Genomic DNA, 144,179 nt, shown 5'->3' on the forward strand with positions numbered 1-144,179 from the left:
TGAGGATGCACGCCGGGAGGAGGAAAAAGAAGCCAGAAGTGTGAGTTCGAGAGAGAGAAACAGACACATGCGTCCTCTGGCAGACACAGAATTAACTAATAATGTACTAGCATCTACTGGATACTGCTTCCTGTTCAACATTCCTTTTTTCTGTCTTTCTTCATGAGGATGCCTTTTGATCTGTCCCCAACCATATGTTTACGTCTTCTCCTTTGGTATCGACAAACATGCACACTTTGTTGAAAAAACTAAAAAAGTTAGTATTTAGTACTTATTCTCTCTCTATGTATTTGTTTGTTTTAGTATAATATAGTTTCTTTTAAAGTCTTAAAGTTGTGTCCCTATGTGTCAACCATGTTACCATTATAAGTCCCCCTCCTTAAAATAATGTATACAATTCCATATTAAAAGTTCTGTCATACTGACATCATCCTCTCAGGATATAAACTTTACAAGTATGTGCCTCTCTCTAATTTCACTTTATCTTATATTTTGTTAGCTCTGACAGAAGGGGACGAGCTTCAATTGCCATCCCTGTTATGATTTTGTCAACAACTGATGATTAAAAAGTGGATATATGTAGGAATATCAGAATTAAATTAATTTTCCAATAAAAACCTTGTAGTGTCATTACCTTGAGCATGGTTAAATTAACTAAATGAAACTCAAAAACAGTATGAACTGTTTTGATGGTTGTAGAGCATTTAGTTTGAGACTAATGGATAAAACTTTCTCAAATGAGTAAAACCGCATTTGATAAAAAACTTTGCTTATTGTTTGAGAGGTTTCAAAGCATGTTTTGCATTTACAGAATAAATCGTTTTTTGTGTCGGAGTACCATGTTATTGAAGGCATATGTTGCATATGTGTTAGCACATAATCAGGTTGAATTTCATTGCTTAAGTCTGGTTAAATGGTGGGGAAGTGGAATTTTAATTTGTACTGAAGGCGTGTTGACATCGGTTGTAAGGTCTGGCACATCATTTTACAGTTTGGGAGAAAATATCTCACATGAGGATATGGGTAGTTGACAAATAACATGGACATGACATTTTTTAGATAAAATGTACATAAATGCATAAGGGAAAGTATGTTTTACACTAATGTGGAAAAAGGTGATGTTATAACTGATCACCATTTAAGTTTTTCACAAATACATATCATGAGTAGTGAATGAAAGCATAGACATTTGGTGTTTATATTAGGATCATTTTCATTGACCACACCACCTTTTCTGCTCTCCTCACATGCCAGAGTGAACACCATCAGCCCTCTTGAATTTGTCCATTTAGAGAAAATAGACTAAACTTAACTTGCAAGCAAAAACCCGGACAGCAGTCTGTAAAACAGTTAAAGGATGGGCAAGGAGGCGGCGAGAACCGGCTTGTCAACATAAATAATAATTTAGTAAGAAACTTAAAACACAACATAAACAAACACACATGCGGACATGCCCGTAATGCTCTCTCTCTCGAACAATCGTCACCGGCCGCCTTTATCCCTCGCGCGCCTCATCAGGCCGATTGGGGACCGGGCGTGCGATATTCCGACCCGGCCCCGCCCCCCTCCGCTCCACACAGTCTTTTAGTATTAAAGCTTTATACACTTTAAATTGTTAATCTGTTTGTCCTTTAGGACAGTATAATAGCAGAAGGAGAGAAAAGAGAGAGAGAGAGAGAGAGACAGAGAGAGGAATGAGAGAATGGGAAACATAATATAGATTGTTAGATTAATTTAACTTATCAGGAAATTGCTTAATGGCTGACAGCTAATTTCACAAACTTCTTTACCAATTCAAAGTTACAGTGATGGGAAACAATTCTGTTCCTGTTCTAGACACTTCTAACCCTATCAGACTGAATCATGTGAATTTAGAACTGTTAGAAGAAAATTAAGGGGTGTGACATACTGTACATGGTTCCTGTTGTGAACGGTAAACATATGTGTGTGCATTGCTTTCAGTTGTTCATTAGAAAAAGCAGCTGAAGTCATTGTCCCCGATGACTTATATATTTTTCACTTCTTTAACAACTTCTCTAAAGAACACCCTACCCAGGCTTGATAACACCTGTGAGAAGAATTCAGGATTGAGTGAAACAGCATTGCATGCTGAATTTGGCTCATTAAATGGAGTTTAGTGTATGCCAGCATTTACTCTTTTAGATCTTCTTAATGCTTGTACAGGCTTTTCGTCTCTGCTGTGTCATTGCTTGACTCAAATATCTCTGGTACCAAACCTTGCTGTTTAAATTCCCCTGAAATCAATACAGGTTCACCTATAAGGGCTTCAGTGGCTGACAGAGGGTTTTCAGGGTTCACATTCTCTGTCTCTTGCAGACTGGTATATGTGACCTCTTCTAACACACAACATCAGGTTTAGAATGCACAATCTTAACTTGCTCAGAAATAGATTCTGTTAAATGCTCACACTGAGTGTTGCCCTGAGGCTGATACGGTGTGGTGTGGTGTGGGTTTTCTTAACACCATACATTTTACACAGCTCAGCAATCACGTGGCTTTCAAAATGTCATCCCTGATCAGAATGCAATTGTTCAGGCACACCATATTTCACGAACCACTCTTTCAGAAGGATCTTGGCAGTGGAATCAGCCCTCTGATCCTTAAAGTCCCTGTAAAGTCAAAATTAAGTATGTGTTCTGAGTTTGTCATATCACAGAAAAATGTGTTATTAGCCACCCAGCCAAATTTGAATGATAAAAAAAGTCGGCAAGTACATAAAATAAGCTATCAAAATCTTGAAAAAATGAGCAATGGTCTCTGCTCTCAAACGCTGGGGGCGTGTCCGCTGGCTGCGCTGAAACCACGCCCACTCGCGGGAAAGCTGCCGTCGCCACACACACTCAACTGTCACCGCTACAGCCGGAATGGATGCTCCTAGCAGTTTATTATGTTTTACCAAGCCATATATGTTTGAGCCTCCAGAGCCTGAATCTGATTCAGAGGACATTGACCAAGAAAGTCAACATCATCCCCTCGTTCTGCAACAGAATGGTAAGATTTTGCTCTCCCTTGTATGTGATCGCTTTTAGGAAATTTAAATAAGGACACCGATCTGTTTCAGTACATGATCGCATCCAGGTAGTACGCATTTCTGTGCCGAAGGCATAGCTAACTAGCAAACTGTAGGCTGTAGTAACTAATAATAGTACTGACAGTAACTCGCGATTGAGCCCAAACTGATGCTGAATGTGCTCTATTTATATTGTTAGGGAGCGGCCAGCCTCAGGGGCTCCAGTGCGTCATCAAGTAGGGGCGTGTCCAGGAGCTCAGGGGCTCCAGTGCGTCATCGAGCCCCGTTTTAGCCCCGCCCAAAAATCCGGAAAATAGCAATGGTGAAAAACTGTTTAACGGTCTAACTCCACAATTCAGTCCTTCACAGTTCACAGTCTTTGTAATATGTTTTAGCAATACATTTCTAACATTTATAATGTGTTTAGAATTTTTTTTTAGAATTGCCTTTACAGGGACTTTAATTGAAAATGCCTGTGTGAAAACATCAGTCAGAATTAACACATTCTCACGAACATTAATTGCAGGTTCAAGCACAATCTACTTCCACTACTTCAAGAGGCCTTGAATCCAGAAATGTCTTCATAGAAGGATGTATCCTTGGATGCCGAATCTTGGTTAAGATGCACATATGACACTTTTTGATCCACTACTACAAATCATTATACATGCCAACCCAGAAGCTTCGTTGCCTCAACAGGATTAGCGTTCGCTCAATGCCCATATTGTCATGAACACTTTCAAGGATCTGTTCTTTTAGACATGAGGGTAAGAACAGCTATTGGCATTCACCATGATGTTGGTCATTGACAATGTGATAAAGCAAGCTGTAGCGACTGGGGGAATCAATGAAGGAATCATTAACTCGGCAGGTTCCGAACAAACAAGAACTTACTGTTGAAACTCCCCTAATTACTGAAATAGCGCCAACTAGTCTCCACAAGCACAATAAATGTATTGACAAAGAGACAATGAACTATTGACAGAGAACCGCATGTGACATCCGCATGCTCACCACGTGCTTATCGTGTGGACAGGAAGGGGGAAACTTTGAACGTAAAAATGTGTGTGTGTGTGTTTTTCAGTTAAACACAGAACTGCATATTGCTAATGAAATACGTGTAATCCCTGTATGTTGTGTATTTCTGAGGTATATCAAACTCGTTAGAACTGTTTCGTTGTGTGTTTTAAACTCTGAGGCCTCATATTTAATAGCCTCAGTGTATATTCCCTTTTAAGTGTACTAAACACACGTTTCTTGGTATCAAATTAAACCTTACGATTTGTCCGAGCTGAATTCGAATATAAGATCTCTGTAGAATGATATTACGCGATGTATTACCATCTTTTGAGTTATTCAAACCAAAGCCAGACCGGTCATAAGAAACATGCAAATGAGCCGTGACAGAACAAAGGAATCATTCTCCTGCCCAAAGAAAGGGGACTTTTACGACCCCCCCAAAGGAATGCTCAGACTGCTGAAGCTCACTGCTTTCTTACTGAGAAGGAGAAATGACACCTTTTAATCCTATATATGCTATATACATATAATCCATGTGATAAATATTGACATGTATCTAATGTGCCATCTCTTGTAAACTAATTTTCGTTTTCTTGCAAACTAATGGGTTAATGTTTCAGACTTTGCATACTATGGTTAACCGAAATCATATGTGTGGCATATTTGGTCTCTATAACTTGGTATTTTGAAGATCGAAATGACTGTGTACATGATATGTCGATAACAACAACATATTAGTATTACAAGTATATTTCCTAGTTTTCTTTCTTGCACATGCAATGAGAAATGTGAGAACAAAGAGCAATAAACCAAATTCCCGCCTGGAACCCAAACCCTTCTCATTGGTCGAGCCAATGAGAGGTGGGACATGTTTTCTAAGGGTATAAAACTACTGCGCCCACTTCCTTCTCTCTCTTATCTCTTAGCTCTCTCTTAGCCTCTCTTGCTTCCTGCCTCTCTTGTTTTCTGGTCCTCTGAGCCTTGTGCTCTCTCACTCTCTCGCTGAATGATGCCAAACTAGAAGGCCCCAAGGACTCCCAAGCGTGCGCCAGGCTACGGCCTTGTCTCTGACTCCCACTGGTTCTCTCTCTCATCAAGACAACATCATCAAAGATCAACTCAAGCCATCAACAAATTGCATCAGGACAGTTTAATTCAAATGGGACATGCAAGTATCAAACTTAGTCTCATTATTTGATACAATAAGTATCCTTACCCCTTTCTAAAAAGGGCGTGTCAGAACTAATATGATGGTTTGCTCAGGCTGTTGATCTGCTGAACTTCAAACAATGCTATAACTTCTTGCCTTCCTGTATTCTGCTTCAGCCCTCTTTCCCTTGGTAAACTGTATGCATGTATGTATATGTATGTTAGAGTAGTTTAAATGTTTAGTCTAGTTAATAAAGTCTTGTTCATGTCACACGTAAAGTTGTCTGTGTCTCAAGCTCATATCTAAAGTCACTAATCATAGATTTTGACTACTTGCTCTTAATACTTAGTAAGAAAGACATTTCCCATGCCCCTGAAATGTACATTTCTATTAATTAATTAATAACCAATATTGAGTGTTCACGGGATGAACCGAGTATTTGGTTGTAATGTTAATGTAGCTACATCAAGTTAACCCGATTAACTGATCCAAGTATTCATAATCGATTATAACAAGTTATGATTGATTATTAATATTTCATAGAGCTGATTCGCTACAAAGCCATCCAGCTATCCCACATTCACTGCTTTATCACAGTACAGCCTCTTATAGACCAGATCTCTCACAAGTGGTGGGCTTTTGTTTACGTTCCCAAAGGGTTCTGAAAGAACTGAGAGTGGGATCTTTCAATTGAATATCCTTCAGTTCAGCTGTTGTATAACTTGGTAGAGTAGGCGTACTTCCTTGAGGGTTACTGCTGTCCTCTACCCCACACTCTAAAGCACAAATCTGTCTACAGCACTTTTCACCAGCAATCACTAAGTCAAGCTCTTTTGTTTATTATATTGCAGATGGCAATACAGTCATCTTATTCTGCATACTCAGGAATGGCAGGCTCTCCTGCTGATGGCTGCCTAGAGAGGGCATCAGCAGCTGCATCATGCCATCCTGGGATGCGTTTCCTGAACAAAAACGTGACTCATTGCTTAAACACTATAGTACAATGCATCATTGGAGAAATTAACAAGCTATTCATGACTGTTTCCCAAAATCATAGTAACTATGTCGCACATCCATCGTTCGAACCACATTGGTTAAACAACATAGTGCTGTCGTTAATTATCTAATGGAGGGGGTGGAGTAATAACTTCTGTGAATATTACATTATAAAAGCTCATTTACACATACACCAAAAAAGGGTTTAATGTGAAAAATTAGCTGAAGACACGAAATCAGCGTGGACTGCGTAATGCGATAGATGCATTGCACTGCAATACATGTGTTTCACTGTACATTAGACTTCGGAGTTCCTCTGATGCCCATGAGCACAAATGCACATGTGCACTCTTAAATGGGTGCATACTTTTCTGAAAAGATCATCCCTATGCACTATTCCCTTCAAAGTCCTTACCATGCAGTGTAGGAGTAAAAGATGTGGGGCCCCATAATAAGTCATTTGGAATTCACATTTTAATCTATTTGATTGAAAATTCAGTTTGAAGTTAGCTATTATGATTGTTCTCCCTTTTTGAAGTGCCCTTTGGAAGCTGATTTGACCTATTTGGGACACAGCCAAAAACATCACTTGTGCAATGGACACAGAATCCATGTCCTCAAACAGAAACTGCTTGTGGTTAAAACACATTCTCTTAACAGCCTTTAAGTGCTTAAATGGCTGCATTCTCATTTTTCATGACATTTCAGAACAAGCTTTCTGCAAAACACTGAATAAGGATTTTTATTTTTTTTAAATGCATGTAAACATGATTAAAGTCTTAACAGAATTGAATACATGTATGAATAAAAGGTATAGAACCCTCAGATAGGTGAAATGATGTCTACACAGCAAACTAACAAGGAACTATGCTTCTAACCACTGGTAAAGAGCTGTAGTTCCAACTTTGTGATGCTGTTTGCAAATGCCGGTTGGAACTATGGTTTTGGGAAACACCAAAACGTTGAACTATGTTGGTAACGATGGAACTTACGACTATAGTTGGCCTATGGTGCCTTTGGGAAATGCACGGGCGATATTTCACCACAAAATCAAAGATGATTGTGATGATGGGGCATGGTCGAGTGACGTTTGCAGAGAGCGAGGCCATAAGAGACAGAACAGTAAGGATATACACCTTTGGGAAATCCCCTCTATCAGATGTTTTGTGTTTGCACTGAGAGTGGAGAGGGATAAAAGGGAAACCCAGAACACCAGAGGGGTGAGAGAGAGATGCACTCAGCAGTGTGGATGTTTGTGTTGTGTTATGCTGAAAAACAAAGCTTTATGTTAACACTGAAAAGTGTGAGAATAATAAACTCATGTTCAATTAGTGATTTATCACAACAACTATTTGAGCGATCCATCTTTGCTCAATTGCAGATAGCTTGGCCATTTTTAGATGGCACAGAGGGTTGTTATCTGTTATAACCACAAACGTGGACCCAGCAGATAACCACAGAATTTTTCAGAGATAGCCCACTTGAGGGTCAGTAACTTAAGCGTCACGATACTGTAATTTCTGTAATTCCTTTCTGCTTTATGAAGTCTTCTGGCAAATGCTATGTCTCTTATACACTCACCCTGCTGCTAGTATAAGACAGCACACAGGCCTTCACTGATTGCATCAGTCTCCAATGTGAAAGGTAGATTGAAATCTGCAAACCATAATACAGAAGCAGAAGTAAGCTTTTCCTTCAGCAGTTCAAATGCTGATTGGCACTCTGATGACCACAAAGCACTAAACTCTCATGTCAAACTGCTTGATACACAGGTTCAATAAATCATGGAGGGGGCCGGCAATTCTAGAAAACCCCTCAATGAACTTTCCATAGTAACTACAGAACCCTAAGGATGAGCTTAATTCTTTGACTGTACTGGGAATTTTCCATTGTTTGATCGCTTCAACTTTACCTGGCTTAGTACCAACACCTCAAGCTGAGATCTGATGACAAGTTACTTCTTGCTGCAAGAAATTACACTTTTCAGGCTTAATTTTGAAACCTGTTTTTTTAGTCTGTTAAAGACTACTTGCAGTCTCTGCAAGTGCTCAGGGAAAGTGGGTGAGAAAACTTATGTCATCTAGGTACACTAGCATCATGTGAAAAATTTGATCACCCATGGAAGCCTGCATAAGACGTTGAAACGTTGAAGGTCCATTGCAAACTCTAAAGGGCATAAAAGAATACTCATATATTCTAAATTGAGTTGTATATGGACAGCAACCATATGATATCCACTAGCTAAATTAATGGCAGAAAATAAAATTTCTACTTGTAGTGCTTTCATCTATCCTAGGCAAAGGAAACGCATCTCACTTGGTCTTTGAGTTCAGCTGCCTTTAATCGACACAAATCCTGAAACTGCCATCAGTTTTACTTATTGGCATGCTTGGTGAAGCATAAGCACTAGTGCTGCCTTGGATCAATCCTTTCTTAAGGAGCTTGGTGATATGTTCTCTGACTTCCCTATTCTGAGTGGGTGGTATACGCCTACATGGCTGGGTCAATGGTACATAATCCACCACGTAAATCTCATGTTGCAATTTGTCTGTAAAACCGAGGTCTTCATCCTCGAGAGCAAAAACATCAAATTTCTTCATCAACAAGCACTCCGCTCTGCCTAATTTTCAGGAGTACCACCAATGTGTAGCTTGTTGAGAAACTCTTTGAAGCTGTAATCCAATAACTGACTGTCTTTTTTGTTTAAACACTTCTCTTCAATATCAGCATAAATTCACTGAAATCTCACCTCACACATCTCATTGGACTTCACACTCTCGACACGAGACAGAGTACCAAGTCTGGTTCTGGCCTGTTACCAGATATCTTCTGGGGAGAGGTTCACAACCTGCACAGGAAACAACAGTTTCTCTGAAGATACAAGTGATGGAACAACAATCAATTCGCCAGGTAAGGGTGTGTTCACTGGTGTTCTCTGGAGAAACTCTCAGAAATAGTATTAAGTAAACAAGAGGCCATTACTCCACTGATCTTTAGATTAGTGACAGAACATTTTCCCACAGTATGCTGGAGTAGTCAGTCACGACAAGTATCGATATTAGCTGAGCCTATGGACTGCTCTTGCACTGCTCATTCTGGTTTTGTGATAAGGAGCCGATAGAGAAGGTCCCAGCCATTTCAGCGGGTAGTCCAGCATGGTGGCAGGAGGGGCACAGGGTCTGTGCAAGTAGGCTCACTGGAGGAAATTCATATTTGTGCAGTGCAGTGGCCAGCTGTGTGCCAGCGCATCTATTCCGAGGGGTGCCTCAGTCAGGGCGTGCCAAAACGGACAGTGGGAGGATTCTGGTTAAGTGAAAAGGTCTACCTGCACCCTTCCCAAATCGACTCCAAATCAGTTGGACCACCTGAGGGTTGAGTCTCCACTCTCCCCTCTGTGTAACCTATAGTGGCAGCGTGTCCGCTGCAGTGTTGAGGTCACCCGGGTTGTGAGTGGCTCACAGCAACTTGAGGTACTGCTAACTCCAGAGGAGGAGACAGTGGGCGATTTGTGACATACAACGGGAGCATTAGCCATCTCGATGGTCGATTGATGTCACCGTTGCCATGTTGTCTGTCCGATCAACACGTGCTTGCCCTGGATCAACGCCGGATCCTCCGCAGCCCGAGCAGTATTTTTAACAACCCTAGGCAGTTGATGTGCCAACGTGGCAGTGGACCCTTCCAGGAGCCGGTGTCTGTGTGCCCATTGCAGACAGCGCCCCAGACCGTTTTGGAGGCATCCGTCATAACCAAGATGCACCTGGAGACCTAATCTGGGGGAACACCTGCCAGTAGAAATGTGAGGTCGGTCCAAGGGCTAAAGAGGCACACGATGGATCCCGAAGCCCCATGCCCATCTCGGGACTCGAGTCTGGAGCCAGTGCTGAAGCAGCCTCATGCATCAACATGGTGTAGCCCCAGGAGCATCTGGTACCGCTGTATTCTGTCTGAATGCCTTCAAACAGGTCAGCACTGACTGTGCACGCCCGTTTGTGAGGTGCGACACCATCGAGACTGAGTCCAACTCCAAGCTGAGAAAAGAGATGCTCTGAACCGGGAGGAGCTTGCCCTTTTCCTCTCTGACCCGAAGCTCTAGCCGGCTGAGGTACGTTAGCACCAGGTCCCTGTACACACTCAACACATCCTGAGAGTGAGCTAGGATTAGCCAGTCGTTGAGATAGTTGAGGATGTCAATGCCCACTTCCCTTAAAGGGGCAAGAGCTACCTCTCCGGACTTCATGAAGACGCGAGGGAACAGTGACAGGCCGAATGGGAGGACCTTGTACTGTTACGCTCAACACTTGAGTGCAAACGTCAGGAAGAGTCTGCGTCGAGGTGGAATCGAGACGCAGAAGTAAGCTTCCTTCAGGTCTACAGCCGCAAACCAATCTTGATGTCAGATGCTTGCTAGAGTGCGTTTTTGTGTCATCTTGAACAGGAGTCTGAATAGAGACTGGTTCAGTATTCACAGGTTCAAGATTGGCTGCAACCCACTGCCTTTCTTCAGTACAATGAAGTAGGGGCTGTAAAACCCTTTCTTCATCTCGGCCAGAGGGGCAGGCTCTATCGCACCCTTCCGTGGTAAAGTAGCAATTTCTGCGCGCAAGGTATAGGCATTCTCGGCCTTCATCAAGGTGAAATGGACGCTGCTGACCTGGGTGGATGCCTGGTGAACTGAATCGCGAAGTTCAGTCGGATGGTCTGGGTCCACCATCGCGACAGGTTGGAGAGCACAAGCCACGTGTCCAAGCTCCGGGCGAGGGGGACCAAGGGGACAATCTCGTCAGACGTACTGGCGGGTGGGGCCTCGCGGCGGGTGGATCCTGAGGCACTACATTGAATGTGTTTGAGCCATGTGGCCGTGCTGAGACAAGGGACATCGAAGCACTTACCTGGCTCCTGATGCCCACCAAAGCATCGGTCAGGGAGGGGGGAGGAGATATATCATCCCCACAGTCCATTGAAACCGTCCGGGTGTGGGCATGATTGTGCCACATCTGGGCGCACAGGGGCAGGGGGGGGCACAGCTGGAGCGCTGGACCTGCCAAAAAAGAATGGTGGACGGTGGTCATAGTGACGGCAGTGCACACCGGATATGTGACCCAGGGAATAAGGAAACTGCTCTTTTGTTAAACCTACCGCAGAAATTAAGTGAAACTGGAACAAAAGATTCTCCTACCAGCCCTCCACCGGGAGATGGAGTATTCTGTTCACCAGCTCCGGAGCAGCGGGTCTCCTGGTCCCTGGGTCGCCCATCTCAGGGGCGCTTCGAAGCCTATTTCTTTGTGGCTGTCCACGAGACGGGTGGCATCTGCTTCCTGCAGGGGCTTGACATGGGGGCGGGTCGAAGTGTAGCCTGTGCAGCCCCTGCAGGAGGACGCACTTGGCGACAAGCAAAAGGGCAGCGGGATCTTGAGCCGTGCCGGAGCAGGATGTATTGGATGGTCTCCATCTGCTGCTTTACTGCTGGGTAAAGTCCTTGATGGTGTCGCCAAACAGACCAGCCTGGGAAATGGGGATGTCAAGGAACTGTGCTTTGTCGGCCTCATCTCTACCAGGTTGAGCCACAGGTGGCGCTCCTCGACCAACAAGGTGGACATTGCCTGCCCGAGAGACTGCGGCATTACGAGTTCGTTCACCGAGCACAGTTCCTGCATCAATCCTGGTTCTTTTAGCACCTTGCCTTGAATTTGCAGTAGAGCCATGGTGTGCAGGGTGGAGGTGGCTTGTCAAGCGGCACCGTAGGCTTTGGCCATCAGGGATGACATAAACCTACCTGCGCTATACGTGAGATTCGGGCAATCGCGCCAGGTGGTGGCGCTCTGCAGATATTGGTGCACCACGAGCACCTTATCCACTAGGGGCATCACCGAGTTACCCTTGGCCTCCCCATCATCGAGGGTAGTGAGGGCGGGGGAGCTGAAAGATCGGGACCGGGCAATAAAAGGTGCCATCCACGATCTTGTCAGCTCCTCATGCACTTCTGGGAAGAAAGGAACTGGGGCGGGGTGTCAGCCTGTGACTGGTCGACCGCACCCGAAGGGGGAAGCCCAGCCGAGGTTTCCATGTCTGACTGGATGAGCCCACTCTCCGATGCTGCGCTCGAGAGCTCATCACCTTCACAGGCCCCGAGCAAGAGGTCGAACTTGCACTGAGAACGGCCAGCACACTCCGGATTACAATTACTATTAATGAAGCATAAATGTAAAGTTTGTACATTTAGTTTAATATTATGCAATTCAGTTTGATGGAATTCATACAATTGAATGTGTATATCTTGTACAGTATATACTGTTTATATATGGTAGCTGAAGTCCATTCCACAGAGGACAGGTAAATACAAATTCCACAATCCGGAAGCCTGATCGGGGCAAACAAGCATGCTGGGGAATGGAAGGTCCATGGGAATTTACCTGGCGGAGGTGGTCCCATTGAGGTCTCCAAATCGTCCCCAGTTCTAGCCGCGCTGGCCTCAAACCCATAGGTAGAAGGACTGAGGCGCGGAGCCACTGGGGTGGCTTTCTTTCTTACGAAGGCAAGCTGCAATCACAATGCTGCCATGGTCATGTTCTTGTAGTGAAAACATGACGCATCCACGAACGATGTCTCCGCATGGGCAGTGCCCAGGCACAAAAGGCGAGATATAACAACCGCAACCAGGAATAACACACAGACGGAAAGGCATCATTAATATAACGCATGTTTAAAAAACATTTCTGTGTGTGCCGCTCTTTTAGAATATACTCTTTTAGGATTTATACTCTTTTAGAATATACTCTTAGTTTGTTCTGCCGAAGTGCCCAGGGACCAGTGCAGAGGGGGGGAGAAGGTGCTGTAATGTGCTGTCAGAATCTAGCAGAGGTGAATGGAAGCCGTGGGAATTCAGCTCAATGAAAAAGAACCGCTCTGTTCTGAAGAGAAAATCTGAATGAGTGGTTTGCACGCCAGCTCCTTTATACCCGTATGTTCGGGGGAGTGGCATGCAAATACAACTCGCCAATTCCCATTGGCCTTTTATCAAAGATCAGATGTGTCTCGGGCTCCCAAGAGTGACTCCTAGTGTCAGTTCATCTGTGAGTGACAGATAGGGAACAGTCAGATACCCCACTGCTGGCACCAAAAATGTAGCCGATGATTGTAAAGAAACAACACAGGATGAAAAAATATATTTTGGGGGTTTTATTCTGATGGCTGTTTAAATAAAAATAAAAAAGCTGTCAATGGGGCTGTTATATATGTAAAAATACAAAATAAAATGAAATGTGGTTCAATGAAATACAGTACAGGCCAATGTCAAAAGAAAATACAACAGGGCATTAGCTTACCTATATGCTTCAGCCTACGTACATCACCTTAATACAGTACATGTCAAATCAAATCAAATCAAATCACTTTATTGTCACACTACCATGTACACAAGTGCAACAGTAGGTGAAATTCGTGTGTGCAGTTCCGAGCAACATAGCAGTCATGACAGTGACGAGATATATACCAATTACAATAAACAACATACTTACACAAAACAATTTACAAATCAAATGTACACATACTTACACAACACAATAATTATATACAATGTACAGTAAACAATACACACAATATACAATACACAATATACAATACAATAAGTAGGAGTATATGAAATATATATATATATATATATATATATATATATATATATATATATATATATATATGAAGTAGTATATTGAGGAGAATATGTTGACAGTCCAGTGTGAAATTATAGATGAATAAAGTGCAGTGCTAATTATTGATCGTGATAGATCAAGTGTTCAACAGTCTGACTGCTTGGGGAAAGAAGCTGTCATGTAGACGGCTGGTGCGGGTACTGATGCTGCGATACCGCCTGCCTGATGGTAGCAGTTAGAACAGCCCATGACTCAGGTGGCTGGAGTCTCTGATGATCCTCCGAGCTTTTTTCACACACCGCCTAGTGTATATGTCCTGGAGGGAGGGAAGCTCACCTCCGATGATGTTTCTGGCAGTTCGCACCACCCTTTGCAGGGCTTTGCCGTTGTGGGCGGGGCTATTGCCGTACCAGGCAGTGATGCAGCCAGTCAGGATGCTCTCTACAGTGCTGGTGTAGAACCGTGTGAGGATGTGTTGGTTCATTCCAAACTTCCTCAGCCATCTCAGGAAGAAGAGGCGCTGGTGAGCCTTCTTCACATCGGCCTCAGTGTGGACGGACCATGTGAGTTCCTCAGTAATGTGGACACCGAGGAACTTGAAGCTGCTGACTCTCTCTACCGGTGCTCCATTAATGGTAATGGGGCTGTGTTCTCTGTCTTTCTTCCTGAAGTCCACTACAAGCTCCTTGGTTTTACTGACGTTGAGGGAGAGGTTGTGCTCCTGACACCAGCGTGTCAGAGTGTGCACCTCCTCTCTGTAGGCTCTTTCATCATTGTCAGTGATCAGACCTACCACCGTCGTATCGTCAGCAAACTTAATGATGGCATTGGAGCTATGTGTTGCCACACAGTCATGTGTGTACAGTGAATACAGGAGTGGGCTGAGAACACAGCCCTGTGGGGCTCCAGTGTTGAGGGTCAGTGATGAGGAGGTGTTGCTGCCCATTCTAACCACCTGACGTCTGCCTGACAGGAAATCCAGGATCCAGCTGCACAGCGAGCTGTTTAAGGCCAGAGCCCGGAGTTTCTCATCAAGCTTGGAGGGCACTATGGTGTTGAATGCTGAGCTGTAATCTACAAACAGCATTCTCACATATGTGTTCCTTTTTTCCAGATGGGAGAGAGCAGTGTGTAGTGTAGATACAATGGCATAATCAGTGGAGCGGTTGTTGCGGTAGGCAAACTGCAATGGGTCCAAAGAGGGGGGCAGAACAGAGCAGATATAATCTCTGATTAACCTCTCAAAGCATTTGCTGATGATGGGGGTCAGAGCAACAGGACGCCAGTCATTTAAGCAAGTGATTGTGGCTTGCTTCGGTACAGGCACAATGGTTGATGTTTTGAAGCATGTGGGGACTACAGACAGGGAGAGGGACAGATTGAAAATGATCCTACACACCCGGTCCTGTATAAGGCTAATCAAGCCTCCGTGAGGGATAAAGGTCGACTGCAGAGGATCGTGCGGGAGAGAGAGATCGTTTACGGACATGTCCGTCATGTGTGTGTTTGTCTTCTGTTTTAGTTTGAAATTAAACTATTATTTATATTGAAAAGCCGGTTCTCGCCTCCTCCTTTCCATTGATCGCTTTACAACATGCTTATATCATTCACAGCATTTTATACATTTAACACATGCTTAAATCACACAAAGCATTCTATGCATTTCCAACCACACTTTAAGGACATGTACAACAGTTTAAAATGATAAAATTCGTATTACATGTTCTCATTACACGTTTTCACATATAACACGTATTACGTACCACTTTTATTTATTTTTTTGTTAACACGTACCAACAAAAATAAGATATTAGATACTGTTTAGTGGAGAGATTGAGTGAGGCACTGCTGTTAGTACCTGAATAAAAGAGGCCTAAGACACCCCGCACTCTGTACCGAGAGTGGGCGCGAGTGGTTCTGACAAACCACGCTTATGTTATGTAGTGGTATCTTGATTAGAATGTGAGAATGTCCTTGTGACATCAGAGACATCCACAGAAGAATGGCACAAATAATAGTCTGCAGACTTTGAATGGGAAAACCTTGTCTCTCTTGGTATCTTCACTCAGACAAGTGCAAAGTGTTTGTTATTTACCCAAATAATTCTCAACAGATTAACAAAACCAGGACCTCTCTTGCACAACGCATGCTCTCACATCTCAAACACCAGAGAGTGCTGAAAGGCAGGTGTCGCAAAACTCCGGTTTTTAAAGGGGCCACATCCATTTTATGACCAGAGTTAAATTGCATAAAATGTCTCCACTTGGCTGAAGTCTTTAACAAAATGCAACAACAAAAAAAATAAATTAATAAAATAAATAAATAAATAAAAGACACCACTATTGAAAAAGTTAAAAAGTTGGTCATTTTCTTTTCACTTATATTTAGGTGCAATGTACAGTATTAGATCTTGTGATATGTATGCTATATGTACAGCACATGTTTGTCACATTTGCTTGATCTGATCTGAGATGTACCTGCTGCAGTCCCACCTGCTGCTCGCAGCAGGATTGCAGAGAAACACATGTGTCCTAGGACAGCAACCAGAAAACTGTCTGTATTTGGAAAGACCAGTAAAGATGAGGTAAACAGAAAGAAAAACAGAGTGGGGTGAAAAGAATGCAGAAAGAGTAGGAGAAATGGAAGAACGTTCAAGTGAGTTTGTAGTAGGACATTCTCTCTTGTGCCAGCAGACAGAGGCACCCAGCCATAAGAGGAGGAGGGGAGACAGAGATGATGGAATGCTGTGTGCAATGAGGAAGGGGCTCCCGCACTGCAAAAAATTATTTTCTAGACAAGTATTTTTGTCTTGTTTTCCTGTCAAATTATCTAAACTTTCTTAAAACATGATTTATTTACTTGTCAAGCAAAATGGGATAAGATATTAAGTCTTGTTTTAAGATAAATCTGACTAAATTTAGTGAACTTTAGACTCAAAACAAGAAAAAAAACCTGCCAATGGGGTAAGCAAAATAAAATTGTTTTCTCTTTAAATTAAGTTTATTTTGCTTACCCCATTGGCAGATTTTTTTTAAGGATCTGTCACGGCCCTGTAATTTTGTCAGGTTGAGTTTTTGTCTGAAGGCACTGCGACATCATCAGCGCACTGGTCCGGGTATGAATTACGGCCGGGTTGGTCTTGTTCGTGTCCGGAGCATGGTGTCTGGATCCTAACTTCCTGTTTGGTTCGGTTTCGGTCTGTGTCAGGATCCTCACTCATGCACCATGTTCTGTTTTTTTTGTTCCAAGTGTGTTGTTGTTTTCTCAGTCATGTGTTTCAGATTCTGCTGGCATGCGGAATCAGCATGTCCATGGGAATGCTGATCATGCCAACTTTCAGCTGGCAAGCGGCACCTGTCTCTTGTTTGTTCCTGCCTATATTAATCCCCTTGTGTGTCATGTTATTTGCTGGATTGTTGAATGTTGTTTACTGTTGTTTAGTGTGTGATATCATTATAGAAAGCTGTTTGGTGTGAAGTAACTTAACTCACTCTCTCTGCCTAGTTGGTGCTGTCTCGTGCATCTGTTTGGTTGCCTGTCTCTGCCCGCATGTCAAATGCTGTGCACTTGTTCCCTGCACCCCACTATGCTTCAATGGGGGATTCCTCACAAATCTGCTCCTGACCACCACGCCGCACACACTCGCCTATGAAAACACTATTCACGGATTTGCCCATTGCCCGGCCATGGCGCGCATGCATCCACAAACATCTCCTCCGCTACTGCAGCCGGTGCCAAGACCTTCATTCTTCGCCAGCACAGTTGAAGTAGATACATTCAGGTCCATAAATATTGGGACATCGACACAATTCTAATCTTTTTGGCTCTATAAACCACCACAATGGATTTGAAATGAAACGAACAACATACTGCAGACTTTCAGCTTTAATTTGAGGGTATTTACATCCAAATCAGGTGAACGGTGTAGGAATTACAACAGTTTGTATATGTGCCTCCCACTTTTTAAGGGACCAAAAGTAATGGGACAGATTAACAATCTGTAACACAGTTAAAGGATGGGCAAGGAGGAGGCGAGAACCGGCTTGTCAACATAAATGATATTTAATGAGAACTTAAACCAAAAGCATACACAAACACACACATGACGGACATGCCCGTAATTCTCTCTCTCTCGAACCATCGTCACCGGCCGCCTTTATCCCTCGCGCGCCTCATCAGGCCGATTGGGGACCGGGCGCGCAATATTCCGACCGGCCCCGCCCCCCTCCGCTCCACACAATCATAAATCAAACTTTCACTTTTTAATACTTGGTTGCAAATCCTTTGCAGTCAATTACAGCCTGAAGTCTGGAACGCATAGACATCACCAGACGCTGGGTTTCATCCCTGGTGATGCTCTGCCAGGCCTCTACTGCAACTGTCTTCAGTTCCTGCTTGTTCTTGGGGCATTTTCCCTTCAGTTTTGTCTTCAGCAAGTGAAATGCATGCTCAATCGGATTCAGGTCAGGTGATTGATCAAGGTGATGTTAACTTGTATAAGAGATCATTGCATAACATTCCACTTCTTTCCCTTAAAAAACTCTTTGGTTGCTTTCGCAGTATGCTTCGGGTCATTGTCCATCTGTACTGTGAAGCGCCGTCCAATGAGTTCTGAAGCATTTGGCTGAATATGAGCATATAATATTGCCCGAAACACTTCAGAATGCATCCTGCTGCTTTTGTCAGCAGTCACATCATCAATAAATACAAGAGAACCAGTTCCATTGGCAGCCATACATGCCCACACCATGACACTACCACCACCATGCTTCACTGATGAGGTGGTATGCTTTGGATCATGAGCAGTTCCTTTCCTTCTCCATACTCTTCTCTTCCCATCACTCTGGTACAAGTTGATATTTGTCTCATCTGTCCATAGGATGTTGTCCAGAACTGTTGTTTGGCAAACTCTAATCTGGCCTTCCTGTTTTTGAGGCTCACCAATGGTTTACATCTTGTGCTGAACCCTCTGTATTCACTCTGGTGAAGTCTTCTCTTGATTGTTGACTTTGACACACATACACCTACCTCCTGGATAGTGATCTTGATCTGGCCAACTGTTGTGAAGGGTGTTTTCTTCACCAGGGAAAGAATTCTTCGGTCATCCACCACAGTTGTTTTCCATGGTCTTCCGGGTCTTTTGGTGTTGCTGAGCTCACCGGTTCGTTCTTTCTTTTTAAGAATGTTCCAAACAGTTGATTTGGCCACACCTAATGTTTTTGCTATCTCTCTGATGGGTTTGTTTTGATTTTTCAGCCTAATGATGGCTTGCTTCACTGATAGTGACAGCTCTTTGGATCTCATATTGAGAGTTGACAGCAACAGATTCCAAATGCAAATAGCACACTTGAAATGAACTCTGGACCTTTTATCTGCTCCTTGTAAATGGGATAATGAGGGAATAACACACACCAGGCCATGTAACAGCTGAGCAGCTAATTGTCCCATTACTTTTGGTCCCTTAAAATGTGGGAGGCACATATACAAACTGTTGTAATTCCTACACCGTTCACCTGATTTGGATGTAAATACCCTCAAATTAAAGCTGAAAGTCTGCAGTTAAAGCACATCTTGTTCGTTTCATTTCAAATCCATTGTGGTGGTGTATAGAGCCAAAACGATTAGAATTGTGTTATTGTATTGTTAATATATCCTTTGAACTATTGCTCTGTTCTTGGGTCTCTTTGTTTCACTCTCACTGTCCTGACAGGATCAGTCAGACTGTAGTTTATGGCATGAGGCATAACTCATCCTGCACGCAGACTCCTGACACCACTGCCTGCAAGTCATTCTGGACCTTCTCGATGAAACCACTTAAGTTTGTTTGTGTGTTTGGCTATGTTCAGATTGGAATAGTAGCTTACGACTTACTGAATACTGCTAGGTATGCATATACGGTCTACTAATTTTTTATTTTTAAAGTATGATGGAAACAGTGATATGGAAATATTATGAATTACACTGTGCTCTGATGTGTACCGCACCGCACATTTAGGCAATTGCTGTAGTAGGTAATCTAAATTTTCCAGGCATACATAAAATTATGCCTGGACTATATTCTGCATTTGCACTGTATAAATACTTCAGAAATAGTGAGAGTTGTAGGGTAGTATCCTGTTCTGAACCTACCCCTGGCTTTGTGTGATGGTCTATTGAGGTCAGCTCTCAGAGACTGACAAGAATAACTGTTCTGTACCTGAATGACTACTAGAAGGCATCTTTTTAATAATTTAATTAAGGATTAATTACATGCACATAAAGTATTACATTTAAGAATGTGTTGTCCAAGTTGTCCAATAACATTTTTTATTAGTATGTAACTGACCCACTTATTATCCAGAATCCATATCTGGAAAGTCATATGCAATCCAAAGATTACAAATGTATACTAAACTGCACAACACATTAAATAAAGGCCTTAAAAACTGATTTAGTCAATCTGTTCTTCTACATGTACATATGTTAACATCCCGAGGACAATAGTTTATCCAGCTGTCTATCTTTACTGAGTATTTGTGTTTTTAGATGGAGCTGGTAGAGCAGTGCTGCCAAGGAGATGTTCTGATTGACATGTGTGGAAACTTGGGGTTTCTCAGTATGAAAGAAAGGGTTTGGGATGGATCTGGACCAGTCTGGGTTGTGTAAACCCCACTGCATTTCAGTGACAAAAGTGTATTCACATTTCAGTGTTCAGGCTTGTATTTACCTGTCCTCTGTGGAATGGACTTCAGCTACCTTATATAAACAGTATATACTGTACAAGATATACACATTCAATTGTATGAATTCCATCAAACTGAATTGCATAATATTAAACTAAATGTACAAACTTTACATTTATGCTTCATTAATAGTAATGTCGATTTTCCACTTAGATTAGATTCAAGTAGATTACCACATTTCAATTGATGGAAATTTATCATAAAACTGAAATGCATAAATCTTGGAAATTAAGAAATTTTTTATTCTTCTTTTTTTAGAGAGAGATTTGCAATTGCCAGCATCTAGCCACAATACTCATACTTTTGTGTATGTATGGTTATTTGGTTGCCGGATTAGGCTAAGTGATAATGGCACAAATGAATGCCTAAACTGGATGTTTGTCAGGGTGTCTGTGTGTGAGAGCAGTGTAAGTTGTCTTCCAGCTCATGCCCTGGTAGGATCAAGATGGCCCACTCTGTGAGCGAAAGAGCTGCATTACATCACAATAACAGTCAGTGCAGGCGTTGCAGCAGGGACTTTGTGTCCTCATTCACAGAACAACTGCATGTCCTTCCTCTCTGTATTTCTTTATGTCCTTCATCCACTGTGTCTCTCTTCCCTAGAAGGATGTGATTGCAGTCGAAGGGGAGAGTTAGAGAACTAATGATGTTTTATGGTGTCTAATTCCTACTCTGGTGAGTTCCTATTTACACCATCACAGCTGGACAATGTCCAGGCTGTGTGTGCGTGTGTGCGTGTTTGTCGTGTGTATTTATCACTTTGTGGGGACCAAATGTCCCCATAAGAATTGAAAACCCAAATGTTTGACGTTGTGGGGAAAATCTGTTCGTCCCCATGAGGAAAACAGCTTATAAATCATACTAAATTATGTGTTTTGAAAATGTAAAAATGCAGAACGTTTTCTGTGAGGGTTATGTTTAGGGTTAGGGGATAGAGTATAGAGTTTGTACAGTATAAAAACCATTATGTCTATGGAAAATTCCCATAAAACTTGGAAACCCAATGTGTGTGTGTGTGTGTGTGTGTGTGTGTGTGCTTACGTGTGGAGGACAAAGTATGAGCACATTTGTTGTTCTCTCAAGGCCAATTTTCAAGGCAGATAATGTAACCCGGATAAACTCTATTCCTCTGAGAAGGTGAGGTGAAGAGACTAGTACAAAACTCATTATACTGTCAGACACTGGCATCTAGCCACATTTTAACACCATGCTTACACATACATAAACAACAGGTTCCGGTTTACAATCACGCAGTAATACACTATGGAATCTGCCTTTCAATGGTTTAATGATCTCTTATACAAGTTAACATCACCTTGATCATATATGTCATGCTCAGCTTTATGTTTCACAGAACTACTGCAGTAAAATTGCTGTTTACATAACGGTACATTATGAGCTGGAATTACAAATATATTATCCTAGTAAATTATTGCAATCATTTAGGCTAGTTAGTGTAAAGAAATGCCACGTCCGGTCTTTACTAGTAAAATCTGTATCTGTATCGGTGTTAACTGTAACTGTTAACTGTATCAGTGTTAACTGATACATAATGTATGCGTTTAATAATGTATGATTATAAAATTGAGGTTAGATGTTTAACATTAGAACATGTATTTGTTGTGATTTGTCAGCCCTTTTCTGCATCACGCTGACTCGAGCTGATTTTATTAACTGCAGCGACCTCTAGTGGTAATTATAGCAATATATATATATATAAATATAAATATAATATATATATATATATATATATATATATATATATATATATATATATATATATATATATATATATATATACAGTAGTTTGTAGATGCTGACACTTTTATCCAAAGTAACTTACATTACATGAACTATTTTATTTATGGTTTATTTGACATTTTATCAGTATGCATCAAATATATGGCCTTGGCATTGCTAGTTCTATGATCTACCAGCTTGAGCTACAGGAACCATTCCTGCACATGTATGATGACAGTCAGTTGGAGGGCAATGACTCCCCTTTTTTGTGCTTTTGACAATGCAACAGCTTTTCAGTTAAAGAAGTGTGTGTCTGAGTGTGTGTTCCCAATGCCAAAGTCTACATTTCTGTCATTTGCTGCATGCTCCCAGAAGATAAGTACAGGCACATTTGCAGCTTGTACAGGATGTTGCTTGGCTGGATAGTACCATTTATGATGCCAGAGAAGGGGAGGCGAGTATTCGCTGAAATATAACATTCAAGAATCTATGTCTGTTTCAGACATTTCCAATAAGCTGTCTGAATCATGTCAAGAAATGCCACACCAACACCAATGTTTTGATCTTTGTAATCTACTTCTTGGGAAGGTTATCAGAAAACACAGGATCGATTTTCATATTTATGATGATGATGATGATGATGATGATGATGATGATGATGTTGCACAGACCTTGCTGTGGAATTGGATCCAGCTTGAAATTTTAGGCCCATATTTAACTTGATCAGACCGAAAGATTGGCATTAGCTTTCATTCTCTTCTTTGCAATCAGATTGCAAATGTAATGCTCCCCTGTCTGATCTTCTAAAGAAACCCACAGACAGAATTCAGATCATTCAAAATGCTGCAGCATAATCTCTGATGCCCCTTCTTAAAATGGCTCCTCTACCTTCCCTAATTAGAATTATTTTCAAAATCTTTTACTGATTATGCAATTGACTTCATACTGTATATTTGTGGTCTTTTGACTTTTTCATCTTCTGGAAAAAGAAGGCTTTATCCTGGATAGACATGCATTTATTTTTGTTTCCATCCATCTGAAATTGTAGCGTTAAAGCAGTAAATACAGTTTAAAAACTGATTAAAAGTTAAAAATACAATAAATGCTTGTGTATTATATGCATGATGTCATCACCAGTGTTAGTCTAGACTACGGATGCACTCTTTGGTGTTTTCATCTAACAAAGCCTGCCAAAGGCTATTATTACTGTTTAAGTGACTGTGTTAAGTATGTGTTGAAGTAAATGGGTAAGTTAATGCACTGTTTTTCCTTTAATTTGGCCTTCAGTACGATTCATGCCATTATGAAAAAACGGTTTCATAATTAATAAGACGTTGTATGCCCATCATACACAGTATGGCAGTAAACTTGGAATACCAACTGACATTTAAAAAAAAGTCCATGCATGAAAGCCAGAACCAAGGAGGTCTAATATAAAGAAAAAGCTCTCTAATAATATTTTTGATTTACATTTTTCTTGCAATACATTTTGTTTCGTCAGGGTACACATTTACTTTTCAAAACTTGATCTGACACTGAATGCTCAATGCAGCCTAATATACACTTAGAAAGCTCCTGATGTTGCTATAACAATACAAAAAGCACTTACTTGAAGTGCTTCACTCAGACACACACTTGCTTGAAGTGAAAATCAGTCCTCCTTTCCTGTTTAATTAATCAATCGCACGATCATGCAGAACATCTCGTGTTTGTAAATCCATAAAGATCTCTTTCTCAACGGCAATAACAGCAGTGCTGACAACTGTCTCTTCAGCAAGATCTCACGCTCTTTGCTTTCAAGAGCGTGAGATCTTACCAAGAACAAATAAATCAATGTGATTGGCTGATGAATATGACAATCTGACTTAAGATGCCTTATCACTGCACTGTTGAGGGATTCTGTGGAAATTCTGAAGGCCTGATGGGGTGGAGCTCAGACTCACGCACTGCTTCGGCATGGCTTCAGACATGCAATTTGTGAAACAGTTATATGAAACAGAATAAATTCTGATTGGATAAACTTTTTGTTTTTTTCCATTCGTTTGTAGATGAATTAGGAGTGGAAAATTATTGGAATACACAGGCAAAAATGTCAACGAGAATTAAAGGATGAAAAAATATTTATTTACTAAGCATATTACACCAGCAGAGAAGGTCTTGCTCGCCACTGATGCTTAAACATGCTTAAACACTGCAGTATTTCACTTTTTTTTTAAACAGGCTTTAAGGATATGTATAAAAGTTTAAATTAAAAGAATTCTCATTACGCACCTTCACTTAATTGGAAAACACTCTGGGCTATAAATCATTAAACAAGATATGATTCATTCTAAATTTACATACCCAAAGTCATTGTCTCCTATGACTTTCACTTATTTAACAGCTTCTCTGAAGAACACACTACCCAGGGTTAGAAATAGTACTGACTTGGTGTTACGATCCCTGGTTGTCTGCCCCGTGTTTCTCGTGTCGCCGTCACAGACTCCTATTACCTATTACTCCTATTACCTACTATCCTGATTCCCGGCCCTCATCACTGTGTTATTGTGCTCACCTGATTGTCGTTTTGTCATCATCATGTCTGTGTATTTAAACCCTGCTGTTCCTCTATTCCTTGGTCGATCGTTGTTTAATGTTTTGCCGATGTTTGGATGTAGATGTCTTGCCTTGTTCACCCAGTTCGTGTACCCCCGATGTTTTCATGTTTTTGTTTCAGTTTTCCCATCGTGGATTTTTCCTTTGTTCCTGGCTGTCTTGTTTTCACCTTTGATTAATAAAACCTGCGTTTAGATCCTCACTCCTCGTCTGCCTCCTCCTGCTAAACGTTACACTTCTATCAAGTAAACAACACACCATTACTCAATTAATCTTTAGATTAGTGACAGGACATTTTCCCACAGTACACTGGAGAAGTCGTTCACGACAAGTATCGATAATGGGAGTCTATTGACTGCCCTCGCACTGCCTGGCTCATAGTAAGCGAGGGTGCAAGTTTCCCTGCTGCATTGATGATTTAGCATTCTCTGTGACAGTCTGTTTTTTTTTTTTTACACACCTCTTAGCTTTGTGTCCTACACCATTACACCAGAAACACATTGCCTGACCATCATCTGTAAACCTTGGCTGCATCTTGGGTTACAGTGAGCCACAGGTTCTGACTTAGTATACTGCTAAGTGAGTTTCTCGATGGCTTTTCCTTGTTCTGCTACAAACATTTTAAACACCTTCACAGGATAAAGAACTATTTTTTGGGGTGTTAATCTGATATCTTAAATATCTATCTATCTATCTATCTATCTATCTATCTATCTATCTATCTATCTATCAAAATAATAAAGAAATTAAAATACAAAAATGAAATAGGGTAATGAAATACGGTATAATGAAATGTCGAACAATGAAATAAAATTAAAAAAAAGTCATATAAAAATGAAATACGGTGCTATGAAATACAGTAAATGCTAATACCCAAATAAAAGGCAAAACAGGGCATTAGCTTACACATATATTTCAACACATAATTAATACATGCTTAAACATCCTTAAACACTCACAGTATTTTACATATTTTTAAATAGGCTTTAAGGATATGTATAGCAATCGAATACTAAACTTTGTAGACAAACATTGAGGTTGGCTTGAAAAAGCCTGATCTGAAGTTTAAAAGTCCAGATCTAATAAACTCTAGTAAATTATAAAGTTTTAATTTCCAGATGCTGATAACATGTAGCTAGGCATTGCTAGCATGTTTTAGCAATTAGCTAGTTGTTGCTAGCATGTTTTAGCTTGATGTTAACATGTTGCTGTCATATTTCAATGCTTAGCTAAGCATTGCCAGTATCTTTTAACACTTAGCTAGGTATTGCTAGCATGATGCTAGCATGTTGCTATCATGGTTTTGCGCTTAGCTAGGCATTGCTAGCATATTTTAGCACTTATCTAGGCATTGCTAGCATGTGTTAGTATGATGCTAGGTGTATATGATATCCACATTGCACTCATTGCTGACATATTAAATATGTTGCTAGCATTTTTTAGCACTTAGCTAAGCATTGCTTGCATATAGCTAGGTGTTGCTAGTATGCCTATCAAGGAAAATCAAGCTTTAGCAGTCAGAAGTATAGTCAGAAATATTTGAATGGGTGTCAATGGTAAATCCAGCCTGTTCGGATATCTGCTACAGGAAAAACGTAATTCCCATCAGTTCTAAAAGATAGAGCAACTGGAGTCAGACCAGTCTGAAGGTATGTTCTGAGTTTGGTGGCACAAGTTCAAAACCTTTAGTAGGAGGAACGTTAAAAATGTGCTTTTGTAGTAGGTATAGTCACTTATATATACGCTCACCTAAAGGATTATTAGGAACACCTGTTCAATTTCTCATTAATGCAATTATCTAATCAACCAATCACATGGCAGTTGCTTCAATGCATTTAGGGATGTGGTCCTGGTCAAGACAATCTCCTGAACTCCAAACTGAATGTCAGAATGGGAAAGAAAAGTGATTTAAGCAATTTTGAGCGTGGTATGGTTGTTGGTGCCAGACAGGCCGGTCTGAGTATTTCACAATCTGCTCAGTTACTGGGATTTTCACGCACAACCAATTCTAGGGTTTACAAAGAATGGTGTGAAAAGGGAAAAACATCCAGTATGCTGCAGTCCTGTGGGTGAAAATGCCTCGTTGATGCTAGAGGTCAGAGGAGAATGGGCCGACTGATTCAAGCTGATAGAAGAGCAACTTTGCCTGAAATAACCACTCGTTACAACCGAGGTATGCAGCAAAGCATTTGTGAAGCCACAACACGCACAATCTTGAGGCGGATGGGCTACAACAGCAGAAGACCCCACCGGGTACCACTCATCTCCACTACAAATAGGAAAAAGAGGCTACAATTTGCAAGAGCTCACCAAAATTAGACAGTTGAACACTGAAAAAATGTTGCCTGGTCTGATGAGTCTCGATTTCTGTTGAGACATTCAGATGGTAGAGTCAGAATTTGGCGTAAACAGAATGAGAACATGGATCCATCATGCCTTGTTACCACTGTGCAGGCTGGTGGTGGTGTAATGGTGTGGGGGATGTTTTCTTGGCACACTTTAGGCCCCTTAGTGCCAATTGGGCATCGTTTAAATGCCACGGCCTACCTGAGCATTGTTTCTGACCATGTCCATCCCTTTATGGCCACCATGTACCCATCCTCTGATGGCTACTTCCAGCAGGATAATGCACCATGTCACAAAGCTCGAATCATTTCAAATTGGTTTCTTGAACATGACAATGAGTTCACTGAACTAAAATGGCCCCCTCAGTCACCAGATCTCAACCCAATAGAGCATCTTTGGGATGTGGTGGAATGGGAGCTTCATGCCCTGGATGTGCATCCCACAAATCTCCATCAACTGCAAGATGCTATCCTATCAATATGGGCCAACATTTCTAAAGAATGCTTTCAGCACCTTGTTGAATCAATGCCACGTAGAATTAAGGCAGTTCTGAAGGCGAAAGGGGGTCAAACACAGTATTAGTATTAGAACTAAGAATAATAATAAGGTTAAATAGTATAACAGTAGGTCGGCTTTTTCAAGCCAACCTAACAATAGAATTCTCATTACACATATTCACTTATTTGGAAAACTTATTTTGGGCATTAAACAAGATATGATTAATTCTAAATTTACATACCCAGTCCTTGCATGCATGCAAAATGTGGTCAAACACACGTGCAATCCATTTTCATACTTCAAAAATTATCCATTACAAACACTCATACAACTCTTCTGAACACATATTTAATGCAATGTATGAGCATTTTGTGTAAAACTTGATTTAACCCAATAATTCTCAACCGATGAACAAAACTGGGAGCTCTCTTGCGTAATACATCTTCTCATGTCTCTACCCAGCACACATGCACCACACAAGAGAGTGCCAGAAAGCAGGCATCGCCAAAACTCAAAGTAGTCAAATGTCATGAAATGTCTCCACTTAGCTACATAATTATTATTTACTTCTAATTTATGTATCACTATCCTTGTACTGATCTTCAAATTACATTTTTATTTGTATTATTCTGCAAGAAAGGTACTATTTAAATAATATTTGGATTCAATTATTTTTCATTTGCAAATTACAGGGATCAAAAGGATAGGATGAAAAAAATTATGTAGCTATTGCATTTCTCCTAATTTGGCTTTTCTTTTATTTTGGAACAGCATGTATATGGTATGAAGAAAGAGGAATTACAAAGAATGGTAAAACATAAACCAGATGGGGTGAAAAAAAGACCATCTCAGACATCATTATAGATTCCTAAGGCAGTGTTGATTTAACTCTGATTCCCCTGTGTAGCTATCCAAATATCAGAGCAAATAACACACATCTGCACAGACATACAGTATTATATAGACACTTGCTTTAATTATGTTTCTATTTGAAAACAACAACAACAAAAAACAGAGTCTGTGTTTTTTTCTCAACAATGCTGCCTCTAATTGTCAAAGAGTGGAGATGAACAGACAGTGCAGATCTCCAGTCTAACAGCATAAAACAAAGCCATATACCAAATGGCTCAATTCCCCTCAATTATTTCGACAGCACTCCTGTAGCCTTGGCTCAAACCCACCACAATCTTTTATTATTCTGTAATATTACATTAAGTGGAAAACAGCAGTGGGTCATTGACAGTTCTCAGTTTAGAATTATGTGTGGAGGCGCAATACAGCTTATTTTAATAATGAGCAAGAACAATGGACATACCAAAAAAATCACAAGATTTTCTGGTCTTTTGAAGAGAAAAAGGATGATATGTAAAGCTTTTCCCTTTTTCTTCATCCTCATATTTTCAGAAGAATAAAAAAAATATTACAGAAACATCCATCGCTGCCGATTTCTCAATTGTGCAAAGCTAATCAGTCTTTGGTTCTTGCCCAAGGTCTATCCAATTCTGATGAATATTGTTCAGCACCCCAAACAAAGGCAACATCAAAGTCGTAGCCCTGCACTCAAAAACAGCTTTGGCTTTGTAAACTATTTCAATCCAGCATTCTTAAAACTTTGTGGCAGGGTGGAGGTTGGGGCCGGGTCGTGATTCCACACACCCGGCCCCTAATCAGGCTAATCAAGCCTCAGAGAGGGATAAAGGCCGACTGAAAGCTGCAGTGCGAGAGAGAGAGAGAGAGAGAGAGAGAGAGAGATTTCTGAACAGCTGTTCGATACCTGTGCATGTGTTTGTCTTTTGGTTCAGTTCTTCATTAAAATATTATTGATATTGTTAAGCCAGTTCTCGCCTCCTCCTTTCCTTTAACCCCTTTACGCTGGTGCCAAAATCGGGAAGGAGTAGGGATGCGCTGTAGTAGAGTCCTCGCCACTACCATCCACCCCAATGGAGCAGCCGCGGCCATTTGTCGGGGAACGGAGGAGCCCTGCCTCCTGAAAGCGTAGGTATGACCACCAACCGCGAAGGGAGAAGGGGCTCCTAACCGACCGCCAGGAGTGGGCAGGGCCACTGCCAGGGGCAGAGGAGACCCCTACCAGCCGCTGAAACATGGCGGGGTCTGAGACCGCCAACTGTGAGCGGGTAGGGGCTCCTGGCCGTCCGCCTGGAGTGGGAGAACCATTGCCAGGGGCGGGGGAGACCCCTTCTGTTTCCCGAGAACGTGACGGGTCGTTCCGTCCACCAGGGGCCAGAAGACTGCCTCCGATCTGCCCAGGGAGGCGTGGCTGTCGTCCGTTAGAGGGTGGAGGAGTGGCCGAGGACCAAGCTGCGGCGTATCGGAGAAGTGTTTTTATTTTTCTCTCTCACTCCTCTCTCTTTTCCACTGCCACTCCGTGTTGGCCTTTCCCTCTCTTTTTAAAACGTTTTGTTAATTTGGCACGATCGCTATTATGGCGTGTAGGTGGCAAATTTTTATTTATTTTTTAATTATAGACAGGTAGACAGGGATGACCTGCCGGCAGACGGTGCGGAAGGCAAACTCCTCCTCAGGGAATGGGGGGGGGGGCAACTGGAAGGCCCGACAGGAAGCTGCAGTGCGAGAGATTTACGGACAGCTGTCCGACACCTGCATGTGTTTGTCTTTTGTTTCAGTTCTTCATTAAAATATTATTTATATTGTCAAGCTGGTTCTCGCCTCCTCCTTTCCTTTAACCCCTTTACAAACTTGTTTACAAAAACACAACTCTAAAACTCCATGGGAAGACATTACTACCTCTCTGCAAAGAATAATTTAACTGGTGTGATAACCTTAAACTCTCTGTTTTGCCATAATTGCTCTGCTAATAGCATTCACAAAGAGCAGCACAAAGAATATAAACTGCAGTGCTGAGTTTACATGCAACACTCAGTTTAAAGAGCTAGCCAAAGCATCTGGTAGAGAAAGTTTGCAGTTTTAAAACTTCCAATTAAAAATTCTGTCAACACTATAACAACAAACTCCAGGAATTTGAGTGGAGTTAAAGTTTTCTACACTGTAATTTAATACAATAACATTGTAACAATCAAAACATTTCACAGACTGACTAAAGTAGTTGTCTTCAAAGGTATGTCATGCAACAAAAAAAATAATTACTGGACAGAAATTAATCTTTGACACTGGTATCAAGACATAAAACATAAATGATTGAGCACTCGTACATGAATAAAACACACACCTATTGTACCCGCCTCAATTGAGAATTTGATTTAAAACAGTCACCGCCAATGGAACAAATGATCTTTTGTAAATATTCCTTTTGGCAAACGGTTTACGTAGCCTCTTTTTGTGGTAGATAATGTTTGCATTCTCATAAAGTGAAACAGTTATAAATAATGTATACTGCTTTTTAAATGATACCATTTCACACATGTGCCATGCAAGACAAGAATAGTGGCCTGTGCTTCTTTAGTAGTAGTCAAACTTGAAAGATCTTGAAAAATGTTACGGCTACTAAATCATTGCATAATCACATAAGAAAGAATAATGCCCCATTAGGCTTTATATGTATAATTTATTAGAATTATATTGAAGAATTTCAACTCATGTTGTCCAAAAGCTTGCATGTCCACACACTGAGACATACTGCCACCTTGTGGCTTTGTCATATTCTGCAAAGGGGAGCCTTTATCCTAGATCCTATGGAAGCCCAGGAGTGCAGATTAAAAACGAATGAAGAAATAAATGATCAATCTATTAATTTTAAATAAAATCATGGATAAATAAACCAATTTATAAATGGACAAATAGACACATTTACTGTAAATGTGTTTATTTAATTCATGTTTAAAATGCACTTAAATATAACATTAAAATAGCACATTAATAAGTCATTTTTAAATGCACTTTTTAAAATGTTTTTTTTAATTGTGTTTTAAGGCAATTGCTATTCTTCATTCAGTCTCCAGTTGCTTTTCTTCATCCATTTGTCTATGGCGTGTGTCTTAAAAATGAGTCGAAAATTCATTGGTTGCTCCCACGAGCCAATTGTTCAATGGCGTTTTTAAACTCGATTGTCAAATGGAGAAAGGAAAGCAATGGTCAAATGTAAAAAGAAAAGCCAAGGTAAAACAAAAAAGAGAAGAGGATGAAGAAACGCAACTAGCAAATGAATGAAAAAAGCAATTGCCAAATGCTTTTTTTAAATGCAATTTAAAAGGTGCATTTAAAAATAACTTTGTGTAAAATGTGTTATTTTATTGTAACATTTAATTACATTTTTATCATGAATTAAACCAACACATTTAATTGTCTATTTAATTGTCCATTTATAAATTGGTTTATTTATTCATGTTTTTATTTTCAAATTAATAGATTGATAATTTATTTCTTCCTTCTTTTTAATTGGCACTCCATGACTTCCATGGGAATGGGGTCCACATTCAATTACATTTGTTTTTTCATGTGTTATAGTTAATGATGTTTAAAAAGCCAATAGTTTGTAATACAAAAAAACAAAACATTTATTTTGTGTTTAAAAGTACATATTATATATGCATATAACAGTATATACATATCTGCATCCATTCATTACAGATTATATATTTTCAAAGCTTCTAAATTCAGCTCTTTACAGTCACAAGACATTATTAAACAATATGCCCCTACAAAGCAATATTTAAAATCCAAGAGATATTCTGTTTTAGAACTGCAGATACACAAGATCTCTTGTTTGGCAGATTTTGTAAACAAGGATGAGTCAAAATCCGAGTTGAATGGTAATAATTAGTGCCCATACATTGAAATTCACTACAATACCCCTTATGGTCAGGTGTTTGAGACAGAAGAGTTACCATAAATTGATGGGCAAAGCGAGTTTAGGTATGAGTGTCTCAGAGCTGTCTGTGAAACAGGACAGATGAAACGTGGTGTGCTGTCTGCGCTGCCCTTCTTAAAAGAAAAACCACTTCTGGTGAAAAGATAAACTCCCTAATCCTTTGTATTCATTCTCCTGCCCCCAGATTTAAACGTGTGCACTGTCTATTTTTTTGCCTGTTAACAGGCAGCCGTATAGTAATGTAGTTTCCTGTGATGTTCTGACACCATTGCTCCAGGCTCAAGGTTAGTCGGCAGTGTGCATGATCAAGAAAAAAGTGAGCCAGTAAAAATTGATAAAAATGGCCCATTGTACCCCAAGGTAGGGAATGATATCTACTAATGTGAGGCACAAACAGCATAATAAATGATTAGAAATTCTTTGCTCTTGTTCCAGAAAACCAAAATCAAACTTTTAAGCGTATGTTTGGCAGGCCATTAAAAGAATTGCCTCATGCTCTGAAAACAGATGTTTATAATGTTAATTTAGATATTGTATCACAGTACATTCATCAGATTGATTCATTTTCTATGTTCTCAGCAAGAAAATAAGGTGCATTCAGCACTGACCCCATTTGTTTTTAAAGTAAAATTTCACCCAAATGAAAATGCTTTTTTTTACAGTGACCCTGTTACAGGGTCCTAATTGGGCATCCATGCACAACTCACCACGCGGCCCACGGAGAGCGAGAATCACATTATAGTGACCATGAGGAAATTAACCCAATGTGACTCTACCCACCCTAGCAACCGGGCCAATTGGTTGCTTAGAAAGCCTGACTGGAGTCACTCAGCACATCCTGGACTTGAACTTGTGGCTCCAGGTGTGGTAGTTCGTGTCTTTGCTTGCTGAGCTACCCAGGCCCCCTGAAAAAACATGTTCTTAATATGTAATCAAGTTATGAAACAGCATGAACTTAAACACTGTATTTATGTATGTGTAATAGACAAGTATTAGTACATATGTGTAGCAGGCCAGTTTTGTTACATGTAAATGTACATGTATAACAGGAAGATCAGTGTTGTCAATAACTTAAGCACAGCTTGTTAAGGTATGCAGTAACACATGAAGTACACTTACGTTTAGTCTAGATACACTTTATTTTACAGTGATTAATACTATGTTATATTGTGTAATTAGAATTAAATATAAAGACATTACATGTATTCAGCTAGAGAGATAATTTAAACTTAAGCACAGCTTGTTAAAGCACATGAAGTACACTGGCAATCTTGATTGCATAACTTGTTTACTGTGTTTTTATATATATATATCTATAAGGGATGCACCGGAATTTCGGTCACCGAACATTTTCGGCCGAAAATGAAATTATAATTTTTTTGGCCAAAAGAGAAAAAAGGCCGTAAATATGAGCCAAAAATATATGCCTCCCCACCCCTCATTGCTCAGATTTCACTCTCGATCGATCTAGCCATTATCTCGGCGCTACCAAGCAAAGGCCGATGTAAGCGGTGTGGAAATACTAAACGCAGTGTAGGGCACCAATGCACCAACTCAACTGGGGGGGGGGCACCAGAAAATCCACCGGCTGCCCTTACTCGCATGTTATATGTTATCCAAGGGCCCGAAAGCAGTTGCAGAACACAGACGATAGCTTCACGCTCATATCACCTGACAATCCTCTTGACTACTGGTACATGAACAAAGATCGCGGACTGCACGCAGGTATTTAGTCAAGTCAAGTCAACTGGTTTTTATTGTCGTTTCAACCATAAACAGTTAGTACAGTACACAGCAAAACGAGACAACGTTCCTCCAGGACCATGGTGCTACATAAAACAACATAGGATAAACCCGGAACCACATGAGACTACACAGACTAAATAACATACCTATATAAAGTGCATGTGCAAACGTGAGCAAAAAGTATGGGACGGTACCATAAATTACTAACAATGAACAGGACAATAGACACAGTAAGAGACAGTGCAGCGCCGACCAGTACACAGTAGTGCAAAAAGATGACAGTTTCTAAAATTGCCAAATGTAAACATAAAATGCTATGAGATAGTGTTCTATGCACATAGCAGTTATTGAGGTAGCAGCCAGTTAAAAAGTGACAAAATTAAAGTGCAACTCAGGACATGTGTGTATGTGTGTGTGTGTGTGTGTGTGTGTGTGTGTGTGTGTGTGTGTGTGTGTGTGTGTGTGTGTCAAACCAGTCTCTGAGTATTGAGGAGTCTGATGGCTTGGGGGAAGAAGCTGTTACACAGTCTGGCCGTGAGGGCCCGAATGCAGGCCCGATGGCAGGAGAGTGAAGAGATTGTGTGAGGGGTGTGTGGGGGTCGTCCACAATGCTGGTTGCTTTGTGGATGCAGTGTTTTTTGTAAATATCTTTGATGGAGGGAAGAGAGACCCTGATGATCTTCTCAGCTGTCCTCACTATCCTCTGCAGGGCTTTGCGGTCCGAAACGGTGCAAGTCCCAAACCAGGCAGTGATGCAGCTGCTCAGGATGCTCTCAATGGTCCCTCAATACAATGTAGTGAGGATGGGGGGTGGAAGATGTGCTTTCCTCAGACTTCGAAGAAAGTAGAGATGCTGCTGGGCTTTCTTGGTAATAGGGCTGGTGTTGAGGGACCAGGTGAGGTTCTTCTTCAGGTGAACACCAAGGAATTTGATGATCTCCACAGATGAGCCGTCGATGTTCAACGGAGAGTGGTCACTCTGTGCTCTCCTAAAGTCAACAACCATCTCTTTTGTTTTGTCCACATTCAGAGACAGGTTGTTGGCTCTACACCAGTCCGTTAGCCGCTGCACCGCCTCTCTGTATGCTGACTCGTCGTTCTTGCTGATGAGACCCACCACGGCCGTGTCATCGGCGAACTTGATGATTGCATTGCTGTACAGTCGTGAGTCAGCAGAGTGAACAGCAGTGGACTGAGCACACAGCCCTGGGGGGCCCCAGTGCTCAGTGTGGTGGTGGAGATGCTGTTCCCGATCCGGACTGACTGAGGTCTCCCAGTCAGGAAGTCCAGGATCCAGTTGCAGAGGGAGGTGTCCAGGTCCAGCAGGTTCAGCTTTCCAATCAGCTGCTGGGGAATGATTGTGTTGAATGCTGAGCTGAAGTCTATGAACAGCATTCGAACGTATGAGTCCTTTTTATCTAGGTGGATAAGGGCCAGATGGAGGGTGGTGGCGATGGCATCGTCTGTTGAACGGTTTGGACGATACGCAAACTGCAGTTGGTATAGTGAGAGGGGCAGCTGGGTCTTAATGTGCCTCATGACAAGCCTCTCGAAGCACTTCATGATGATGGGTGTGAGTGCGACGGGATGGTAGTCGTTGAGGCAGGACACTGAAGACTTTTTTGGCATGGGGACGATGGTGGTGGCCATGAAGCACGTTGGAATGACGGCGCTGCTCAGAGAGATGTTGAAGATGTCGGTAAGAACATCTGCCAGCTGGTCTGCACATCCTCTGAGCACTCTACCAGGAATGCTGTCTGGTCCAGCAGCCTTCCGTGGGTTGACTCTACGTAGAGTTTTCCTCACATCAGCCGTGGTAAGACAGAGCACCTGGTCTTCCTTGCCACCACGTCGTTCTGCACTTCAAACCGAGCGTAGAAATCGTTCAGCGCATCTGGAAGGGAGGCATCTTTGTCACAGGCAACTGATGTTGTCCTGTAGTTGGTGATGGCCTGGATGCCCTGCCACATGCGCCGCATGTCACCGCTGTCCTGGAAGTGACTGTGGATTCTCGGGGCGTGTGCGCGCTTTGCCTCTCTGATGGCCCGGGACAGTTTGGCCCTCGCTGTTCTTAGGGCTGCCTTGTCGCCTGCTCTGAAGGCGGAGTCTCAGGTCCTCAGCGCGCGCACCTTCGCAGTCATCCACGGCTTCTGGTTGGAGCGTGTGGTTATGGTCTTGGAGAAAGTGACATCATCAATGCACTTGCTGATGTAGCTGGTCTCTGATGCTGTGTATTCCTCCAAGTTGGTAGAGTCACCATATGTTGCAGCCTCCCTGAACATTTGCCAGTCAGTACACTCCAAACAGTCTTGAAGAGCAGAGATGGCTCCTGCTGGCCAGGTTTTCACCTGCTTCTGAAGCGGTTTTGTGCGTCTGACGAGCGGTCTGTATGCTGGAATTAGCATAACAGAGATGTGGTCTGAGTAGCCGAGGTGGGGGCGGGGCTTCGACCCGGTACGCGCCTGGGATATTTGTGTAAACAAGATCAAGCGCTTTCGCCCCTCTCGTTGCAAAGTCCAAATACTGATGGAATTTAGGGAGCACTGTCTTGAGATTCGCATGGTTAAAATTTCCGGCGACAATAAACAGTCCGTCAGGGTGAGCTTTCTGCAGTTCGCTCATAGCCCCATACAGTTCACAGAGTGCTTCCTTAGCGTTAGTGCTGGGGGGAATGTAAACTCTGGTTATGATAACAGTGGTGAATTCCCGTGGTAAATAAAAAGGTCTGCATCTAACAGTCACAAGCTCCACCAGCGATGAGCAGTAGCTAGAAACAAGCATAGAGTTCTTGCACCATTCCATGTTGACGTAAACACACAAGCCACCACCGCTAGTCTTACCGCACAGAGCTGCATTTCTGTCAGCATTTCTGTGAGGCGAGCCCATCTAGCTGAATGGCGGCGTCCAGAACTCTGACACTGAGCCACGTCTCCGTGAAAACAAAGACGCAGTTGTCTCGAAACTCACGTTGCGTAGCCTGCTGGTGTCAGATGTAGTCCAGTTTATTGTCTAGGGAGCAAACATTTGAGAGCAGGATAGACGAGAGAGCCGGCCGGCTAGGGTTTGTTTTTAGCCTAGCATGGACCCCCGCCCTCTTGCCGCACTTCCGCTTCCTCGCACACCGCTTACGACGTCCTCTGCCCTGGCCACCGGCATCAGGCGACGCCAAGGACTGGAGGCCTGGTCTCCGCAGCAAGCCGAGTTCGCGTAGCGCCTCCTGTAGGTCATCATGCAGCTTGGTTGTTGCATGAATCCTATATTTGAGCAGTGTCAGGCGATGGTAAACATGAACACCGGTTGCTCCGATGTCCATGTGCCGCAAAAGTCGGGTTATTTAACAAACATAGCACCATTTTGGATCCGGAGTGGCCGTTGCGTGCTACCGCGCCACCATCTTGGACCTAATCTGCCCCAAGCACCATCACAGAGAGAGAGAGACTATTCAGTGCAGCATCTCATGTTCTTGATGAGAAGAGGAACCGTCTCTCCTGTCAGAAAGCTGAATTGCCAAATTCAACTTTTTGTTCTTGAAAAGAAACCTGCCACTTTTACTTAAATAGAAAGCAGTCCAATTTGCTATGTGTATAGCAATTACATTAAATAGGTTTAGCCCTGCAAAACTTTGTTCTTCACTTGAGGCTACATCTGTCATTTAGAGTTTGAGGTTGGTTTTAGTTCTATTACTGCTGTTTTGCACTGTTGTTTTGCACAATAATTTTATATTAAAGTGGAAATACATTTACATAAACAGAATAGAGCCCCTCTGCCGTTCTGTGTTTTGCCTGTTGTTTTCATTAAAATGACTGTGTAGCATATTTAAACTTTTTGAATTTGCAAGATGCTATACTAGAGCTGCCAAGTTCATTACTTTACTGCTGTTTTGCATACCATTAGAGTTTTCAAGAACGTTACATTATTTGGATAATTGGTAAAAAAAAAAAAAATCTGTTAAATTTGAATGTTAAAGAACTGAAAAAATAATAATATATTTAATAATGTTTTAATACATTTTCTGTCCAATTTTGGTGCGTTACTTTCAATAAAAGTGTGATCATTTTATTGTTTTGTAGTTTTTCAATTCAGATGAATTAAATTCATGAAATATTTAATATTAATACAATTATTTAAAAAAAACTATTTTAAAATATTCGGTTTTCGGCCAAGTGCATCCTGAATTTTCGGTTTTGGTTCAGAATTTTCATTTCTGTGCATCACTATATATATATATATATATATATATATATATATATATATATATATATATATATATATATATATATGTATGTGTGTGTGTAATGCATTACATTGCTATTTCGATGTCTATCTACTTGGAACAGAATGACACATACATAATTACAATGTGTAAGTGTGTGGTGTTCCATAACTTAATTAAATACTAAGTACATGTTGTTTCATGTTAATACATTATTTAGTACTCTGTACTTACTAATATATATACTGTAACAAGGACACTGTAAAAATAAAGTGTTTCAAAATTCTGTGTAGCCAAGTAGAGAAAGTTAATGTACAGTGCTGGGAAAAAATATTTGCCCCCATCCTGATCACTTCTTTTTTTACCTGTATCTAATACTAAATTGTTTCAAAAATTCAAACTAAATATAACATAAAACAAAGGTAACCTGAGTAAACACAAAATTCAGTTTTTATATGATAATGTTATTTATTGAAGTAAAAAAGTTATCCAATACCAACTGGGCCTGTGTGAAAAGTATGTAACCCCTTAGTTACTAAATCCCCAAATCTATGAAAGTGCATTTATAATGGGGTTCAGCTGGACTAGACACATCAAGGCCTGGTTACTGCCAGCCCTGTTCAGTTCAACTCCTAAATAGAACTATTTCAGCACCAGGAAGCTGGCTAAAAGGTCTCACCCAGTAGCACACTATGCCAAGTTTGAAAGAAATTCCAGAAATTATGATGAAAAAGGTGATTCAAACACATAATTCTGGGAAGGGTTACAAAGCTATTTCAAAGGCTCTGGGACAACAAAGAACCACATTATCTCCAAATGGAGAAAACTTGGCACAGTAGTGAATCTTCCCAGAAATGGTCGACCTACCAAAATTCCTCCAAGAGCACTGTGATGACTTTCCAGAAAGTCACAAAAAAGCCAAGGACAACATCCAAGGAACTTCAGGCCTCTCTTGCATCAATAAAGGCCACTGTTCATGACTCCACTATTAGAAAGTCACTGGCCAAAAATGGTATCCATGGAAGAGTGGTGAGGCAAAAACTACTAACCAAGAAGAACATTAAGGTCTGAATTTTGCCAAAACACACCACAATGATCCTCAAACTTTTTGGGAGGACTGATGAGTTGAAAGTGTAACTGTTTGGAAGACAGAGATCACATTACATCTGTCGTAAAACAAACACAGAATTCCACAAAAAGAACATTGATTCATACCTACGGTCAAGCATGATGGTGGTAGTGTGATGGTGTGGGGATACTTTGCTGCTTCAGGGCCAGGATGACTTGCAATAACTGAGGGAAACATGAAATCTGCTCTCTACCAGAAAATCCTAAAGGATCCATAAGCCCGTGAGTTTAACCCGACTGAGATGCTGTGGCAGGACCTTAAACGTGAAGTTCGCGCTCAAAAACCAATATGGCTGAACTAAAGCAGTTCTGCAAAGAACAGTGTGCCAAAATTCCACCACAGCGTTGTGAAAGACTGATCTACAGTTATCGGAAGTGTTTGGTTGCAGTTTTTGTTGCTAAAGGTGGCATAACCAACTATTAAGTTTAGGGAGGCAGTTTGTTTTTCACATGGGTGATATAGGTGTTGGATAACTTTTTTGTTTCAATATTAAATATATATATATATTTGAAAACTCTATTTTGTGTTTACTCAGGTTGCCTTTGTTTTACGTTTGAACATCTAAAACAGGGCTCTACAACTACTTTCTTGTTTCTTAACAACCCACCAGCTACATCTGTACTCATTTACTTACCCTCATGTCTTCTAAATCCACAAGACTTTTTCTTCCTTGGAATTATAAATGTATCTGGTTTATAATTTAAAAGTATTATTTTCTTTTTATGAAATTGACGCACAATGGGCTTAATCATTTATTAGTTCTTAATAAAATAATACATTTTCATATTGTCTCATTACATATCTCTCCAAAAACACAAGCTCAGATTCCACGTCATTATAATAAGACATAAGTTGTCACATGCTCATAAATCTGATTCCTTTAATCATCAACCTACAGTGGCCCAGCGGTGCACAACACAACCAATTAGCCAAGCAAATAAAAGCTAAAAACACAATTGAAATAAGCCACAACACAATTAATTAAGCCACAGCACAATGGAAATACAATAAGCCACAACAAAATGAAATGCAGCTGCAAAACACATAAAAATGAACCCACAACACAACGAAATTAAGCCACATATCAATAAAAAATTTTTTAAAGGCAGATACTATTTGAACCCTGATAAAAAATAATGGTATGCTATTTACACCCTAGTGCAAATAGTGGCAGAAAAAATAATGGTATATGCTATTTACACCCTTGTGCAAATAGTAGCATCCAACCCGGATGCGGCTTTTTTGCTGCGTTGTGGCTTAATTTTGTTGAGTTGTGGCTTATTTCCTTTGTGCTTTCAGCTTTTATTTGCTTTGCTAATTTGGTTGTGTTGTGCACTTCTGGTCCACCATATCAACCGTTAAACGTGCTGATAATGTAACTGAATGAAAGACAGTAAATGAAATCAATGTGTTACATGATCTAAAGTGATTTAGCTCATGGCAAACTGTGAAGGTCAATGAGGTAATTGTAGATGTTCAGGGAGAGGACAATGCATGTGTCATTTCGAATGTGAGAAAGCCTAGCAGCTGTTAAATGCTTGATGTGATGCAAAAATGTATTAATCAACAGTACGCCACATATGCTGTTGATAGAGCTTTAACCTCGTACGACCCCACATCTATGTGTGGATGTTGTATTGTGGCTGTGCTACATGCAACACATAATTTAAATTAATTTAAACCAATCGGATACTGTTTATAAGACTCTACACTGTCATTTAAGGGTTAAACATCTGGCGCACTGCATAACGTGATGCAACAGAGTGACGTTGATTTCCGTGAATTGCTCTAACGGGCGCAGTACCAACAAAAGTGTCTCTGGTAAGAAGTTTTTTGATTGAAACCTGTTTGGTTGTAAAGAGTAGTGTCACTAGTTTCGTTTCATATGCTGCTTTATAAAATCCATTCACTTTTCATTTGTCAGCGCACTGCTAAACATGATGTCCACATATGTGGAACATGTTTTTCTTTATTCCCTCAAAAGTTGAAAATGTTGAACGTTTTAATATACCATTTGTTATATTTTATTTTGTTATCACTGTACAATACAGTTACAGGGTACGGATACAGAAACATATTAAACAATTTGATGAAATATATCATTAAATTAGTCTTGCTGTTCACATATGTGGACATCAATTTCTAGGAAAACTATTTGACTAGAAATTGTTTTTTGGTTTGTATTAGGTGCTAATAGTTACAAATCAAAAAGGCAAATGGAAAATGCATACAACAATCACACTGGGTTCATCCTTAACCTTATGTCGTTTCAAAACCGCTGTGCATTTCCCAAAAGCAACGTTAGCCAATGATGGCCACAAGTTCTATCTTTACCAACATAGTTCAACGACCTGGTGTTTCCCAAAAACGTAGTTCCAACGAACGTTCACACACAACAATGCAAAGTTTTTGCAACATTACAGCTTTTTTACCTGTGGTTAGAAGCATAGTTTCTCATAAGATTACAGTGTGGACATCTTTTGACATCATTGAGGCTTTTATTCCCTATTGTAAAACAGTTAATGATGGGCAAGGAGGAGGCGCGAGAACCGGCTTGTCGACATAAATAATATTTAATGAAAACTCAAACCAAAAGCACAAACATAAACACACATGACGGACATGCCCGTAATTCTCTCTCTCTCGAACCATCGTCACCGGACGCCTTTATCCCTTGCGCGCCTCATCAGGCTGATTGGGGACCGGGCACGCGATATTCCGACCCGGCCCCGCCCCCTCCGCTCCACACCTATATATTTTTCCTTCTATAAACGCTTTTTCCAAGTTTCCATGCATGTAAGAAACTGATTTATTCCGGGGTTTTGTCGAAAGTTATGTAAACGTGAATGCATGCAGCCATTTAAGGGATTAAAGATTGTTAAGAGAAAGAGCTTTACCACACATGGTTTCTGTTGGAGAACACGGCAATGCATCGTGAGTGCACATGTGCGTATATGCTCAAGTGCGTCAAGGGAACACCGAATTCTAATCCAGAGGGAAACTCCACTATTGCAGTGTATCAATCTGTCACATTACAAGTGCACGCCGCTTGTGTTTTTAGCCGCTTTCTTGCATTAAATGGCTTTCTGTTTTTCTTTTGTATGTGTAAATGAGTTACTATAATTGAATATTTGTGGTAGTATTTACTCCCCCCCGAGTAAAGTCAATAACGACAGCTCTATGTTGTTGAACCATCGCGGTTCGAACAATTGATGTGTGACATAGTTACTATGGTTTCCGAAACAAGTTTTGATTATCTAGTTCATTTTTCCAACGATGCATTGTATACTATGGTGTTTATGCAGCGAGTTACGTTGTTGTACAGGAAACTCATCCCTGTCTGACTTTCTTTTTTCCTTAGAAACAAAATATGCTAGGCAGAATGTTAGCTTTAGTCATCCTTCATTTTCATTGGAATGTATTAAACCCAGAACATTCCTATAAATGAACTGATTAAATTAAAAGATATAATCAAAAGATAAAAATTCCTAGTTCATACTGTAACAACTAGAAGCAAGCATTAACTTTAAAATGCACAAACCATGTGAAAATATGTAAAACATGTGGATGAATATTTTCCATCAGCATCTTTATTTCAACATTCTTGTGCTAATAACTAATCAAAAGTCACTCTGATGTAAATTTAACACCAGTAGTATACGTTGATTCAATTTGGTCTGGGATTTTCCGATTACAAGAAAACAGCATGTGGGTATTTGAGATGCTGTAATGGGGACTGTTTAAATCTATTTGAGGTTCTGTCAGGAAAATTGCTATAGAAATATTAAGGGGGAAAAAAGTGTTTCTAAGTAAATAAATTCAGTTTAAGTGTTCAGTTCATATCATTGCTCGCTGAAGTAGGTTGGCTAATACAGACTTTTTTTAATGAACAAAACCCAATTTTTTTTAATTTTTTTTTGTTATGTTTTAAGCTCAATTCAAGTGAGTTAAAACATAACCATTTAATCATAATATTTAGAAACTATTTTTCGATATAAACAATGAGAAATGGGTTTTCATTGATGGAAGTTTTTACACACACACACACACACACACACACACACACACACACACACACACACACACACACACACACACACACACACACACAGGATTTGGAGATATCAAAGGCAGCAAAGGTGGGATCTATAGGCTACTGCTTTAAAAATTGACAAGATGAGTAGACATGATATGACACATATTGAATAGGGTCAAGTCTTGATTCCTGCCAACCACCAGTCTTTTAGTAATCTTCAGCTTTCGGATGCAGCCATTGTTGCTTAATTAGTACATCTGTTTAAGGAGTGGCACTCACTTTAAACAACCAGGAAAAAAATCAGAAGCTTTATAATACAAGCAAGACTGATTTGCATAGTTAAAAAGTACAAAGAATAGTGAGAACACTGATCACTGGCAGTTATAGAACAATTTAAAATTGCAACTGAACCATTTTTCACAAAACTTCTTCTTACAAATCCCAGGAAGAAATGCTCATGAACAATTATAATTCCAATCAATAATTATATTATTGACCACATCACTGTAGGTGTGTATGTCCATCGTCCCTCCATCTTTCCTGTCTTTTTAAAACCCAAGCAGTAACTTCACCTAAGAAGAATTCACCCTCTGTCTGTGGAGCAATCCATATCACGAGCGGGGGACTTAAATTATGTCTCAACATAACCACTCTTTATAAATATCTAATGCATAGTTTTTCCAGTGAAAAATAACACGACCTTACATTTTCAGTCTCTCTTTTAAGGGATTTAATTTATATTGATCTGAGTGCATAACGTGATATGTGAACGCACCGTATATCCCTCCTCGAGTTTTAGTTCAACCTGCAGAATTTTAGGTAAAATGGCGACAATACGGATGGAGGACGAAAAAAGGACTATTAGCAAGTGCCATGACAAACTTGTCTCTTGTTAGAATTTCATACTCCGGTAAGGTAGGTTTAAAGCTTACAACCGTCTCCTTTTGCCGGATTTGTTAACTGTACTGAGAGCTGAGCGCGCGATGGAAACAGTGAGTTTAGTCAGAGCTTATGATGTCAACTGTGCCAGTCATGTGTTGTGCCAGCTACAGTGCCAATAACATTTCATTCCTCCGTTGTCAGGCTATTGCTCTAATCTATGGCATTGCGTTAGGAACAGTTCGACGCTTCTCTGCTATCTGAATGCACCTTTTTCGTTGGTTTTTCGTTGAAGCGAGATATATATATATATATATATATATATATATATATATGTAGGCTACACACACACACACACACACACACACACACACACACACATATGTTGTGTTTCCATGTTTTATGGGGACTTTCCATAGACATAATGGTTTTTATACTGTACAAACTTTATATTCTATCCCCTAAACCTAACCCTACCCCTAAACCTAACCCTCACAGAAAACTTTCTGCATTTTTACATTTTCAAACAACATAATTTAGTATGATTTATAAGCTGTTTTCCTCATGGGGACCGACAAAATGTCCCCACAAGGTCAAACATTTCGGGTTTTACTATCCTTATGGGGACATTTGGTCCCCACAAAGTGATAAATACACTCACTCACTCACTCACTCACTCACTCACTCACTCACTCCCACACACTTTTAAAAGGCGGGTGTCAGAATCGGCCCAAAGCGGTGTCAGTCACCGGATGAGATTCCCGAGTCAGCGGGGTACTTCGCTTTTGAGTTTTTGTCGCGACCTCTAATCGCGGATTTGGCTCTTGAAAAGATTCAAACGCTTTTTGAAAGCTCTCAGAGCTACCTTGATTGTAGAGAAACTGCAGCATGCTTTCTCCTCTCACATTGCAAACAAACACCTCGCAAGTCTTTTGCTTTCTCTTCCAAAATACAGTCGATCATGTATTCATAAAGAGTGGTGTGCCATTACAAGATCCCCTGTGTAATGTTTTGAGTAACTTAACTTTTTAGAGACACTCACTGAATACACAGATTACCGTGCTGTTGAATGAAAAAAAAAAATCATTAGTCCATTTGTGACCTTAAAGGAATTGTTCACCCACAAGTGAAAATTTTCTGTCTTTCTACCCTTATGGCATCCCAGATGTGTATGACTTTCTTTCCTCTGCTTACACAAACAAATATTTTTAGAAGAATATTTCAGCTCTGTAGGTCTTCGCAATGCAAGTGAATGGGTACCAAATATTTAAAGGTCCAAAAAGCACATGTAGGCTCCATAAATGTAATCCATAAAACTCTAGTGGTTAAATATGTCTTCAGAAGTGATATAATTGGTGTGGGAGAGAAACCGATCAATGATAAAGCTACACTATGTAACTTTTAGCCCTCGTAGTAGAGCCACTGCGCCTTTGCGTCGAAAGGAGCCAGTTGAGGTGGTTTGGGCATCTGGTAAGGATGCCCCCGGGGCGCCTCCCTAGGGAGGTGTTTCTGGCACGTCCAGCTGGGAGTAGGCTTCGGGGAAGACCCAGGACTAGGTGGAGAGATTACATCTCCACATTGGCCTGGGAACGCCTCGGGGTCCCCCAGTCAGAGCTGGTTAATGTGGCTCGGGATAGGAAAGTTTGGGACCCCCTGCTGGAGCTGCTGCCCCCGCGACCTGACTTCGGATAAGCGGTTGAAGATGGATGGATGGATAGATGGAATGACAATCCACCGATTGCAACATTTGTTAGTGGTTTTTTTTGACGGAGGCGGCCGCCTAGTAATTCTCTATGCAGGAAAAACCCTGCACATGCGCTACAGTAGCTGGATCTTATTTTCTCTGTGTATGAATATGATGTTAACATGCATGGGCGAATGACATATGCATGGAATTTCCTGTGAAATCTGTCCCGACAGCTCTAAAATATAAATCAGTATTATAGGTTTATCAAAGTGTATTTGAGTAAAGACAGGTTTGGGATATGGATTTTTGTTGCACTCTCTCAATAATAACATTTTGTTATTTTTTAACAAAAGAAGTTACATAGTGTAGCTTTGAGTACTTTTTTTATTTATTTTTTTTTATTTTTTTTTACAATAAATTCTCGCCCGGCCTGTAGGTGGTGATATACACGAAGAATGTGAATAACCAAGAACAAAAGTAGAAGAATGTGAAAGTTGAGACTGCTAGTGAAAAGGATTTACACAATGATTGCATTCAAAACCAAAGGTCTGTCTTGTTGCCTCACTGTCATATCCGTCAATGACTCAACAAACAGTGCTTGCATATGACGGTACCCACAGAAACTGGTTTTGGACAGGCTACTGAGGCACATCGTTGCTAGGATCAACAACTGATAATCGCCATCTGGTGTCCATTAAAGGTAAAGTTTTGCTTCATGAAGTCCAACCATACCAAAATGGTCTAATAATCTAGAACAAAATCAAGATCGTTTTGGTGGTAACCAAGTGCATATTTTATAACTAAAATACGAATTCCTCGCTAGAAATGGGATGAAAAGTTAGGGGGAAAAAAATGTATACACAAAATGGCTAAACCGACTCTTCGGTCAGCTTTTTTCTTCTTCAGCTCAACCGTCATAGATCCGCACGCACAGGATTATGGGATTTGATTGGCAGCGAAGGATACATCTATGCTGCCTTCAAAATCAATCAGATGAAGGGATTTCAGTAGACACGATGTGACACAAACATTGGATTCAGACAGTCCTTGATCCCTTCCTACCTCCATATACAGCCTCCGGAGGCAGCATTTGCCTGGTTTCGGATGCAGCCATTGATCTGTTTCTCACCCATACATATATCATTTATGAAGATATGGAGTAACCACTGAAGATGGATGGATTACTTATACACTTTTACTTACACTAGTGGCCAAAATAAAATTGGTACTTTAATTGATTAAAGTAGCATTCAAATGATCACAAAGTACAATCAGGACATTACTGATGTAAAAGACAGCACCATCACTATTTGAAAAAAAGTCTTTGCCTTTGTTTCCAAGTTCTACACTTGGTTTTCCAAAACTTGTGAGTAGAGTTTGATGTAAATCAGGGGGCATGTTGTGTCCTTCCCTATTGGTCCACTAGATCGACAGCTCCTCCTGTAGCCAATCATTCAAAAAGGGGAGGTGCTGTCACTCCAATGCAACTCCGAAGGCTGCTGCTCAATATTATATTATATTTGGTTGATAGATACGCTGCTTATGAGTATTCTGCCAGCTCTAGGGAACAATGTGTTGTCCGAGTAGGCCATTATCATAGTCCGTTAACACTTATATCAAGTCAGCTGAATTTAGTTAGCAAAGTTTTAGTTTTAGGCATTATTTAAGACTTCCTTGTTTGTAGGTTATTGGCTTTTATATCTAAAAAAAAAACAAGCTGGGTTGGTGTGGATGTTTGATGCATGTTTTACTAGCTGTACCAATGTAGTCGCGAGTTCAGAACCCTATTTGATATGCTTTCCCATTAAATAAATTTCAGAACCGTCACCAACTATTACAATACTGATGAATATAGAAATGCTTACGTATAATTGTAATGTTTAGTTTTTTTATTATACCAAAAATCTAAAAAATGTGAATTATTGCTGACACAAGTAATTTGCTTCAAATGTTACAGAAGTTGTATACTCTTATGGAAATGTTTGTAAATGTTTTGGATATGTATGCTCCAATGTTGCCTGAATCTTGAGAGACAGTCCCTAAATTTGTGACTATTTGTGAATAAAGAACATCCAATGTCAAGCTAACTTTATTGCATTATTTATTGATGTGTGGACGCTTGGTTACTTGTTTCTGATTTTGCTGCAGTATCATGGAAAAAGAAACTACATGTAGCCAGGCCAATGATGCCAACGTAGGATCAGTACATAACGGCACATTCAGCAACATGGAAAAGTGGATCAAGTTGGGTTCTGAACTCGCGACTACATTGGTACTGCTAGTAAAACATGCATCAAACATCCACACCAACCCAGCCTTTTTTTTATTTTTTATTTTTTTTTAGATATGCAGCCAATAACCTACAAACATGGAAGTCTTAAATAATGCCTAAACTAAAACTTAGCTAACTAAATTCAGCTGACTCGATACATGTGTTAACGGACTATGATAATGGCCTACTCGGACATCACATTGTTTCCTAGAGCTTTCAGAAAATACTCAAAACAGACATAAGCATTGGAGTGACGTCACCTCCCCCTTTTAATGATTGGCACGTGGAGCTGTCGATCAAGAAGTAGTGGACGAATAGGAACGCAAAACACTTCTTATTTACATTAAACTACTCACAAGTTTTGGAAACCAAGTGTAGAACTTGGAAACAAAGGCAAAGAAAAATAGTGTAAGTGTACTAAATTATTTAAATATGAGCAAAATTGTCAGAGAGCACAAAATACAGAAATATAACCAAGGAAAACATGATTTTGCTTGCAATTCTGATGACTTCGATTTAATTTCTGTTAAAACAACAACGCAGCATATTTTGAATGTTTATATATTTTTGATTCATGCTTGTTATTTTTTGATCTGCGATAAATATTTTGATCTGTGCTTTTTTTTAAATTCATGCTTATTATTTTTGGATCCGTGACTGCGATACTTTTGACGGGATTTTGATCCCACACTTTGTTACCATAGACACTGATTAAAATCGGGCCTAGGCAACACAAGGACATTATCCTTTTTTATACTTATAAATATAGCTGAGGGTGGATGCTTAGGTCATTATTATTGAGGTGAAACTCTATTATAGTCTCATTTTCTCAGACTTCAGCATATTTCGGTTCTCTGAGTTGTCCTTCAGTCCCCTCTAGAATAATGTCCATTAAAATAATCTCTAATAATACAATTATTATTATTTCTAGATTAAACTGTAATTTAATTTAGAGGTCATGACACAGACCTGCCTCAGTCCATGTGTATTTGCATTTAATCACCCTAAGTGAACAGGAATCTTAACGTAACGTAGCCTGAGGATCAGATTAATGAAGATAATTGAGGAAGGTCAAGACTGGGAACATGGCTTAGACACACACAACTCCATGCTCACAAATACATAAGAAAATCCTTTGGAGATAGATTTTATAGCATGGAGTAGTAAATTAAATACTCTGAGCCAGTTTCACACAAATTGATAGAGTCAATCAGCAAGGTCAAATATTTGGACTGAGAAATGCATTTCTGGAATGTGCAGAATGCTAAAAATCTGTCTCATCTTCCTTGTTTTTGCTGGGCTCTCATTTCGCAGTGTTCTAAATTAAGACACAGGGGACTGTTTTAATGGAAGTACACTGGCCTGAATTAGCAAGCCAGCACTACTGCAGCTGGGCCGGAGAGATATTTCAGTAAGGTGTTGATCTAGCCAGAACAGTGAGACCTGCATAAATCTGTTAGAAGAGGGAGAGCAAGAGAGGGAGAGGGAGAGAGATAGAGTCTACACTTGCCATGACCTGAGGGAGAGAGGGTGACCCCTCACTAAAGACAGTAAAGTGTCTGTTTAATTTACTGTTACTCATTATTCTCTGTAGTTACTTTTCTTTACATTTTTGGCATTTACCTGTATGCTTATTATTAATGTTATGATTATTATTATTATTAATATTTTATTGTTAGAATTTATGTTATGTTATAACTGCCAAATACATGATTTTTCTTTTAAAAAAATGTAACGGATGCTTTGGCTTTAATGCCACTAAAGCTAATTTAATTGAGAAAGAACGAGAGAGATACCCATTTATTTTGCGCTATGCACAGACTTCTAGTTTCTAATTCCATATAATTTAACCTCTTGCATAACTTCTCATCACAGCCACCTGACTTGTATGTAAATTTGATGATGAATGTTTGATCGTATGTGTTTTTAATAAATTTTATAATAAGAACATTTTAATTGATTGATAAAGTGGCTTAGCATTTTATTTTCATTTTAGAGTCCTTCAGTTTATTTGACTGTATTCATTCAAAGGTTATAGAGAGAAGTTACAATATTTTAGCCTTTTTCAGTTCTAGAATTGCTCACGGTTATGGGTTTATGGGATATGGTTAATGCATAATCTTGTTTTTATACTGCTCTTCCATAAAATTATTGTCTGTCACATTGTACCAGATAGATGTTTTATTTCTTTACACATTTTATTTCTAATATTAATTTACTGTATATCTATATGTTTACATTGCAGGTGGGTTTACCGAGAACCACAGTGTGCCAATGTTCTGGAGAACACTGGTAGGAACAATTTTTAAAAAAAGATTCATTTATCTCAACCATTTGTTGTCTTCTGTAAAACAAATATTATTCTTATTGCAGCAAATTGCAGTTCTTAATGACAATGTTGTTAAGCGTGTGGAAAATTAGATAGTGATTTAGGATGGAAACGATGAATGTTAGATTTGTCTTCGCTAATGTTGCTGGAAAGCTGGAGCGACAGCGCATTGGCTGCCTGTACACAGCACCAGTGGTGTGTGTATGTTCCAGATATTTGGTGGCATGCCTCAACACCTTGAGCTGAGGCACAGATGTGTGAACTGCTCTGAAACTATAGCTGGGTGTGATCAGCAGTCAAATTAAATCAGAGCTGTCAGTTAGACTTGTCAGAGGCTTACTTCCCGTCGGCCTGGAAACCTGGCAACATTCATCTTCCTCAAGCAGCCCCCCAGAAAAAGGCCAAAAAGGGGAATCTGGGTATAATGTTGTGTGAGTAAAACTGCCAAAATAATTTTGTGTAATTGGACAATGATCCAAAAGAATTGGGATGATAGCGATGATATGTTAACCTTCCTGCATTCTGCATTCAAAAGATATCTTTGTCTTTGAAGTTTGTTTTGGGATGTGTTCCAAAATTATTTGACAGATGTGATTGTCATCGGGTAGTCTTGTTCCAATTCGAGAGGGTGCCTCTCTCTGTGAGTAATTCTTGCCACTTTAAAACAGATATGGCAAGGGGGTCCCAGCATTCAGTTATCCACACCTGGATAAGCAAATGAGAACATTTCCACACATTAAAGACTTCATGAGCACAGACTGTAGCCCCAGGCTCCATATCTCACACTGATGAATTCACCACTAGGGGCCAGGATTTGATCACTAATGTTCTGCAGGGCACTAAATTGTGATTATAATAAAAAAATATGAATGCTTCTTTCTAAAGAGTAAGTGTAAGTAATAAGCCATGTATATTATTTTTTTAAATAATTCAAATTGTCAATAATAGTTGTCAATATACAATTTTGGGAACAAAATGACTGTCCTCTTTGAACAATTAATAACTTTAAATTGAAAATTGCAGTGTAGCTTTATTTTTAACATAGGATTATAAATACACTGAACATACAGTACTTCAGTGAAATTTGGTAAAGCATATGGGGAGTGTCCTTCCACATTACCTAGATGAAACCTCTCTACAGTATTGCCAATATTCGAATATTGGCTATGGTGTTTGAGTACCGCCCTTTTAGGCATGAAGCTGTTAGCTATAAAAGCAGGTGCGCAAACACCAGAATTCCTGACTGAGGGACAAGGAGCACATCGCTTGCACCTCGAAAGAATGCCATTCATTATTTCTCGTTCCATTCATCTCAGGGAACCAAAGTTATGTACATAACTGAGACATTCCCTTATACACTTGACATTGCGTTTACTATATGACATAATCTTCCAGAGAAGAAACATGATGCCACAGTCCCGAGGGACGGCGACTGAAGTGAGTATGTCGCAAGTGAGTGACCCTCATGTTGGGCCAAGAGTGGAGCACTCAGAATGAATATATGAACTATTGTCATATAGTATGAATTAACCCCTTCACGAACCCAGTCGGGAAGGGAGTTTATTTATAATGAAAGTGCTTGTGACTATGATAAATTACAATGACCTGAATACAGGCGGTTGTGTAAATTGATGGGGAGCCGTACTTAAAGGGAGGGCATAAGTATATATTTGGCAAACAAAATAAGAAGCGCTCTAAACACAGATGACTTGTGAAGAGAGAGATGTTATGTCTATATTGTAAAACCTTGCTAATGTTTTGAGAATACCATCCTGGTGCAAATCAAATGTCTTGCAAAGACACACAGTTTGTCCATGCCCATTAGGAGGCCATGCATCTAGTTGATTGTGCTTTAACACCAATTAGGCAAATCTTACCCTGCGACTAGTAAGCCAGAGCAGTCGCATCATCGATCCAGAGAAAGTGAGAAAGTCTTTGCTTGGAGACGGACACTCCTTTTATGCATCCTCCATGACACACAAAGAGCTGATCAGGCAGTATAAACTGGTGGGTGCCCTCAAAGTATGCATGTAGCGCCCACATACAAAGCATTAAAAATGCAAGGATTGTTCCTCATCCAAATTAAATGGAGGAGGGAAGAAGGCTTGAATGTGAACCACCTGTGCTCTTAAGGGTGTGGTTAGAACCTTAGGCACCTAGTATTTTCTGGGTTTGACAGTGGCTTTGAAAGACTGGGGCCAAACTCAAGACATTAATTAATAGTGCATGTAGAGCCAGCATTAGTGTGGTCTAATGGAGAGCATGCACAAATCAACAGAGTCCAAAGGCTGGAAACGGGGGCCCTGGGAGTGCTTTAGTACCAAAGTTAGGTTCCAATTCGGGACTGTAGCTGGCTGAGGTGGATTTAATCGTCTTGCTCCTCTAAGGAAATTTATGATTAAATCATGTTTGCCTATAGTGGCTCCAGCTTCAGTTGCATGATACGCAGATATAGTCACCACATAAACTTTGAGCATTGACAGAGTGAGTCCTGCATCTAATTGCTTTTGAAGAAATATGAGAATTGTATTTATGGTGCATGTATAGATACTGGGTCCTTTCCATGTGAAAGACACCAGTCAGTGAACACATTCCATTTAAGCGCGTAGAGGCGTATTGTGTATGGCACTCTGGCCTGTAAAATAGTGTTCATGACTTCATGTGTAAGTTCTGGGACGTTTAGCACACTCTGTTCAAAGTTCACTTGTGTAGGCTTTGCAGCTGTGGCTGCGGATGCCAAACAATGCCTTGTGTTTGAGAGGGAAGATATTTCTTCAGTGGTATTTTCCATGGATGCCTGTCCAGTATTTCTTCCATTTCCAGAAACCAGGACAGATTAGGCCATTTTGGCACAATTAACAGAACTGTTCAACTCAGACTTTACTGATAACAGAATGAAGCAGGCGCACCAGGGGAAGTGCATACTTTCGCCAGCCATATGTGGGCCAGCGCGACATGGCAACATACAGTGAAGCCAGAAAGTATTCACAGCGCTTCACTTTTTCCACATTTTGTTATGTTACAGCCTTATTTCAAAATTGATTAAATTCATTATTTTACTCAAAATTCTACAAACAATAACCCATAATGACAACGTGAAAGTAGTTTGTTTGAAATCTTTGCAAATGTATTAAAAATAAAAAACGAAAATAAATCACATGTACATTAGTATTTACAGCATTTGCTCAATACTTTGTTGAAGCACCTTTGGCACCAATTACAGCCTCAAGTCTTTTTGTGTATGATGCTACAAGCTTTGCACACCATTCATCTTTGCAGGACCGCTCAAGCTCCATCAGGTTGGATGGGGAGCGTTGGTGCACAGCCATTTTCAGATCTCTCCAGAGATGTTCAATCAGGTTCAAGTCTGGGATCTGGCTGTGCCACTCAAGGACATTCACAGAGTTGTCCCGTAGCCACTCCTTTGTTATCTTGGCTGTGTGCTTAGGTTCGTTGTCCTGTTGGAAGATGAACCTTTGCCCCAGTCTGAGGTCCAGAGCCCTTTGGAGCAGATTTTCATCAAAGATGTCTCTGTACATTGCTGCATTCATCTTTCCCTCGATCCTGACTAGTCTCCCAGTTCCTGCCGCTGAAAAACAAACTCCAGGTGGGCTGTCATGTGCCTTTTACTGAGGAGTGGCTTCCGTCTGGCCACTCTACCATACAGGACTGATTGGTGGAGTGCTGCAGAGATGGTTGTTCTTCTGGAAGGTTATCCTCTCTCCACAGAGAAATGCTGGAGCTCTGTCAGAGTGACCACCGGGTTCTTGGTCACCTCCCTGATTAAGGCCCTTCTCCCCTGAGCGATCAGCTCTAGGAAGAGTTCTGGTGGTTCCAAACCTCCATTTACAGATGATGGAGGCCACTGGGCTCATTGGGACTTTCAAATCAACAGAAATGTTTCTGTACCCTTCCCCAGATCTGTGCCTCGATACAATCCTATCTCGGAGGTCTACAGACAATTCCTTGGTTCAAGGCTTGGTTTGTGCTCTGACATGCACTGTTAACTGTGGGACCTTTATATAGACAGGTGTGTGCCTTTCCAAATCATGTCCAATCAACTTAATTTACCACAGGTGGACTCAAATCAAGTTGTAGAAACATCTCAAGGATGCTCAGTGGAAACAGGATGCACTGAGCTCAATTTTGAGTGTCATGGCAAAGGCTGTGAATACTTGGGTACATATGTTTTTTTTTTTTTAATCTATTATATAAGGTTTCAAACAAACTTCTTTCACATTGTCATTATGGGGGGATCGTTTGTAGAAGTTTGAGGAAACAAATGAATCCATTGATTACAACAAAATGTGGAAAAAGTGAAGTGATGTGAATACTTCCCGGATGCACTGTATATATGCCACTACTGTCGTGTTGTCCAAATGATTCAGAATGTAGTGATTCACGATATCGGAAAGAAAAGATCTCAAAGCTAGAAAGACAGTCAGTAGCTCTAAGCGGTTGACATGTCATGGCTGTTTGCACCTGTTTCCAGGGGTCGAAAGTTGTCCGTCCATTACACACCACGCCCCAACCTGTGTTGGATGCATTTGTGGTCAGTACTTTCTTTCTGAAACTTGACCCAGCAATAACACCTGTTGTTAGAAGGCTGGCGCTGTCCATGGTGCTAGAGCAGCCAAAAAGTGGTGAGTTACCGCAATGCACATGAAAATGAAATGGCTTCAGTAGTAATTATTAGTAGTTTTTTCAGTTTGAACTGAAACAGACACCAAATAATTTTTTGTACATGCTCGGTCATGAGGTGCGCACTCATGAACTCCTAAAAAGGAGAAAAAAGGTCTGGGGAAAAGTGTGTTTTTCACCCAGTTGACTTTAGACCAGATTTCCATATCTCTGGATTGTCCATATGGCAAAGCAGCAAGTCAAGTCTGTGTTCGCTCAGTAGTGCCTCTGATTGTTAGTAATAACCAATTGCTGAATTAAAAACACACAATGTTCATTTTCAGTGGGGCAAGCACCACATCGATACATTTCGTGAACGTGTGGTGAATAAGCAGTTCCCTCAAACATGAATCTAAAAAGCCACCTGTAACACAGTGCAATTGGTATATGAAGTATGCGTCCTTCAGAGCTATTGATGCAAATCAGTGCCGAGGACAGATGTGTGATTAGATCTGTTTCTGAGTTAACATTTTGAATGGGTGCATTGAACGCACGATTCAATTGTCTTGGAACTAGAATTGGCCAAAGCCGCCATCCTTCTCCAGAATGAGGAAATAACAGCTGTAAATCCCACTGTGTGTGTCACAGTCTGTGCGCGCAACCCTGGTATGACGTGTGGTCTGAACACAGATTGTGCTCGATCGTTGTAAACCCCAGCTCTGACACGCCCGTTAGGACAGCAGGCTTATTAATGCATATGAAATGACCTCTATTATGGGAAGATTGTGTATTTCAGCTTTTAACACTGGCGCGTCTTCGGACGGAACCGTGGAAGGCAGAACACCATTAAATTGGGCTGGCCGATGAGCAAACTGGATCGCACAATCATGTTCGATGGTTTTTTCTTTTTTGCACCTAGTCGGAATGCCAGTAACGGGACAGAGGGCAATTTGGTATGTTCATAACATGATCTAATGCGGCGCTCACCATTGGGAAGCGGTTGTGCATAATGTGAGGTTTTGAAGAGGGAAAGCTCTTTATTGAAAAAGTTTGAGCATTGGCGCAGGGCTTGCGCTGAGGCGGCTGCCTTCGCTTGGGCCACGGCTTGCTTGGCTTTACCAGCAGCTCGATGCCGACATTTGGCAGCTCTGAGGCAGCTGGTGTGGGGTTTTTAGCTGGGCGCTGGACCGAGACAGAGCTGGAGTTAGCTGTTTTTTATGAAGGACTACTCAGTTTTGGCATAAAATGTCTCATAAACTGTGAGTGTTGTTGAGTCGTGATGTAGCAATTCTATTCAAAGAGCCTACAAGGCCGGCTGGAGACACCGGAGCATCAAATAGAGCATCTTTTACCGCATCACACATTTCCGTGAGTGTCAGCCAGATGTGACGATCCTAAAACACCAGGTTGCACATTGACTTGCCAATGGCCTATGCAGTGACTTCCGTGGCTCGCAGCGCAAAGTCCATAGTGGTGTGGAGATCTTTGAACATCTCTGGATTGTTGCCTTGCTCGTCCATTTGTTTGAGGAGCTTAGCTTGGAAAACCTGGAGCACCGTCATCTCATAGAGTGCTGAACCAATTTGGCGCACTGCTGAGTATGCTCTTCCTGTCAGTGCGGACGTTAGTCGACACAGCATAGAAAGATGAACCACTTCCACTTGAGTTCCTATTCGTTGTCGACGACGAATCAGTAGAAGGCTTCTAGAAGAGAGATGAATCGCTGTCTTGAAGGAAGAAAATTCTGAAGAATTGTGTTGGGTGCCTTCGCACCTAAAAGTGCAGGACTCAAACACCATAGCCTGTATTAGAATATTGGCATTATTGTAGAGGGGTTTCAACTAGGTCATGTGGAAGGACACTCCCCATATGCACTAGCAAACACAATGTGAACTGTGTCAACTGAGTCGTAAGGGAACTGCAAGCAAACGCTTCTAATAAATAGAGATCAGTCTTTCACACTAGAGGTTTTTGAGCATGAACTGCCTGTTTAAGGTCCTGCCACAGCATCTCAAACAGGTTCAAGTCAGGACAGAAAAAGTTCTATGTAGGTGTTGATTTTATTTGACAGGGCTGGCAGTAATCAGGCCTGGATGTGTCTAGTCCAGCTGAACCCCATTATGAATGTAGTTTCATGGATTTGGGGATTTAGTAACTAAGGAGTGAAATACATATTCACACAGGCCCAGTTGGTATTGGATAACTTTTTTGCTTCAATAAGTAACATTTATCATTTAAAAACTGTGTTTTGTAGTTACTCAGATTGCCTTTGTTTTATGTTAGATTATATTTGAATTTTGTAAACAATTTGGTGTGAAATATTCACAAAAACAGAACAACTCAGGATGGGGGCATATACTTTTTCACATAAATGTACCATGCTATTTCTGTTTGTAAAGGTTGCATTTGTATTTATTTATGTACATTTAGCAGACACTTTATCCAAAATTAATTAAAGTCTACTCAAGGTTAATATTTTATCAGTTTGTGCATTCCTAGAGAATCAAACCTATGACCATGGCATTGCTAGAGCTAGGCCTAGCTACAGTACAGAATCACTAATGCTATAGAAAACAAGGACCTGGCAGCTCTTATGTAGGGAGATCACCCCATCTATCACTTTATCATAAGGGGTGTTTTGTTCCTTTATGCTTTGGTCAGCTGCATTTTAATCTCTGACTTTACTGCTGGAAGAAAAGTGGCTTCAACCTCTTATTGATAAGAGTGAATTACAGGTGAAACTCGAAAAATTAGAATATCGTGCAAAAGTTCATTAATTTCAGTAATTCAACTTAAAAGGTGAAACTAATATATTATATAGACTCATTACAAGCAAAGTAAGATATTTCAAGCCTTTATTTGATATAATTTTGATGATTATGGCTTACAGCTTATGAAAACCCCAAATTCAGAATCTCAGAAAATTAGAATATTACATGAAATCAATTAAAAAAAGGATTTTAAATACAGAAATGTCGGCCCTCTGAAAAGTATAATCATGCATATGTACTCAGTACTTGGTTTGGGCCCCTTTTGCATTAATTACTGCCTCAATGCGGCGTGGCATGGATGCTATCAGCCTGTGGCACTGCTGAGGTGTTATGGAAGACCAAGATACTTCAATAGCGGCCTTCAGCTCTTCTGCATTGTTTGGTCTCATGTCTCTCATCTTTCTCTTGGCAATGCCCCATAGATTTTCTATGGGGTTCAGGTCAGGCGAGTTTGCTGGCCAATCAAGCACAGTAATACCATGGTCATTGAACCAGGTTTTGGTACTTTTGGCAGTGTGGGCAGGTGCCAAGTCCTGCTGGAAAATGAAGTCAGCATCTCCATAAAGCTTGTCTGCTGAAGGAAGCATGAAGTGCTCTAAAATGTCCCGGTAGACGGCTGCGTTGACTCTGGACTTAATCAAGCACAGTGGACCAATACCAGCCGATGACATGGCTCCCCAAACCAACACAGACTGTGGAAACTTCACACTGGACTTCAAGCATCTTGGATTGTGTGCCTCTCCATTCTTCCTCCAGACTCTGGGACCTTGGTTTCCAAATGAGATGCAAATTGCTAATTTCCAAATGAGATGCAGATTGCTCTCATCAGAAAAGAGGACTTTGGACCACTGAGCAACAGACCAGTTCTTTTTTTTCTTTAGCCCAGGTAAGACGTTTGACATTTGAAGCCCATGTCCAGGACCCGTCTGTGTGTGGTGGCTCTTGATGCAGTAACTCCAGCCTCAGTCCACTCCTTGTGAAGCTCCCCCACACATTTGAATGGCCTTTTCCTGACAATCCTCTCCAGGATACGGTCATCCCTGCTGCTTGTGCACCTTTTTCTTCCACACTTTTCCCTTCCACTTAACTTTCTATTAATGTGCTTTGATACAGCACTTTGAGAACATCCAACTTCTTTTGCAATTACTTTTTGAGGCTTTCCCTCCTTGTGGAGGGCGTCAATGATGGTTTTCTGCACAACTGTCAGGTCAGCAGTCTTCCCCATGATTGTGAATTCAACTGAACCAGACTGAGAGACCATTTAAAGGCTCAGGAACCCTTTGTAGGTGTTTAGCTGATTAGAGTGTGACACTTTGAACCTACAATACTGAACCTTTTCACAATATTCAAATTTTCTGAGATTCTGAATTTGGGGTTTTCATAAGCTGTAAACCATAATCATCAAAATTATATCAAATAAAGGCTTGAAATATCTTACTTTACTTGTAATGAGTCTATATAATATATTAGTTTCACCTTTTAAGTTGAATTACTGAAATAAATGAACTTTTGCACGATATTTGAATTTTTCGAGTTTCACCTGTAATTGTCATAAAGAAGGAGTGCCTCTCCTTCTCTCTTTTGTATACATTTACTGTTCTACTCATTAGCTTCATGTCGCCTCCCAACTATCATCTTTTTTACAGCCCACCGGGAGTCTCTTGGGAGGTTATTTACATCTCTCCATGGGGCCTCTCTCAGACTACAGACCCCCCCCCTGCACGCTGCCGCCTCTTTGATATGTTTGGGAGTTGCTCTGCTTGAGTGGAGTTCAAGTGTTAATGACTGGTCTGGGTGCAGCTCCGCCCACTCATTCAGCTTTAATAGATGCCATTGACAAGCAGCAGTGACTGATAAAAATGTGATGATTTTTTAATATCCTGAGGGAGGCTGTACAAGGGGGAGATGGACTGCAAAGTGCAAGCTTGGCTTTGTTCAGTTAAAAACAGGCATTTTTTTTATTAGCACAGTGTTCTTTAATATTACTTTTTGGTTAATCAAGGGGTCAATGTAAATGTGTTCATAGAAATAGCATCATTTATGAGCTTTAGGAGCTTTGTGTGTAACATGCATAGTGTATATCAGTATCAGAAATTAACTTTATTAAGGTAATATATTAACTGATTTAGGATTACATTTATTTAAAAAGAAACATTCTAACCATATTAAGGAAAACAACATGTCATTAATACTTCGATTGAATCAAGTGCATAGTAATTAACATAATAATCAGCATACACACACACACACACGCGCATATATATATATATATATATAGGTACATCTCAAAACATATTTCAAGCCTTTGTTTTTACAGCTCATGGATATTGAAAAATCCAGTATCTCCAAATATTAGAATAAAGAAATTATAATCCAGAAATGTAGACCTTCTTGAAAGTATGTTCATTTATAATACTTGGTTAGGCTCCTTTTGCATGAATTTCTGCATAAATGAGGCATGGCATGGAGGCAATCAGCCTGTAGCACTGGTGAGGTGTTATGGAAGCCCAGGTTGCTTTGATAGTGGCCTTCATCTCGTCTGTATTGTTGAGTCTGGTGTCTTTCATTTTGGCTTCAGGTCAGGCGAGTTGGCTTGCCAATCAAGCACAGTAATACCATGGTCAGCAAACCAGTTACTAGTAGTTTTGGCACTGTGGGCAGTTGCCAAGTCCTGCTGGAAATCAGAAGGAAATCAGCTTCTCCATAAAGCATGTCAGCAGATGGAAGCATGAAGTGCTCTAAAATCTCCTGGTTGATGGCTGCATTGACTCTCGACTTGAGAAAACAGTGGACCAACACCAGCAGATGACATGGCACCCCAAATCATCACTGACTGTTGAAACTTCACATTGGACTTCAAGCTACTTAGATTCTGTGCCACTCCACTCTTCCTATAGACTCTGGGACCTTGATTTCCAAATGAAATGCAAAATGTACTTTCATTTGAAAAGAGGACTTTGGACTACTGAGCAATAATTATTTGCAGTAATTAGTGCAAAACGAGCCCCAAACAAGTTTTGAGTGCATAAATGAACATACTTGTCAGAAGGTCGACATTTATGTAACGTAATTTCCGGACTATAAGCCGCAACTTTTTTCCCACGCTTTGAACCTCGCGTCTTAAACAACGATGCGGCTAATATATGGATTTTTCCCGCTTTCAAATTTTATTTAAAAAAAAAAAAAACATTCTGTGACTCTTTCATTAGACCAATGAAATTGCTGAACGGGTTAAGGTCAAACAACTTTTTTGTTTATTGTTTAGATTAAATCGAGCGCGCTCAAACTTCCCATCATTCTGATTACGGTAGTCATTTTGTCACCCTCAAGACACGGAGAAATGCATATGATGCAGCTTTCAAGTTGAATAGAGCTGCTGCACGGGAGCTTGGTCTTAATGAGTCGATGATAAGACGTTGGAAACAGCAGCGTGATGAAAAGACAACTAAAGCTGAGGCTATTTAACTCCGACACCGAAGGAGATGACTTCAGTGGTTTCATGTGCACAAGAGGAAGATAGTGACCAATGACTTTCTTGCTAGGCTACTGTTTACTGCTAATTTTTTATTTTTTATTACAAGCCGTGTGTGGCAGCGGGGGCGTGGTCAAGCGCCCGTCCGGGAGAGAAAAGCAGTAAGGGCGCTTACGCCTGAGCTAATGTCTAACACCTGTGTCTAATTTCAGTAAGCGTGGGGAGAGCGGCATACAAAGGCAGCAGAGAGAGAGAGAGAGAGAGATTGAGAGTGTGTGTGTGTGTGTGTGTGTGTGAGTGAGTGAGTGACAGACAGACACACGGCAGTCTAGTGTTGGCGCATAGAAGTCCAAGAATTGAGAAACTTACATTGCTGTGGCCATTAAAAGCCTTACCTGGAACGTCAAGTGCCCTGCTTCACGTGTCCTTCTTGGGAAAACTGTCACCCTGGCACCAGTGTGACAGTTTTCAGCACTTGATGTAAGTGCCTTTTCTCTCCCGGACGGGCGCTTGACCACGCCCCCGCTGCCACACCGTGTTTCGTTAAAGCCTATTTATTTTTGTTACAAGCCGTGTTTCGTTAAAGCCTGTGTAAAGTTCATTTGTTTCAATGTACCGGTAGGCACCTGCGGCTTATAGACAGTTGCGGCTTATTTATGTTCAAAATAATATTTTTTTTTCAATTCAGTGGGTGCGGCTTATATTCAGGTGCGCTCAATAGTCCGGAAATTACGGTATTATAAATTCTTTATTGTAATATTTTGAGATACTGGATTTTTGATTGCCTTGAGCTGTAAGCCATAATAATCAAGATTACAACAAAAAAGGCTTGAAATATTTAACTTTGTGTAATGAATCTAGAATATATGAAAGTTCCACTTTTTAAAATAAATTATGGAAAAAGAAAACCTTTCCACAATATTCCAATTTTTGTTAGAAGTCAGAAGTTTGCATACACCTTAACCAAATATATTTAAACACATTTTCTACAATTCCTGACATTTAATCATAGGAAATATACCCTGTCTTAGGTCAGTTAGGATCACTATTTTAAGAATGTGAAATGTCAGGATAATTGTAGAGAGAATGATTTATTTCAGCTTTTATATGTTTCATCATATATTTCATTTTATTTATTTAATCTGGCCCAGTGGGAAGTTTACATACACTTTATTAGTATTTGGTAGCATTGCCTTTAAATTGATTAACTTGGTTCTAGTGTTTTGGGTAGCCTTTCACAAGCTTCTCCCAATAAGTTGCTGGAATTTTGGCCCATTCCTCCAGACAGAACATGTGTAACTGAGTCAGGGTATTCGGTCTCCTTGCTCGCACATGCTTTTTCAGTTCTCCCCAAAATTGTCTAGCTGACTGAGGTCAGGGCTTTGTGATGCACACTCCAGTATCTTGACTTTGTTGTCCTTAAGCCATTTTGACATAACTTTTGAGTTGTGCTTGGGGTCATTGTCCATTTGGAAGACCCATTTGTGACTGAACTTTAACTTCCTGGATGATGTCTTGAGATGTTGCTTCAATATATCTACATAATTTTCCTTCCTCATGATACCATGCATTTTTGAAGTGCACCAGTCCGTCCTGCAGCAAAGGACCCCCACAACATGATGCTGCCACCCCTGTGCTTCACAGTTGGTATGGTGTACATCGACTGGCAAGCCTCACCATTTTTCCTCCAAACATAACTATGGTCATTATGGTCAAACAGTAAAAAAAAAATATCATCAGACCAGAGAACATTTCTCCAGAAAGTAAGATCTTTGTCCACATATGCACATGCAAACTTTAATCTGGCTTTTTATGACAGTTTTGGAGCAGTGGCTTCTTCCTTACTCAGCAGCCTTTCAGGTTATGTCAATATAGGACTTGTTTTACTGTGGCTATAGATACTTGTCTACCTGTTTCCTCCAGTATCTTCATAAGGTTATTTGTGGTTTTTCTGGGATTGATTTGCACTTTTTGCACCAAACTATGTTCATCTCAAGGAGACAGAATGCATCTCCTTCCTCAGCAGTATGATGGCTGCGTGGATCCATGGTGTTTATACTCGCGTACTATTATTTGTACAGATAAACGTGGTACCTTTAGGCATTTGGAAATTGCTCCCAAGGATGAACCAGACTTGTGGAAGTCCAAAACATTTTTTCCTTGATTTTGGACTTCCATATTATGTTAATGAGTTTGAATGTAGGCCTTAAATACATCCATAGGTACACCTCCGATTGACTCCAATTAGCAGAATCTAATTGCCCAATTGTTTAAAGGCTTGATATAATTTTCTGGATTTTCAAATCTGCTTAAAGGCACAGTTAATTTTGAATTGTTATATTGTCAATTAAAAATGAAACCGTCTGTTTGGAAAAATTACTTGTCTCATGCACAAAGAAGATGTTTGAAATTACTTAATGACTGTTTGCTAATATATGAAATCTGTGGAGTGGTTAAAGTTATACATGTATGTATGTGTGTGTGTGTGTGTGTGTGTGTGTGTATATATATATATATATATATAATATAGTGTAAATACTGTACAAGATCTCATAACACAAAAACTGTATGCCTAAATAAATAAATGTCAAGTTATATATATTTTTCTGAGATAGTGACCACAGATGTCTTATTAAGATGACATGTCACTAGGATGTCTGCAAAGGCACTAAAACCATGGCCTGATAGGTCTAGAAAATAATACTATGAAAATGTATCAAACGTGCATTGTTCACCTTCACATTTTAAATATCTGGGTATTTTGGTCACTTTGGTGGCATTGTTGCCCTGGGCCCTGGTTAAATTATCACACCTGATATCCATAATTTTGGATGAGAGGGTTGTGTTTGGTCCTGATTTGGATAGGAATCCTCTGCTGCTATTTTGCCATCTTTCCACTTTCCTCACTTTTGCTATGTTGCTCATGCCTTTGTTGCTTATGCTGCACATTACATTTTAAGAAAAGGTAATAAAACGTGTTTCCTCCTGAAACACTTGGTCCTTGACATTTCTCTTAATGTAATTTTTCATTCGTAAAAAAGTCTGATCCCGTTGTCAGCGTGTAGACAAGTGTTGACATTGACTCACTTTCATCTGATTGGTTACATGTCTTCAGCAAAGCGGCAATGACAAAGTTGGCTTATTTCTTTCACACTGCTCAAGCAAGACAGATGCATCTGAGTCTGCCCTCGATCACTACAGCAGATACGCACTCCTCCGTATTAAATCAGCTCTTCAGTAATCATCACATATCACATAAAGAAAAATCCACCCTCTACAACATGGCAAAAAAACAACTCATGACCTAAGAATATGTATTTTCATCACATCTCTGATGAACAGCACACAACAATCAATGTTTGTTTTTCATCAAGAAAATGTGCCATCGCCTCAAAAACTACCAGAATGATGCAACTGCCAAAAAACTTTCGCCCCCCTCTTTTTTAAGTGACAAACTCTTTGCATCATTCTTTATTGTGAGAGAGGCTACTGGTTTAAGGGCATGTCGACCTGCGCTACTCTGCACCCATTGCCAGGCTCACGATAAGAGAGCCCTCATTAAAACAGAAACCCCAGACCTGCACCCCATAAAAAAAAAAAAACACACACACACACACTCTTTACCTCTTTTTAAAAAAGAGAAGTTTTAAACTGACAAAGCCATGGGAAATCCCCGTCAGACAACCCTCCCTTAATCTGTCTAATTTTGAAAGGTATTGTTTAAGGCTTCAAAGTTTATGGGGTTTAATCCTCCTCTAACACTACAGGGCAGCTGTGGCATGGCATCGCTAATCTACTTCACTCAACTGAAAATCCTTTGTCTAGATAATGTTGCATAGGTTTCCTGTGAACTCACCTTTTGATGTTCCTTACCTGCTATTGAACATGACTTCTGTCTTAAACCAACTGTCACTCACTCCCTGTCCCCTTTTATCATGCCCATTGACCCCCTCCCCTTCCCAATCCTAAATCTACCATCACGAGGAGCAGCCATTTCACAAACTCACTTGCTCTCCCTTTATTTTAGGGAAGGGTACTAAGGAGAGCTGTGTGATTGGCAAACAAAGGGGAGTCTTTGAGAATATGCTAACATTCTTTATTCTTTTGATTTGGAATCTGGAGCCAAATGTATGTGGTCTGTTAGTAAACGGAGCTGCAACGTTGCATCACCTTGGCTGTGAATGGCTACTCTTGGAAAATGCAACTTTTGCAGTGTAATGGCAACCAAGACATTAGAGTTGGCAGCCTTGGCTCCTGGTTAAGCAGCAGTTTGTAAGACACAGAGGGAGAGCTCTCTAAGGTAGCTGGCCCTGTACACTGTGGAGATTGTGTATTGAAGCATTGAGTTATTGCTGACCTCTCAGTTTCCGCACATTGTTCAAAAGAAATTGGATTTTTGCCACCCTTGGGGGGCTTTGGGGGGTGGAAAGTGAAGACTTGAACATTTTATGAGGTCTTCAATGTGTGGTAACAAATATTCATTTCCTCAGCCAAAAGAACAGAATTTACACTCAACTAAAAGGATCTTACCGTATTTTGACAGCTACTTAGTGTATAGGTAATGCACATTTAAGTAGACTAGTGCTGTTGAATTGAAATGCTAAATTGAAATATTCATAAAATTTAAGGGTGTAAAAAGCACATTTGAATGCTAAAACTGTGTATTTGAATTTTGGATGTGTGCCAAATACTGAAGATGACTTTAGACCAATCGCATTCTTGCGCTAATAAAGACTAGATGCAGCGCAACAAATACAGTTTAACAGGAAGCAGGTGTCTGGAGACACGTTTTAAACGTTGAAAAAAGTATTTTTAACTCGACACAGCATCTAAAGAAACAGCGCTCCTGAACGAGATGCTAAATAAACAATCTTCTAGAACGTTTACATTGGTACAATGGTAAAGGATTGATTGCAAAAGTGTTCAGTGGGAACAGCCCCTTAGGTGGAGGTCTTTGGCCTTTGCGTTTTGCTCTTATCAGTGTTACTCAGATCAAGCAATGGGTTTTTAAAGTGCTTTGTCAGGAAAGGAGTTCAATTTGGAAATATGCGTTTCGAGATCCTTGGACTCTGTTCCACTCTGTTTTGCTCTGTGTTTTAGTCTGAGCAGCTTCACCACTGAGTTAAGCCAAATAGCACTGCTATCTGGGAGCTATCTGGGAGTATTACTACCATATAGTAATATGGTAGTACCATATAGTTTTTTGGACTCAAGATGGCGGCGAGTATGGCTGCTGAGTTGCGAGCTCCGTTACAACACTGCGGTTTATTGTTTGTTTTGTTTACAGTTCTTTGTTTTTTTGTCTTGGATGTTGTCTGCCTTATTGTTTACGACAGCCAAACGCTTTTGGACATTGGTTCTACAATTTCACATCGAAAACCGGACTTCAAATTCCTTAATGCCGACCCGCTGTTTACAAACACGCCGGCGGAGCCCTTTGTCTGGGCTGCCCGGCCGCGGAAACGCAGAAGGAAAAGAGGAAAACGAGCCGGCGTTCTCATCAGAGTAAGACGTCGTGCAAATCGACCCCCGCTACCCAGTATACTACTGGCAAATGTTCAGTCTCTGGACAACAAGCTCTGCGAGCTGAGAGCGCGGATCTCTTTCCAACGAGAGACGAGAGATTGCTGTGTTATCTGCCTTACAGAAACCTGGCTGGCTGCGGAGATTCCAGACTCGGCCATCGAAATCACGGGCTTTTTCGTGCACCGAGCGGACAGAGCGAAAGACCTCTCTGGTAAAAGCAGAGGTGGTGGTGTATGTTTTATGATCAACAAATCATGGTATGATCAGAGGAAAGTACATTTCATCAAGTCCTTCTGCTCTCCTGATCTGGAATATCTCATGCTTCTGTGTCGACCATTCTGGCTGCCGAGGGAATTCACAGCGGTCATCATCACTGCTGTGTACATCCCCCCACAAGCCGACACAGACCAGGCACTCAGGGAACTGTATGGGAGTATAAGTGAGCAGGAAACCGCGCACCCTGAGGCTGCGTTCATTGTTACCGGGGACTTTAACAAAGCCAACTTCAAAACAATCGCTCCAAAATACCACCAACACATAAAGTTCAACACACGAGGGGACCGGGTTTTAGATCATTGTTACTCTCCTTTCCGGGATGGCTACAAATCCCTCCCCCGCCCCCCATTTGGCAAATCGGACCACTCTTCCGTTCTGCTTTTGCCCGCTTACAAGCAGAAGCTGAAACGGCAAGCACCCACCCTCAGAACGATCCAGTGCTGGTCGGACCAATCAGACTCTGCGCTACAAGACTGTTTTGATCACGCGGACTGGGAGATGTTCCGGTCCGCCTCTGATGACGACATCGAGGTTTACGATGACAGCGTAACGTGTTTCATTAGGAAGTGCGTAGAGGATGTTGTTCCGACCAAAACAATACGGATATACCCCAACCAGAAACCATGGGTTAACGGCGAGGTTCGCGCGGCACTCAATGCGCGGTCCTCCGCTTTTAATTCTTCTAACACGGAGGAGCGTAAACAAGCCAGTTATGTCCTCCGTAACACCAATAGTGAAGCCAAACGCCAGTACAGGCACAAACTTGAAGGTCAGTTCAACACCACTGGCTCTAGAAGCATGTGGCAGGGAATTAATACCATCACAGACTACAAACGGAATAAAGACTCCGCTGTGAACACCGCTGCATCTCTCCCGGACGAACTTAATACATTTTATGCTCGTTTTGAGGACAGTAACACCACCCTCGCGGAGAGAGCACTCGCTGCTGACGCTGCAGAGGTTGATTCACTCTCCGTCTCTGTTGTGGATGTAACCCGATCCTTCCGACGGGTGAACATCCGTAAAGCCGCGGGCCCAGACGGCATTCCGGGCCGCGTCATCAGAGCATGCGCGAATCAACTGGCTGGTGTTTTTACGGACATTTTCAATCTGTCCCTCTCCCTGTCTGTAGTCCCCACATGCTTCAAAACATCAACCATTGTGCCTGTACCGAAGCAAGCCACAATCACTTGCTTAAATGACTGGTGTCCTGTTGCTCTGACCCCCATCATCAGCAAATGCTTTGAAAGGTTAATCAGAGATTACATCTGCTCTGTTCTGCCCCCCTCTTTGGACCCATTGCAGTTTGCCTACCGCAACAACCGCTCCACTGATGATGCCATTGCATCTACACTACACACTGCTCTCTCCCATCTGGAAAAAAGGAACACATATGTGAGAATGCTGTTTGTAGACTACAGCTCAGCATTCAACACCATAGTGCCCTCCAAGCTTGAGGTGAAACTCCGGTCTCTGGGCTTAAACGGCTCACTGTGCAGCTGGATCCTGGATTTCCTGTCAGGCAGACGTCAGGTGGTTAGAATGGGCAGCAACACCTCCTCATCACTGACCCTCAACACTGGAGCCCCGCAGGGCTGTGTTCTCAGCCCCCTACTGTATTCCCTATACACGCATGACTGTGTGGCAACACATAGCTCCAATGCCATCATTAAGTTTGCTGATGATACAACGGTGGTAGGTCTTATCACTGACAATGATGAAAGAGCCTACAGAGAGGAGGTGCACACTCTGACACGCTGGTGTCAGGAGCACAACCTCTCCCTCAACGTCAGTAAAACCAAGGAGCTTGTGGTGGATTTCAGGAAGAAAGACAGAGAACACAGCCCCATCACCATCAATGGAGCACCAGTAGAGAGAGTCAGCAGTTTCAAGTTCCTCGGTGTCCACATCACTGAAGAACTCACATGGTCCGTCCACACTGAGGCCGTTGTGAAGGCTCACCAGCGCCTCTTCTTCCTGAGACTGCTGAGGAAGTTTGGAATGAACCACCACATCCTCACACGGTTCTACACCAGTACTGTAGAGAGCATCCTGACTGGCTGCATCACTGCCTGGTACGGCAATAGCACCGCCCACAACCGCAAAGCCCTGTAAAGGGTGGTGCGAACTGCCAGAAACATCATCGGAGGTGAGCTTCCCTCCCTCCAGGACATATACACTAGGCGGTGTGTGAAAAAAGCTCGGAGGATCATCAGAGACTCCAGCCACCCGAGTCTCACTGCTACCATCAGGCAGGCGGTATCGCAGCATCAGGACCCACACCAGCCGACTACATGACAGCTTCTTTCCCCAAGCAGTCAGACTGTTGAACACTTGAGCTATCACGATCAATAATTAGCACTGCACTTTATTCATCTTATATCTCACACTGGACTGTCAACATATTCCCCTTTAATATACTACTTCATATATATATATATATATATATTTCATATACTCCTTATTGTATTGTATATTGTGTGTATTGTTTACTGTACATTGTATATAATTATTGTGTTGTGTAAGTATGTTGTTTATTGTAATTGGTATATGTCTCGTCACTGTCATGACTGCTATGTTGCTCGGAACTGCACACAAGAATTTCACCTACTGTTGCACTTGTGTACATGGTAGTGTGACAATAAAGTGATTTGATTTGATTTGATATACACAACTGTAATGAATGAAAACACTAGGGTATTCCTGTTTTTATTAAGCTTGACTCTCAGTTAATACTGTGGCACCAGTGCAACACCCTGTAAACACATAACTGTCTATTGAATTGTTTTTCCCTCTCGTTTTACTTTTTACTTAACATTCTTTTTTTAGAATATGAACTGACTAAAACTTTTATTTATTTTTCATTTTATGCACACTAGTTTAAAATTGAATGCTCTTTTTTTTTTTTTTTTTTTTACTGCCCATAGTGTTTTGGCCCAGTTGACAGCTCTAGTGTAGACAGTTTACTTACATAGGTACGCCTAAAATGTTCCATATCTAATGTTTTTGAAAAAGATTCATTCTTTTAATGGAACCAGCAGTTAAGAGCAGAATGTAAAGATACCTTGTGGAGAGGTGAATTGATTGCTTGAGACACTCTGTATTTGACAGGACTTGTTTTATTAATTTACAGTACATTTAAAAAATTATTGGTGAACAGGGATAATCTCTCACCAACACGGGTAACTACTGTAATATGCTATTCATTGACATATTTTAAAAATAGTTTATCCAGACTGCAAAAACACTTTGTTACGATTTTCTGCATACTTCAAAGTTTGGTCTGTCTCTGTTCTTTGAATAGTCAACTCGTTAGCTGGGACCTAATCCTAACTAACCCAGTCTAATGACAAATTGTATTAATAGTATGAAATGACGCAATAGTTTTTTTCGATGTATGATTTCATGTTAATTTATAAATGTGTGATTTTTACTCTGATTGAGAAAAAAGAAATAAAAAATTATAGAAAAATAACTTAGTTTACCATGGATGAAAGAAGAAATTGGGTTGGGTAATAAGACGAGGAAGTGTATTATATTATATGTATCGACATACATCAGTGATTTGTATTGCATAAATAAATATGGAATGAATAACCAAATTTGTTCACTTGCTTGTGTGTTATGTTGTGTGTATTTGTACCCTTTTGAAATTCTATTTGTTGATTGGTTGGTTTCTGTGGGAATAGAGTGTTTTATTTAATTTTTTTACCTTTTTGTAAGAGCCAAGCTGTACAATATCTTCAACTGACCATCTTGTACAAAATATTGTCATGAGGCTGCATTGCCCTAACCCAGTTTACAAATTGAAATAGTCATTTAGGCCTAGCTTTTTAATATTGATGCTCTCAACTACCTGAAATACAGCTAATTTCCTTACTTCACTGTGAATGGTAATTCACATAGAAATTACAAAATTAATTACAAAAACTCCCCAAAGCATATCTTGTCCTGTCAGCTGTGAAACCCAGAGAGAGTTTCCTGAACTCAACACTCATCCTCAACATGGCGAAGGAAGAAGAGAAAGACAAGGCTCTCCTCGGTCTCTGTAAGGTGTCAGGCTGAATAGCTTTACCTGATTGTTGGCTCACAGCTGTGCTTTGTTAGTCTCTCACACTTGAGAAGCGGCTCCATAAAATTCAGTGTGTCAAACAAATCAATAATTCCCATTAAGCGAGGAAGATTCTCTGCTCGGTACTTGAGAGGCCACAACCTCCTGTCTTTGTTTAGATGTTTTTATTTTATTATTTTAATTATTGTAAATGAGGAAGAGAGGATGGGAAAGGGAAAGGCTAGAACAGGTGCATGAAGGAAATAGAGAGAGTAATGGATATGGTGAAATGGTGCTGGGCATTGTGCTGATTCACATAGACAGCTAACTGCTCTGAATGACTTGCCACTTGGTCTGTCCAACTGTTTTTATGGTCCTTCCATTCAGGGGAAGAGTTTAAGGAGATTTTTCACATCTGATTCCAGTGTTTGGATTTATTTTCATTTTTTTCTCAGCCTGCATATTTTAGAACTAAAGAATAAAAATAATTTGCTGAGGAAGAAAGCAATGCAGGTCCGTGCCTTCATCCTAATTTAACTAACTTAAATTATTTTTAAGATTTATATTAATATGAGTTCTTCCTCCCTGTGAATGTGCCTCATATTTATAGAGCACAACTTTATAGTGCAATGAGTTTGTAGCACACCATATAATTGTATTCTTTGGAGCGAGCACTTCCAACTTTTAACTATTTTTCTGTAGCGTTTGAGTCTGGTAGGAAATAAATGAAAAACATAGCAAGTGGTTTGAATTCTCATATGATTAATAAATATCCAAGAAAAGTTTACCATCTGGGATTCCAGAATAATGTGTAATGATAATATGCAATTATCACCTTTTATTTTTTCTGCAGTAACCTCAAGATGAGGTGCAACTCGAGTGTTAGAACAAGTGCTGATGGAAAGAATAGGGGCAGGGAGAGAAAGAGAGAGAGGCAGCAGTGACATATGTGTGTTGTCTAAGTGTTAAGTGCTCTTTAACTTGTGCAGTTAATTTAGACTGATCACAGGGGGACCTCCTCTGATTCGTTATTGTTTGTGAATTCAAACATCTGAGCATATTTAAAGGATGGGAGAAAGAGAGCTAATCGCTTCAGATTGATCTCAGCGCAGAGCGTAAATGTATTTAAGCTCATAATCCTGTAAATAGCTTCCAGCAAGGCAAAGGCAGCCTTTTAACATTGACTAAATGAAGTAAATAGAAGCAAATTAATTTTTAAAAGATGCATTGCGGTTGAACCCTGTTTATTATGTATGGAACAGATCAGTGTGGAAACTGGCAGCTAATGAGGCCTGTAAATTTAAAGCTGAAATCATATTCTGAGGCTTTGCCACCCTGCTGTTTAGGGGTTTGCAGTGAAATTTGTTTTTAAATGCAAAGCGTCTGTTCTCCCTCTGAAAGCCTCTCACACCCCAACAGATGGAGAGAATATGGAGCTCAGAAGGTTTACCTAGGAGGTGGTAACAGTGAAGCCACTCATTAACACTGAATTTAACACTTCGTTAGCAATGCAGCTTCCTGTTGAGAGCAGCTAGTGCTGAATGTCAAATCCTCAGAGCATACACTTTGGCCTAGCAGGACAACAGCAAGCCTTTGCCCCTTTAACACATCCTTTAAGCACACTTCTGTTGTCCCACATGTTTTCTAGTCCAGGGCTGTTGAAAACCATCAAATATAATTAGATCGGTTGATGACATCTGAGGTATATTTCACCGGCTTCTGTAATTCTACCTGTGTGTGAGTCTCTCTCTCTTTCTGTGGTGTGTGTGTGTGTGTGTGTGTGTGTGTGTGTGTGTGTGTGTGTGTGTGTGTGTGTGTGTGTGTGTGCGTGTGCGTGTGCGTGTGCGTGTGCGTGCGCCAATTTGTCAGGTTTGAAGCAAAAACAGTCTCGTGCTGGGATGTGCTTTGGCACAATCAGAGAGTGATAAGACAGATTAATATGATCTTATATGTGGTGTGCTTTGTTCCCATGGAAATTGGTCAATTTTAGCAAGCTGCTGAGATCTTTATTGGGAGAAACCGAAAGGATATATCCCAGAGGTGCTTTCACATCATTAAGCTTCCTCACCTGGACTTTGAGGGCTAACGGAGGAGTGTGTTGTGAAAAGAAGTGGTGACAGTGTGTGTTTCAGACTCATAATGTGGCTAAAAAAAATATGGACATCTCCTTTAGGCCACCATTAGTAAATCTGTTTTTAGACCGTTTTGAAAATTCTCTCATGAGAATGAAAATTCTGAAAAATTTTCAAAAGAATGAAAAATGAAAATTCTCTCATAATTTACATTTATGCATTTTGGCAGACGCTTTTATCCAAAGCGATTTACAGTGCACTTATTACAGGGACAATCCCCCCGAAGCAACGTGGAGTTAAGTGCCTTGCTCAAGGGCCCAACAGTGGCATCTTGGTGGTGCTGGGGCTTGAACCCCTGACCTTCTGGTCAGTAACCCTGAGCCTCAACCACTGAGCCACCACTGCCCCACAATAATTTACATGACCTCTTGTTGTGGTATGACCTTTCTTTCTTCTGTTGAACACAAAAAGAGATTTTGTGGAGGAGGTTAAGAGTCTCAGTCACCTTTTGGTGACTGAGGCTAGCATTCTGCTCAACCTCTCATTTTGAGTTTCATGGTAGAATGTGGGGTAAGTAAGCAATGACTGAATTGTCAATAATGGTGAACTATACCTTTTAAGACTTAAACGTTGAATGTTACATCATTAAACATGTCATACCATATGTTTGCAGTTTAAAATATATATAATATATAACTAGTATTATGAAGTGACAATGATGTCTCTCTTACCTCTTTTACAGACTTTGTTGTCCCCATTATGGCTAGAGTTAAAGAGAGTACAGAGGATGACAAAGAGGTAGAATCTTCCACTGATGACACTCAAGAGCTGACAGCCATATCTTCTCCAAACAACAACAATAACAGCTTGGATCCACCAGAGCTCCTGCCCTTGGACAGCCACCAAAACCCTTTAAATGGAGTCCAGCTGAACCTATTTGTCTGTGGGAGCGTTCCTGCTGCCCCCAGCACAAATGAATCATTGCCTTCAGGAGCACTTGCTAATGGAGCTGCTTCACACTGTACCTCAGAGGAGTCCTGCATCCACAACAAAGACATGTCCCCTCTGCCCAAGACAGACACCAGCCCTGAGGTGTTACTGCCTCCCAGTGAGCTTCAATCAGACACCCGGCAGAAAGCAGAAGGGTGCACCCTAAAAGTGCTGCCCACAAGGGCCTCATCTGAATCAAAAATCAGCTACGGTGAGGCCCACTTAGATGTGCTGGTGGGGGAAGGCTTGGATAACAGGCCAATCAGCCGACTGTTGGCTAGAAAGGGAATCAAAGCAGAGTGCTTATGGGACTTTGATTCAGAGTTGTCAGAGAGTTCCTCTGATGACTGCGATGGCCTGAACTGGGGCCTGCAGGAGAAGTTCATGCGGTTACTGTTAAAAAGCAGTGTAGCTGGTGGAGTAAGAACAAAGGTGGAGATTGATGGAGCTCCACCTGCCAACCAAAGACAAAGGGTGCGGAAAACCCAGACCGTGGAGAGGGCTGCCACTGGAAGACAAGTTTATAATGGCTTTGATTACATATCCCAGAATTCTCTTACAGATGAGGACTCTGATTTTGATTCGTCCATTAACAAAGAACATGCCTTCAGGAATGAGCCAGAAAGTTTGAAAGCATATGCTGGATTGCACCTGGAGAAATTCTGTGACAAGGAAGCTGCCATGAAGGAGCTAATTTCAAGTGAAAAGGAAGAGAGATATGATAAAGGCAGCAGCGACATAGAAACAAACACCTACATGGGTGAAAAATTGGTTCCGTTAAAGACAGAGACAAAAACAGGCAGGGCGCTTTCCTTCTCATGCTCAAAGTGCAAAATTAATTTCAAAGAGTTGATGCATTTGCAAAGGCATATGATGTATCATTTAGAAAGGAATAATAAGGTGAGACAAGAACATGTTCCCCGACCCTTTATATGTAGGGAGTGTGGGCGTTCGTTCCGAGACCTAACCTCTCTGCAAAAGCACATGATAATACACCAGGTGCGTAGGGAGAAGCTGATGGAGGAGATTAAAGGTTTCAGTCAGATAGATGTAGAGGGAAGAAGAGCTTGTCTTCAGTGTCCCCAGTGTGTCTTTGGAACGAAATGTCCCAAAACTTTTGTCCATTATGGTGAAACTAATGAGAAGGAGAAGCCCTCATATAGCTGGAAAAAATGTGATCACATGACTATGAATGAAATTGAGCTAAAGGCAAATGAGTGCACAGCTCATCACAACACATATAACAAAGATGGTGACTCCTTTGCATGCCTAATTTGTACATTTAGAAGTAAGAATAAAAATGCTTTCAGAAAACATGTCGAGCTCATCCATGGGCAATCATATTATGAGTTTTATAGAGTAGCAGACCAACCCAAAATCAAGGACTCATTAATGCCAAAGATTCAAATAACAGAGAAATGGTCTGCAAGGGAGAGAGGTGAGGTGCCGTTTAGGCCCAATATCTCAGCTGACCTTAATCGGAGAATCATGGAAACGCAAAAAGCCTGTGACGTTTTCAGTTCCTCGCTGATCAAATGGAACCCTGGCAGCCCAGAAAACATTCTGTCACCATTCTCATGGAAATGTGACAAGCAAGGCAAATTATCCCCTCTGCCTACAGAGAAAATAGATGTGACAACAGGTCTCCCTTATGTCGAAGAAGACAATCAAGAACATGAAAGCACTGTCTCCGAAAAGAGGACAAAATATCTTTCCAGCTTTGATGTGCATTTTACAACAAAAACAGAGATCGACAGCAAAACAGCCTGTCTGAACCCTGGCACTGAGAGCTGTCCCAAAGATCCCTCAACCAGCAGTGCTTTAGCACTGCAAACGCTGAGGCATAAACTTCCCTCGAAACGAAAAATGTCAATCCCATATCACAACACCCCTGTTGATATTCCCCATGTGCATTATCCAAAATGTGAGCATGAGTCTCAACAATGGGAATCTACTAAACCACAAGAAGGAGATAACTATGAAGGTGCTCAGGATTTCAACGGCTATGCCAAAGAATCCACAGATTGGTCTCGTAGCAATACCCCCCATGATTATTTCAACTGTGGATGGACATCCCCTCTCAAGAACAACATTCCTGACTACGCCAATCACTCCAATCTGGAAAATAACATAAAGGTGGACAGTGATGAAATATGTAAATGTATAGCAAAGGAGGAGTGTATCGAGAGTACAATCAGCGAGGATACCCCTGATCCTGTTGTTTATTACGAAAGTGGACCCTATGCAGACTATGTGGCCTCCCCTTTGTCTTTGGTGGGCAGGAAGTGCTGTCCCTACTGCCCAGCTGTGTTTGAGTCTGGGGTTGGCTTGTCCAACCACATCAGAGGACACCTACATAGAGTGGGGCTAAGTTATGATGCTCGTCACATAGTGTCACCTGAGCAGGTGGCATCTCAGGATTGTCGACCCCGCATACGCAGAAAAATCTCTTCAGTGAATCGCAGAATCAGAAAAGGTGATTATTGTTCACCTTTGCATTGTGAAATAATGATTCATTATGATTTTAGATAATATCACACATGCATAACCTATGTTTATGTAGGTTTACAAACATGTTAACATGTAACATATTGATTGAAGTATGATAATCGTTTGCTTTCATTATGGCAGATAAGCCAGAGTCTAAAACTGAACACACCTGTCCGCTGTGCCTGGGCTGGTTTGACACTAAGACCGGCCTCTCCAATCATGTGCGGGGTCACCTGAAACGAATTGGAAAGCCTATTTCAGGTGCTAGCAAGTCACCTCTCTGGATTCTGACAGAACTTCTTCAGGATGAGTCAGAATACAGAAACATTATGAGGGTGCTTGGTGCCAGACCACACTTCTCCAAACCTTTTGTCTCTCAAAAATTTGCCAACAGCGATGGACTGTTCCTTACATCCACTGGGATTCCCATAAAGATCCGTCATGCCACCGGCACATCAGATGAAGGGCGATGGTCTATGATCAGATCACCACCTGTGGACAGGGAGATGCAGAGGACTGATACAGTCCCATCTAGCATTTTAGAGGACCTGCTGGGAAATAGGAAGCTGGAGCAGGAAAAGGAAAAGGAGGTCCGAGGTCACTCAGAGAAGAACATGACTCCATTGGTCATCTCCTCCACTAGTGGCAGTATATCCAGGACATCATCTGTGAAGATGAATCCTACCTGGAGTGAAGGTCAGGAGCCACACACTGTCACCCATTAATACATAATTTGCTGCTATCCAGAAAACAAAATATTAAAAATAATATTCACAGATAAGTGGGTTTTATGTCCACTTCTAAAACTCCACTCAGTTTGATTTCAGATAGATAAGATCGGCTTTTGATCATACAGTGGCCCCCAAAAGTATGTGGACACTTAAGCCACATTTAAAAATCTATGAATGTCATTGAATCAAATAACAAAATATCATAAAGATCCCAAATGGGATCTGCAAACAAATGATACTAGCAGTTTTCTCAGAGCTAACTTCAAATTTTTCTCCAAATGTTTTTGTTTTTTGCAATTGCTTTTAACCAGTTGGTCTGAAGGTGATTATTTTGGTGGATGTATAAAGTCAGTTTCCCTCAAGTTCACACAGTCCTGGCAGAGTTATCCACAGGTTTAGTTAATCACTTTAGCTATGGACATGTTCCACCTGACGTTTGACAACTATAAAGCATCCCATTTTTTATCTTAATTTTGAACAATATATGCATTGTTTTATCACCAAATCAAACACGTTTTTATTGCCAGATGCTTTGCTTTATACAGTTTGCGTATGTTTTGATTCTTTTGAGTAAATCAGGATGAGTCAGAATACAGAAACTGTTCCTTACATCCACTGGGATTCTCATAAAGATCCATCATGCCACCGGCACACCAGATGAAGGGCAATGATCTATGATCAGATCACCACCTGGGGACAGGGAGATGCAGAGGACTGATTTTTTTTATTTATTTATTTTTATTTAGAGAAACAGGGACAGCGTACAATAAACATTAACCTCAAGGGGAAAGATGCATAGTACCAGGTTTTAGCTCAAGAGCTAATTTCCACCCGTAGTCCCTGGGCAGGCTGATGTTATAATAAAATACATAATACATCATACATACATGAATAATGAAATTTACATTGACCAAATAAATAATAATAAAAAATTCAAGTCATTACATGCACAACATCGGTCACATATGGGTGCAAATTTGATTTGACAAAAGCCATTTCTTTGCCAGACGTGAGAATGTGTAAAAGTTTGTACTTCTTATCAACTCTATAGGCAACATATTCCACTGACGAGAAGCCACACAAGAAAAAGCATAGTTTCCAAATGCTGTCCTGCGTTTAGGGATCCTGCATTCGCCTCGCACTGTAGATCTAGTGGCTCGAGCTGTTGTTTCAGAACCCAAAGTTATAAACTCTTTTAGTGGAGGAGCAGCGTTGTCATGGAGGATCTTATTAAGGATGGGATAAAGTCCCATCTAGCATTTTAGAGGACCTGCTGGGAAATAGGAAACTGCAAACAAGCTGAGATATTTTTTCTTTCAGTAATTAGGGTCAGTAAGGTGCCTTAATTCATATTTGAAGACATTAGACTCTTTGAACCTCTGCAAGAAGAAATGGCCCTCAACCATAATGATGAACATTTCATGTATAATTACATGTTTTCTCACCAACAACGTCAGTTTGTGTGAGCATCGCTTAGACGTAATGGTGTACAGGTTAATAATTAGACCCCAGTTGTCAAACTCATTCAAGTTGAACAAGACCAAGTTCAGTGACATGATTTCCCTGGAGTTCCTTAAGAATTGAAGAAGGGGTTGATTCATGACCGTATAATTCGTTTTGAATTACATTTACAGTGTTTCTATCTGGGTGTGATGAATCATTTGATGAATGCCTAAAGTAAATGAAACAGTTATTATATATATAAATAAATACATTTTTAATAATTAAAATAGTTATAATAATTCACAGATTAATATGTGGATACTATATTATTTACTATACGTAAATTGTTTATAGGTTGTTTCCTTGAAAAGTGTAATGCAGCTCTGTTCCATTTTCAACATCTGATATGTCAAATTCTGGTTCAAACATTGTTGCACGTTTGGAGCGTTACCAACTTTTTCTTTTTTTAGAACAATGGCAGATGGCAAAAGTGTTAGGAAACTTCTAATTCTTTAACCGATTTGGTGCCGCTAATGGCTCAGAAATTCACATTCACTTTAAGATGACAATGCCTTACTTGTTTTATTACAGAGGCAATTTTTGTGGTTGTAAAGTAATTAGATCCTTAATTCTGTATTTCCATCCATTGTGAATGGACACAGAGTCCTCGTGTTGAGCAATTTTAATGAAAATAACCCCTCCATGACTAGAAGGTTTTGCCTGTTCACTGACATCGAAGCATGTGATCTGTCTAGTGATGTTGAATCAAAGAAACTATGAGTGACAGACATGTGAATTTTCAGATATCTGTGTTACAGTCCAGCATTGAACATTCTTTATTCTCTTAGCGTAGTGTTTTTATTGTTGTTAGTCTTTTATAATAGTTATAATCCTTTAAAGTGCAAATAATAACGTATTTGTTAAGTGCCATAGCATTGATTTGTGATATTTACAGTAAGCATGTGTAGAGATGATCAATACAGTGCAGAATGACTGCACAGCCTTGTTTCACAGCCACTTTCATCTGTTTCCACCTTGTTTCTACAAACTTTATTATTTACAGTGCATTTTAAAACATCCAATTTCAGTTATACACTGCATAATATATATGCATGGCAGATGCCTCATGCTTAAGACAAAGTTCTCTTCCTGTAACCTTGAAGTTGCTAGTTGATGCCATTGAAAGAAAGAGGGAACTTGAGATTCAGAGAGTGCAGGGGAAAAGTTTGCCACTCATTGAAATATTGTACAAGGTACAAAATGAATGAATGTCATCAAAAGTGAGTTTGAAATTCAAATGTAAAAAGTGTAACGCTCTTTTATGTACCACTGGAAACACATCAGCTGTATTTGTACACCTTTGTTTTATGTCTGCCCAAATAAAAACTTTCATTGTATTAATAAAAAAAAAAAACATTAATGAAGGTTTGAAATCACTTTTATTTCACAGGTTGCCCATTTTAATTGGATGTAGAATGATGTTTAATTTGATTTCATTTTTCAACCAGCTTAATTTAATCAGGACTGTGGTTTATGTTCTGCTCTAACTTTTTGATTGGAAGTGAGGCATCAACAATTGTGAAGTTTGCAATCTGGTCTTTTTTAAAAGAAATGTGCATGTGCTTTTCAGAGGAGAGCAACTGTAATATGTAACTTTTTTTCTTAAGCAGATAAGAGGAATGGGACATTCACACTTAAAATGGTTAAACAATGGACTAATATATATAATTATTATTATTATTTTTTTAACATTACATTTCCTATGAAGCCAATTTTAAGCATTTTGAACTATGGCTTGTCACCTTATAACAAAAAAAGCAACTAAAACATGTTTCTTGTTTTGACTGGAATACCTTTTTTGTATTTATTGCATTACATTTCTATTTTGCATATAAGGCAACCCCTGATTATAAAATACAGTTTTGTATTACAAAATATGTTTTACCACGTGTTATCTCAAGAGCTCTTTATAGTCAATATTTATACAATAGCTGTAGGAGCATTAACTGGACACATTTCCTCTAAAATTACAGTGGGAGCAGATGAATAGCTTCAAGTTAGAAAACAAACAAACCAATCAACCACCAAGCCTTGTGCTCTGTACTCTTTTACGGAGAACATGCAGCTAGATGTCCTCAAAAACTGGAGTGCACAACCGATATTTATGATATGAAAACAGATGGAGTGGGATGTGATGACACTCAGGGAATCACAGTTTTATTCTTCAAGCTGCTGTGTTCCTTTTCTAAATTACACACATTCACACATGATTCTTTTGCTATTCTTAGAGTGTTTTTTGAGTGGAGTGCAGTAACAAAAAAATTATAAATAAATAAAAATGCTCTGAGGGAACAGAGGTCACCTATCTGTTTAAATTAATTAATTTAAAACTGTTTTTATGTTTGTGTGATCTAGAGAAGTTTGATGGAAATAAGAAGATCTGCATCCACTGCAACACAACATTCCAGAGTGCCGTCAGTCTGTCCAATCATCTTCGAGCATATGCACGACGGAAGAGTATTGCCTTATTAGAGGGAACAAGTGGGATCTCATACCTGCTCACTCTTCCAATCTAATTATCCTCCCACTCAGCTTTTAATTTGACCGTAATTACATTTGTTTGTTTTACAGCGTATGATTGTAAACAGAAGAGGCCTAGATCAAGACCTGGGCCAAAAATCAAGGTGTTTTCATCTGTGCACACCACCTCTGAAGTGATCTACAGAATGACCTGCAGGTACTTTACACCACTGCAGTACTTCATTATGAATCTCACTCCTTACACTGTCATGAGCTCTCATTTCTTAATTTTTCTCTCTCTCTATCTTGATTTCTCTCTCTCCTTCACTCCCTCTAGGTTCTGCGGTCTGACCTTCCAGGGTCCTCAGTCAATTCAGGAAGACTGGATCAAGCACTTGCAGAGGCATCTTATGCACACAAGTATCTCTGGCATGGGTGCAGGTATGGTGGAGGTATCAGCATGTAAAGAGCTGAGTTCACCATCTTCCCCCGAGCACCTGCTCCTTAGTCTGCCAGTGGGGGTGTCCTAAGCCACGTTTACATGCCAGCTATGCTCTCTGTACACCTGTTCGGCACATGTTCATAAACAAATACATGTATATTATGCTGTATATACTGTACATATATGAGAACAGAATATATATACTGTATCTCACAAAAGTGAGTACACCCTTCACATTTTTGTAAATATTTGATTATATCTTTTCATGTGACAACACTTTGTTGAAATTACACTTTGCAACAATGTAAAGTAGTGAGAGTACAGCTTGTATAACAATGTACATTTGCTGTCCCCTCAAAATAACTCAACACACAGCTATTAATGTATAAACCTCTGGCAACAAAAGTGAGTACACCCCTAAGTGAAAATGTCCAAATTGGGCACAAAGTGTCAATATTTTGTGTTCCAGCATTGCTTTAACCCTCTTGGGCATGGAGTTCACCAGAGCTTCACAGGTTGCCACTGGAGTCCTCTTCCACTCCTCCATAACAACATCACGGAGCTGGTGGATGTTAGAGACCTTGTGCTCCTCCACCTTCCGTTTGAGGATGCCTCACAGATGATCAATAGTGTTTAGGTCTGGAGACATGCTTGGCCAGTCCATCACCTTCACCCTCATCTTCTTTAGCAAGGCAGTGGTCGTCTTGGAGGTGTGTTTGGGGGTCGTTATCATGCTGGAACACTGCCCTGTGGCCCAGTCTCCGAAGGGAGGGGATCATGCTCTGCTTCAGTATGTCACAGTAAATGTTGGCATTCATGGTTCCCTCAATGAACTGTAGCTCCCCAGTGCCGGCAGCACTCATGCAGCCCCAGGCCATGACACTCCCACCAACATGCTTGACTGTAGGCACACTTGTCTTTGTACTCCTCACCTGGTTTCTGCCACACACGCTTGACACCATCTGAACCAAACAAGTTCATCTTGGTCTCATCAGACAACAGGACCACAGTTCCAGTAATCCATGTCCTTAGTCTGCTTGTCTTCAGCAAACTGTTTGCGGGCTTTCTTGTGTATCATCTTTAGAAGAGGCTTCCTTCTGGGACGACAGCCAGTCGTCCCAGTTGCAGTCAAATTTGATACAGTGTGTGGCGTATGGTCTGAGTACTGACAGGCTGACCCCCCACCCCTTCAACCTCTGCAGCAATGCTGGCAGCACTCATATGTCTATTTCCCAAAGACAACCTTTAGATATGATGCTGAGCAAATGCACTTAACTTCTTTGGTCGACCATGGCGAGGCCTGTTCTGAGTGGAACCTGTCCTGTTAAACCGCTGTATGGTTTGGCCACTGTGCTGCAGCTCAGTGTCAGGTCTTGGCAATCTTCTTATAGCCTAAGCCATCTTTATGTAGAGCAACAATTCTTTTTTTCAGATCCTCAGAGTTCTTTGCCATGTGGTGCCAAGTTGAACTTCCATTGACCAGTTTGAGGGAGTGTGAGAGCGATGACACACCTGCTCCCCATTCACACCTGAGACCTTGTAACAATAACGAGTGACATGACACCGGGGAGGGAAAATGGCTAATTGGGCCCAATTTGGACATTTTCACTTAGGGGTGTACTTACTTTTTTTGCCAGCGGTTTAGACATTAATGGCTGTGTGTTAAGTTATTTTGAGGGGAGAGCAAATTTACACTGTTATACAAGCTGTACACTCACTACTTTACATTGTAGCAAAGTGTCATTTCTTCAGTGTTGTCACATGAAAAGATATAATCAAATATTTACAAAAATGTGAGGGGTGTACTCACATTTGTGAGATACTGTATATATACACTGACCAGCCACAATATTAAAACCACCTTTGTAATATTTTGTAGGTCCCCATCGTGCCGCCAAAACAATGCTGGTACCGTAGACTTTTTCAGTTCGAACCAATCTAGCCATTCTCTGTTGACCTCTCATCAACAAGGCATTTCCATCCACAGAACTGCCGCTCACTGAATGTTTTTTGTTTTTGGCACAATTCAGAATAAATTCTAGAAACTGTTGTGTGTGAAAATCCCAGGAGATCAGCAGTTACAGAAATACTCAAACCAGCCCATCTGGCACCAACAATCATCAGTGTATACTGTATACATTGATCAGCCACAACATCTATAACATGCCTAATATCATGTTGGTCCCCCTCGATCGGACTTGTTCTTCCAGCACATCCCATAGATGCGCAATCGGATTGAGATCTGGGGAATTTGGAGGCCAAGTCAACACCTTGAACTTTTTGTCATGTTCCTCAAACCCTTCCTGAAATATTTTGCAGTGTGACGGCACATTATCCTGCTGAAAGAGGCCACTGCCATCAGGGAATACCGTTGCCATGAAGGGGTCTGCAACAATCTTTAGGTAGTTAGTACATGTCAAAGAAACATCCACATGAATGCCAGGACCCAATGTTTCCCAGCAGAACATTGCCCAGAGCATCACACTGTCTCCACCGGCCTGCCTTCTTCCCATGGTGCATCCTGCTGCCATCTCATCCCCAGGTAAACTACGCACGCACCTGGCCGTCCACATGATCTAAAAGAAAGCGTGATTCATCAGACCAGGCCACGTTCTTCCATTGCTCCATGGTCCAGTTCTGACGCTTACTTGCCCATTGTAGGACTGGTCAGCGGCGAAACAGCCTCATACGCAGCCAGACGTGATGCACTGTGTGTTCTGACACCTTTCTATCATGGCCAGCATTTAAATTTTTTAGCAATTTGTGTTACAGTAGCTCTTCACTGGGATCTGACCAGACGGGCTAGCCTTCACTCCCCACACGCATCAATGAGCTATTGATCCCTTTTGGTAGGTACTAACCACTGCATACCGAGAACACCCCACAACACCTGCCATTTTGGAGATGCTCTGACCCAGTTGTCTAGCTATCTCAATTTATCCCTTGCCATTGTTGCTCAGATCCTAATGCTTGCACTTTTTTGGCTTCCAACACATGGAATTCAAACTGACATTTCACTTGCTGCCTAATATATCCCACCCCTTGACAAGTGTCATTGTAAAATAAATATAAAATGTTTATTTTACTTCAACTTCAACTGTCAGTGGTTTTAATGTTGTGGCTGATTAGTGTATGTATGTATGTGTGTGTGTATATATATATATATATATATATATATGTATGTACAGTGGGTACGGAAAGTATTCAGACCCCCTTAAATTTTTCACTCTTTGTTATATTGCGGCCATTTGCTAAAATCATTTAAGTTCATATTTTTTCCTCATTATTGTACACACAGCACCCCATATTGACAGAAAAACACAGAATTGTTGACATTTTTGCACATTTATTAAAAAAGAAAAACTGAAATATCACATGGTCCCAAGTATTCAGACCCTTTGCTGTGTCACTCATATATTTAACTCGGGTGCTGTCCATTTCTTCTGATCATCCTTGAGATGGTTCTACACCTTCAGTTGAGTCCAGCTGTGTTTGATTATACTGATTGGACTTGATTAGGAAAGCCACACACCTGTCTATATAAGACCTTACAGTGCATGTCAGAGAAAATGAGAATCATGAGGTCAAAGGAACTGCCTGAAGAGCTCAGAGACAGAATTGTGGCAAAGCACAGATCTGGCCAAGGTTACAAAAAAATGTCTGCTGCCCTTAAGGTTCATAAGAGCACAGTGGCCTCCATAATCCTTAAATGGAAGACGTTTGGGACGACCAGAACCCTTCCTAGAGCTGGCCGTCCGGCCAAACTGAGCTATCGGGGGAGAAGAGCCTTGGTGAGAGAGATAAAGAAGAACCCAAAGATCACTGTGGCTGAGCTCCAGAGATGCAGTCGGGAGATGGGAGAAAGTTGTAGTAAGTCAACCATCACTGCAGCCATCCACCAGTCAGGGCTTTATGGCAGAGTGGCCCGACGGAAGCCTCTCCTCAGTGCAAGACACATGAAAGCCCGCATGGAGTTTGCTAAAAAACACCTGAAGGACTCCAAAATGGTGATAAATAAGATTCTCTGGTCTGATGAGACCAAGATAGAACATTTTGGCCTTAATTCTAAGCGGTATGTGTGGAGAAAACCAGGCACTGCTCATCACCTGTCCAATACAGTCTCAACAGTGAAGCATGGTGGTGGCAGCATCATGCTATGGGGGTGTTTTTCAGCTGCAGGGACAGGACGACTGGTTGCAATCGAGGGAAAGATGAATGCGGGGATATCCTGGACGAAAACCTTCTCCAGAGTGCTCTGGACCTCAGACTGGGCCGAAGGTTCACCTTTCAACAAGACAATGACCCTAAGCACACCGCTAAAATAACGAAGGAGTGGCTTCACAACAACTCTGTGACTGTTCTTGAATGGCCCAGCCAGAGCCCTGACTTAAACCCAATTGAGCATCTCTGGAGAGACCTGAAAATGGCTGTCCACCAACGTTTACCATCCAACCTGACAGAACTGGAGAGGATCTGCAAGGAGGAATGGCAGAGGATACCCAAATCCAGATGTGAAAAACTTGTTGCATCTTTCCCAAAAGACTCATGGCTGTATTAGATCAAAAGGGTGCTTCTACTAAATACTGAACAAAGGGTCTGAATACTTAGGACCATGTGATATTTCAGTTTTTCTTTTTTAATAAATGTGCAAAAATGTCAACAACTCTGTGTTTTTCTGTCAATATGGGGTGCTGTGTGTACAATAATGAGGAAAAAAAATGAACTTAAATGATTGTAGCAAATGGCTGCAATATAACAAAGAGTGAAAAATTTAAGGGGGTCTGAATACTTTCCGTACCCACTGTATGTATATATATATATATATATATATATATATATATATATATATATACTACCAATCAAAGTTTAGGGTCACTTACTCATTCTTTATTTACTATTATTCAAAAATATGAATACATAAATAAAGTCATCACAAGTATGGAATAATAGAAATATGGGAATTATGTTGTGACAAAAAAAAATCCATGTTATATTTGAGCATCTTCAGTGGCCACACTTTGCCTAGTAAAATGTACTCTTGGCATTTTCTCAACCAACTTCTTGAGGTTTCAATCTTGGATGCATTTTAAACGGTATTGAAGAAGTTCCCATCTATATGCTGGGCTTACTGGCTACTTTTCGTAGTTATTCGGTCCAAGTCGCTTTATTTTTAAATAAAAATTTTGTTTTGTAATTAAATAAACTAATATGTTGGCACATTTGTATTTTTGTCTACAAAACTAATTTCAAACATTTAAGCATATGAATTCAGATCAAAAAATTTTTAAGATTGTGAGAAACATTTCAGGCAAGTGACCCCAAACTTTCGAATGGTCGTGTAGTGTCTGTATGTGTGTGTGTGTGTGTGTATGTGTATATGTATATATATGTATATATATATATATATATATATATATATATATATATATATATATATATACACACAGTATATATCTAAATTTAAATATTTTCTCCTTTCGCTTCTTTTTAGCTTCTTCTTTTTCTCCTTGATTTCTTTCCCAATTTATTGTATCAAGTAGATTTTTTAGGAACAATCGAAATTGTAGTATTCAAATGTCACATATGTCCCCCATCGGCTACAAGGTTTAGAACAGAGCACTATGTAAACTAATGATCTATGTGAGCTACTTACTGTAATTTTGTATAGCTATGTTTATTTACACTGATAAAATCACGTATAACCTATTTTTAAGAGAATATATTAATACACTGTATCTAGACAAGTAATGCTTAATTTCTGCGTAAGAATCCTTCTACTTTAATGCATCCTTCAACACTTTTGAGAAAAATCTTAAATGGGGTATATTGGGTATTTGAGCCCAAAACATGTTACATGCAATGTATTGCAATATTTTAAATAGCATCATTAAAGAAATGAACTGTGAACTTTATGAATATTTCAATAAATATTTTTAAAGCTTTGTAGTTGTTTAGAAATATCATGGGCAATACTGTCATGATGCAATACTAATGTCCAAAATTTGTTTTATTTATAGAATGTCAAACAAAAGTTCTATAATATTGTTGTAAAAATAATACTATTGCAAATATACTATTTTTGCTCATGGTGAAATCCTCTGCAGTTTAAATGATTGGTTCCTCAGATTAGAATTTATGGTGCTAAATATGTATATAACAAAAATGTATAATAACAAAACTTTAATCATAACAAGTGATCATGCTTTAGGATACCTAAGAGAATATTTACCATTCTTTAAATTGTAAAGATTTCTTTCTAATTTACAGTTTTTACAGTATATGATTAGCATTTGATTGTAAACAAGGCTATAGGTAAAGACCAATGGAGAAACAGTCCTCGGTGCCCTGGTAAGCCTTTCAAATACGTACCATGTAACTGAAAACCATTAGTTGGTGATGACAGTGCAAGCAAATACTGATCATTTAAGGTGTATGTGTTAATGAGCAGAGCATGCATTAACACGTTGTATTTATGTCACTATTAAGTCATTAATAGCCAATTAAAATGCAATTGTGATTTGAACCATGGTATCTTCTTTTGTAATACTACCACCCCCCCACACACACACACACACACACACACACTGTCATTATGTAAGTATCAAGGATTTCCACAGTGTCAGCTGCTTTTCTGTAGAGGAACAACTCTAATAATATTGGAGAATGCGGCTTGACCAACGTCTGTTTTCAGGTCCATCAGTCAGCGTCTGGGGAGGGGGACGACGACCTCACAGTTTGTCCCAGGAAGGGCTTAGACTGGCGATCAAAGCTGTACAAACCAATTGTCATCACGTTCCTCCAGTGGGAATTTGGAGTACATTAATGCCCCTGCTTTGGGAAATAATTGTATCTCTCTGTGACTTCATTAGGCTCCCCTGGTCGAATCAAAAGACACTCCACCGTGGCTGGAAGCTGCATGGTGGGCAGACAGTGTCCCAAAGGGCCGAATGAATAAAAAACGAGGGATTATAATGAGATTGTGCTAACCATGACCAGGATTGAGTTTTTCCATTATACCATTGGCAGCTTTATGAATGAGGTGGATGAGGGGGGAGGCAGTAGCATAAAGAAATGTGTAAGATCTGCACCAGCCACCTGCCACAGGGCTGTGCTGCTGACAGACCAGAGCATGCTTATCATTAGGCAGTGAATCAAAGAGGCCTGCTCTCTGGAGATTCCTCCATTAAAACAGTATACAAGTGTCATCCCCTCTCTGTGTGCAAGAGAGCACACATTTTATCCGAATCAGGAGGAATAATGAGTTGGCTTTGGAAAACAAGAAAGACGCTTTCTATTAATCACCATATTTTATTTGTTAAATCGAACTTCCAGAATTGATAAGGAAGAGATAGCTTGCTATATTATTTCATATTAATGGTGTAAACTTAGGTGGTAATTAAAAATGCCCTCAGGTGGATAAGCTCTTAATATTTTATTAGAGCAGTTGTGACAGGCAAATGAGAGACTGCAGGATGAATAAGGGAGGGTTTATCTCAAATAAATGTACTGTACCTCCTGATCATAGTCTCAGGTGCACCTGACACAAACACCAGGAGAAACTGTTGATTGATTGATGGATACAGTTTTCTCTTTCTGTTTTTCTTTTCTCCAAAGACTGGCACTTGTCTTGACTTTTTTCCTGCTCTACAGTGGCAGGAGCGACCCAGAGATCAGGACAATTGACCAAGCCCTTGCTGTTGTCGACTGCGCCCTTGCTTTTGCTTTCGGTCATTCCTAAAGTGAAAGAGCCCACACTTCCTCTGTTATAAAAAAAGAGAGAGAGAGAGGGAGTGTGCGAACAAAAAAATCAATAGGTTTCTATTATCTGGTTGGGCAGTGTCACCGGCCTTGTCAATGATCCTGCTACAGTTCCGGCTCAAGGGTGAGACAAGCCCCCAGTCTATCACTGCTGACAAGAGGAAAACATGCTGACAGCAACAAGGAACATGTCAGAACACAGATTTGCACTTCAAGCGCTCGTCCAAGAGGGCGGTGTGAGGGGCCACCAAACAACAAGGGGCCAGGTTTGGGCAGGGGGAACATGGGAGAGGGGGCTCTGGCCTGGTATTCACTCCCTTCTCTGAATGTCTCACTCCCCCTCACTAATGCTTTTATCCTTACATCAATTATTTATCTTTGGATACACCAAAGGAAACCCAGGTGCTCTGATTATGGCCAAAAGAAATTCATCCCATTAGTAGTCACCCCACTAGCTTTCTTCTGTTTGTTACCTCTCTCTCTCTCCTTTTTGCTGGCCATCTCCAACCTCCTGACCCACAAAAAAAGTATATATATTTATGTGTGTATGTGTGTGTATACAGGGTTGGGAGGGTTACTTTTGTATTCCACAACAGATTACAGAATACATGCTGTAATATGTAATTTGTAACATTCTGTTAGATTACTCAAGGTCAGTAACATATTTGAAATACTTTGGTTTACTTCTTCAGCACTGGTATATTTTTTTCACTTGTTTTGACTATAAAAACTCAGAGTAAGACAAAATACAAGTTAAAAATACATTCTCTGAAAAACATACATATTTTATACAGTGTTGTTTCTAAAACAATATCAGTCAAATTGATCTTGTTTAAAGGATTTTTAGAATTCTTTCAGGAAAACAATACAAAAATTATGAAGAATATGACATTTTGCCCTAATATCAAAGGTCTTACTAGAAAAAAGAAATTATGATTCAACGTGAATTTTCTTGATAAAAAAATATGATCGTGCCTGGTTAGATATAGCATTTTAGCTTAGCACAAAGCTGACAGTTTACACAACTTCTCTGTCTGCTCGTATGAATGTAACACATCATAAGAAAGTGTTTCACCACTGTTCAAATGCACTTTGGATCACATCATGTATATGTATAAATGCTTTCATCTGAAAGGACTAAATGAAACAAATGGCAATAAAATGCAAAGAAATCTCTCCAGTAATCAAAATACTTTTTGAATGTAACTATATTCTAACTACCAATGATTTAAATTGTCACTGTAGTGGAAAACAGTTACTTATATTTTGTATTTTAAATGTGTAATCCAATTACATGTATTCCATTACTCCCAAATCCTGTATATAAACTCAAAAAAAAGTTTGACAAAAAAAAAGAAACGTCCTCTCACTTTCAACTGCATTTATTTTCAGCAAACTTAACATGTGTAAATATTTGTATGAACATAAACTGAACAAGTTTCACAGACATGTGACTAACAGAAATGGAATAATGTTTCCCTGAACAAAGGGGGGCAAAATGAAAAGTAACAGTCAGTATCTGGCGTGGCCATCAGCTGCATTAAGTGCTTCAGTGCATCTCCTCATGTACTGCACCAGATTTGCCAGTTCTTGCTGTGAGGTGTTACCCCACTCTTCCACTAAGGCACTTCCCGGATATTTCTGGGGGGAATGGCTCTTGCCCTCACCTTCTGATCCAACAGGTCCTAGACGGGATTGAGATCTAGGCTCTTCGCTGGCCATGGCAGAACACTGACATTCCTGTCTTGTAGGAAATTACGCACAGAACAAGCAGTATGGCTGGTGGCATTGTCATGCTGGAGGGTCATATCAGGATGAGCCTACAGGAAGGATACCACATGGCAGAGGAGGATGTCTTCTCTGTAACGCACAGCATTGAGATTACCAGCAATGACAACAAACTCAGTCCAATGATACTGTGACACACCGCCCCAGACAATGATGGAACCTCCACCTCCAAATCGATCCCACTCCAGAGTACAGGCCTCGGTGTAATGCTCATTCCTTCGACAATAAACGCGAGGCCGACCATCACCCTGACTCGTCATTGAAGAGCACTTTTTGCAAGTCTTGTCTGGTCCAGCGAAGGTGGGTTTGTGCCCATAGGCGACATTGTTGCCAGTGATGTCTGGTAAGGAACTGCCTTACAACAGGCCTACAATCCCTCAGTCGAGCCTCTCTCAGCCTATTGCAGACAGTCTGAGCACTGATGTAGGGATTGTGCGTTCCTGGTATAACTCGGGCAGTTGTTGTTGCCATCATGTACCTGTCACGCTGGTGTGATATTCGGATGTGCAGGTGTTGTTACACATGGTCTGCCACTGCGAGGATGATCAGTTGTCCTTCCTGTCTCACTGTAGAGCTGTCTTGGTGTTTTTCAGAGTCAGTAGAAAGGTCTCTTTAGTGTTTTAAGTTTTTATAACTGTGACCTTAATTGCCTACCGTCTGTAAGGTGTTAGTGTCTTTACGACCGTTCCACAGGTACATGTTCATTCATTGTTTATGGTTAATTGAACAAGCATGGAAAACATTGTTTAAACCCTTTACAATAAATGTATCTTTAAAATACAATGTCCTGAAAAAGGGATTTTTTATATATACTGTATATATACACTGATCAGCCACAACATTAAAACCACCTACCTAATATTGTGTAGGTCCCCCTGTGCCGCTAAAACAGCGCCAAACCGCATCTCAAAATAGCATTCTGAGATGCTATTCTTCTCTCCACAGTTGGACAGAGCAGTTATCTGAGTTACCATAGACTTTATCAGTTCGAACAAGTCTGGCCATTCTCTGTTGACCTCTCTTATCAACAAGGCAGTCTGCAGAACTGCCCCTCACTGGATGTTTTTGGTATTTGGCACCATTCTGAGTAAATTCTAGAGATCGTTGTTTGTGAAAATCCCATGAGATCAGCAGTTACAGAAAACCTCAAACCAGCCCGTGTGGCACCAACAGTCATCCATGCAATTATCTAATCAGCCAATCGTATGGCAGCAGTGCATTCAATCATGCAGATATGGGTCAGGAGCTTCAGTACATCAACCATCAGAATGGGGAAAAAATTTGATCTCAGTGATTTGGACCATGGCATGATTGTTAGTGCCAGATGGGCTGGTATGAGTATTTCTGTAACTGCTGATCTCCTGGGATTTTCACACACAACAGTCTCTAGAATTTACTTTTATTTGCCAAAAAAAAAAAAACACACAGTGGCAGTTCTGTGGACGTAAATACCTTTTGATGAGAGAGGTCAACAGAGAATAGCTAGACTTGTTCGAACTGAAAAGGTCTACGGTAACTCAGATTACTGCTCTGTACAATTGTGGTGAAAAGAATAGGACCTCAGAATGACCTACACAATATCAGGCAGGTGTTTTTAATGTTGTGGATAATATTTGTATATTTGCGGTGTATATATTTAAATACTATATATATGCATGCATGTTTTGTTGTGAGTACACAGTATGTGTGTCACTTAATTCAGACTATTTAAAATTTAGACAGTTCAGGTATTGCTGTTACACAATCATAATCACACTAAACCTGGATGTTTTATTTAGTAATATCACATGAGCAAGAGATCGATATGACCCTACAACAGCACTGCTGTTATTCGGCTGTAGGTAATCACAGCAGTGCAGATTTAGGGCCATATAATACAACTGCGAGTGTGATATTGCTTAAATACAACAGTTCAATGAACAAGTACATTTTTAAAAATTAGGAAAAACTTGAGTAGTCATAAAAAACGCGTTTGTTCATGGAACTACTTTCTTATGCGACAGATCCGAATCTGCCGTTGTCACTTCAGAAATAGTATCATGGCTTGTGCTTTTTCGAACAAGTTATTGGATAAACAAGGATGAGTGTGAGTGAGTGAGTGAGAGAGAGAGAGAGAGTGAGAGAGAGACGGATCACCTGTTTCCACACCCAAGCAGAGATGCTGTCAGCTTTCTGAAGATCAGCTTTCTCAGTGGAAAAATTGTGTCCAAGCAAGGATATTTCTCCCTATTTCACAGTATGTGGTGTGCAAGAGTCGATCACTAAAGAAACTGCAATGTCCTCCGTTATTTTAAACAGCACCCATTGTGTAATTAACTAGTCTGTTGTGTCTCTCAACTGTGATGAGCTGTAATGCTGAAGTTGTTTGTTTAAAGCTATTTCCTAGCTTTAGAAGTGTAGTGTAGTAAGCGATCACAAAGCGCTTGAAAAGGAGTTCAATGGGAAGGAGGAGGCGAGAACCGGCTTGACAATACAAATAATATTTTAATGAATAACTTAAACCAAAAGACAAACACACACACATGACGGACATGTCCGTAAACTATCTCTCTCTCCTTGCACCACCATTTGCCATCTGCCTTTATCCCTCTCGGAGGCTTAATTAGCCTGATATGGGACCTGGTGTGTATAATCACGACCCGGCCCCGCCCTCTGCCCTGCCACAGAGCTGTTGTATGTAAACGGCTGACATGGATTAACTTCACGTCACCTAACTGGCTCATATTACACACAAATATGATCTTGTGCCACCACCTGCTGGCTAACATATGTAATGTAAAAAAAAAAAAGAAAGACAAACCATAGCTCTTAACAGATCTGCACTGCTCTTACACTTTAGTTTAGAATGGCACAAACACAAATGGAGTGATACACACACAGTGAAGCATCGGAGTGCTGATGGTGTAAGACCATCAGTGCTCATGGAACGTCTCTCGTCCAATCAGATTCGAGGACCAGAAACTAACTCTTGTATATATACTTAATAAGGCATGTCCGTTTGAACCTACTTAAACCCAACCTATCCTGCTGACCAATAAAACTTATTTTCTTTAAACCAAACCTCTTTACTCTTACAGAGTAAGAGAGACATCAACCACTCGACAAAACCAGAGAAATCAATACATTTTGACAAGGATGAAACCTATTTTGTGCTCCAAAAATATGTTTTGGCCTCTGTCACATTCAATTAGATCTGTATGGCTGGTCTGATGTTCAATACAGCCTTTGTGGAACAGGAAATCTATTCCACTGCCTGTGTATATGTGTATTTCTTGTAGGCCTTCCATTTTTAAACATTGCCAATATTATAACATGGCAATGCAATTTCTACTATATCTTCCTAGTTATGTAGAACTTGGTCTTATAACAAAGGTTAATGTGAAATTAGCTCTACCCATTCGCTCTAAATTATTTCTAATGGACGTTTTTTCCAAAGGCTTCAAGCTCTCGGGACAATCATCTGACATGCGGTTTAGAGCCTATTAATTAATGCACTTTCCTGCCAATTGTTTTTCAATTAGTGCGCCTTCCCTTTTTCCCCGAGTTCCTTTTCCTTGTCTAGTGCACTAATTTGGTGTAGTGGATGACTGCAGGGAATTCAGGTTAATATGTTGACAAGCCCCGAACAATAGCGAGTCATGTCGCTGTGCACGCTCGGATGGTTCGGTTCAGTTCAGCAGCTGACAGCAGGTCCTAATCATCAGCTGCCCTAAAGACACGTCATTACATACCATCATGACGACATAATTACAGCTGGCTAGTTTAAAATGGTTTCTAATTATTGGGCAGACTGGAGTGTTATGTAAATAATTATGATAAAATAATTCAGCGCAAAAAATAACATTTTAAATACATCCTAATTGAAAAATGTAGCCTATTTTATAGCTATTTTGATTAAAGTGGCCGTTTTAATTTAGACTAAAATGTCACTTTGGAATATGGATCATAAACACAGGCTTGCAATAAAACGTATGACTTACAAGTTTACAAACGTCCATAAAATATGGATATATTATTATATAATATCGCCTTATTATTATTATTATTAGATTATTATTTTTTTATTATATTTGTAAAGCTTAAGACTCACGCAGTTTGGAACAATTTCAGTTGCATGTGTCAGCTAGTCCATTGATGCCATGCTAAATAATAATAATAATAATAATAATAATAATAATAATAATAATAGCCTATTATTAATAATAAAAGTGGTGTTTTAAAGTGCTAATGGACTTTCTGTAGAATGAATGAATACCAGAGATAGCCTAGCAGAACTGTATGTGTGACTGGTCACTGAGCAGCTGGCGCTTCTCCCTCCAAGCTCATGATCTGCTTTTCTTACCACACTAAATTGGAGGCTTGACAAGCCACAAAATGAAAGAGATTTGAGTTGGATTCGTGAAGAAATGCAGAATATGTGCCAAAAGTGACGAGTCAGTCGGGCATCCCGGTCATGAGACATCAGGCGTGAAAAATACGACAGCTTTTTTTATTATCCGTGTAGCCAATGTTTTATAATATTGTCAGACAGCACTAGGCTAGCCTGTTAAAATGAATAAATACACTTTTCCCCTGCGTTATGTAAAGCATCATATAACACGCGCGTGTAATTGATCTAAGATTAATGAGTAGCCTATTTTGCTTGTCTTCCTATGCTACAATAAATTAATTAAACAGGCTACTTAATTCATACTGCTGTATCTAATTAAATTCTTCTCGGTATGTTTTGGTTGTAATGTCTCTAATCTCATGATGAGAAAACATGTTATGCTTTTCGCACACGTTGGGGGAAATTACAGCCGAATAAAAATGCAAGATTTCTCTCTCTTCTGTAATAAAATGCGGCGCCAATTTGGTCTTCCCAGCTCCGTTTGCGAGTGTTAATTGATCGTTTCAGACCAATGAAAATGTAGAGGGAATTGGGCCAATCAAATCAGATCGCGCATGTTGCATTTGGCTCGAGGCCTTTGTTTTCCATAATGTTTTTCTTTTTGTTTTCATGTAGGCTACAGCAGCGGACATGTAGTTTTGACATTGACCACCAGGTGTCACTGCACGGCAATTAAGTTAAACTCTTGATGCTTTGTTGAAGCAAAATAAGAGGTTTCAGAAGAGTCTTCAAATTACCCTTTAAACTGTGACCACTCACAAAAAGCTCAAATAAATAAAACCTTTAAACTATATTGTGAATAAATTGTTGTGGATGTGATTTCCATAAATCAATCTGAATGCTCACAAAGCAAATTATCGGATACGTTTTCTATTTATTTTTTTGCATTATTGTCCATATCAGTCGCCATTGTAACAACCAAGTTAACCTTCACACAACTTTTTTCCTCTTTATTTTCGATCTGCACATTTTCTCCATAATGGTAGAGATGTGAAACCGTCGAGTAAAATGGCTTCTGAAAACCCATACTTTTTCATTTAAAAATTTTCCCAAATTGATTTTTGAAATAATGATATATCTTTTTTTTTTATATATAGAAAGCTCACATGCTGTGCAACATTCTTAAAGAAGTCCTATGTAAAATAATAATAAATAAATAAAAATCCTACCGTAAAGGCCTAGTTTACGTTTACTACAGGGTTAAACAGAATGTTATTGCTGGATCATATTATATAAAGTATTAGCCGATACAAAGACATATGCTACAGTATATAGCTAGAGAGCACATTATTGTGGTAAACGCACGAAAATGTAATCCTCCAAATGCCTCTCATTGAGTCCTATCTTCAACAATTTTGTAATTCCCTCGAACCTTGGGATAGTGCTGTCTAAATTTAGCAAGCCTCGCCTCAGAAAGAAAACAAAGTAATTTTGTATTTACTGCACTGACATGTCTGTTGTTTCAGTGCATACACAAACAAGCAAAAACAAACACAAAAAAAAGAAAAAAGAAATGTTTATTCCTTCAGCATTTAAAAGAGGAATATCTTCACCGTAAGCAATGCTTTCATTTGCCTTTTGCTTTGTTGATATAGGACTAGCCTATATATATAGCCTAGCTGCGACCCAACTGTATACCACTGTTGAGAAATGTGTCAAGCGACACGTAAATATATAGAGCAAATGACAGCAACAGAGGGGGAATAAGTGACAGTAGAAAGACAAACGGAGCAGTACAAAGGCGTGCAGAGCTTTGAGAGCGCAGTTTGTTTTAGCGCACATCTCCTGGGCTGAAGAGAGAAACTAACACGCCCTGTTTAAGAAACAAACATGCAGATTACATGGGGGTTTGACAGACACTCTTTAGTTGCATATCCCAGGTCCCATCGCGCTTATAACAACGCAAACAGAGCAGCAGACCCCTTTTGACAAAATGTATCATTGGCATTCAGCAATAAAAGCCAAATAATTATTAAACATGCATGGTCAGATTTTGCGTTTATATTACAGTGTAGCCTACTTACATAAGTACTAATTGATATGCTACTATGAACATGTAGGCTTACTTAATATGTAAATATTTTATTCAACAGCTACTAACTACACAATCTTTATATTATTGTTTTGTAATTCCATTGCAGGCTAATTTACGATATGTTCACAGACACATTCATTCTAAAGCAGTATGGAATTATTTGGTTAATTGCTATTCAATTATGATCAATTCAGAAGAGGACGTCTACATACATAGATGTCCTGTCTTGGCATTGCTTATTCAACTGAAAATATGGTTGAGCTTATGTGTGCCTGGAAAGTGTTGCCATATTTCACCTGCTGGTGTAGAAGGCAGCATGCAGGTGGTTGGTGATCACTGACAAACACATTCAATTGCTCTAATCTGACAAGATGAAGAAAGAGAGATGACATTGTTGTGCTTAATGATTTGCCCTCTCTCCATGGTCTTTTCGTGCAGTAAAAGGGTCATAGAGCTGACACTGTGTGTGTGCTGTAGATATCACAGCTCATCCAGGGAGTTGTCACCTGTTATGTGTCTGTCACCTTCATGCTTACTGGCTTTACAACCTGAGCTCTGATCATTGCTCAGTCCTGCTGAAGTTCAACAACATTTCTTGGATTCAAAAACAAATATTTTATATAACATTCATACATTTGGCTTCTTTTACACCATCCTAAAGGTAATGCTGAGAAGACATACTCAAACAATAGCCTATATAATCCAATAAGGCCATATGGTTCAGTCATTAATACAATTATATGTACAATGGGTTATTGTGTGAGATCAAAACCCCAATTTGCATTGTAAAATAATTGTCATTATAATGTTCATGTTATGGTGTGATTACACATGTAAGTACTATACAAAAGTAATTAACTATTGATTACACAATGTTGTTGTCAAATGTTATAAAAAACATATGTTAACACTTTACATTAATGCTGCCTTTTGTTTTTGGTTTATTTGACCATAAAAGTTAAATTAATCAACTAATTTGTCAAGGACAATACAATAGATTTTAAAACCTATTTCCACTGTGTTCTTTGATATTACAATTAAGTGTTGAGGGTATAAAAAGGGGATTCATTAATGACTTATAAGTAATTTACAAATGCATTATAAATAATTGACATGTTGTTATAACAACAAGAATAAAATGTGGGTCTTACATGCATAAATCATGTCAAAAGTAAGCATTTTAACTTACATGTTATTAGTGCCAGATCAATAAAGCTTGATGAATATTAAACCATCCAGAATTGTATGTACATACGTTTCTAATGTTGGCAAGTACTTCAATATTTCAACAATTCTTCATAGGTCTACTTTGCATTAAGATACATTTAATTGATTATGCATTTTGAATAAGTTAAATATATATATATATATATATATATATATATATATATATATATATATATATATATATATATATATATATATATATATATATATACACATGTACATACAAACAAATAAATGTCATTTATTTGTTGTGAAGGATAATTACCTTTTACATTGAACTTTATTATGGGGTTGATGGACATAAAAACTGTAGTTTGTCACATTTATAATTGGAGTCAGTCTGCCACAACAATACTGAGATTTTAAATTAGAAGCTGCTGTTATAGTTGCTCATCAGCCTTTTTCTATTGACTGTTAAGTATTCTGCCCACTCCCCAGATGCTGTCCAAGATTGTTCTAATCACTAGATCAACAACTCAAATCTACGGGAGAACAAATAATGGAGATGAAATGAACAAATGATTAGCATACTGTGAAAGTACAATAAGTTTCTTATTTAGCATTTAGATAACTGTCTGTCCCAAGGAGCAAAGCTTCAAAGTTGAACCCAGTTTAGGTGAAGAGAATTAATTCTTTCTCCTTCATGCTTCATTGAATCTCTCATTACCAAACTTTGTCTGTATTGATGTTAGATTTGATTGAAGATTAGAGCATTTAGCAAATCTTGCTGTTGCGCATGTATCAGGTTTTTCAAGCACCCGCTGGTCAATACCCTCACTTTTATCCTGTGTCTGCTTCATTTAAACTTCATCAACTCCATCAATGAACTGGAACAGAGAAACGTCCCTGTGGTACAGTCCTGTTCTTTTGTTAGTTAATTCTTCACTGACTCTCTCTCTCTCTCTCTCTCTCTCTCTCTCTCTCTCTCTCTCTCTCTCTCTCTTTCAATAATTACTAAACCTAAAACCACCCTATGATTAATTATTTCAATCAATATGATAATGAATATTGGTTTGAGCTTTCAGCTTGGCTGGCTTAAGAATGTATATGACAACAGTAATACTCTCTCCCAATCTACATGTCAAACTCTTTTTGCAAAACCCATCCCACTTTTTTACAGCCCTATATTTCCACTGACAGTGAAAATTGTTTATATAATAGAAAATGATGTATTCTCACAAGGGAGATGTATTTCCTACAGTCGCCTGGTATGCTTTCACTCTGCATTTCTCACGACCTGCGATTAAATTATGAGGAATGCAGTATGTAAGACATCTAGGAAACCATCCTATAGTGTGGAATTGATCAATCATGGTTAGGTTGCCAAACATACAGTGTTATTTGTCTTCTGTTTTGCATACCTGTATAAACCCTATAAAATGAGACATAAAGCAGTGCATCATATTTATACGGCTACCAAAAGAGCCATTTCGGATGTATGTGCAGGGAAAAACTATGTCCCCATCTGTTGCCATACTAATGAATGTTCTAACATCTCAGCCTATCGAATGGTATTCATATCTTTAATGATCCAGTTGCAAGTGATATACACCTCTCCATAAAGTCTCTCAGTTTTACATTTCAGCTGGAAAGGCTTTCCATATGTCACACAGCACACAGCAGTTTCCTACCCATTTGTTAGGGTTGTAAATGCATCAAAGTAGTCTCCTGTTGGTAGAGTTCAGAGCAAAATACCGCAGGAGCACAGCACCACAGAGACATTCTATAAAGAGTGACACACTCTCTCTATTTTTATTGTAAACAATATAATTACTACATTACACTAATAATAAGTTGTGTAATCCATCCTGAAGCATTTGAATATCGTACATATCTAACAATGCACTTTATTAAATATGTCTCATTTCATTTATATTAGGGATTAGTCTTGATATTGCCCCAAATCTGTATCACATCATCATATTCACCATTCTAATTTAGGCAAACATTAAAATGTGACTTTTAATTAAGTTGGGCTTTAAATAATGAAGTCCAATTTAATGGATGAGTTACAACATCAGCCATAGTCATGTTCATCTAAAATATTGGGGGACGCTCCCAGTTGGTTTTTGAATGGCCTTGTTGGTAAGGAATGGCAGAGGAAAGCAATGGATGAGCACAATGGATTGAAAATGAGTGACCTTTGGAAGTGTATTCTGTGATGGCTACGTTTGCACTTTACCTCACTGCCAGTAGGTGGAGTAAACAAGACCTGACCCTTTAGAAACAAGAGTTTTGAGGTCACCACTGGGTTGAAACAGTTAAACTAGTGAAACATTCTCACCCTGGGGACATGCTTCTGTACAATACATTGATTATTATACAAAACTGAGCCTGCTTCTCCATTTCACTCTGACTGCGAGAATAATATATATTATAATTTTAAACTTTTGCATGAAACATTAGGCTCCAAAATAATAACTGTTTATATATCGATTGGAAAGCCATTTTTATCTGGTAAATTGTTGACTTTACAACTGTCTAATAGTGTTTTCCTCACCTTTGTAGCGAGAGTCCCTGGATGTTTGCATGCACGCAGAGGTTTTATATTCAAAACCTGTCCCGGTAAGGCATCTCATTATGCCTGTCTGAAAATATTGGCAAACAGAAAGAAATGTGATTATTGGTGATAACTGTATAAGCATTATGCTTATCTTATCCATTGGTCTCAGCGTGAGCTCTCACCTAGTGCGATCCAAGAAAAATAGGTAAAATATGAACACGCAGTAGGTGTAGATTCTCCATTCTCCAAAAACAAAACACATTATTTTTCTCTAAATTTAATATGCAAAACATGTTCTGCAAGAACGGACAGTGACTTATATGCTTACTAACAAATACTTGTACACTAGTAGTTCTTTGCAGGAAGAGTGATTTTTAGCTAATTTAAATAGCGCTTCATATGTAACTAAACTGAATAACCTTTCATTATACCCCTTTCATATGCAGTGTTGAGTGTTATCCTTACTACGAATAGCTAAGCTATTAGTTTAAGAAATTGTGCTGTGTCTTGAGTATTTAAAATAAGTTTTTGTCATTTTTTTCTAGGGGTGTGCAGCAAAGCCATTATCTTTATCTGTATCTATTACTATGACAAAATGATCTATAACTGTATCTGTATTCGGATAGAACCGGATGTGGGCGTGCTTTAAACCGGAAGTGCATCAAAACTCATTTTAAAATGAAACTTTCATACATTTAGGCTAAAGCTTCTGGATATAAAGTATGCCTCGGATAGGCCTATTTAAATATTCTTCTTCTGCTTCTTATTCTTACATTCTTATCATTATTATTTAATTATAGTTTTGATATATTCTTTATTTTTTTCTCACCAGATGAAGCTGAATATGTAGGCTACATAAACTGTGGTATATGTTGTTAACTGTGTCTTCTCCATGTATTTTACACCTTAATATCTGCTGAAACAACATTTTAATTTATGTCTGTGCAGTGTGCTAGGTGTCAAACAATTGCAAAATGTCAAGAGCACATTTTGCAGAGAATATTAAATCCAAATACGAATATTAAAATAAATGATAATAAATTAATATAGCCTATAAATGGAAAGCACCGTAAATCTCTATCAGAACGTTTTATGATACACTTGAGGCTTGTTTTTTGTTCACATATTTTTACGGAGTACATAATTAATAGTACAAGTATATGTGCAGAATTAGTTAAATGCAGTGGAATAAATGGCAAAATCAAGCCTCTATATTTCCAGAAATGAAAAGCGATCTGTGTCGCTTTTTATCCTCCTTGTGCAGGAATAATCTGAATAGATTTACACTGTATGAAGTATTTAGGAGTGGTGGTGGCGTAGTGGGCTAAAGCACATAACTGTTAATCAGAAGGTTGCTGGTTCAATCCCCACAGCCACCACCATTGTGTCCTTGAGCAAGGCAAGAAGTTGCTCTGCGAAGATTGTCCCTGTAATAAGTGCACTGTAAGTCGCTTTGGATAAAAGCTATATGGAGCATTTAAACATTTTGGGAATAAATGATTAACTAGATAATTACCTTAATGTGGTTATAAATTTGGTCAACTTACAGTCGAGCTAAACAATAAAATCATCACTTCTTTTTCAAAACATTGCGCTCAGGTTGGTTTATAAATCTTTATGTGTGAATTGTGTGAAACATTCATTGTTAATGTGATCAGACATTTCAAACCAACATTTCAAGAAGTGGAAAATAGACTATATTTAATAATTTTTATATGTAAGCACGGACTAGACAGACATCTTTGACCACTACCATGTGGCTCGTGCTGCTTAAAAAAAAATTATTTGTCAAACTTCATTCTGTTTCATTATGCTGCGCTGCACATAATACGTCCTTGCGGCCACCAGTGTGGCACATTTCACCACAGATTTAATTTCAGTGTGTACAATATATGTTTTTTGCTCAAATCAGCATGGATTGCTTGTGAACCAGTCACAATATGATAAAAATTTTGCAAAGGAACTGTTGGAAGATGGCCAGTTAAAACATAGATAAAACATTCACAGTAGCGCCAATTTTTGACGGGATTGATAATGAGGCTGTGAGGGATAAACTTACCGTCTCTTCAATGACATGTATAAAGCTGTATTATGATCCTCGACTACATCTCATCTTTGACTAACTAATTGTCTACTGAAATTTCTTGGAAACATATATATTTTTAATGTTTCACCTAAAGTAATCAGTTGCTTACATTAATGTTTCATCTGTAATCACTGTTTGAAATGTATAGTTTATGGTGCCACTGTGCTTGAGTAAACAGTTTAATATTTTAATGCAATGTGTTAAATGTGCATTATGTGTAAACTCTGGAGCTGGTACATTATCTTCTGAATGATTTTTAAATAATATGGCTGTATTAGAGGGGCTGTGCTGTGTTAGCCAATAATAACACTGGGCATTTTCATTTAAGTCTTAAAGGTCCCCTGACATGAAATTTTCACTTTCTGAGGTTTTTTAACATTAATATTAGTTCCCCTAGCCTGTATTTGGTCGTGTCTAGAAATTTCAGTCGGTGTAAACCGAGTTTTGGCTATCTTTCTCTGCCTGTGAGAAAATGAGATCTCAGACGGGCTGATCTTGAATCTCCCCTGTATGACGTCATACGGGGGAAAGGTTACCTCCCCCTTCTCTGCTTTGCCCGCCCAGAGAATTCGAGCTAGGAAGTACGAACGTGCGCGATTTTAGTTTATCCTCGAGAGATATCATGGCGTGTGACCGATCGATGCACAAATGATCACAGAAGTCTTTTTTTACTTCCTTCATCCAATCCCCAGAAGGATCAATGGATAAATTTAATTTACTCTGGGAATGCACCAAACACACCAAATGTTTTGTATGTCTGCGCCAAACATTTCACAGACGACTGTTTTCACAACATGGGTCAGTTCAGAGCTGGGCATGCTGAACGTCTGAAACTGAAGTCTGGATCAGTACCAACTCTCTTTGGCTCACCTACAAACCTCGGACAAGTAAGTCAACTAATTATATATAATTGTGTTGCTTTACTATTTATGGTTACCTAGCTTGTTACACGTAGAATGTGGCTGTAACATTAGCTATGCAGCTAACAGCCGAGTTACTGTCGCTAATGTAAAGGTAGATAGCATCAGGTATATGTGTGAATACACACACTGTAACGCAAGTGTTGTACACTTCTTTGTTATTTGGATATCCGTTCTCCTGTTGGTGATATGTTTACAAAATTGCAGACGTTTCAGATCTCTGCGTACTAGAACATCTAACGTTAGGCACAAAAAAACAGTTTTGTCCCCATGCTATCTGCACACACTTGGCTAATGAAGCTCATTCTGATTCTGATTCAAACTGAAACGCTTGAACGACTGCGTGCCTAAGTGCCATTCCAATATAGCCAATGTAAACATGCATGGTACCGTTGCCGCAAGCTGGTCAAGACCACACCCACACTACACCTTGCCCCGCCTTTCTCCTCCTCATTAGCATTTAAAACTACAGACACCGAAACGGCACGTCTGAAGGAAAGCTCATTATGGGTTGGCTTGTAGTGGATATAATTCTGTACCAAGGCTGAATTTTGTAAAAGAGATTTCAGATACAGTACTAGGGACCACTAAGGCCTATATCAAAGCCTACAAAAAGAAGCATGTCAGGGGACCTTTAAATAGGAACAGAGCCGGAAACTGCGTATTTCAGTCATAGGGCCAGAGACAAGTTATTAATGTCATGACCCCTATAAAGCTAAACTTCATTTGGATGATTTATGACCCAGTTTTACAAGTCCAGGCTCACAAGTCAGTTGTGTAGTGATTATACTGTATCAGTAAGGTAACATTTTAGACAGTTCAGACACTAGTGAGGTTCAGGTTTGGTTTAAAAACAAACCAAAAAAACCCTGTATTGCACTCGCAATACAGTATATACATATACAGCGTTGAGAGTTTTATTTTTGTTTACTTTTATACTTTGGCCACTATAGATTACAGAATAAATGCTTTAAAATGTAATTTTTAATGTATTTCGTTAGATTACTCAAGTTCAGTAACATATTCTAAATACTTTGGATTAATTATTCAGCACTGGTTTCCCTTGTTTTGACTATTAAAAACTCAGTGCAGACTTTATAAACTATAATCACTGGCTTCCGGTCACGGCTGTCCGCGCGTTCACGAGAGAGTCGAGTTCTGGCTTATGACGTAGACTTAGTGTAAACTCCGGTGAGGAGTGATGAACGCGGAAGCACAGAGGACAGAGGAAGCCAGTGAAAACATGGACGGCCGTTCACGAAAGCCAGTGATTATAGTTTCTAAAGTTATAAAAAATTTTATTTTTCTTACAAAAACGCATCACTTCACTTCAGAAGGCCTTTATTAACCCCCTGAAGCCGTATGGATTGCTTTTTTGATGGATGGATGCATTTTTTTGGGCTTCAAAATCTAAGGTACCATTCATTCCCATTTTAAAGCTTGTAAGAGCTAGAATATTTTTTTATATAACTCAGATTCTGTTTGGCTGAAAGAAAAAAGTCACATACACCTAGGATGGCTTGAGGGTGAGTAAATTATGGGATAATTTTCATTTTTGGGTGAACTAACCCTTTAAGGGTAGTTTTTAGCATGCTTGAGTTAGTAGATTAGCTAGCAATACTTTTTTTTTACGTAGCTTGCAAAACACTGTTCATATCTGCCACATGTTTGTACTCTAATAAAATCTAAATCTGTTTGTGTGGTGGTGAATATGTAAATATGAGTGGTGTATGGTGTCCTATTGTGTGGTAAACAGGCTGTATCAATGGAGTCCTCTGCTAATTTCTCATTGATGCAGCAACGTTTTCAAAGTATAGTGTATGTTCATATATCAGTGTATGTTTGAATGGGTGATAGAATGATAGAAGACTGATAGAATGACAAAGTGTTTGTGATTGGTACATTTTAGCATGTAGTGTGGGCACCAGTAAGAAGAATTGGATGGATTCAATGGACTCATAATAAAGCACTTGCTCTATTCTCTCTCTCCCTTCTTTTGTCTTTTTATCTCTCTCAGTCAGTCTGGAAACAGCTGTCATGTTTGACTGACAGACTAACATACACTCAACATGACCAGACTCTCTTGTGTGAAAGCCCTGTTCTCTCTCTCACCCTTGCCAGACCTGAGACACATGTCAAGAGGAAGCTTCTTCCATCTCTCTGTTCAAACTCATAACACACTGCCAAAGAGAGAGAGAGAGAGAGAGAGAGAGAGAGAGAGAGAGAGACAGGCGCTTCACATCTCACGCTTTTCCTTTAATCACACTCAACGTCTGCCATTTCTTACAGCTGTTTCATGCTGTGACTAGTCAAAGATACGTGAATGAGATGTTTCAATGTGTTAAACCAATTTAGAAGGCATTATTATATGAAAGGAGACACAAATGTAGCTGTTTAGAGCAGTCATCAATACAAACCAAAAAGACTACAATGAGGGGACAAACACCTCGCTTCACAAAGGACAACATGTTTAATAATCCCTGATCTCTGTTACAGTGTTGCATCTTCAACGATGGGGCACAGTAATGATTAACGACCGGTGCATCTTTCTATCGTTATTGAGTGGTTAATAAGACATCGCCATTGATGTGAGACACTGTTAACACCTGACAGGACCTCACAAGAAAAGACACATACTTTTTACCAACATATTGAGGGCAATACAGATTGAGGGCAGAGAGATAATGAAGTCTCCTGTGAGGTTTGGTGAACAGGAGCTCTCGACCCAGCTTCCCTAGTCCACCTAATACACTACAGCATCATAAGACCAGATGTCTCCAATCCACTGTCAACAAGCAGGATCTGAGTTCAGACACCCCTTGCTGCTCTTTACTCTCTCTGTTGGCTCTCTGTCTTTCATGTTAGGCCATGCTGGGACTGAAATCAAGAGGGCATTGGTACGTGGGAGTTTTCAAGACGAATAATAGATCTGTAAGCTACAGACCGTCTGTGATGTGATTGAAGGCTACTCTCATTCTTTTGAATTGCATAAAACAAAGACCACTCACTGCACCTTGCAGTGTTTGCTCATCTGCATGAACGGCTCTTGCTCTGCAAATTCAACTTGACCAGACTTTGGCAGAGGGGATCTCGTTTAAATAAAGAGAATATATGCATCAAACGAAAAAAGAAAACAGATGAAAAAAACATGCAATTATGTCCTTGATCAGGTTAAGCTTTATTTTGCCAGCAATCCAAATCACCAGCGTTCACAAATTCGGGCTCCATATGGGTGGCACCTAGGAGCCGAGCTAGTCCCGAAAAGTATTCCCCCTTTCACAACAGCTTTCACTGCCATCTCCCCATTTCTCATTCCTCAGATCAGCATCCAGGCCTCTCCTCTCCTCCCCTCTCTCGTTCCCCTGCTCCCTGTTCCAGATAATGGAGCACTCTGCCTCTGTTAGGCTGCCAAGGGCTGCATCTCTGCCCGCTAGTAATGACCTGAGGGGATAACGTGTGACAGGCCGGCTATAATAATGCCTCCAGCCACGGACAAAGCAGCCCCCAGGGCTCTATTTTTAAATACTTTATACTTTACAACAGGGCTAAAAGTCATTTATTGTTTTGTAGGTCATGTGTGTGGATGGGCAGTGGCGTGTGGGTAAGTACAGAGAGAGAGGTAGTGGAGACAAATCCTACTCACATGGCGTAAGTGTTTGCATAAAAGGAGGAACGTTTTCTTTAACAAGAACAGAAGCATTTAAACACAGCAGGTTGAGCAGGTTCAGTCGTAGCATCACTGAAAGGACTTGCACTTTTAATGTGTTCTTTGAGATGCATGGTTCAGGAGAAAGGACTGCTATCAAAATATGTAAAAAATTCATGAAATGACTTAACAGTTGTACAAGGTCTTGCTTATGAGTGTTCCCTACCGAAAGTCATTTATAAAGATGACCGTAAAACCGAAGCACGAAGAAAGTGTGTCGGCGGTGGCCGCTATATCCCCCCTGTGGCACAAAGATTAGTCAGTCACAAAAATGTATCTGTATATACACTTTAAACACTGTCAAATTGTTTTGTTGGGCAACCTAACAAATTATTCCATGTGATAACATCTAAATTAATTGGTTTTTAAAAATTTTATTTGATCTGACTAAATCAACCTGAAACCAACAAAAGCAATTTTTAAGGATTAGATCAAGTATAAATAGATCTTTGATGTAAAAACTGCAGATTACCAGAGAGGCACCAAAAGTGAGTTTTCAGCTGTAGAGAATGTAATACCAACACGTTCTCACTCCCAAGCTTGTGCAAGGGCCCAGAGCATCAATCTACAAACTCCAAAGGGGTTTGGCATCAGATTGCAATGCATCTGGCAAGTGCGTTTTTTCAACGAGAAACCGTTGACGTCAACTGCAATGGACATCGTTTAAAATTTTGAATCGTTTAATTAAACGTTGGGGTACAATTTTGTCTTTGTGACATATGTTAGGGGTATTATTTTCATTTCATTTGAAATCAGCAGCATTTATTCACAGTGGTTAATATTTCATCTGTTGTTTATCTTTATCTTTATATTTAACCTGTCTGTACACATCCAGCACTGCTGAAGTGACCCGTTTCATTCCGGGTGTATTCCGAGTCTTATGATAATTTTATGTGAAGAACAAACCTACTGTAAATGTACGTTTTTAGTCACCAAACACAGTCATCCGGCATCCACCATAACACATCCTGTACAAGTTTTGTTCTATCAAAAACTGATGCCTCAACTATAATGACAAGGGTTTGACATCAGAAATTCAGCGATTATGCCATTATGTCTCCAATGTCTTGTGACCGATTACAATGACCTCAAGTTTGGTAGAATCAGGATGACACAGGATCAGGATGCCTTCACGGAGGGGGAATATTTTTACAGATTAAAACTTTCAGTTTCACTCTGTTACCCACACAATGCCATCATATGGTTTGGAATATTATTATTGTGCATTTAAAAAAATAAATGATCACGACTGTATCTGTGTCACGTTCCTCTGTTGTCTGCCCTGTGTCATCATCACTGCCATTTTGTTAAAGAACTACACTTCCCAGTATCCACCTGTCATCATCACTGCCATTTTGTTCATTGTTCTCACCTGTGTCCTATTTAGTCATCACTCCCTGTGTATTTAAGCCCTGCTTCTTGTTTTCTCCTGGTCTGTCGTTGAATGTTGTTGATGTTCGCTCCCATGCCCGTGTTCCCGTGTTCCCGTGTTCCCGTGTTCCCGTGTTCCCGTGTTCCCGTGTTCCCGTGTTCCCGTGTTTTCGTGTTTTGTTTTCATTTTGCCCATCGTGGTAGTTTTGTTTGTTCATGTCTGTTTGTTTCCTTTCGTGTCAATAAAGAGAACTGCTTTTGGATCCGCACCCCCTCGTCTGCCTTCGTTGCCTCATTCGTAACAATCTGCTTGTTTCATCTTTTTTATTGCTGAGAACTGATTAGGTTTAGGCATAAATGTGCTATCGGGTGCTTAAAAATATCTATAAATAGTGTAATGTATATCAAATGATCTATATGAAAGTGTCTCTTTAATGTTTTACATTGTTGATTTTCAGTTAAATCCAAAATATTATATATGATTGTATAATGCAATATCACACTAATATATTTGTTACTAATATAATTTTTTTTTTTAAAGATTGATAACTGATGACAAAGTTTTCTCGTTGAAAACAATGGGGTTTCTCACCGCATCATTGAGAGGATGCCAGTGGGCACCTTTGGCGTCATCATGGAGATGTGGATGGCTTCTGCACAAGCGTCAAAATTGGATGCTTATGGAATGAGAATGGGTTGGTAATACAGTGAAGAGGAATGCATATTTTATAAACTGTACCCACCCCCCCACCCACACCAAAGCAAAATCTAACCATTATTAGAGTAAAAATGTAACGTTAGAGGAAAAAATGCAACCTCCGAATCGTGCTTCTTACTGATTATGCAAATGCAATTACTTCCTGGTTTCTGATCTTGGGCCCCCCTGCTGACGCAAAACGCTTCCGGTAACGCTGCAGGAGAAGGCAAACATGCTGCAGCTGATGAAAAAAGTCTGATAGGAGATACCGCTTGTCGGTGAGTCAGCATAATGTCAACACTAGGTTACCGGATCTTTCTAGAACTACATGTTGACTTCCCGTGTGATCATGTTGTTTTCTGGAGTTAGGACACAACTTTGTTATAGTTCACCCAGAAATGAAAATTGTGTCATCATTTACTTTCCCCGTTGTCGTTTCAAACCCGTGAACCTGTATATTTTACATAAATGCAGAATGTAAGGAAACATTATTCACTTTTATTGTAAGGAAAAAGAGCAGCGTCAACATTCTTCATTGTTCAAATATACTACTCTTTTTAATTGACACTTTGCTAAGCTCCACCAATCTAGTTTACGGTTGCTCGCTCTGGCAAGCTCAGAGTAACTTCAATTTCAGTAGTTCGCTAGTTGGGTAAACGTGTGTGGCTCGCGATTCTGGGCGAAGTGGGCTTGAGGCTCGAGAGTCAACCTGAGCTCGTATACCCCCCAGACTTAGATTAGTTATTGATGAATAGATAGGAGAATAGGAGGTGGAGGGATGCCGGAAGACTCGATGCCATGTATAAGTAAGCAGCTGTTTATATACGTTTACTCTGGCAGTGTGATTGGTCAGATTAAATCAACTTGCTCCTCCCAAACCTTGTTAAATTAAACCCTGTTGGGATGAATGGGAGATTGCCGTGAACGGCGTGGTTTTTATCAAAATATTCAAATAAATGGCATGGATAATATTTTTACGAGGGCTAGAATAAAGAGTGACATTGCAAGGAATATTATTCTGACGTTTTTGTAAAATAAATTTTTAAATTACAACTGTGGAGCCAGTGAATCAGAATTGAGACAAAATTATCACTTGAAAAGAGAAAAGCATCTATAAATGGCGATTCCACACTTCATAACATAATCGCAATGGAACAGAGCTGTTTATTACATCTCATATCACATTCACTTTGATGCTGTGAACTCTTTATTTACTATCACATTTATTTATACCTTAATCAACACATCAATTAATTTATGTAAAGTTATTAGCTTTAATTTACCTTGGAAAAGGTGTCCTTGCTGATGTTAAACATGATCATTTGGGAATGAGGGCTGACACATAGCATGCTCTTCTCAAGATATATGTACTCAAACTGTTTTATTTCTATTTTTTTAAAGAAAGAAATACATTGCGTGTATCCACTCTGTGTAACCTATATCACAATTACAAGTGATCCAGCAACCAAAAAAATTGTTTCGATAAAATTTAGATTAAATTGCTTTTAATTTAAGCACATTCCTCCCATAGGCTCTCTTTGGAAAACAGCAAACGGGCGTAAGAGAAATGGCGAATGGCAACAATTGCTAATGCAGGATTGGTAAGAAACACTTTTAAGGTAGGACTTAGCGAAGGGTCAACTGCCTCGTTTTCTTATGAAAGAAAGTTTGGAATTAAATGTGGGTGAGTAAATGAGTACTTTTTAAAAAACAAATTTGGTAAACTAACCATTTAAAGTTTAGCACAACACACTGGCATGCATGCACGCACACACACACACACCCACACACACATGTTGGTGCTGCTATCCTTATGAGGACTTTCTATTGACATAATGATTTTTATACTGTATGAACTAAAGATTCTATCCCCTAACCATAACCCTACCCTTAAAAGTACCCTCACATAAAACGTTTTTACTAGGGCTGTCAATCGATTACAGTTTTTCATCGAATTAATTACATGGTGTCCCGATTAATTAATCTTTGCTGAGAAAGCCCCTCATATAACAATAATTCAATATATAAAGATTATACATATTTATATCAATATATAATTATACATAGTTATCTTTAAATATTTAAAAATTATATATATATATATATATATATATATATATATATATATATATATATATATATATATATATATAATATAAAGAAAATTCAGATTATTAAAATGCATTACATTCTTGTAGCAGAAGAGTTAATAATTGATAAGACAAGACAAAAAAGCGGCTTTAGAATTCAATGTATTGTTTACTACCATATTACTGATCATAAGTCAATCATTGGCATACAGTTCACAGCAATCCATTTCACAAGTGAATATGTCAATCAGTTCAAGATTTATTATGAGGGCTTGTTTAGGAGCCCGTCAATCTACACCTTCATCAGATATGCTTGTGTAGTGTCTCGGGTGCGTTGCATCATAAACATAAAATGTTTAGTTCACTGTTTCAAGTTAAATAGTTTAATACTCAATCTTTAAACACATCTTGAGATCCCTTAGTTCGCATTTGCGCTCCTTCAAGTGTTTTGAACTCAAGAATGTAACGCAAGTTTGCGTTGTTCTGCCTACTGAAATGTTTTCTTCAATGTATAAACTGTGCATTGCTCATACAGCTGAAATTTCAGTTACTGCCCTCTGGAGTAAACAGTTGGTACTACAAGCTTGCATTTCTCAGGAATCTTCCTTATTATGGTGTGATTAATTGCGTAAATTTTTTTAACGTGTTATTTTTTGTCAAATGAATTGCACAGAATGAATACGTTAAATCGACAGCCCTAGATTTTACATAAAAAAATACAAATAAAAGTTTAGTCTGTTTTTAAAAGATTTTAATTATGGGGACATTAGAAATGTCCTCACAAACCACATTTATAGCATAATACCCTTGTAATTACAAGTTTGTAACCTAAACCTATCTGTCAGACCTCTTAAAATATTTATATATATATATATATATATACTATATGTATATATATATATATATATACTGTATGTATATATATATATTTATACTGTATGTATATATATATATATATATATATATATATATATATATATATATATATCCTTTCTCATTAAAATTCCATTGAATGAACAAAAATCCAAATTTCAGTCAACAATATCCAATGTAACAATAATGGGTGTCACATAATGTGCAAAAAATATTTATATTAATGCTATTATATGACTGTAATTTGTTTGCCTGATGTCATCTACATGGTTGAAAAAAACAAATAAAATACAAGCTGCTCACTTTATCGGCAGCATATTCTTCACATGTCATTCAGTGACAAATGACTTCTTAAAGCAAATATTGATTAAAAGAAGTACATTGTCATACTGTTTACCTACCTGTCAATAAGCTATGCACCTCTGAGTGGCTCATCTGTGTCGTACATTCTGAGCATTCCATTACAATATGCCTGAAATTTATTGTCCCTGTCTCTCTGTGTGAAATATAGATTTTCTGAATTCTGCAGGATTGTTATAGTCTGCACCAATTATTAAACTACTGGGTTGATATAAAATAGAACAGGTAATTATAGGGCTAGCATTCTCCAATGCATCAACAGATGCCACATACAATGTACATGCTAAAGGAAAGATTATACATGCTGTGATTTATTTTGCATGTGTGTATATATATATATATATATATATGATTTTTAAAAGTGCAATTTATAATTACAATAGCTATCTAATAACCTACTTAGTCAGATCGTGTAGATGCAAATAGCTGAAGTTTGCAGCCATTTGTCATGCAGGGCGAAGAAATAAGGTACATGGCACACACACATGCACACACATAAGCAGGATCACAAAGCTGAATAAATCATCAGAGTAATGGCAGCACGATGACCGGTTTGTGCTTTCAAGATGACTGAATGATAACAAAGTGCACGAGTATCTCCTCGTTTAATGACCCATTCGGGAGAGAGAGGCAGGAACGATATGAAGGGCCCTGCGAACAGCTTGGCTCACCTCATTAAAAGCTTGTTGACGTCTTGTAAATTTTCGAGGAACATGGGCTGGTAAAAATCAGCCGACAAACTTCCTCATAAGGAGAGAGAAGAGACCCAGGCCCCACCCATCAGAACCGAGCGCTGGGCGAGAGGATGAACAGGTATCTGAGGAGAAGAAAGAGACACAAACAGAGACAGAGACAAAAAGAGAGCTAGAGATGAGAGGGAAGAATACATACAGTACGCATGCCAACAATAAATAACAGACGTATAAATTGCCTCATTTTCTTGTTTTGGGTGATGTCGATTTAGCTGCTAATTGGTGACAGAAACTGTCAAACAGGTGGCAGCTAGTGATTGCAGTGGCTTCCGTCAGGATTAGGTGAGAGGAAAAGAAGAAAAAAAGCTTTTTATCTGAAGAGAGAATGAACGATATGCTGGCAGCTACCTCCCATCTCCTCCTGTTGTCTGATATTTACCCAAAACACATTAAAAACACAAGGCAAAGAGAGCAAAAGAAACGATAAGCTTGGCATTATAGGCCCCAGTTCTCCTGCTGTCTCTCAGACTGATCAGTGTGTTTGTTTGTTGAATCTTTGTTTGTTTGCTTGCAGGAAGGAACTGAACACACAAACACCCAAGCTAACCTATTCAGAGTGAGAGAGGGAGAAAGAGAGAGATAAAGGCTGACTGACTGATCTCCTGGGGCTGTCTCCTCCAAACCCTGCCTTTACTCCCCCTCTGTCCCGGGGAATACTGAGATGAGCAGTAATTAGGCTTTGATACTCTGGCAAATGAACAGTAATTAGAGGCTGCTAGTCAGGCTCCTATGTCTGAGCTGCTCATGCAATATTACCATCATTGTTGAACATTAGTATTAGCTCTTTTCCATGCACAAATAGCATGGCGCAAACACTGCCTGCGCAGATGGCAATGGGGGTGGCCGCTGGTAGCACTGGTGCATGTTTGTGCGGAGTGTGTGGATATAAGTCAGATCTGTGTAAGTACTGCGCTATACAGTATATTTCCAGCCATGTGAGAAAGCGTGTGTGTGTGTGTGTGTGTGTGTGTGTGGGATTCAGAGAAATGAGACCCAAGTTTGGTCATCTCTCAGAGGGGATTTTCTGGTTATTAGAGCAGTGCCAGATCATGGGCCAATTATACAGAAAACTGTCAGTCAAGATTGTGGGGCTGCCTGATTAGAGCAAAAGGACAAAATCAGGTGAGGAGTGTGAATCTTTCCGGGGCAGCTTTGATTTGCTAATGAGGGGAAGAGGGGAGAGGACCAGGCCCACCTCCCCAGCTGTAGCCCAACTCGCCTGCCTTCATTTTCACTCTGACCTTCCTAGTGGATGCTGATTTTGATGCAGTAGCAGGACAAAGAGTGAAAAAACGAGGGAGCAGGGGATGACTCTCTCTCTAGGGGTGGTGGGACCCTGGCTCTCAGTGGTGCATGCGCTTGTGCAGTGGGTCACGGTCTGTAAATGAGACCCACGCACCCTGCTCACACTGAGAGGGCCAACAGTAATCAAAGTCAAGGCCCTCTCTATTACAGCACAGGCCAAAAGGCTGCTTAATTACCCTTAATAGCTTGAAACAAGCATATTTAAAAACCACACGCACAGGTGTAGAGGAGGAGTGTAAAGGACAAGAGGAAGGAGGGACAGTGTGTCAGCAGTCTCATCCTAGAACACTTCTGGCCCCAGCCGGTCCTCCCATTTTCAAAAAGGAAAAAAGACAAGAGAATGAAGAAGAGAAAGCTGACGGAGGCTCCTAATTTAGTGGCTACTGTTTGGGAAGGTGTGGTGAGGTGTCTTGTCAGCTCAGCCTGGCAGAAGTGGCACCAACGTCCACGGGGCAGTTGAGGTAGTGGAGAACAAGAAGATGGTGCAAGCGGAGACAGGGTGCACACGGCAGGGGCCTGTAATGAATGCAGCAGGGGGGCGGGGAGGGGTATGACAGCTCTGGCAGCTGATGCATGAGCTCCATGCTAATTCCTCAGCCTGGCCGTGATGGATCCTGAAATCTTGACCAGACATCCCATTAGCCTCTGTCTATGACAGGCCCAATAAAGATATTATCAAAATCCACTGAAACATTTGAAGGAAAGCTAGGGGCTGTGTCAGAGGGCCAGAGAGCAGGATCAAAGCAAAAGTCTCCCAAGTCTCTCGGCTGTGTTCATCTCCCTCCGAAAGTTATTGATGAGTTAACCTCTTGGATGCTGGTTAGTGGTGATGGATATATTGGGAGTGGAGAACCATACAGGATAATGAGACAAGCACTGAATCACTGTCCCCCCCCTGTTAAAAATAGACTGAAATAGCTCCACACTGTGTATGTCCTGCAAACAGAGTTGTGTTTTGATTCAGCAGCAGAGATTATTCATGAACGCTGGCCTGTAAGAGTAAATATGTGCGTATGCTGATGAAAGTATGTCTTACGCAATCTTAAAGACAGGAAGTACCTGATCAGCTCAATGAACCTGCGAATGCTTTGGCGTGACCCTCATTTCAATGCAGGTCCGCAATTTGGAGACAAAGTCTGGTATCCTTATTTACCACAGACCAGGTGTGTTTACCATGAATATTTTATCTTCTGCAGCGCATCAGGCTAATATTTTTGACAAGCAGTGCAGGAGATATAAATGACCCAGCCTTCGGACAAATAGGAAAACTGGTGCCTTGGTCGTGCATCGTCGGAGCGAGGGCATTGGGAAAGCCACACGATTCCTGTGGTTGACAAATAGGGTGGGAAGAACCAGGTAGGAAACAGAGAGAGAGGTTGCAGTGACAGACAAGGAGCACAATTATCACACCATGATGAAAGAGCGGCGGCCGGCGAGCTCCACACCGTTAATTACACTCCTTTTTCCACAGGACTCTAATGTGAGGAAAAACATGCAATGACAAGTGTGTAAAAGAGCAAGAAGTAAATTACTGTCAGGAAAAATAAACGGAAGAGTGTGCTCAATGATTTACAGGGACAATTAGTCACCTCCCCACGGAGATGCTGAGGACAGCAGTGGAGTGAGAGAGTGTCAGAGAGAGAGAGACATCGAGATGAGGGGGTTGGAGAAGGGGAGAGTAAGTAAAAGAATGATTGTGTGCATGAGGAAGACAGAGAGGCACTTCAACTGCTGCCGAGAAAAGACAAGGAAGGAGAAAGTAAGTAGAAACACTCAGTCTATTATGAATGACCCTCTGCATGCTAGCAGAACCTTATGTGCCCTCGTGGGCTATTTCTGTTCAGCCGCCCACTTACATAGTCCTAGACCATGGACACACATGCCCTGGCCAAACGTTCTACAGTTAAATCTGCTTACAAATTGAAACAGCACAGGACAGCTCAACAGAACTGGTTAAAACACTGCATAAGTGAATTTAATGCAGGACAAATGTGAAACAAATGTGATGGCAGAATTTTTAAATAGCTGTGCTCCACCTGAAAGGGGCCAACACCTGTGTTGGTAAAATAGGACAATAAACTCTTCTCTGCAGACTATGGACTGCCATGCACACTCACTAGAAGTTTCCCAACTGAATCTATTCAGTGCTAACAGAAGTGTATTATCAGTGTGGAAAAGAGACATGCTGTCATTATGGTAGATTTTCAGTAGGACATGAGGGGCATTTAATCACTTAATGTTTGAATTGAACATTCCCACATGCATGCACATTTTTATTGGGTCTTAATCATCTTTAAAGTGACACCACAATATTTTGGTGGTTCAAAGCAGTTCCCACTTCCACTGTTGAGGCTTGATTTCCTTTTTTGTGTCTGTGAATGCCTATATCTAACAGCAAGGTCTTGCCTTCTGAAGACAAATGTCCTTTTTTTACTCCTAAGATGACACGTCAGCTTTCATCCCACATTAAATACCTGTCATACATTTAACACATTAAGACTGCTGGGAATACTCTCAGTCACTCCTGAACCAAATTACATTAAATCGCTAAAGACAGATTGTGTCATTCAGTTTTTATTAATTTCATCCATTCCAATCGAGTGAGCAAGACGAGACTACATGTTTCCCTCAGAAAAATGTGCTGTGAAGTGATGGTGCAGAAAGAATCAGAGACAGCCCTCAATAAGACTGTCACTTTCGGTGATCGCTTACAGATAACTGATGAAATAAATGCCTTTGTCAAGTGGGAAAAGAATTGCAGACAAACAAAAAGCTGTGCAATGTAGATGTCGGCACTAATTAGTCATGCTGCTTGGAGGATGTCAGGTGAATCAAATGCCTTGAAAGGAATGCATAATCTCTTAACAGAAAGAATCTACAGCAATCTATTGTCTTTATTTTGTGTACAAACAATAGGAACATATTCTAACACAAAATATGAACAATAATTCTTAACATTAAATTGACACGTTGATTTGTCTCATATGTATCCAGTAAACAATATAGGATATAGAAAATCACCCTCATGATGTTCTATATCCATGTAGCCAATTGTAGAAATCTTAGAATCTGAGTTTTGCGACACGGAGTGCTTTCTTGCACTCTCTTGTGTTAGAGATGTGAGAACAAACATTGTGCAAGAGATCTCCCAGTTTTGTTCATCAGTTGAGAATTCTTGGGTAAATATCACATTTTGAACAAGATGCTTATAAATTGCATAAAATATGTGTTCAGAATAATCATAGATTAAAAGTAAATGCTTGTTATGGATCATTTTTAAAGGAAGCATGTGAATTGCATGTGTGGAGTTCGACCATGTTTTGTGTATATGCGATGACTGGGTATGTAAATTTAGTATTAATTATATCTCATTTTAATGATTTATAGCCCTGAGTGTTTTACAATTAAGTGAAAATGTGTAATGAGAATTTAATTTTAAACTGTTATACATGTCCTTGAAGCCTGGTTGGAAATGCATAAAATGCTATCAATGACATAAGCATGTATTATGGTGATGCATATGGGTGGGCTAATGCCCTGTTTGCATTTTCATTTAATATTAGCCCATACCGTATTTCATATTTCATTTTCGTATTTAATTTTTGTATTCCATTTCCATTTTTTTATTTGAACTATTATTTTTATTCTACTGTGTTTCATTTTGCTGAGATTTATCATAATTTTTATTATACATTACATCTACGGCTCCATCGACCATTGTCTTTTTTTTTTTTAAACAGCCTTCAGAATAAAACCCCAACAGATATTTTTGTACGTGTGTTATTTCTTTACAACCCACCAGCTACACCCATATTATTTTTTTGTTTTTATGTGATTCACAAAATGAGAAATGTTTATGTGTATTCCAGTCCATTTGTTTTCACAATGTAATGGCGGTTAATAGGGACTATTATTTTTTAATGTTTAAAAAAGGGAACCACAAGTAGTCCATTCTACTGCTGAATGATATTACAATCTTCTGAAAGAATACAATATATTTTATTGAGAAACAACCAGAAATGAAGTTATTTTTCAGCCAATGTCTTTTAGTCTATTGCACGCCCATGAGAAGTTCTTGCATGAACACAAGATTTTCACTGAACAATAACTTGAATTTTGGATTGTTTCTGACCAAAACCTATAATATGCCTTTAGAAGGCTTGAAATAAACTGCATTAACTACTTGTATGATACTTTTAGGTCCTTTTTTAAGCTTTAAATTGAGTAACTACAATTCTATTGAAAAGATGGACCGGCTTATACTTTAAAATTTCTCTTTTTGCATGCCACATAAGAAAATAACTCATTCAGGTTTAGAATGACAGTAGGGTGAGTGAATTATGACATAAGTTTCATTTTTGGGTGAACTATTCCTTTAATTATGCTATCATATGTAATTGTGTTTTTAAAACTACTGAAAAGTGTGCTTAATTGTTTAGACTCTCACACTCATATATATACATATATATATATATTTATATAATGTTACCTCCTAATCAGACATTCCCTGTCTTATGTGTGACAGACCCTCACACTGGACCCAAAGAGTGTCAGCCTCTTTCTAAAACTGTCAGTCATGCTTCACCCCAACACAATTAAGATTCAACACAGCTGGTGATGAGTCAGAGTTTGATGGGTGAAGAAGCCCTGGCAATCACACCTGAAAAACTATGCCAGCATTTTACCTTCAGCCCACACTGGCTCTGGTCAAGGGCATCTTTCTTTGTGCATGACACAAGTCCATGCATCTTTGTCACAGGTGCATCTTATTTTTATCTTTTAAAGCCTTCCATTCCCCAGCTTCCTTTCCACTGGGCACTGAAAATGATGGCTGTAGTGATATTTTTCAGCTCAGGCATTTTCTAAGTCATCTCACTGTAAGCTGTCAACCCAAGCAAGGTTTATACAGTGACATTTACCATCAATAACCGATTTCAAAAGGCTAACATTTTCATGTCATGGCATGTTTTTACTTTCCACTAGAATGACCTGTCAGGCAAAGGATGTGGTGTATTTATACTGATTTGAACTAATCGGTTTCATTATTTTGACTAATGCATCATATTTTTCTCCCTTCTTTCTATCCATCTTTATGTTTCTTCTTCTCTTTCTTTTGATATTTCTCAGAAATTTAGACCTCAAATCAAGGATTATGGGTGCAATCCTGAGAGAATGAAAAAAGATGACTTATAAAAAAGATGATGGTATGGAGTTCAGATTATGGCCAACTCTTACAGAATCTCTAGCTATAATGGATATCTTTTAAACATCTTCTATATCGCCAGTGCATGTGTTTATCCATAAGATCACTGTGTTGATTTAGCCTGACTAAGCATGGCCATTCCTCTGCAGGTGTGGGAATTAATTAAAATGTTATTTCACCTTGCATATTTCTGTCATTCAAGGTCTCATTCTCTCATGCAAAATTACTTGTTATTTAGCCTGTGAAAGTGAGAGGAACATGTTAATTGTTAATTTCCTGTTTAAATATTCATCTTTCTATGCAAAGCTGTAATATTTCAACAACTCCCTCATTTGATGTCAAGTGCTGGTCGAGGATGGTGTCTACGCCTTCATATGCCTGTTTCCATGCAGAATGCCTGTGATCAATTTTACATGTGCACCCCTACGCTTTATATATTTAAATTCTTTTGTAATAATATCAATGTGATGAAGGGGGTGGGGTGACATATATAGAGCTTGTTTGAATGATGAATTAAAACAGCATCTTTGATTATACTCAGAACATTTTTTGGTAACTTTGCTCAGGGTTATGGGATAAAGTTTAATACATTTTAAAGATCAGTTTCCTTTTCCTCTTATAAAAACTGGACATTATGAAATGGATAGTTGCAAATCTGAATTCTGATTAGATGAGCCACGTCTAAAGAAATTGTAAAATGATGAAAAACTCACACCAGTGACCGCACATTTTATATTATTGCATAATGTTACTTGGCAACCATAAACAGCCAGTTAGGCTATAATTAGCTTTATTTATTTAGATTATTCTGAATAAATCAGGGCTGTCAATTTATAATTTAATTTATCAAATCAATTACATGAGATGCTGATTAATTAATACATTAGTTGCAATTAATCATACACATCCATATTTGCTGAGAATGCCCCCCAAATAAAGTTAATTTAATCTACTGTGATAAAAATAATTACAAATATAAAATTAATAACAACCAACAAGTTATTAAATGATACAAAAAGTGGCTTTAGAAGTAAATATATTGTTTGGTTTATTACAATATTATTGAACATAAGCCTATCACTGGCCTTCAGTCCACAGCAATGCATTTTGCAGTTGAGTTAATCAGTCTGTTCTAGGTAGACTCCCACAAGACACCTTCTTGCGTTTGTCTAATCTATTTTTGTTTGTCTATGAACACATGCATTAGACAAACACTTTTATGAGCATCTCACTGTGGTTCATTTCACAGTTTTCAGCTTTGCATGCTGTGTTCTTAGGGCACTGTGTGAAGTTAAATGTAGTTTGAAAATTTGAAAAGCATGTCTTGAGACACCTGCATTCATAATTGTGCTCTATCTAGCTGTCATTGAATGCAAGAATGCCACAAGCTGCTCCTTTACTCATTTTGTGCTGCCTGTGTAATGGTAGCAAGCTGGTATGTGATAGCTGTGCAGCGTGTAAACCCCACTCTCCTGGCCTTAAGAGACGCACTTGCAACCGAAGCTTGAAGCCATGGCTTTTCTAGCCTTCTTGCTATCACGTCCACGGGTCGACTAGGACCAGTGACACCTGCTCTTGGTAGGGGTGATTTGTTGCCTTTACAGTTGCACATTACCTGAATGTCTGGAATTGCGCTGACTGCCCCCTGCTGACTGTGACTCACACAAATATTAATCTAATTATTCCATTGGTTGGAAACTATATTATTATGGACTTGAATTCAGGAGGCATGTTTACTTGCGTTATTTTTTTTTAACACGTTATTTTAAAATAATGAATCACTGAATGAATGCCCTAAATCAAGATCCTTAGAATAAATATAACTATTTATCGATCATTTGTGCCTTTGTAAAACATTGGAGAGAGCAATCTGACAAAGGTAATAAGCTTTTAATTTTACAATGGCCACTCAAGTCTTATTACTTCAGTTTCAACACTGCACCAGTATTTAGTAAAGTGGATTTTAATTAAGTGATCATTTGAAAAGCAGTAATTTTCCATGTCCAGAAAAGTCTTTTCAGCTGTAAAACTGCTCAAGTATTTCCAGGATCACATTCAATCACCTCAGCCAGCCATGCCATAAACCATAAAGAATATGGGGGAGAGAGAGATATATAATAACAGAATGTGTGTGCTTGTGCATGAGAGAGAGAGAGAGAGAGAGAGAGAGAGAGGAGCCATGAATCAATCTGTGTAATGGGGGAAGGCCAAATGTAATAAATAATACAATAACAAGCCAAACTAATGAGCCGTTGCCAAGGTGAATTTCACAGAATAGTCCCCTGTACAAAACCCCACTTATAATCCAGGGGAGCCAGCGGATGATAAAGCGGCACCATAAGGCAGCACCTGCGCAATTAAAAGAGAGAATTCTTTCCCAATGTTACAGTAATTTCAGCCTTTTGTAAAGGCCCAATGAGCACGCTAATAATCTAGTCAACTTGACTCCACGTCTAGCCAAAAGAGGGTGTCTTAATTAGGTAAAGGTAATTAATTAGAGATGAGCAGAGCTAATCAAGAGCCGTTAGCGCTCTATTTGTCTCGTCATTAAGATGCACAAGCTCCTTATTATCTCATTGGCTGCTTTACCAGCTATTTAGCTATTGCCTAGAAAAGTGTGATTTTAACAGAATACTTGTTCAGAGTTGAGATTAGAAAACTCACCCAGGAGTAATGTGTGCATAGAGCTGGTGGAGTAGCAGAAGCATCTCCAAAAATGTCTTTCAAACTATCAGTAATAAGATGGATCAATCACAGATTGTTCAATCAAGTTCAAATAATGCCACCATTTCTTGTTAATTGCAAATGTCTCATTCAAAAGAGCATTTTGATGGTATAACTCATATAAGTCTTATCAGCCACTTTAATACGAAAAATCTCTTAACATGATTTTGATGATATGCTGATAATAGCTAACTTAGCGGACCCTTGCATTTCCTCTCACCGTTAATTGGTGGAGTAGTGTGCTCCGATTGTGCTGATGGTGAGGAAGTAGTGTGATGTTTAACACAGCATCATATTAGCAAAAATGAATAAAAATAACATGGATAGAAATGTGCGTATTACCTCTCACCCCCTCCTTTGGGAAAATGTATCAGGACTTGCGCTTCAAATAAATCGGCTTGCTTCTACGAGAGTCTCAGCAACGCCTCAGCTCTAATTATGAAAAGTGGAGCACTATGCAGAAGCCAGAACTCACTCGAGACATATGTCGAGCAGACTGTAAGCTCAATCAGATCTGAGAGGAAGGCCTCTTCTCTGATGCACATGTTCCCATCATGTCCAGTTTTTATCAGTCACTGATAAAAGTCCTGCTCTCTGCTATGACTGAAAAAAGATAACAAAAGTTTAACTTTAATGCTTAGCTTAATAGATGTTGACTCTGCATGGAATGGGAAGGGAGAGGAAAGTAACAAAACTATATGAGAGATTGAAAAAGAGCTAGATCTAGTGAATAGGATTTTTGAGAGTGGGTTTTGGGACATTTGTGGAATATTTTGGGGATTGTTATTATTAACCCCCCCCCCACACACACACACACACCCTCACCCCACACCCGTCCTCATACACAAGGGACTCGTCTCCTACAAGAAGGCAGGCCGCTCCCTCGACACGCATCATTAGAGGGTTTTTTACAAGCGACAAGCAGGCTATTTGGCTGTCATTGGGATTGTTTGAAGAGAATATGTTTATCTGCCCTTTACTCTAGGGAGGCTGACATCAGAGGGAACGGCAAGCAGATAACCATGAGTACTTGACACCACTGTTATGCATTTGTCAATATTAAGGATTATAGGTGGGGACCGTTGCTGTTAAATTGGCAGCTCGCTGCACCGTGCCATCAAAAATATGACTAGACCTTCGATATTTACTGTCACATACCTGATGACCACACAGTTCATCTCTACCATGAGAGCTAATTGCTAAGCTATGTGTTTGCACAACAAATAAAAAAGTCCTCCCCATCTTTACTTAAAAAGTGAAAACGTAAAAGGACACAAAAAGAGCTACTTCTTCCTGGCATGACCCTTAAACATTTTTTTTTTTGTGTAACCATGTTCATTTATATTAATAAGTTAATAAATGTTACTTAGGTAACATTTAGATGTTACATGAGGCATATACTATATACTGCTTATACTATATACACTCACCTAAAGGATTATTAGGAACACCATACTAATACTGTGTTTGACCCCCTTTCGCCTTCAGAACTGCCTTAATTCTACGTGGCATTGATTCAACAAGGTGCTGAAAGCATTCTTTAGAAATGTTGGCCCATATTGATAGGATAGCATCTTGCAGTTGATGGAGATTTGTGGGATGCACATCCAGGGCATGAAGCTCCCATTCCACCACATCCCAAAGATGCTCTATTGGGTTGAGATCTGGTGACTGTGGGGGCCATTTTAGTACAGTGAACTCATTGTCATGTTCAAGAAACCAATTTGAAATGATTCGAGCTTTGTGACATGGTGCATTATCCTGCTGGAAGTAGCCATCAGAGGATGGGTACATGGTGGCCATAAAGGGATGGACATGGTCAGAAACAATGCTCAGGTAGGCCGTGGCATTTAAACGATGCCCAATTGGCACTAAGGGGCCTAAAGTGTGCCAAGAAAACATCCCCCACACCGTTACACCACCACCACCAGCCTGCACAGTGGTAACAAGGCATGATGGATCCATGTTCTCATTCTGTTTACACCAAATTCTGACTCTACCATCTGAATGTCTCAACAGAAATCGAGACTCATCAGACCAGGCAACATTTTTCCAGTCTTCAACTGTCCAATTTTGGTGAGCTCTTGCAAATTGTAGCCTCTTTTTCCTATTTGTAGTGGAGATGAGTGGTACCCGGTGGGGTCTTCTGCTGTTGTAGCCCATCCGCCTCAAGGTTGTGCGTGTTGTGGCTTCACAAATGCTTTGCTGCATACCTCGGTTGTAACGAGTGGTTATTTCAGGCAAAGTTGCTCTTCTATCAGCTTGAATCAGTCGGCCCATTCTCCTCTGACCTCTAGCATCAACAAGGCATTTTCGCCCACAGGACTGCCGCGATACTGGATGTTTTTCCTTTTCACACCATTCTTTGTAAACCCTAGAAATGGTTGTGCGTGAAAATCCCAGTAACTGAGCAGATTGTGAAATACTCAGACCGGCCCGTCTGGCACCAACAACCATGCCACGCTCAAAATTGCTTAAATCACCTTTCTTTCCCATTCTGACATTCAGTTTGGAGTTCAGGAGATTGTCTTGACCAGGACCACACCCCTAAATGCATTGAAGCAACTGCCATGTGATTGGTTGATTAGATAATTGCATTAATGAGAAATTGAACAGGTGTTCCTAATAATCCTTTAGGTGAGTGTATATATTAATGTTATCTGACAGAAAGCTTTTTTTACAGCGTCCTAAACCATTAGAAACTGAAGATAAGCACTTTGTTCTCATTAATAGAAAAGGTAAAAGAAAATGTTTTGACCTGGGCTGTTTCTGTAATTGGTTTTAAATATTTAAAAACTCAACACTGAAAAAATTAAATAAATAAATTAAAAGGTCTCAGGTAACCTTAAAATGTGCTCCATGTGGTAACATTTAAATGAACTGACTTATACTGTAAGATGGAATCAACTTGATTACATACTGTACGTTTACACCTACTGAAGTAATTTTAAGGGTTAGATCAAGTTAAAATACAAAATTAAGGTAACAATTGCAGGTTCGCACTTTTTACAGTGCAAAACTGTAAAGTTTTTCTTAAATTCAAATAAACATACAAATTAAGACAGAACCTGTACATAAAGTTTATTGCAAAATCTTTTTAAATTGTCTTAGAGGATTTGATTCTAATATAATTGTATACTGGAATAGCACAATGCTGAAAAAAGCAGCGTTACGTCTAATTTGTGATTTTATGAAAGCGGGAAAGCAGCCAAGATACAGTGTTTAAGTAAGTGCAACAGAAGTAATGTGTGTTTTGTGAGTGTGTGTGTGTGTGTGTGTGTGTGTGTGTGTGTGTGTGAGAGAGCGAGAGAGAGAGAGAGAGAGAGAGAGAGAGAGAGAGTATGTGGACATGATGGACTGTCAGACAAGAAATGAGGGACGATTATACGGCCATCACCGACCCAAAATGTAGGGTGTGTGACTGTTAGTGTGTGAGCGGCATTTCCAATTGAAATGAGACAGAACTGAGGCATACAGATCCTCATTATCCCATTTCCCTTAGAGGGAGTGAAGGCAGCCTTTCAGTCAGAGCAGAGCCATATAGAGAGAGAGTTGCAACAACGGAAGTTCTAAATGCTTGATCGTCACGTGATTCACGTAGACTTCAGATAGTTCCAGGAAGTGCTTTTGCGGGCATTTCAAACTGTTAGAGTAGAGTGACAGAACTGCGATTTCTGGTAATTAGTATAATTATTTATAGTCAATAAATGCATTTATTTTATATATTTATGTAACACAACAACATATGTATGTAGCATGAGTATGTTGTTACAGCAGTGTTGTTTTTTAAAGATCAAATCAGCTAATATTTGAGGATTAGTGTTCAGCTACCGTTATTTGCCTCAATTTATTTCAGGCTAGGGTTTCTGTTGCCTTTTTATGTTACCTCATGTTCATTGTTTTCACTAATCTCATGGTAACTAATGTCATATTTATGACTTTTCAGATAGTACAGAGACAGGCTGGTGACAGGTGATTTCCAGCTCGCACCGCACAATGGGTCAATGAACTATTAACTATTAGCAGCAGTTACGTAAATGTAAAATTTAGTGAAATGAAGCTTATTGTTTACAATTCTTACAATTCTATATATAGTAATATAATTATTTATGTATTATAAATATTATATATCTAATGTATAATTCTTACAATACTTATTCATATACACAATATATTCAGCTTTAAAACAACTAAAGCATACTCGTAGATAAACTGCCGTTCAAAAGTAATGAGGCTGAAAATTCAGCTTGGCATCACAGAAGTAAATTACATTTTAAAATACATTAAAATAGAAAACAGTTATTTTAAATTGTAATAATATATTATGATATTACTTTTTTTTTAAAACGATGGATGAAACTGAATCAAGAGAACAGATTCGTTACTAACTTTATCCAGCTCCAATCCTTGCCTAATCTGTTAGTTATCCGATAACATCCCTTATCTCCTAATTTAATGAGTAATACTCAACTATAAGGTTTTAATTTACAAGTTATTTTTATTTAGATGTACTGATAATATACAGAATAAGATAATATTATTCTTTAAACGTCTCACCTTTTAAAAGTGCGTCACAAACGGTTTGTTCTGCTGCATCTCTACGGCGCGGCATGTGTTTGCTGCTACTTCCGGGAACTATTGAGAGGCTCCACGAGCCGCCATTGCTGTAAAAAAAATGTTCCATTGGAATCAATGGAGTTGTCGCAACTCTCTCTCTATATGGCTCTGAGTCAGAGGAAGACAAGAAGAAAATGCTATCTCTCTCTCTCTCTCTCTCTCTCTCTCTCTCTCTCTCTCTCTCTCTCACTCTGTCTCACTTTCAAACTCTATGACATGAATATTTGTTGGGGGGAGGAGCACAGCAGATGAAATCTACATCAAAATACAGTTAACAAACCAAACAAATTGTATGGCATCGCTGGCTCTGAATCTGGGTTCCGTTTAGAGCTGAATAGTCACCAGGGGGAATGCGCCCAATATGAGATACAGGTCACATCACATTTCCCAGCAGAGGCCTGACAGTGAGGGAACAGGCCGCACATCACACGGACATGTCCTGTAGTATCGACTTCAGAGCGGCTGATTGCACCAGACACCGCCGGCGCTGTTTAGATAGTTTGACTACATCAAGCTCTCCTTCTCTGCGCCTCTTACTGGTGCGATTAGAGAGAAGAGAAGATGAAAGTGCTTGGTGTATTTTAAAAATTGTTGATTTTATCCTCTAATGATAGCTGGTGCAATTAAGCACTGGCTTCAGGCTCTCTGTGTCCTTGTGTGAAAAAAATCTCAATTATATATGTGTGAGAGTGTGAGCATTTTTATATGAATACGAGTGCAGGTTTTGAAGAGTGTATATGCATATGTGTGTTTTCTGGACATTGCGTGAGGCAAGTGTTTGCGTAGATTGATGCTCAAGGGTGGAACTTGTTGTGTTTGTCACATTCAACATGATCAACTTTCAAAATAGCATCTCTCAGTACTAATATATATATATATGAAAATCATGTGCAATATATATTTTAAGTATTCAGAACATATAGATTTACATTTAGGATGGTTTATATTAGATGTAATTTTCTTATGTCTTCACCCATGTATTTAAGTGCACTAATAAGGCAATAATTCTCAGAGGAAATTATAATTTCTCATAAATATATATAGAAGTCTGTAAATGTATTATACGTTTGTGAACATGTTCAGTGTAGGATGGTAGGTTGGGAAAAGGTTCTTCTCTGACATTCTAATTAACTAAATGAAAAAAAAATTAAAAAGTAATTTTACAGAGATATGATGGAAATAAATCAGGAATCAGAATCTTTAATAAGATTAAAAAAAAAAAAAGTTTATTGATGAGCGTATGTGTGTAGACTGGAGATACAGCAGTTTAAAGGAATGTTCCAGATTCAATAGAAATTAAGCTGAATTTGACAGCATTGTGGCTTAATGTTGATTACCTTTATTTTGAATCCCTCGGTTATTAAAAAAAAGAAGAAGAAAGAAATTGCGTTTACAGTAAGGCACTTACATTGGAAGTGAATGGGGCCAGTCCACAAACATTAAAAGATACTGTACACAATTTCAAAAGCATAGCAACAACTTAAAAAACATTATATGTGTTAACATAATTTTAGTGTTACACAATTGTCTAAAATTACAACAAAATATTGTGGTAAATGCAGTAATGCTGCTAAATCCATGACTTTCATCACACTAAAATCATGTTAACATTTAACATGTTTGTGTCTTGTGCCTATGCCTTTGAAAAAGTTTGTATTTTAACATTAATGGATTGGTCCCATTTAATTCCATTGCAAGTGACTTAATTTTGTATCGATTCTTTTTATATAAAAAAGGGATGAGTGTAAATATCTATTTATTTATTATTGTCTTTTATTTTCTGTGGTCAACATAATGCTACAATGCTGTCAATGTAGCTTAAGTTATATTGAACCTGGAATGTTCAAGAAGAGTCCTCCAAATACAAAAGTGACTGACAAGTAGTTGAATATTAGTAACACAGCATTTCATTTACTTGGCATTGTGAACACTCATTTCTTGTGCCAGGTTCTTTCAGCAAGCATCTCATCACCCCTTGAATCCAGCCCTGTGAAATCCGTTGCAATTTTGCAAGCAGTCACTTGGTTTCGTAGAGGATGTAAAGAAAAAAAAAGTGTTTTCAGCAGAGACAGTGAAGAGGGAATTGAGAGGAACACTTTTTTCTGTTCCCTTTTGATGCACACTCCATACCTCATGGCACTGGAAAATTTGGCATGAACTTTCGGCACTTAAATGCTAAAATGCATCTGATTTGGAATGATAATAGCCACCATAATAGAAGTGGATCCCCAGCTATGGCTTCCAGTGCTGTTTTCTTTTTGACTTAATGAAATGTGAGCAGACAGGAGGGAGGGAGGAAAGACAGAGGAAGAGAGAGAGTGAGAAAAATAGCATGAGGCATGATACTCCTTGCCGCCAGAGAGGGGAATGGATCTTACAGCTCCCCTATTGTATGGGAGGAGGGTTGATGGGCAGGAGAACAGCAGCTCAATACTAATAAGAGAAAGACTCCAGCACCACACACCTGCTCTGGGTGCAAAATAAACAAAGAAAATCTCTAAACAACATGTTCACTGTAAATTATTTTTGTTGTTTTGACAGTATTATTGCTGTATTTCCTACTGCAACTTACTAAAAAATAACTGTTTACAGTATGTTGCTGTCAAACTGAGCTGAATTCTTAAAGAAAAAATTAGTGTAAAACCTGCACATAAACAAGATAGAGGGGAAATTTGTGGTGTTATCCAGTGATCTATTATCCAAAAGACGCAATGGATTTATTCACACAATCGCATAAAAAATAGAACTGTATGGGAATGCACCTGGCAACCTATGAAAGTTGAGCCTGCACTCGACTCCTCGTCATTACATCTTTGAGAGGAGCAGAAGCAAAGTGATCTCTTTCCGACTTAAGCAGGTGTGCACCAAAATCGCACAAAACATCTTTTATCAGTGTAGTATCATTCTGTCAAACATTCATCATTTGACAATGAAGATCTGCATATCATTTTTGACAAGTAGCTTTGTTACAATAAAGTTTACATTCTCAAACAGATACTAGCATTAGTTATAACAGCCATTCTGTTTATTATTGAAGTAAGCACTTACAAGTTTTGAAGTACTACAAGTAGCCAAATTACCTTGTCTGTGAACAAATGTTGTTTTTACACTGGTTGAGCATGCACAACTTGTTGGACGCCCCATTTTTTTATTAATTTTTTATGTGCAGCAGAGTTATACCAGACACTTTATTTGACCCATCCATCTAAAATATATATAAGTTATGTTATGTACAAATATAGCATGTATAAATGTTTTTTGTTTCAGAAATGTATTCGATAGTATGTAAGTAAATTCTGTCTCAGTCCTTTCTGTATGATGCACAACATGGTTGTTGAGAGTGTATTCTCTCACTTGTAGCTGATATTAAAACAAGACTGAAGTGCTATGATATTAATTGATTTTTGTATTTTGTTCTGTAGGTCTAGACAGGCAAAGAATTTGAGAGTATTCTTTCAGTCTTTTGGACATCTGGTGAACTTAATATAGAAGTTTTTGAATGACATTGACTTTTATGTGTGCAGTCATAATTCACCTTATGAGTAACATTTATGTGATAGTTGACTTGTCATTGTGCAATAAATGTTCTGTTAGCAAAAAGGCCTAAATTGTTTCATTCTTTTTTAACTAGTAATAAAAGTTAATTACTTTAACTCTGTAGGCTAAAACTGTGCTTACTTTGGTTAGTTCTACATTATGGACACTGTAAATCTAATATACATCATACAAACAACTACTGTAATTAATTTTACTGTAGAGCACATAGTGTAAATTATACAGTATGCTGTAAATTACTGTAGATAGTTTTACAGTAATTTTACTGTAGTATGGAATATTACTGCTTGCTGGCTATATGTTGCCAGTGGTGTCTCCGACAGCATGGGAGGCGAATGTGCTAACAAGGAGGCTAAATTCTGCAGCCTCTAGCGTCAGCTCTTGAGGCCAGGGGAGTGAGGTTTACACATTGTACAGCTACCTACCAGCTGGCTACCGTTACACTCACCCCCCTAAACTTCACTCCCATCTAGGTCACGGCACCACTGTAACCGGTCCTGCACCACCTGCTCCGAACAGGATTTGAACCGGGCCTCTGGCATAAAAGGTGGGTGCAATAACGAGGAGGCAATAGACTACAGACTCTAGTGTCAGTCACTAGTGTGCCTCTTGAGGCCAAGGTAGTTAGGTTTACACCCTGCACAACTACCTACCAGATGGTTACCATTACACTCACCCCCCTAAACCTCACTACAATCTGGGTCACAGCACCAATGTAACCGGTCTTCCCCAAACTCTGCGTTCTGTACAAATAAAAGAATGTGGAGAGAATATCTTATCTGTGGCCTTTCTGCTATATACTTGACCACCCTCTCCTCATTCGCATTAACCGCAAACTGAAACATCTTACAATATTTTGCATATAATCACATTAATTACATGACATGACATTTTATCCAGTTTGAGACACTCCAAGATGCTTCAAAACAATACTTTCAACAATAGTAACAAAAACATGGAAAATGTCATGGTTACTGTTGTAACCTCCATTCCCTGATGGAGGGAACGAGATATTGTGTCAATTGTAGTGACACAATGGGTCTTTCTTGAGAGCCTCGCATACCTCTGGATTTGAGAAAAGGTCAATGAAAAATTGGCAGACAGAATTTGCATGCCCCACTCCCAGACATACGGGTATAAAGGGAAGCAGACGTGCATCTGTCAGTCAGGTTTTTGCACTGAGGACCCGAGAGTAAGGTTCGGCCATTTACAGTGGTAGGTCTAGTGTCGTAGCAAGGGGGACATAACGTCTCTTTCCCTCCATCAGGGTTACAACAGTAACTATGACATTCCCCTTCTGTCAATCACTCGACATTGTATCGATTGTAGTTACACAAGGTGTCCCATTTAAAAATGACATGCACTAAACCATGTTATGTGAACTGCTGACACAGGTGCAAGCAAGCTACTGTGTGCTAGAAGCAACTGTATCGGCCTCACGTAACCCTCCCCAACACCCCAAAAAAGTGTCATATACAGTTCTTAGGTTCCCAGCACCCCTGAGAGGGGAACAAGCCTGCCAGCCGTGGCCTTTTCTCTCTCTTTGTTTCTCGTCATAGAGCATAAAGTGGCTGGGGCTATCTTAACGTTATAAAACGTGTTGGGGAGGACGTTGTTTCCTGTTCCTATTCATTCAGGGGGAAAAGACTCTGCGGAGACCACATCCTACATAGGCAGGGGGGAGGTAACATGTGGCCAATACGTCACATAGGTTGTCAAGCCACATGTGGAAGTGGCACGGTGGTAGGTCCTACCTAGTAAGGAAGGAGCTCTACATACACAGCGACCGACTGCCCAAGGGAGACGCTGGTCTGCCAACAGGGGGACCGTACCGCAGAAAATACATCAGCCCTACCCCAGTACAGAGCACTTGAAGCTCGTAGTGGGTCTGGTCGCAAATTCCTCCACTGAATTCGCAGCCCAGAGGGCTAGGGAGGAGTCATCCAGGGAGCCTAGTTAGTGGAATCTCCTGGGATAAGAGTGCACGTGTTCGCCTCAGTGTAGGGGAAAGGTACTGAGTGCAAGCGGTTCCGCATTACGTCTCACCTTGACAATGCAAGTTGTTCCGCATTACCGAGTTCTACCGGCTTGGAACATTATAAAACATGGGAGGAGACCGACTCAACCCTGAGATTATAGAATCACGCAAAGGTATTGGGTGTTGCCCAGCCCGCTACTCTGCAGATGTCTGCTAGGGAGGCGCTGTTGGCCAGTGCCCATGAGGATGCCACACATCTCATCGAGTGTGCTCGAACCCGCAAGGGGGCGGGCATGGCCTGAGTCTGGTAGGCCAGGGAGATGATGTCGACAACCCAGTGGGCTAACCTCTGTGTCAGTGTGAGATCCAAGAACAAACAGCAATTCTCTGGTTAGAGGTGAGTGGAGCAGTAGTGAGAATGAGCTGGCTGCTGTGCAACCGCTCAGCTCCAAAGAAAAAATCTGACTGACAGACGCAGCGTCCGCTTCCCTTTATATCGGTATGTCTGAGGCGGGACATGCAAATTCTATCTGCCAATTTTCATTGGCCTTTTCTCAAATCCAGAGGTACGCGAGGCTCTCAAGGAAGACCCCTTGTGTCACTACAATCGACACAACGTCGAGTGAGTGACAGAAGGGGAACATACCTGCACAAATAAAAGAATGTGGAGTGAATATCTTATCTGTGTTATTTATAGAATGTACTTGACCAATCTGCCAGCAGAAATAATTAATTAGGCCACTCACTCTATGAAGACATTTCAACAGCATTAATCCATGCGCGTTATTGACACTCGCACGTGCTATAGATTAAAGCCATGCAAGGAAAAAGTAAGAACTTGCACGTGCGTTTTGAACCCTTGCGTGCATTATTAACACTTGCGCACACTAGTTCACTGCCGCACGAAGAAACGGAAAGATCCTGCGTGCGTATGACATCTCCCAAAGTCTCCTGCTCTATCTAATCTCATCTGTTGCTTTTGCTCGCTCAAACAGTGACTCACATGGACCGTTGGTAAAGCCATGTCTAAAGGTGAAGTTGAGCTTGTTATGAATCCTCTTATAACAGGTATCCAATCACAACAGACTTCCGGAAATGGGCAACATATCTGGCATTAATTTAGAAGAGAATCAATTTAATGTCAGTCAGTTTACTAATGACACTACTTAAAAAAAAAAAAAAAAAAAAATGAACTGCAAATACCCCTAGCACTTTAATTAAGATTTCCTCAAAAGGTTATTGGCCATCCATGATCATCCTAATAGAACATTGTATAATATCCCAGTTAAAAATTAAGTTAAATATTTAGGTATCTGGATATAAGTCAGTGGATAATTTAGAAAAAAATAATTTGATAAAAATGTAGAGAAAAGTAAATTCATTATCAATACTTGGCTGCAGAGAGACATAACGATTTTCTGAATAATTCTATTGATGAAAGTAGAGTGTCTTTCTAGATTCATTTATCTGTGTTTCTCACAAGCAGCTTCTGCTAAAACATTAAAATAAAGAAATAAATTTAATTTTGATTTTATATGGAAAAGGAAAAGTCATTATATACGTAAAAGTGATATGATTAATGGTTATAAAGACGGAGGTCTTAAGACGATTGACTTTGACATTATGAATGGGACTATCAAGCTTAAATGGTTACAATCATTTTTTAATAATGAGTCCACATTCTGGTTTGAGATTCCTTCAGCTGTTTTTAAAAAATGTGGTGGCATAAGTTTTGTGTTACATTGTGACTTTGACATTTCTAAACTCCCTGTATAACGTTCTGCTTTTCACCAACAAGTACTATTATATTGGAAATTGATTTTCAAATATAATTTTAGCCCACATAACATGTCAATCTGGAATAACAGATGTATAACAGTGAACAGAAAATATTTGTTTATTGATGAGTGGTGGCAGAAAGTCTTAAGGTCAGTGACACATATTATGGATAACTTTGGGAATATAATGAGTTTCATTAATTTTAAATAAAAGGTTTCTCCCCTAAAGTGTATGATAAAATTATTAAAAGTATCCCATTGCCAATGATTAAATTAGTTAAGAAACAGTTAAAAATGTCAGTGGTAAAACCTAAATTGCATTATCTCATGATCAGGGCTGGACTGGTAATCAATCTGGCATACCGGGCATTTTCCCGGTGGGCAGATTTGTCACCCGCAAAACTGAGATAAGCTAAAATGAGCCACTGTTTTATGTGAATCGGACCACAAAATGGCATCACAATATGCAAAAAAGGAGAGCGAATAGCTCCCCACCACCACACCGCTCAACAAGTTTTGGGCTAGTTGACATGTAACATCCCAGGCCGATTTATCTTCAAAGTCCAGCCCGGCTTATGATAGAAAATGTAATCTTTGCAGATAAAAAAAATGCTCTAACAGATTTTTGAGAGATGGTTTACTACAAAAAAAATGTCCAGGTCCTGTTAAGAGAACTTACATTTTTCATCATTTGGAGAAGAAAGAAGTGAGTGAAATTAGAACCAAATTCTTTTATGATTGCCTTTCTGTTGATGTTCATACAAGAATAAAATAATAATAATAATAAAATAACAGACTTCCGGAAAAGGGTAAGTAACCAATGACATTTTAGTTTACAATCAAAAGAGCAAAGCCCACCCCACGACTGCCAAAAATAAAAGTGTTTGAGCGAACAAAAGCAGCAAATGAGATTAGATAGAGCAGGAGACTTTGGAGAATTGTCTTGCGCGTGCTGTCAGGCATGTCCTTGCGTGCGAGATCTTGTATTGAGCGTGCAGGAGATGTCATGCGCGCGGGATCTTCCCGTTTCCTCGTGCAGCTTTATCTATCGCGGGTGCAAGCGACAATAAAGGTGCGTACACACTGCCAGCAACATCGCGCGCGACAGCGACTCCATACCATTCATGAAAATCTGGAAGAGGTAGAAGGATATAGGCCCATTTCTCTTCTTAATTTTTACCAAAAGATTTTGTCAAAGACTCTCGCAAATAGACTCAGCAGACTAATTAGTGGATTAATTCATCCTGATCAGAATGGATTTATTCCAGGTAGGAACTCTTTGCACAATATTAGGCGCATTTTTAAAGGGGTCATGACATGAGAAACCAAATTTGCCTTGATCTTTTGGTATATAAGAGGTCTTTGTATCATTAAAACGTCCTGCAAGTTTAATATTTTAAGACGTCCTCCCCATTCTAAACGAATCATTTATTTAATCAAGCTCAAAATACAGCTCGTTCTGGATTCATGGTTAGAAGTGACGTACCAGCGTTTGCATATGACCGCCTCCAGCACAAGATAACTACGCTTTAAGCGCAAGACAACTACGCTCATTTCGTATCGCCGTGCGCCTCACAAGTGTTCAGTCCATGGACAGCGAACTCTGACAGAGACTACTTGTGCACAGGAAAATTACGATGCCACACAGATGTGCTGTTCCTGGCTGTGGTCAAACAAAACCTCTGAATAAGCTGCCGAAAGATCCAGACGTCAGGGAAAAATGGATGCAGTTTATTTTTTCGGACGTCCCAGTCACGGCAGTGTTAACTTAAGCGTTTGTTCTGTACATTTTAAGGATGACTGTTTTGAGAACAAATCTCAATATGATGCTGGCTTTGCCAGAAAACTGTTGCTCAAAGATAAGTCCGTGCCGACTATTCTGGGAACAACGACGACGCAAACTGTAAGTAATCTATTTTAAACTTTAAACTACTTTTTAAAGCGCAATTTCATTCATTATGAATAATCACAGTGTTTTTACTTAGTTTACTTGCATATTGTTCTGGCTGGGAGCGTCAATAATTGATACATAGGCACTGACGTTAGCCAATCATAACAGTGGGCGTTAACACTGAAGTCTTAAATGGAAAACGCCCCCAAAACAGACTGTTTGAATCAGAGGATGAGAAACAGGGTGGGAAAAGGTCATAAATCACTAGATTTTAAAAGTTTTTCTTAAAAAAATATATATTAATACTATAATTGCACCTAAGGGAACATAATAATACAATAAAAAAACCCATGTCATGACCCCTTTAACAATGCATCATTCCAAAGCTATTCAAGACAATCTGGTAATAATCTCGCTTGATGCTAAAAAGTCTTTTGATCAAGTGGAGTGGCACTATTTGTTTTCAAAGTTTGCTAGAAAAATTTCACATGGGTAAATACATTTATAGATTGAATTAAGATTCTGTATAAAAATCGTCCTGCTCAAATTGTACCCCTTTAATGACCAAACTACAAGCTAATATACAGTTTTTGAGAACCCTTCCTATTTTTCTGATTGGCAGAAAAAAATGCAATTAAAATTATATTCCTGCCACAACAATTGTATTTATTTCACAATATTCTTTTTTTTTTTTTTTTTTTTTTTTCTAAATCTTTCTTTAAACATTTAGATTAAATGATTCCCCTGTTCTTGTGGGACTATACAACTAATAGAGTCAAGAAGGCACCTCTTTGTAAATCCAATCAAGAGGGAGGGCTGGCACTCCCAGATTTCCATCTTTATTATTGGGCCTCTCACATGAGAACCATGTAATTGTGGTAGGATGATCTTGTTGACCATCCATAATGGCTACAGATAGATCATGATCAGTGTTATCACTATGATCCTGGAGCGGTGATTCTCTCTCCTGTGACTCTAGATCAGTCTATATTCAGTAGCAGTATTGTAATACAGAATACACTTCATATCTGGAAGCAGATAAAATAATATTTTAAGATAAAGTCCCTATCATTTGTAACTTCTATTGCTAGGAATCTGTCATTTCCACCTTCAAGGTTGGATGAGGCTTTTATACAGTTGGGAGAATTGGGTATTCGTACTTTAGGGAACCTTTTCATTGATGGGGTTCTGGCATCCTTTCCACAAATGAAACAAAAAAGTAAACTCCCCAAAAATAATTTTTTTTAGGTTTTCAATTATAATTTTTTTTATTATATAGGTGCTCATACACCTTCCTCTGATAATGCATCACCCTCAGTTATTGACAATTGTTTGATCAGTGTTAGGGAAGTAAAAATTAATTATCATTAATCTGTGATTTGTTACAAACCATCAACTCTCCTTCTACAAAGATACTTAAAGACGAATGAAAGAAAGAGTTAGGAGTGGAAATTTCTGAGGAAAATTGGCAAAATACAGTAGTTTAGAAGATATGTAAGATATTACCTGTAAAGCAGGTAATCCTATTTTAAATTCTGTTTTCCATTCAAACTTATTTGACAAAAAAAAAAAAAGTTACTGTTGATTTTACTTCATGTATTTTTTTACAGTGTTCAAGTTTAAAAAGGCACTTTTTGTGTGTGTTAAATTGCTAGTACTAAATATTACAAATAATGCATTTTTCAAAGAATAAACCTTTGAGAGTTTTCGTACATCAGACAAGCTGTGTTCTAAGAGTGCCAATATTTAGAACTTTTTCTCTCTCCCAAGATGTGAAATAGTGATGGTTGTGCAAGAGCCCAAGCATCAATATGTGGGTGACAAAAGCAACCTTCGATGTCTGTTTCCCAATGTGTCTGAGCCAGCAAAAACTTTGCTTTCAATGAAAAACTTTTGCTGTCAATAGACTGTCGCAAAGGGCATCATGAAATTATTTGTTGGGATACAATTTTGTCAGTGTGGCATGATATGTTGGGGTATGATTTTTAGTTCATTTCAATGCAGAAACATTTATTCACAGTAGGTATGCACGTTTGATCAACCACCGATTGCGATTAGCCGATCTTCTTCTTGAATCTGGTATCGCCGCATTTTAGTGGCTGGTAGGGGACTCCTCCGCCCTTGGCAGTGGCCCTGACCGCTACAGGCGGTCGGTTAAGAACCCCTTCTCCCCTCGCGATCGGCAGCCGTTCCTCCGCTTCCAGGCGGCCGTGCTCCTTGTCCCCTGGCAGATGGCCGCGGCTGCTCCATTGGGGTGGACGGTAGTGGCGAGAACTCTACTACATATCCCTCCTCCTTCCCGGATTTCGGCACATACATGGTGCCGAAATCTCCGTCCTGCCACATACGTCCTGCCACATACATTTTTTAAGTTTTTTTTTCTCCATGAAAATAATCCCTTCATGCCTTAAAATGGCTTAGATATAACTCTACATCTTTGCCTCATTTAGTGTTAGTGTTAGGAACTGAGCAACTTTGACAAGGGACAAATTGTGATGGCTAGATGACTGGGTCAGAGCGTCTCCAAAACGGCAGGTCTTGTGGGGTGTTCTCTGTATGCAGTGGTTAGAACCTACCAAACATTTTCCAAGGAAGGACAACCGGTGAAGCACCGACCGGGTCATGGGCACCCAAGGCTCATTTGATGCACATGGGGATTGAAAGTTAGCCCATCTGGTCCGATCCCACAGAAGAGCTACTGTATGTTCTCAGAGCTACTGTAGCACAAATTGCAGAAAAATTTAATGCTGGCCATGATAGAAAGGTGTCAGAACCAGTGGCGATTTCTCAGGCCCAGCAAAGCCTTCTCAGCTGGCCTAACATGCCAAATAAATACATATTTTTTTCATCCTTTCATTCTCAAACACATTTTTGCCTATGTATTTTTAATTGCTTTCCACTCTTATTTAATCTACAAACAAATGGAGAAAAATTAAAGGTTTATTAAATGTATTCCTTGATGCTTACAAGCAAAGTGTGACAACTATTTCACAAATCGTATGCCTGAAGCAGGACGTGAGTCTGAGCTCCACCACATCAGGCCTTCAGAATTTCCACAGAATCCCTCAACAGTGCAAGTGAATAGGCATCTAAAGTCAGATTGTCAGATTCATCAGCCAATCAGATTGATTTATTTGTTCTTGGTGGGTGTGATCTTTAGGCTATGTCCTGGTCAAGGCCTTCTAGCTGGCCTTGATTGATGCAATCATGCTTTAAGGGATAATTGAAAGCGAAGAACGCGAGATCTTGCTGACGAGTCGGCTGTCATCACTGCTGTTACTGCCATTGAGAAAGAGATCCTTATGGATTTACAAACACGAGATGTTCTGCATGATCATGCAATTGTTTAATTTATTAAACAGGAAAGGAGGACTGATTATTACTTCAAGCAAATTAGTAAGTGCTTTTTGCATTGTTATAGCAACATCAGGAGCTTTCTAAATGTAAATTAGGCTGCTTGAGCATTCAGTGTCGGATCAATTTTGAAAAGTAGTGCTGCATTCCATTCAACTCGGAATGTCGGATTTTACAACTTCTTACTTAGAAAAGTGCAGTGGAATGCATCTTGAAGTCAGAATTACAACTTGTAGGCTCATGCAGAAATTCTCATTTCACCGAGATGCAGGGACATGATGTCACACAAACATGTCGACACTCAGGGAGATATACAAAGTAAGTGATAAACATTCACTTTAGTAAATAATGTCGATAAATTAGTTTGTTTCCACACTGCATGATATTAAACTTGTTTAACAAAAGCCTGCAGAAACAGGTGTATAAAACATTAAAATCTCTTTTGATAATCGTACACCTGAAACACAAATGTTAGCGCTGCAGCACTGTTTATTAGTTGGGTTGCAAGGAGACATCTCTAATGAGAGTCAAACACCTGCTAAGCTAATGGGACAGTTACAGTTTTGCTTACTTACATGTCATCTTCAGAATATCAGGGAATGGAATGCATTTATGGTTGGAGATATCAAGTAGGAATTTCCCACATTCGATGGGAAATACATCGAATAATCGATGGCGCAGTCCACACTGCGATGTGGGGGAGACTAACCTGGGTCTTCTCGAACACATCAGCGTAGGAGGAGTACTCAGGAGGGATGGAGACAGGAGACTTCACTTCGGGGCTCTCTACGGAGGTGGAGGACACCGGAAGGGAAATACAATGTGACAAACAGTGGTCGGTCCAGCGCAACAGCTCCCCCGTGCGCCAGGAAATGTGGGGGTCATGAAGCGCTAACCAGGGGTGGCCTAAAACCACAAGGTCTCTAGGTGAGTGCACTATAAAAAACTGGATGAGCTCCGTGTGAAACAAGCCCACCTGGAGGGATAATGGCATGGTCCGGAAGGAAATGAGACCCGATCCGAGGGGTGCCCCATCTAGAGAGTTAACTCTGAGAGGTGGCACGACCGGACTGAGTGGGATGGATAGTTTCTGGACCAATCCATCGTCTAAAAAATTTCCCGCTGCCCCGGAATCCACTAGGGCTGGGGTAGAAAAAGAGACATTGTTAAAACTCAACATTACCGGGAGGCAGACTTGTTTCTGGGTAACGTTGAGAAAGACAGACGTTCTCACCTGGCTTTTGGAGAGGGAACACCGGGGACCGGCTGGGCATGAGTCAATTCGGTGACCCGGGGTGCCACAGTATAGGCAGAGGCTCTGTGTCAACCGTCTAGCTCGTTCTGCCTGGGTTAGTGGAGCGCGACCAAGTTGCATGGGTTCGGATTTGGAAGAGCACTCGGGAGAAACGAGTTTAGGCGAGTTGAGACCCGTAGCAGGCTCTTGGACGACAGAGGGGCTCCGACAAGCACGGTCGCGAAGCAGGTTATCCACTGTGATGGAGAGCTGAATATAGTTCTCCAGCGACAGCGATTCTCCTCGACATGCCAATTCCATTTGGAGCAGCGCTGGGAAATGCGGTGGGGACATAAACGGGTACAGGGACAGACACAGGTGGAACAGGTTGAAACTGATCGGAAATGGTACGTACCGTTTGCAGTATTTCCTGTATTTGCTGTCCCTGAGCCGTGAGCGCTTGGTCGTGTTTCCCAACCGTAGATCCTTGGACAGAAAGCGCCGTGCAAATCCGCTGTAGCGAGCTGCGGAGATCCTCAATGGATTCCATTGTGACTGTCTTCTGTAAGGTTGGTTATTCTGTAACCCGCACAAGAAGAGACAGTCACAATGTATAGTCAAACTGCGTTTATTGCAGGCAAACCAAAAGTACAATAGGGCAAATCCAGAAGAGAGTGGTCGAGGGGAGCGTAAGGTCGAAGCCGGGGAATCAGGATATGGCAACGGGGCAAAACTACAAAAGTGTGGTCGAGGAAAGTGTAAGGTCGAAGCCGGGGAAGTCAGAATAGCAGAACGGGTAAACAAGCGAGTTGAATAGACAGGGGAGCTAGAGGAACACTAGAGCTGGCAAAGCGAAGGGGTAAACTAAACAATAACCAACAAGAGTGAAACGAAAGGGTTGTGATATATATAGGGGAGAAAACAAGCGGTGCAGGTGAAACGAATAACCAGGTGATTGGGACGAGTACAGGTGAAACTAATACTCTGGTGATTGGGAGTGTGCATGAGAGCCAGAGAGGGGTGATTGGGAGTGAGCGTGTGAGCTCGGGGAGCGAGCGTGTGAGCTCGGGGAGCGAGCGTGTGAGCTCGATGAAGCGGGGAGAACTAGAGGAACGGGGTTCGTTACAAGCCTGCTGTGGCAGTATCATGGTACAGTGATGGTACAATAAGGTAAAACCTTTTAAAAATTATAATATATCATGGTATTTATATGTTAGGTAGGATACTCCAAGTAACACGTCCAGTAAATATGGTAATGGCTTGGTAATTTTTGGTCCTTTTAAGTATTTTCATGTAACGTTAGTATTTTGATATACTTTGTTAGGAATTCCTTGTCTTGTTTCACTGTTGCCCTCTTTCTGCCATTTTTGTCACCTTTGCATTCCATAGTTTTCACTTTTGTCCCTTGTTTAGCTCCACTGTCTCACTTGTCATTGTTTAAGACTACACTTCCCAGAATCCACCTGCCATCATCACTGCCATTTTGTTCATTGTTTTCACCTGTGTCTCATTTGTATTATCACTCCCTGTGTATTTAAGCCCTGCTTTTTGTTCACTCCTTGTCGTTCGTTGAATGTTGTTGTTAGCCTGGTATGTGTTCCCTTCCCATGTTTTCTAGTTTTATGTTTTATTTCCCCATTGAGGGTTTTTCCTTTGTTCCCGTGTTTTGTGTTTTGCCTGTTTGTTTACTTAATAAAGTTGAACTGCGATTGGATCCGCATCTCCTCGTCTGCTT

The 144,179-nt window shown here is 39.8% G+C and overlaps 1 protein-coding gene across 1 annotated transcript; it reads left to right on the top strand.

The window, feature by feature from the left end:
• Nucleotides 1-11,179: 11,179 nt before the first annotated feature.
• LOC127653733 (zinc finger protein 644-like) lies at nucleotides 11,180-82,422 on the top strand. Its single transcript, XM_052140523.1, has 7 exons — nucleotides 11,180-11,667; nucleotides 50,762-50,808; nucleotides 74,376-77,099; nucleotides 77,255-77,809; nucleotides 81,703-81,828; nucleotides 81,919-82,024; nucleotides 82,145-82,422. The coding sequence occupies exons 1-7, from the start codon at nucleotides 11,180-11,182 to the stop codon at nucleotides 82,335-82,337; spliced, it is 4,239 nt and encodes a 1,412-aa protein (XP_051996483.1). The 3' UTR covers nucleotides 82,338-82,422.
• Nucleotides 82,423-144,179: the final 61,757 nt, after the last annotated feature.

Source organism: Xyrauchen texanus, chromosome 13 (assembly GCF_025860055.1).
Source record: "Xyrauchen texanus isolate HMW12.3.18 chromosome 13, RBS_HiC_50CHRs, whole genome shotgun sequence".
NCBI lineage: Eukaryota > Metazoa > Chordata > Actinopteri > Cypriniformes > Catostomidae > Xyrauchen > Xyrauchen texanus.

What these genes read in the sequence shown, in the direction of transcription:
- LOC127653733 (XM_052140523.1), top strand. Translation starts at nt 11,180, where the DNA reads ATGATTGTGCCACATCTGGGCGCACAGGGGCAGGGGGGGGCACAGCTG. An exon ending in CAATGTTCTGGAGAACACTG is followed by an intron (nt 50,809 to 74,375) that starts GTAGGAACAATT and finishes CCTCTTTTACAG; the next exon opens with ACTTTGTTGTCCCCATTATG. An exon ending in GAATCCTACCTGGAGTGAAG is followed by an intron (nt 77,810 to 81,702) that starts GTCAGGAGCCAC and finishes TGTGTGATCTAG; the next exon opens with AGAAGTTTGATGGAAATAAG.